Source organism: Benincasa hispida, chromosome 6 (genome assembly GCF_009727055.1).
Source record: "Benincasa hispida cultivar B227 chromosome 6, ASM972705v1, whole genome shotgun sequence".
NCBI lineage: Eukaryota > Viridiplantae > Streptophyta > Magnoliopsida > Cucurbitales > Cucurbitaceae > Benincasa > Benincasa hispida.
The window spans coordinates 47,221,058-47,365,236 of NC_052354.1; the positions used below are offsets into that span (position 1 = coordinate 47,221,058).

The following is a 144,179-nucleotide window of genomic DNA, read 5'->3' on the forward strand; positions in this document are numbered from 1 at the left end:
ACATTATGCATAGTCACAAACTTACAGCATGCAATTATAAATGGAAAAGAGAAAATTAAGGTGAGAAAATACTTACCCTTGAACTTTTCTTCTCGAAAACCAATTCTCTTCTCAAGTTTTGTCACAAACAATCATTAACGAAAAAGTGATCCAAATGAATACCACCACAATAAGGATCTCCTGTATTCTCTTTTGGGATGAAAATCACTAAGAAGTTGTGAGCTTTTAGATTTTTGGAAGAGAGGAAGAGATTGAAAGGAAAATTGTTTTTTTTTTTTTTTTTTTTCAGAAAAACTTTTGTCTTTTTGGAATTGGAAGAGCATACCTTCCACACCACCACACACACGCATTAATAGAGAGAAATAGGGGGAAGGAGTTACAACTCCCTCCCAAAAACATTTTCAAAACAAGTTAAAAATTATTTCAAAAACCATTTCATATATATTTACATGATAACTACCTTATCATATAATATATATTAAACTATATGTTTTATCTAATATAGCACATAACCTATAGTTTAATATTGTATCAAATACATTATAACCTATAGTTTTCATTCTCTCAACAATGCATGATATCTAATATAAATCCTATTTATACTATACTTAATTATATGAATCCAATTCACATAATTAATATTTGAGTCAAATTCAAATATTTATTTCTTCTCAAATAATGTATCATTACATTATAGTAATTATATCATATATAATTAAGTAAAAAATTAATTATACCACATATAATTAATTCTCTCAATTAATTTTAACAATTCAAATTAATCCAAAATTGATTCTCATTAAATCCTTGTTGAGCTACAGAGGGAACCTCATGAACCTATAGATTGAAGCTTCAATGGTACTTGAATAATTAATTAAAGTCCTGTAATTAAATTACTCAACATCCATTAACTGTCGGGCACTCCACTAAATACCGACAGATGCACTCTTCACACTATAGATATATTTCTATGTCCATTGGATATAACCAGTCAAGAGCACGATGACCCTTCACAAATTGCTTGTACGTACAGTTGGGCCAAAATTATCGGTTTCCCCTGTAGTTACATCTAACTCTTTAAGTACCACCGATTCCTCTAATGAATAATAAGTCATAGTCCAACTATGACCAAACCCTTCTCGAGCCAAGAGAGGGTGTGGTATCACATTGTTCAAGTTCTGGAATCAACCCATAAATGAGCAATTTATCTACTTTCCCCTGCATTGGGGAATGAGTGAATTCCGTCTTGTGTAGTTGTGTTCCCAGCTCCCCAAACAGACGAATCCCCAAAATGGTAGGCTTATTAAGTCGACGATGTGGCCACTCTCATCCATACAAATCAAAGGACTACCTTCATAGGCAGGAGTTCACAACTCACTCAGGATTAAGTCATGTCACTTATGGTCATCCTTTTGAAATGTAAGTCTCTATCGTGAATGATGTTATATAATGAGACTAGTCATTTCGTGGTTCGGTCTTATACAAACTCTTTTGTATAGAAAACCCCTACTCATATGTCTCCACGTGAATGATCAAGATCAAATCATTTGTGGCACATTACAACAATTGTAACATCTACAAAGCGGGTCGTATTTATAGTGTCACAAGGATAAGATATCCAACCTTATCCATCTACTACGTACCATTTAGGTTATCACTTAAACATGATCTACCTGTATGTCTCTACATACATGTTTAAGCTATAGATGATAACCTTGGATGTTTGTTTATTGGTTTGTGGGTCTAATGCTACTATATATCAAATAAAACATCCCATATCTTATTAAATAACGAAATCGTATGTACAATACAATTATAAACTACAAGACCCTATAAGATTTAAGGCATCAACCCCAAAAATCTCCCACTTTTCCTAAAGTTAGTAGGGTGTACGGTATATACAAGTACACAAAGAAATAAGCTAGGGCATAACACGTGCCCAGTACAAAATCTCCCACTTGTCCTAGACTAGATATGGCTTGTCCCGTAGACCCATACTTTGCAAGTAACTCTCAAACATCTTAGACGTAAGGGCCTTTGTAAATGGATCAGCAACGTTGTGCTCCAAAGCTATCTGTGTGATGTTCACGTCCTCTCGATGCACAATCTCTCGAATGAGATGATATTTTTTCTTTATGTGTTGTCTCTTATACACATCTAGATGTGTATAAGAGACAGACTATTATCACAGGGTGACAGGCTTTGACATGTCTGGAACCACTTTCAGATCAGTCGGGAATTTCCTAAGTCACACAGCTTCCTTAGCAGCTTCACAAGCCACTACGTAATCAGCTTCCATAGTGGAGCCAACAACGCACCCCTACTTAGTGCTCCTCCAGACTACTACTCCTCCATCAAGAGTGAACACTGATCCTAATGTGGATTTCCTAGAATCCTTATCAGTTTGGAAATCATAGTCCATATATCTTGTAAGGATCAAATCCTTAGAACCATACACAAGCATCTAGTCCCTCGTTCTTCGTAGATACTTGAGGATATTCTTAACAGTGATCTAGTGACCAAATGTTGGATTAGACTCATATCTACTGACTATCCCCACTGCATAGCAGATGTCAGGTCTAATACATAACGTTGCATACATCAAGCTACCAACAGTCGGTGCATAAGGGATCCATCTCATTTCTTCAACTTCTTGAGGTGTCTTAGGAATTGTTCCTTAGACAATATAACTCCATGTCTAAAAGGTAGTAAACCTCTCTTGGAGTTCTGCATCGAAAATTTGACAAGCATGTTGTCAACGATGCCTGAGACAAGGCTAGCATTTTGTTCTATCAATCTCTAAAAATCAGAATTCCCAGAACAAACTACATCTTTCCCAAATCTTTCATTTGGAATTGGGTCGCTAACCAATTCTTAATTTCAGTCAATAGACCTACATCATTCTCAATGGGTAGGATATCATCTATATACAACACTAAAAAAGCTACTGAACTGTTGATGATTCTCTTGTAAACATAAAGCTCGTCAACATTTTGATCAAAGTCATAAGATATGATCGTAGTATCAAATCTTATATTCCAAGATTGAGAAGCTTGCTTCAATCCATAGTTGGACAGATTAAGCTTGCAAACCTTTTGCTCTTGACCTTGGGTTATGAATCCCTCAGGCTACTTCATATAAATGGTCTTCTCAAGATTGTCATTTAAAAAGCAGCTTTGAAGTCCATTTTCCAGATCTATAATATGATGCAATAGACAGGAGGATTCAGATAGACTTTAACATAGGCAACAAGTGAGAAAGTCTCTCCATAGTCGACTCCCTCAACTTGGGTATAACTCTTTGCCACAAATCTAACCTTGAAGGTTTGCACCTTCCCATCGGTACCCCGTTTCCTCTTGTAGATCCATTTTTAATCTATAGGTTTTACCCCATCAGATGGATCTACAAGATCCCAAACAAAATTGAAGAACATAGACTCCATTTCGAGATCCATAGCTTTGATCCACTCATCTTTGTCAACACCCTTCATTGCCTTCTTGTAAGATAATGGATCCTCAACATCTCCGTCAACTACCATAGTTAGGATTTCTGTTAAACCCATATAATAGACAGGTGGGTTCACACCCTTCCCACTACATTAAGGTTCCCTCAACACATGAGGTGGATGTGATCTACTGAATGAAACAACTTCAACAACTCTTGTTGACGTGTTGGGTTCTTCAACAACACTTGTTGAAGGTTCAGTAGTTTCCTTGGAAAGTTCATTCAACACAATCTTACTATGTGGCTTATGCTCCCTTATGTGGTCCTCTTCTAAAAATGTAGCATTTATCAACACAAACACTTTATTTTCTTTAGGATTATAGAAGTAACCACCTCTCGTTCCTTTTGAAGGAACTCTTATTCAAGAGTACCTACGAGCGGAAGCGGATCTTTCCAATTCATTGTGATAGAATTACCACATATACATTCAAAACATACTAATATGCATTCATAATACTAAAGAGATCAAGAGATCATACCAGATGAAAATTTCTTCTTCACGACGAGTCTAAAACCCAACTGTCTACCTCGAACAATCACCACTCGGACAGAAGGAAACAGAGAAGACACCACCACTCAGAGCCCTCAGTATTCTTGAAGTGAGAATCCAAAGTGTGGACTTTGTTCGGATTTGGTAGAGAGAAAGAGGAAGAGAGACCGTACACAACGAACAAGTAAGTGGGAGATGAGGTCGTCTATCACATAGACAGATGCTTGATTGTTTAGGTTAAGTATACGATCATGTAGGAAAAAGTAAGTGATCGTCTAAATGATCATGTAGGAAAAGGTAAGTGATCGTATAAACAATTGTGTAGGAAAAGGGTGAGTGATCGTCCAAACGATCTCGTAGGAAAAACTAAGCGATCGTCTATACGATCATTTAGTAAATATCAAGAGCTAAACAATCGTTTAGTTAATAGCACTCAAAGGTGTAATCGGTAAGCGATTGCTTAGCAATATCGTATATGTAAGCGATCATGCAGGCACTATCGTATAGGCACTGATTTTCTAAACGATGACACTCTCTTTAACACATTGTCCGCGCCTCCATGCTCAACACACCGTCAGCTATTTATAATGCACCACTCATCCGTTATTTAGAACAGAAGAGACGCTATCCCATTTCCTTTATAACCGTTCAATGAATGTGATTTTATCATATATTAATTATAATATTTTCCTCTACTAGATATAAATCATATTTATATCCAATTTCTTCCAAATTAATGTATTTTATACATAAAGTTAATTATATTATATTTAATTAACCCGTTCAATTATATCATATATAATTGAACTCCCTCTTATCAATTTGAACATTTCAAACTGACCCAAAAATTGATTTTCAACTTGTATCCAAGTTATCAAGGGGACCTTATGGACCTATAGCTCGAAGCTCCAACAGTGTGTGAATAGCTGACTAAACTCTTTAGTCACGATATCCACCATCTGTTAACTGTCAGGCATTCCACTAAAGACCGACAGTTGATCTTCTTGCCATAGATATATTTCTATGTCCATTGAATATAACCCATCATCAGTATGATGACTCTTCACAGATGCTCGTAATTATAGCAGGCCAATTTACCCTTTTTCCCCTGTAATTACATCTTCCTCCTTAAGTACCACTGATTCCTCTAATGAATAATACAACATAGTCCTACTATGTGTGAACACCTTTCGGGCCATGAGAAGATACGTGGCACCACATCTTTCAAGTCCCGGGATCAGCCCTTAAGAGAGAAATCTATCTACTTACCCCTAATTTGGGGAAAGAGTGAACTTCATCTTGTGAAGCAGAGTTCCCAACTCCCAAATCAGACAAATTCCCAAAATGGTAGGTTTGAGTCGGTGCTCTGGCCACTCGCACCCATTCAAATCAAAGAACCACCCTCAATGGCAAGAGTTCCCAACTCACTCAGGATTGAAGTCATGTGGTGGTCATCCTAGTGAAATGAAGTCGCAGTCATGGAGTTATATGACAAGATATTAACACTTCGAGGTTAAGTCTTATACAAACTTTTTGTATAGGACGCCCCTACTCGCATGTCCACTACACGAATGATCAGGATCAGACCATCTGTGACAAGTCACAACATTTGTAACAATTCTACTAAGCGAGTCGCGTCCGTAGTGTTACGAGGATAAGGTTTCCCTCCTATATCCATATACTATCGAATATTTTTTGTTGTCACTTAAGACATGATCCACTTGTATGTCACTACATACATGCTTAAGTTATATAAAGACAACAAGGGATATTAAGTTTATTGGTTTGTGGTAAAATAAAAAACATCTAAATGTACAAAGTCAAGTAGTAAAGTCAATATCATTTATATTATACATCACAAGTGTTCGTACAAAGTTGTTTGCAAACTACTGGACACGAGACTTTAGGGCATAAACCCCAACACCTTTAGAATATCTTACAAATAGACACAATTTTGAATGAGGTTCCAGTTTCTTAGGATTTGCCTCAAGCACATGTGTTGGGCAACCCAGATCCTAAAATGACGTAAACTACCTTTACAATCATTCCGTAATTCCAAAGGTGTTCTCGTAACACTCTTGGATGGAACACAGTTCAAATATAAATTATAGTCTGTACTGCATAACTCCAAAACGAGTCAGTTAAGGAAGCATAACTCATCATACACTGAACCATGTCCAATAGGGTTCGATTTCTCTTTTCTGATACATCATCCTGTTGAGGTGTACCAAGAGCTAAGAGTTGGGATAGTGTTCCATGTTCTATCAAATAGTTCTAGAATGTAAAATCCAAAAACTCTCCACCTCGATCAGATCCAAATGTTTTAATTGTTTTATTTTATGCATTTTCAACTTCAGCCTTAAACTCTTTGAACTTTTCAAAAGCTTCAGACTTTTGTTGCATTAAATAAACACACTCATATCTAGAATAATCATCGGTAAAAATGATGAAATATTCAAACCCTCTTCTTGCCTTAACATCCATCAAACCACATACGTCTGAATGTACAAGTTTCAAGGATTCTTTGGCCCTTTGACCTTTCCAGTAAAAGATATTTTAGTCATTTTGCCTTCAAGGCATGACTCATATACTGGTAAAGAATTTTCTTCTAACTCACTTAGAAGTCCATTTTTAACGAATCTCTCAATCTTATTGAGATTGATGTGTCCTAATTTTAGGTGCCAAAGTTGGAAATTTTCTTTAGGAAAAATTTTAAGTCTCTTATTATGAGTTATCGCAGATTTAAACATTTCAATATTTAGAAGGGCTTTAGTTGCTAACGGTCTTAGCACATATAAACTATTTTTCAGCTGAGTAGAACAAAGATCTACATCATTCTTGGAAATAATGCTTTATTTACAAAGAAATTAACAGTATAGTTTTATTCAATCAAACACTTTACAAAAATTAAGTTCCTTTTTAAATCAGGAACAACAAATACATCTTCAAATAAAATATGTTTATTCTGTAAAGTAAGCTGGAGTCCTCCCACTACCACAGCTGAGATGACGTGTCCAGTTCTAACACGCATCGGCATCTCCCTAGCTACCAGTTGCCTCTAGGAACTAATTCCCTAAAATGAAGAACAAACATAGTTAGTGGCATCTGAATCAATTATCCATGCAAAATCATTATTATCCACTAAACAAGTCTCCAATTCAAGTAAATCATATTTACCTTACTTGGCCTTTTTCTTTTCTACCAAGTATTTGAGACAGTTTCTCTTCCAATGTCCCTGTTGGTTGCAATAGAAACATATTCCCTTTGCAACCTTGGCCCTATTGCCTCTCTAGGCAACAACTAGTGGGTTAACTTTCCCCTTTCCACCTTTCTTCTTCTTCCACTTTTTGGTGTTGGAAGAAGAAGGCACGACTTAGTTCCAAAGGTCAAACCTCTGTAGAACTTCTTGGAGGATGAATCATTATTTGCTTCACCCTTTTGTCCATGTTTTTCATCAAGGATTGGAATGTCTGTAGCTCATTGAGCAAGGTGGTCAGGTTGTCGTCAATCATGTTCATAACAACATTCTATAGGACTGTAGGAAACTTTCAGGTAAAGTTTCCAAGATGAAGCTAACTTGACTGACCTCATTAATGACAGACTTATTCATCTCCACCACGTTAAAATGGACCATCATGTTAAGAACATGTTCTCTAACAGATGTCCCTTCTTGCATACGAGCATTGAAGATCAATTTGAGATAATCATGCCTGAATTATGCGGACAGTTGTCTGAACATTCCCCTCAGGGACTCCATGATCTGACGAACAGCGAGCATGGGCTCATGTTTCTTGGCCAGGACTTTTGAAAGGCTAGCCAAGATATACGCTCGGGCCTTTTCATTTACTCGTGTCCAATGCACGTATGCCTCCCAAACATTTCAAGTAGCATTTTGAGCAGGAATAGAAGAACAATCCTCCATAAGGAAAAAACGAAGGTCATCAATGATTAGTATTGTGTTGATTGTGTTTTTCCATGTTGTATAGTTTTCTTCGGTGAGTTTTTTTTGCAGCGAGTAAATTCAATGTAGGGGAAGTCATAATAAAATTTGCTGAAACCATACAATTTATTTATATTAGTACTCTATGCACTACCCCATTTGCAAAAACCAATCAAATTTACCAAAATAATCTAATGCACCCTGAGTAACATCTATTTTGCAATGATGTTTCAGTGAGACAGGACAAAAGCCACTGTAGGGTGATCAGGTGCCCCTTCACTAAAATGAGACTATCTCAACCAATAGACAGAAAAACTCCTTGTTACTATATTTATCACTCACCATTGTTTGGTCCATAAATTGTTAAACTCGCTTAACATTTTCTTGTAAGTGTAACCCCATCATTTTAGATTCTAGAGTTCCGCCCCAATGGCCAACCATAGGGAAAAATAAATTGGGACAAAAAACTAAAGCAACCATATCCATTTTTGAAGTTTAAGTAAAGAGTCATGTAAATGTCATCCATAGGGGGACACAAGCCAAGGTGCCTCGAGGTCGTGCATGAAACTTTACTACAAACTAATGAGAGAGACCGTGGGATGTGTTGACACACATCTCACTCCCACTTACTAAAAACACTCTCTTCATTCACCTTGATATTGACCTATACAAGCACCCTCCTTAGGGGGACACAAGCAAAGATGCCTCAAGGTCGAGTATAGATCTCACAGTGTGAACTTTTAGGGAGAAATGTGAAAAGGTCAAATGAAGTATCATATACTTCATTTTCCTTCCACTGGGTGTTTTACCTAGGGTTATTTAACTTAGGAAAATCCAGCTATTGATTTTATCCAAGTGATTGCTTAAATTTTCCCAAAAGTAATGCTTACTTTGGATAGTTAAACAACTTTGATTAAAGTTTATTAAAGTGATTAATGTTATTAAACACTTTAATAAACTTTAATCAACTATTGCATGCTTGTATCAAATCTATCTAATTCACCTTTCCAGGTAAGTTTCTAAGTAGGGGTGTTACGTTTCCGTCAACTTAAATACCCCAACCTAGACAGAACCAGCCTTAGAAAAAAGGTCCCTTATAGATCTATTTGCTACAAATTTAATCTTTTAGTTAAGACCAATTTAATCCTATTAAGTGGATTAAAAGATTAAACTTAATGTCTAATCTGATTAGAAATGTGATCTTAGGTCTATATGAATCATATTTTGAAACTATTTTAAAAAATGATTTTAACCTAAGGTTTGCATGCAATTCTGAATTATTGATTTTAATTTATAATTTCATTTAATTATAACTTCTATAAAATAAATTAAAACCATTCAATTGCATTCACTGACACACTTACTAAAAAATAACATTTATAAAACTACCTAAAGTAGTGTCATATCATGCAATTCCATTTCATTATATAACACTTATATAATAAAGCAATGAAATAATAGTAACATACAACTATCCATACATATATACTATATATCATAACTTTTATAATACAATTGATGCATGAATATGTTATTAATGCATGCATGCATATATTATAATATTTATATTATATGATGCATAAGCATGCTATAAATCTAAAATCATGCAACTATATATTATAACATTTATAATATAAACGATACATGAAATATGCATAACCTATGGTAGGATTATTCTATATGGTATACATTATGACATATAAATACATAGAATTAAACCATACATCAAATGCACAATTTAAAACAATTATTGGACCGAGATTGGACACCTAAACAATTAATCAACTTAATATAACACTTATATTAATTTAATTAATAAAAGGAACTAACTATTACAAATAAATAGTCAATTGGTTCAAAACAAGTGAACCAGGCCTTGAACCACTCGAACCAAACTAAACTGCAAGCGAGCCATTTGACCAAGGATCCGTTCTTTCGTCTTACCCAGCAATCGCATAGTAAACGCTGAGCAATTGCCCGATAATCGCCCAGCGATCGCCCAACACGCTTAGTGATCGTCTAAATACTATACAGCCACAAAAACTTTTGTTTTTCCTCCAATTTGGACTTCGTTTTCTCCAGAAACTCACCAGGAACAACACGAGCAACTAAAAAATAAGGATTTACAGACTCTATCATAAAATTTATGCCTAAAATACGGGCCCTTACAAACCAATTTTGTAAAGGAAAGCGATAAAACTAAATGGCCAATCCCGGAAACATCCATAATTGTAAACTAGAAAACACATTCCATACGGTTTCATCATATGAACATAGAAAGAAAAACCCATCAATATTGTAAAATTGATTTCTGAAACAACAAAAATTAGGGATCAAAACCTGATTCTAATACCAATTAAAGGATCCTGTGGACGTCCTTGAGCGGAAGCGTGGAGAAGAGTCCAAGTTTTATTTTCACATAATCAAAATTACAGAATACAAACATTATGCATAGTCACAAATTTACAGCATGTAATCATAAATGGAAAAGAAAGAATTAGGGTGAGAAAAAAGTCACCCTTGAAGAACATTTCTTCTCGAAAACCAATTCCCTTCTCCGGTTGAGTCACGAATAATCACGAACAGAAAAGTGATCCAAATGAACACCACCACAATAAGAACCTCTTGTATTCTCTTTTGGGATGAGAATCACTAAGGAGTTTTGGGCTCTCAAATTTTTGGAAGAGAGGAAGAGATTGAGATGAAAATTTATTTTTTTTTTTTTTCAAAAAAAACTTTTGCCTTTGGGGAATTGGAAGAGTACACTTATGGAACAAACATATGCGCAGCGAAATAAAAATGGATCTAAAGTACTCTAATTAGGTTAATTACAAAGATAAGCATGCAATAGAAACAAATAAAAGGGAAAAAGAATACAACCTTTGTAGACTTTGAATCTTCTCCAAATTAGCTTCAATCTCTTCACGATCGGTTCGTAAACCATCACGAGAGTCTTCTCAACTATTCTCCAGCCTTAGAACGGGATGATGGGAACCGGTGAGTGACTAATTTGGAGAGGAAAAAACTAAAACTTTGAGAGAAAAAAGGGATGAGATTATCACATAATCTCATCAATTTCCACTAAGGCCAAAAGTTTTAAAAATTATTAAACACACCCTTTTAAAGACCATTACATGAAAAACATGCAACTTTGAGTTTGACGAGAATTTGACACTAAAAAATTAACTCAAAGTGGGATTTAGTGGGACATGTGTCTTTAAATGAAGACAACACTTAGCCATGTAAGAGTTGGCATTTCCCACTCACAAATGTTGGATCTTTCCACTAACTTGGTCAAAGTTTGACTCTCAAAGTCTAAAGTCAACAATTTTGACTTTTTGACTTTCAAAAATAAAAAGTCAACAATTTGACTTCCACTGCACGTCTAACCTAGTCAACAATTTGACTTTTAATGCAATTTTGACCAATTCCATTTAATTTCAAAACTGATTCTAATAATCAATTTTAAAATTAAATTAATATTAATTAATAAATTAAATAATTTAAGTAATTTAATTTAATATTAAATCCAACAGTAATTCCAATTTATATGAATCCCTATTCATAATCTTGATATTTAAATCTTATTTAATATCTCATATTTTCTCTCTCTTTTTGTTCAATTCACAATTAAACATTAGGTTAAATATATCGTATATATTTAATGCTTTGCTCCAAAAACCGAATTTGAACACTTAAAATTCGTTCGTCATACTGTTCTAAGGTTTAGTCTAATATGAGCTAGTAGGGGGACATCATGGACATACAGATCATGGGTTCCAACGATTCGCGATTAATCGGCTAAACTCTTAAACTTAATTAACCACCATTTGTTAACTAATGGGTCACTCCATTAAAGCCCAGTAGTTGCACTCCCCTCACTGTAGATATATTATGTCCACTCAATATAATCATGATTAGTAAGTTAACCCTTCACAAGTTGTTCATAATAACGGTTGGGTCAAAAGTTGTTTTACCCCCCAGTTTACATCTTGCTCCTTAAATCCCACTGATCCTCTAATGAAGAATTTGTTTGTGATCCAATCATTAAACTGGGTCCCTCTCGAGCCAATGAGAAGATGGAGCCCCTTGTTCAAGACCTAGAGTCAGCACTTAAGGAATAATCTCTCTACTATCCCTAAAAGTGGGTAGGAGTAAATTCCGTCTTGCACCCTATGTCCATAGCTATCTACCCGATCTTACCCCTGAAATAGGAGGCTTATTGAGCCGGCACTGTTGAGCCAACCCTCACCCATGCAAATCTAAGGATAATTCTGAATAAACAGGAGTTCATAGTTAGCTCAGGATTAAAGTCAAGTTACCTAGGTCATCGCTTTGAAATAGTCGGTCTTAAACAGTAAACGACGTTATAAAGTAATAGTGACTTAATTCTTGATCCAATCTTATGCAAACTCATTGAATAGGACGCCCCCACTCTGAAGGAACTCGATTTACAAGATCCATGTGCGGAAGTGGATAGTCCAAATCCCATTTTGATTGAAAACAAACGTTTGCAATAAAACATATAGATTATTCATCTTAACTAAAATTACAACATGCTTTTGAACAACAAAAGGGTTCGAGTAATTGTACCTTTTAAGAACAAATCTTCGTGTAAATCCCTCGTACTAATACGAACTCTTCGAACAGTCATGAACTCCTCAAACAACAAGAAAACTCGAACCAAAAGGTGAAGGACACTACCACTTGGTTGAAGGAAATCGATCACGAGGATTTTCATGAGCAACAGAATAGATCATTCCAAATTACAATCATGTATGAACTTAACAAATTACAGTCGAAACACAAACAAATGGTTATGCATTCATTACAGAAATTACAACATGAAAATACAAATGAACAAGGAGAAATCTCTACGCACGTTTGTAGACTCGTCTCCACGCTTCTTGCTCACGAACGCTCGAACACAGTAACCTTGAACGCTTGTCTAACACGACCGCTCCACAACACGAACACCACGCACTCGACCTCAGCGATCGCCTCGATCACAAACTTCCCAATAGCATGAATAGCCTCCACAGAACCTCGATGGTGTCAAGTTGAGTATGACACCACTACGAAGGCTACCTTGGTATTCTTGGTGTGAGAATCTAGAGGGTGAGCTCTGTATGGACTTAGTTTGAGGAAGAAGAAGGAGGAAACAACAATCGTGTGAACGATTGAGCAAGTGGAAGAAGACTGGACCTATCGTATAGGTTGATGCCCAATCATTTAGCAAAAGTTAGACGATCGTCTAGCAAAAGCTAAGCGATCATCTAACAAAAGCTAAGAGATCGTTTAGCTCATCGCTTAGTTCCATGTCTGTCGCTTACAAAACACTACACGATCATCTAGCTCGCTCAAGCTGTCACTTAGTAAATCGTATTTACTTGACAACTTTCTTTCGGTGAGAGTCTGATTGAGAAAATTCTCTAAAACAATTTTTTGACAAAAAACTTACTAAAATTAGGAAAACAATTTTTCGTTTATCTCACGGTTACCATGAACCACCAATAACCTCTCACTCAATTGGTTATTAGAGAAAAAGATTTAATTATCCAATAATTAATATTATTATAAATATAAATGATAACCAACTTATCATACTATATTTATAACCTGTAGTTTTAATATTTCATCTCATAAACATATAAACCATAGTTCTTTTTCTATTCCATGGTACTTAATGTAAATCTCATTTACAATAATCCTCCACTAGATGTATCTCATACACCATACCGATCATATCATATACAATCGAATTACCTCTTGTCAAATTGAACATTTCAAATCAACACCAAGAATTAATCCTCAACTGAATCCATTGAGCTACCAAGGGTACCTTATGGACCTATAGCTCGAAGCTTCAACAGTACATGAAAAGTTGACTAAACTCTCTAATCACGGGATCCACCATCCGTTAACTACCAGGCACTCCAATAAAAATCGACAGTTAAACTCTTCTTACCACAGATATATTATATGTCCATCTTAACCAATCAGAAGTGCGACAACCCTTCACAGATCGCTCGTAAGTACAGCTGAGCCAATAACTGTTATGCTCTTGTAGTTACATCTAACTCCTTAAGTACCATTAACCCCTCTAATGAACATAAGTCATAGTTCTACTATGATTGAGTCCTCTCTTCCAAAGAGATGTTGTGACCATTATGTTCAAGCCCATTAGCCCTTAAGGGAGCAATCTCTCTACTTATCCCTGCTTCGAGAAAGAAGTGAATTCCATCTTGTGGATTGAGTTCCCAACTCCCAGACCAGACAAGTCCCCAAAAAGGTGGGCATATTGAGTTGTTAATCTGGCCACTTTCACCCATACTAATCAAAGGACCACCCTCAAAGGCAGGAGTTCCTAAAACACTCAGGATTGAGGTCGTGTCACCTATGGTCGTTTAGATGAGATGTAAGTCTCTAGTATCAACGGTGTTATATACAAAGTTTAGTCATCTCGTGATCCAGGTCTTATACAAACTCTTTTTATAGGACACCCCCACTCGCACGTCTCTACATTAATGGTTAGAATCTATCATCTGTAGTAGTTTACAATACTTGCAAACCTCTACAAAGCGGGTCGTATCCGTAGTGTCACCAGGATCAGGTATCTCACCTTAATCCTTATACTACATACCTATTTATGTTATCACTTAAGTCGTGATCCACTTGTATATCACATATACATGCTTAAGTTCACATAAGATAACCATAGAGCATTGTTTATTGGATATGAGTAAATGCCAGAATTAAATAACATTTATTTTATTCATCAAACAATCTGTATCTTTACAAAACAATGAGACACCGGGAGAATTAGGATACCAATCCCAACAATCTCCCACTTGTACTAATGACTCGGGAGACTAATGTACAATACAATATAAAATAAACTAGGGCATACCCCAGTATCATCTCCCACTTTCCCTAGACAAGATGTCGCATATCCCACAAACCCAGACTCTCCAGGTGACCCTCGAACACTTTAGCCGTGAGAGCCTTTGTAAAGGGATCAGCAACGTTGTGCTCCGATGCGATCTTCGTGACTATCACATCACCGCGATGCTCAATCTTCCTAATCAGGTGATATTTACATTTGATGTGCTTACCCCGACGATGACTCCGAGGCTCCTTCAAATTTTCCATAGCTTCATTGTCATCACAATAAAGAGTGATAGGCAAATCCATATTTGGAATAACTTCCAAATCTAAAAGGAATTTCCTCAGCCAAACAGTCTCCTTAGCTACTTCACAAGCCACTACGTATTCGGCTTCCATCATGGAGTCTGCGATGCATCCTTCTTGATGCTACGCCAGACTACAGCCCCTCCATTCAGAGTAAACACTGATCCCAATGTCGATTTGTGAGAATCTCGATCGGTCTGAAAGTCAGAGTCCGTGTATCCTATAAGGATCAGATCCTTATCTCCATACACAAGCATGTAGTTCCTCGTTCTCCGAAGATACTTAAGGATCGTCTTGACCGCCGTCTAGTGACCAAATCCTGGATTGGACTAATACCAACTGACAACACCTACTGCATAGAAAATGTCGGGTCTGGTACACAACATTGCATACATCAAGCTTCCTACGGCAGAAGCATAAGGAATCTGTCTCATCTCCTCAACTTCTTGAGGTATCTTAGGACATTGATCCTTAGATAAAACGATTCTGTGCCTGAAGGATAAAAAAACCCTCTTGGAATCCTACATCCTATACCTGATCAATATTTGATCAATGTACGATGCCTGAGATAGGGTTTGTTCTTACGATCCCGAATGATCTGGATCCCTAGAACATACTGTGCCTCAACCAAATCTTTCATTTGAAGTTGGATAGCTAGCAAATTCTTAATATCATTCAGATACCCTACATCATTCCCAATGAGTAGGATATCATCCATATACAGTACCAGGAAAGCTACTGAGTTGTTGATAATTTTCTTGTATAAAAAGGCTTATCAACGTTCTAATCAAATCCAAACGACTTGGCAGTAGTGTCAAATCTGATGTTCCAAGACCTAGATGCTTGTTTCAACCCATAAATGGACCTATTAAGCTTGTAAAGCTTTTGCTCTTGATCCGGAACGATGAACCCCTCTGGTTAAGTCATATAGATGGTCTCCTCAGGATTATCATTAAGAAAGGAAATCTTGACGTCCAATTTCCATATTTCATAATCATAAAATGTGGCTATGGATAGGAGAATCCTGATAGACTTGAGCATGACAACAGGTGAAAAAGTTTCCTCATAGTCAACTCCCTTGACTTGGGTACAACTCTTTGCCACCAGTCTAGCCTTAAAGGTTCGCACATTTCCATCTACACCTTTCTTTCACTTATAGATCCACTTACACCCAATAGGTCTCACCTCATCAGGTGGATCAAAAAGCTTCCAGACGTTATTGAAGTACATAGACTCCATTTCATGGTTCATGGCTTTAACCCATTCATCTTTGTCAACATCCTTCATTGCTTTCTTAAAGGACAACGGAACCTCGACCACATCATTCATAATGACGTTTTGGGCTTCAGTCAAACCCATGTAGCGATCCGATGGGTTCATAACCCTCCCACTACATCGAGGCAGTCTCAACTCTAAAGCTGGTTGACTAGATGTTTCGACCTTAACAACTCTTGTTGATCTGTCGACCTGTTTAACAACTCTTGTTAAACCCTCAGCAGTCTCAGTCTCACTAAAGGTCTCACGCAAATCGAGCTTACTTGATGGCTTATGATCCCTTATATGGTCTTCTTCCAAGAAGATAGCATTTGTAGAAACAAACACTTTGTTCTCAATCGAATCATAGAAGTATCCACCTCTTGTTTCCTTGGGGTAGCCTACAAAGAGGCAAACCTTCGAACGTGGTTCCAACTTCTTTGGGTTAGCTGCTAGCACATGTGCCAGATAACCCCAAATTCTGAAGTGGCGTAAATTACCTTTACGGCCTCTCTACAACTCAAAAGGTGTTTTAGAAACACTTTTCGAGGGAACATTGTTCAAGATATAACATGCAGTCTCCACTGTAAAACCCCAAAACGAATCTAAAAGATGAGTATAACTCATCATAGACCGAACCATGTCCAACAAGGTTCTGTTTCTCCTTTCTGATACACCATTCTACTGAGGTGTACCAGGGCCGAGAGTTAAGATTGAAGAATCTCTTATTGAAGAGTTCCATGAGCGCGTTCGGATTGCTCCAATTTCACAATGACCGAAATACAACAATATACTTTCAAACGTACAGTTATGAAAACTAAAAGTCAATTAAAGGCATGCTTTGAACAAGAAATAAATGAGGGAGAGAGAGTTGCCATAGCAATCGAAGACGTTCTTCAAACTTTGAAACTCAATGCAGCGAAAACCTCCACGCGATCTGCCAACACCCACCAAAAGCGTCGACTGCAGCAGCACGCACAACCGCAAACTCACGAACGCAACGGGGATGACACCACCAGAAAAGAGTCCCAGGTATTCTCGGAGTGAGAACCCAAAGCGTGGTCTTTGGTGAATTTCGTAGAGGAAGAAGGAAGCACGGATCGTGTAGGCGATAAGCAAGTGAGAGGGAAAAAGGCACTATCGCATAGCACGATGCTTATCGTTTAGGAGAAACTACACGATCGTGTAGGTTTTATAGCACGATCGTTTAGGAAATGGTATATGATCGTTTAGCAAACTCGGCACACACTACGATCGTTTAGGGAAGCTATCCGATCGTGTAAGAACTAGTGTACAATCGTTTAGGCATGAAGTGGATGATTGTCTAGGTGCAGAGCGACTATCGTATAGGCTCTCAAAATACTTAAGTGATCGTTTAGGCACGAGGTGGACGATCATCTAGGCGCAGAGCAACTATCGTATAGGCTCTCGAAATACTTAAGCGGTCGTTTATGATTCACCAGTGTGCTTCTCTCTATTTCTTTTAGGACGGGCAATTCAAAATGAAAACCATTTTCATTTTAATTCATCGGTTACAATAACCGACGCTGCCCCACTAACCCACGTCCGAATATGAAATTGTCTTAATTATCATATAATTAACCAATTAATTAATAAATATAATCATATTATATTTTTATCCTATAGTTTGATATCACATATCTAATATAGTATTTTCTCCTCTACTTGATATAAATTATATTTATATTTCCTCCAAAATAATGTATCTCATACATTTAGCCAATTATATCGTATATAATTAACCAGTCCAATTATATCATATATAATCGAACTTCCTCTTGTCAATTTGAACATTTCAAATTAACCCAAACACTAATTCTCGACTTTATCCAAGCTACCCAGGGGACCTAATGAACCTGTGGCTCGAAGCTCTAACGGTTCGTGAATAACTGACTAAACTATTTATTCACAAGATCCACCATCTATTAACTGTCAGGCATTCCATTAAAGACCAACAGCTGAACTCTTCTTACCACGGATATATTTTTGTGTCCATCGGATATAACCAATCATCAATACAATGACCCTTTTCAAATGCTCGTAAGTACAGCTAGGCCAAATTACCGTTTTTCCCCTGTAGTTGCATCTCACTCCTTAAGTAACACGGATTCCTCTAATGAATAATACAACATAGTCCAACTATGTGTGAACACCTCTCAGGCCAAGAGAAGGTGTGTGTTGCCACATTGTTTAAGCCCCAGAATCAGCCCTTAAGGGAGTTATCTATCTACTTACCCCTACCTCGGGGAAGGAGTGAATTCCATCTTGTGTATTTGAATTCCCAGCTCCCAAATCAGACGAATCCCCAAAATGGTAGGTTTGAATCGGCGACCTAGCCACTCGCACCCATACAAATCAAAGGACCACCCTCAATGACAGGAGTTCCCAACTCATTCAGGATTGAGGTCATGTTACCTATAGTCATCCTAGTGAAGTAAAATCTCTGTCATGAATGGTGTTATATAACGAGACGTTAACACTTCGTGGTCAGGTCTTATACAAACTCTTTGTATAGGATGCCCCCACTTGCATGTCTCCAACACGAATGATCAAGATCAGACCATCCGTGATAATTCACAACACTTGTGACCATTCCACAAAGCAGGCTGCATTCGTAGCGTTACCAGGATAAAGTTTCCCTCCTATATGCATATACTATAGATCATTTTGGTTATCACTTAAGACATGATCCACATGTATGTCACCACATATATGCTTAAGTCACATACAGATAACCAGGGATTTTATGTTTATTGGTTTCTGGTAAAGCAAATAAAACAAGCAATTGAGAAAAATACAAGATGTGAAGTAAATATCATATATTATACAACAAGCATTTGTACAAACTGTTTACAAACTACAGGACACGAGACTTTAGGGCATCAACCTCAACAAGAATGCAATTCCATGTTCTATCATATAGTTCTAGAATTGGAGGTCCATATACTCTCCACCACGATCAGATCGTAGTGTTTTTATCTTCTTACCTAACAAGTTTTCAATTTCAGCCTTATACTCCTTGAAGTTGTCAAGGGCTTCAGACTTATGTTGCATTAGGTAGAGATACCCGAACCTTGAATAATCATCTATGAAAAAGATGAAATATTCATACCCACCTCGAGCGCTAACATTCACCAGACCACAGAGGTCTGAATGTACAAGCTCCAAGGCTTCCTTGGCTCTATAACCTTTTCCAGTAAAAGGTCGTTTGGGCATCATGCCTTCGAGTCATGATTCATATACCGGCAAGGAGTTTTATTCTAAACTCTTTAGAAGTCCACTTTTCACCAACTTCTCGTTCCTATTGAGGTTGATGTGACCTAACCTAAGATGCCAAATATAGGCGTTTTCCTTAGGAGAAACCTTTGATCTTTTAGCTGTTGTTGTCGTACTGAACATTTCAATGTTAAACAAGGCTTTTATGACTAACAGCCTTAGTACATATAAGTTATTCTCCATTGAACCATAACCAATCTTTATGTCATTCTTGAAAATAAACACTTTATTCTTAGAAAATGAGACGGTATAGCCTTATTCAATGAGACAAGAAATCGAGATTAAGTTTCTCTTAATATGAGGAACTACAAAAACATTATCCAATAACAGATAACGTTTTTTGTCAACAAATAACTTCAGCCTGCCTACAGAAACAGTTGAAACAACCTTACCAGTGCCGACTCGAAGAGTCATATCTCCTTGTGGCAACGTTTTCCAGGAACTGAATCCTTGATAAGAGGAACTGACATGATTGTAGCACCTGAATCAAAGATCCATGCAGAATCATCATTCTCTACCAAACACGTCTCCAAGACCAATAAATCAGATTTACTGTCTTGTCTCCTCTTTTGGAGAGTAGTGGGATCGAGATCGTTTGCCACGAAATAAGTTTCACATGATTCTTTCCACTGTAAGTAATCGGTCATTTTAAAAGCTCTAAACATAAATACTAACAAGTTACTGAAAAGAAAAACACATTGACCTACATTAGGTTTTAAGCAAATACTCGTTGTAAAACAAAACAACATCCAATAAGGTTTTAGCAAAACTAATATGAACCCCATGTGACATCTAGTTTCACAATGAAACTTCAAAGGTTTAGGACAAAAGCCGCTGAAGGGAGGTCAGTTATCCCTTCTTTGAATTGAGAAATTCTCAACCAGTCACTAATATCATAACAACTCTTGCTTCTATAACGACTAGCCATCATTGATTTGGCCAAGTGATCATTAACTTACTTAACAATATTCCATAAGTGTGACCCGCCATTTTAGGCCCTAGAGGTATGCCCCAAAAAGCCAATCCGAAGGGAAAAAATTCGATTGGGACAAAACCTAAAGCGACCCTATCCATTTCTGGAGTTCATCTTGATCTTGACCAACTACACAAAAACCATTCGAAGGGAGATGTTCCCAGGGCACCACGAGAGAGTACAGAATGATCTCACAGTGTGAACCAATGACAAAGACCATAGGACGTGTTGACACACACACTTCACCCACTTACTATAAACACTCTCTCTGTCCACCTTGATATTGACTCATGCAAACACCATCTGAAGGGGGATGCTCCCAGGGCACCACACGGCCAAGCATGAATCTCACGGTGTGAACATACAGGGAGACACGTGAGTGGAATCATAGACGTATCAGATATATCTCTTCCTCCCACTGAGTATTTTATAACCTAGGGTTTAGTTTACTTAGAAAAAAACACAGCTAATGATTTTAACTAAGTGACTTTTAGGTTTGCCCAAGAGTAACGGTTACCTTGGATAGTTAAAAAACTTTTGATCATCATCTATTAAACTCTTTAACTTAGTCTTTGACCAAATCGTTGCATGCTTGTTGAAAATCTATCTAATTCACCTTTCTAGTAGGTTCCCAGGTAGGGGTGTTACGTTTCCGTCAACTTAAGAACCTCAGCCTAGCCAGGACCCGCCTTAGACAAAAGGTCCTTTATAGATAGATTTAAAACAAATTTAATCTTTTATGCCAACCAATTTAATTCTATTAAACTGATTTTAAAAGATTAATCTAGGTTACTAAACTCTTTAGAACCACTTGAACTTAGGTCTATCTCAATCCAATTTTAAAACCCTTTTAAAAAAAACTTAAGTTCACCCTAAGTCCGCATGCAACTCTGTCTTATTGATTTTATGTCTAATGTCCTTTATAACACTTATAAACGGAAACCAACACTACAATGCTAAGCTAACATATGCAAGGCATTCATAACGATTATAAACAGTCTAAGTGTCATTCTCAATGCATTGTCCATTCATTGCTACTTCTTTTATATAACACTTATACAAAACAGCAATGAAATAAGCAAAACATGCTTCCATTCACCCTTAGACTATAACACTTATAATAAAAGGATGATGCATAATAATGCTCACTGCATGCTAAATATAACTCTTATATTTCATGATGCATGCACATGCTTTCAAGTAATTTCTTCATGCTCGATTATAACATTTACAATACATGATGCATGAATTATTACAAAACCTAAGATGGGTTTTAAACTATATGTCAAACACTTTGGCATATAAGTACCATACATCACATGTATAATAAACCAATGTTGATGAATCAGGTAAAATTGCCTTAAAAACACAAAATAAAAGCAAACTATTACAAAGACAAGGAGTCTCCGGTTCAAACAGACGAACCGGGTCTTAAACCGCTCAGGCAAAGCATCGCATCTCCAACCATCGTATACTAAACTCCCCGCGATCGTCTACATGATAAAACAAACGCTTTGCTCTATCTCTTACCAATGCTCCCAGAGCTAAATGATCGTTTAGCAATTACTACACGATCGTGTACCTTTTACTAAACGATGAAGCCTGAGGTACATGATCGTTTAGCGCACTTCACACAGCGCTCACCTTCTGCGATTGTCTAAACGACTATGATGTCGTGAAGCACCATCGCCTAAGTGATCACTTAGCTAGCGCCTCCATATTGCATACTCGTGATGGTGTAGGTAGCAACTAAGCGATGAGGCTTGCTAACTACACAATCGTCTAGCGTGCGCCTTTTACTACACGATGAGCATCACATGCTCCCACTATGTTCGTCTACCTCCAGCGCCTATGCGATCGGGCAACCAACGCTACACGATAGAGTAAACGATTTAGCCCATCGCTTAGCATTAGCTAAACGATCATTTAGTAAATACTACACGATCGTTAAGAAAAATATAAACGATCGCTTAGTTAAATCCCAATAATCGTTTACCTTAGGCTACACAATACGACCAACGTTTGGTCTTCTTCGTTGAGAACTGCATCCCCAGGCTTCGAAAATTCATCATGAACTACTCGATTAACTCAAACTCTTTGAATTAAAGACTCAATTGCTCGGTTAATTACGCCCAAAAACATAGGGGCCCTTACAAATTAACACTTTGTAATTTAAAGAAAGCTTTAACTAAAGGCAATTACACTCGAAACATTCATCAACTTCATCCACAAATGCACTTAACAATTAAACACAAATGGAGAAACCCACCACGACTATCAAATGAAGTTCACAATAGAGTTGTAATTTGGAATATCAGAACAACCTGGCTCTAATACTAATTAAAGGAAATCGATCACGAGGATTTCCATGAGCAACAGAATAGATCATTCCAAACTACAATCATGTATGAACTTAATAAATTACAGTCGAAACACAAACAAATGGTTATGCATTCATTACAGAAATTACAGCATGAAAATACAAATGAACAAGGAGAAATTAGACTCGTCTCCACGCTTCTTGCTCACGAATGCTCGAACACCGTAACCTCGAACACTCGTCCAATATGACCGCTTCACAGCACGAACACCATTCACTCGACCTCAGCAATCGCCTCGGTCACAACTCCCCAACAGCACGAACAACTTCCATAGAACCTCGATGGTGTCGAGTTGAGTATGACACCACCACGAAAGCCACCTTGGTATTCTCGATGTGAGAATCTAGAGGGTGGGATCTGTATGGACTTGATTTGAGGTAGAAAAAGGAGGAAACAACAATCGTGTAAACAATTAAGCAAGTGGGAGAAGACTGGAACTATCGTATAGGTCGATGCCCAATCGTTTAGCAAAAGCTAAGCATCGTCTAGCAAAAGCTAAGCAATCGTTTAGCTTATCGCTTAGTTCCGTGTCCATCGCTTACAAAACACTACACAATCGTCTAGCTCGCTCAAGCTCTCGCTTAGTAAATTGTATTTACTTGACAACTTCCTTTTGGTGAGATTCCGATTGAGAAGAATCTCCAAAACAATTTTTTGACAAAGAACTTACTAAAATTAGGAAAACAATTTTCCTTTTATCTCACGGTTACCATGAACCACCAATAATTAATATTATTATAAATCTAAATGATAATCAACTTATCATACTATATTTATAACCTATAGTTTTAATATTTCATCTTATGAAACATATAAACCATAGTTCTTTTTCTATTCCATGGTACTTAATGTAAATCTCATTTACATTAATCCTCCACTAGATGTATCTCATACACTATACCGATCATATCAAATATAATCGAATTACCTCTTGTCAATTTGAACATTTCAAATCAACACCAAGAACTAATCCTCAATTGAATCCATTAAGCTACCAAGGGGACCTTATGGACCTATAGCTCGAAGCTCTAACGGTACGTGAACAACTCACTAAACTCTTTAGTCACGGGATCAACCATCTGTTAACTGCCAAGCACTCTACTAAAGACCGATTGCTGAACTCTCCTTACCACAGATATATTATGTGTCCATCTTAAGCAATCAGAAGTGTGACAACCCTTCACAGATCGCTCGTAAGTACAGCTGGGCCAATAACCGTTATGCCCCTATAGTTACATCTAACTCCTTAAGTACCATTGATTCTTCTAATGAACATAAGTCATAATCCTACTATGACTGAGTCATCTCTTCCAAAAAGAAGTTGTGGCCACTATGTTCAAGCCCCAGGATTAGCCCTTAAGGGAGCAATCTCTCTACTTATCCCTTCTTCGGGAAAGAAGTGAATTCCATCTTGTGGATTGAGTTCCCAACTCNCCCCAGGATTAGCCCTTAAGGGAGCAATCTCTCTACTTATCCCTTCTTCGGGAAAGAAGTGAATTCCATCTTGTGGATTGAGTTCCCAACTCCCAGACCAGACAAGTCCCCAAAAAGGTGGGCATGTTGAGTTGGCAATCTGGCCACTTTCACCCATACTAATCAAAGGACTGACCTCAAAGGCAGGGGTTCCCAAAACACTCAAAATTGAGGTCGTGTCGTTTAGATGAGATGTAAGTCTCTAGTATCAACGGTGTTATAAACAGAGTCTAGTCATCTCGTGGTCCAGGTCTTATACAAACTCTTTGTATAGGACACTGATGTGTTGTAAATGTGATGCAATTATGATGTGAAGTTACGGTGATGTGTTATGTGTTGCACATGCAAGTTTTCCTAATAAGACCCAAGTATAAATCTCACTAGGTTTTCTAGTAAGTCCAGGGTTGAACACAAGGGCTACTAAGTAAATAGGCGACAATAAATTTGATTCCTTTGCGATGGCAAAAACAAATAAGTTGGATGGTGTTTTGATAAAGAATATTTCCCATGCAACGGATTTGAATAAAGAGTTGATGAAATCGAGAATCAATGAGTATGCGATGAACGAGCTGAGAAGGGGTTTAGCTAACACTTCCTAAGATTGCGTTCAAGTTATACGATCATGCTACACACAAACAACAGTATGTCATCTCTCAATGCAAATGCCATAATTCCTATTTTTAGGACGCATGCGATGTATATGAAAATGTCGATAGGACTTATGTCTAAGCCTCTATTCTTATCTATACGATGATGAATGATGCACACATACACAAGGTGACCGCATACTACCATATCCCATTTCTAGGGTGCATGCAATGCGCAATAGCAAATAGAACTTATGTCTAAGTTTCTATCTCTTGCTTATGCAGTTCTAATCTGACTCTCTCAAGCCTAGATTCTAATCTGACTCTCTTAAGTCTAGATTCTTTCTTTAGACTACTCTCTCAAGTATCTCTAAAGGGTGACTGACGCATACATAAGACAAGATGATCGCATAAAGTGCAAATCTTAGGTCATGCTAGCTAAGTACTTCTCAACCCATTCGAAAATTTAGCTACTCATGCGAAGTATGGAGAGATTGAACATAAGTTGAAATGAGATTTCCATTGTCTATGGATTAAGTGCAGAATACAGAATAGCAATAGAATATAGAGATAAAAAGCCCAGTAGCAATGTCTTACTTCCCGTGGCCTTTTACACTATCGTTCACTCCAACTCTGTCTAGATGAATGTCCTTGCTTTCGCAAGGGTTAGCCTCTCTCCCCTTTTGCAGCACTTCCCGATAGTCTTTCGAGCAGTCCGAGAATGATCTCTCGGCATCTTCTTCTGTTGGCTCGTTTCCATCTTCTAAGTATAAGAATGACTACGAATAGGCTAACGGCTAACTATCTTGTATATGATTTAACTTTTTTAACCTTTTTATACTCATGTCCTCCGGTATTTATAGAGCTCAAGGTGAAGAAGCTTTTCATTCTAATGATTGCAATGATGGGCGGTCATTAAATCTTCTGCTCTGATGCGCTGATTAATGGTCACCAAAAGTTGAGTGTACTTGCTACAGTGTGGCGTTAATGGATTGTCAACTGAATTCGGATTCGACCGTCATCATATTTTCGTCCCATCATGATTTATTATGTTGTCACCTTGATGCACTGTCTTTATGCGGCCACCTTTTTTAGCAAATTTTTGCGAACGCATACGATCGCATGACTTTGTGATCGCAATCTTTCAATGCGCGCAGACACCCAATTCCTTGGATCGCAATTTTACTTGCGCCAACGCATTTTTCCTGCACAAAGTAAGTAAGTTAGCTGCTTTTATGCGATGGGCACATACGATCGCAATATTCTCAGTTTAACGCCTTTAGACATGATTTTGTATATTTCTACCGTTGCATTCCCTCATTGTTTTACTTATTTGCATTGTAATAACGTGCATTTCTACCCGTTATCAGACACCCCCGCTCGCACGTCTCCACATGAATGGTCAGGATCTACCATCTGTAGTAGTTTACAACACTTGCAAACCTCTACAAAGCGGGTCGTATCCGTAGTGTCACCAGGATCAGATATCCCACCTTAATCCTTATACGACAGACCTATTTAGGTTATCACTTAAGGCACGATCCAATTGTATATCACATATACATGCTTAAGTTCACATAAGATTACCAAGGGGCTTTGTTTATTAGATATGAGTAAATGCCAGAATTAAATAACAATTATTTTATTCATCAAACAATGTGGATCTTTACAAAACAACGAAACTCTGGGAGAATTAGAACACCAATCCCAACATTGGTATCCTTGGTATTCTCAGGATGAGAATGGGCTCTGACTATTTTAGTTAGGAGGGAGTTTGTGAGTTTAGAGGAGAAAGACGATTGAAGGAAGAACACACTATCGTATAGTAAGAACACTCAATCATGTAGATCTTAATGTCTATCGCATAGGCTTTCAATCTATCGTATAGATTCTCCACAATTCATGTAGCTTAGATATGGAATAATAAAATCATATTTTATTTATTTCATTTTACCAAAAAAACCAACTAACCTGCAAGAACTCCGAATCATTCTCTTGAAGCTCATGTTAGGCTCTTTAACCATTTCCCACTAAGGTGGTTAGAGAGAAAAAAGGATTAATTATCCAAATAATTAATAATATAAATAAATATGATAACCAACTTATCATATTATATTTATAACCTATAGTTTTTTTCTCTATTTTGTGAAATTTAGTATAAATCATATTTATATTAAATTTAACAACTATGAATCACATTCATAGATAATATATTTGAATCACATGCAAATATTTTTTCCTCCAAATAAGCGATGATGTATCAAATACATTATGTCAATTATATCATATATAATTGAACCAATATATATCATTAAATTCCCTCTTATTAATTTGAACAATTCAAATTAACCCAAAAATTAATTCTCAACTAAATCCTTTTGAGCTACCAATGGGACTTTATGGACCTATAGCTTGAAGCTCTAATGATACGTGAATAATTAATTAAACTCTTAGTTACATTATCCACCATCCGTTAATTGTCAGGCACTTCACTAAAGATCGATAGTTGTACTCTTCGCACTACATGTATATTTCTGTGTTCATTGGATATAACAAGTCAACAGTACGATGACCCTTCACAAATAGCTCATAAGTACAGTTGAACCAAATTACCATTTTGCCCCTGTAGTTACCTCTAACTTCTTAAGTACCACTAATCCCTCTAAAGAACAATAGATCATCATCCCACTATGACTAAACCCCTCTCGGGCCAAGAGAGGATGTGGCGCCACCTTGTTCAAGACCTATAATCAGCTCTTAAGGGAGTAATTTATCTACTTACCCCTGCTTTGAGAATGAGTGAATTTCATCTTATGTAGCTGAGTTCCTAGCTCCTCAATCAGACGAATCCCCAAAATGGTAGGCTTGTTGAGTCGGCGATCTGGCCACTCTCTCCCATACAAATCAAAGAACCGCCCTCATAGGTAGAAGTTCACAACTCACTCATTAAGTTCATGTTACCTATGGTCATCCTAGTGAAATGAAAGTCTCTATTATGAACGACGTTATATAATGAGACTAAGCATTTCGTGGTCTGGTCTTATACAAACTCCTTTGTATAGAATATCCTCGCTCACATATCTAATACATGAATGATCAGGATCAAATCATTTATAGCACTTTACAATATTTGTAACACCTATAAAGCGGGTCATACTCGTAGTATCACAAGGATAAGGTACCCAACTTTATCCATATACTGCAGACCATTTAGGTTATCACTTAAACACGATCCACATGTATGTATCCACATACATGTTTAAGTTACAACGATAACCTTGGATATTAGTTTATTGGTTTGTAGTTAATGCAACTAAAATAGCACATATTTCATAGACAAAGTGAATAAAATATCAAATATTAGTAATCACATATGTAACGACCCGACCCCCTAGGACTTAAGCTAGGTCGTTACTAAATATATGCATGCATGGAACTCAAAACGACACTCGGTTATGGCGAAATAAATGCTAATTAAAAAAAGGTAAGTTCAAAAGACTTTCATTAAATTCAAATACTAAATCAATAGTAGGGTACCCATAAATCATAAAGGATAATAAATAAATCTGAAAAACGATTCTTAAAAGTAAGTTTTAAACATCAAAACTAAAAGTTAAGAGAAACATGAAAAGAACTTTAAATTTCATGATGCGGAAGCGTAAAAACTAGTCCTAGTGGCTCGATCACGAATTCCACTTGTCCATCGCCAGTGCATCTCTACTCTACTTGAAACAACAACATGAGAAAGAATGAGTATAAAATACTCAGTAAGTAACCCACTACTGGGGTCAGGCTGGGCATCTATGTCCTCTAGATACCTACCTCTAGTAAAACATATAAACTGCTCTAGTCCTCATGGGACACATATGCACATGAAACAAGAAAAAGACTGAGTCTTATTCTACTGTAGTTAAGTATGCCCACTACATCTGGTGAATCCCGAAGGAGACACAAACTGGTAAATCTCGAAGGAGACACAAATTGGTGAATCTCGAAGGAGACACAAACTGGTGAATCCCAAAGGAGACACAAACTTGTGAATCCCGAAGGAAACACAAACTGGTGAATCTCGAAGGAAACACAAACTGGTGAATCCTAAAGGAAACACAAACTGGTGAATCCCAAAGGAGACACAAACGGGTGAATCCCGAAGAAAACACAAAATCTAATGGCATCTAACTAATCAGTAAGGACATTTGCACAGTATCAACATCATAATCATCACTGTACGCATCTATGACATACATATAAACCTTAACATCATGGCTCTACAACATACACATATATCTCAACATCATGGTTCTACAACATACATGTATACCTCAACATCATCAGATCAAATACAACCATGGAAGCACATACCATCTCATACTTGCATTCAAGTGTCTATGTGCATAAATAAATAATTCGGATCTCGTAACATAACATACTTTAATCATGTTATACTATCAATCTTTCATGTTGTCATTCTGTCATAACCTTCATTTAACATGCTAGCATACATCTAATGCATGGCCCATGGGCAGTTCCAATAGTAAGATTACTTACCTTGATATTAGGTCGAACCAAAAAGCAATTGAATCTTTATGAAATTCTTGAATCCTTAATCAAGCCTAAACATAAACCAAGCTTTAAAATTAATAGTTAACGCCAAATTCCAAACACCCAAATATTACAAAATATTTCCAGATAACCTTACCTAAGGTGTGGTCCAATTCGAATTCACCTTCCAAACCTCCAATCTTAAGCCCAAATAATTAGCAAACCAAACTCTTCTACATCTTGAATGAAATTCTTGAATCAACCCCCTAATCATAATTTGAATTTAGGCTTACATGATTAAAGCTTGAATCAAATACATACTTCATTACCAATGTCTCAAATAAATTATCCACATGTAGCTTCGTCAAAAAAATCACTTCCAAATAACTTTCAAAATTTCTCAACAACCAAAATTAATCCACAAGAGGGTAATCAAAGCATAAAACTTACCAAAACTCGCTAAAACAAACTCCAACTTTACTGTACGACACCACAATACCTTCACAAACTTGAATCTAAAGTTGAAACACAATGGGTATCAACCAATTGATGCCAAAAGTAAATGAGTATTCAAGAATCAACCGAAGAAAAACCCAAACAGCAGAAATCTTACTCAAATCGATAGATCCAGTGACGGTAAAAGCGAACGGTGCTTGAGCAGTAGTGGACGGAGGTTATGAAGAGAAACTGATGCGGCGGCTTTGGGCGGCATCGGACGGGCTCACGAACGTGAGGAATAAAAGGGGGATGGGGTTAGACTTTTTTTAATAAAAAAAAAAAAAAAAAAAAACAAAAAAGGAAATAAATATAATTACAATTAATTCCTTTCCGTTTTATACTATTAAATTCCTTTCTGTTTCAAAAGAAAATTAATTTCTGCCATTAATTGTCGATTTGAATTTCAAATTGAATAATTTCACGCCAACAATTAAATTTCCGCACTTATACTTGAAGTCCAAAATTCCAAAAATGCCCTCCAACTAATAACAATTACTGAAATTCCAAATAATAAAGTTACTGAAATTACATTATTACTAAAAAAATTTGCGGGGTGTTACAACATACAAGTTTGTTCATACAAGGTTTATAAACTATAGGACCCTACAAGATTTAGGGCATCAACCATAACAATCTCCCACTCGTCCTAAAGTTAGTGAAGTGTACAAGATAATCAAATTACAAGTACACAAAACTGCAGTCAATTCTAAAATTGGGTCGCTAGTCAGTTCTTAACTATAGTCAGTAAATCTACATCATTCCCAATGAGTATGATATCATCTACATACAACACTAGGAAAACTACTGAACTATTGATGATCTTCTTGTAGATACAAGGTTCGTCAACGTTCTGATCAAAGCCATAAGATTTTATCGCAGTATCAAACCTTATATACCAAGATCGAGATGCCTGTTTCAGTCCATAAATTGACCGATTCAACTTGTAAACCTTTTGCACATGCCCAATACAAGATCTCCCACTTGCCCTAGTCCAGTTGTGGTTTGTCCCATAGACCCATTTTTGGCAGGTGACCCTCAAACACAGTAGCCGTGAAGGCCTTCGTCAGCGGATCAACAGCGTTGTGCTCCGAAGCTATCTTCGTGACAATCACGTCCCCTCGATGCACAATCTCTCGATGAGATGATACTTCCACTCTATGTGCTTGTCGCGCTTATGACTCCTAGGCTCACGGGAATTAGCCACAGCACCACTATTATCATAATAAAGTGTGATGGGCTTTGACATGTTTGGAACAACTTCCAGATCAATCAAGAATTCCCTAAGCCAAAAGGCCTTCTTAGTAGCTTCACAAGCCGCTACATACTCAGCCACCATGATGGAGTCCGCGATGCACCCCTGTTTGCTGCTTCGCTATACTATAGCCCCTTCGTTAAGAGTGAACACTGATCCTGAAGTGGATTTTCGAGAATCCCTATCAGTCTGAAAATCAGAGTTTGTGTATCCTGTAAGGATCAAATCCTTAGAACCATACACAAGCATGTAGTCCTTCGTTTTCCGTAGATACTTGAGGATGTTCTTAACAGATATCCATGTTGGGAATGTCCTAGAACTCGCAGTTCGTGTTAAACATTCTATTTTATCAATAACAATGACTTGTTGATTTTGCATCATATTATGAAAATCCAATAAACGCATCCTTGGCTATAATCTGAATGTTGTAACTTTATGTAGTGACATAAATAGGATCAAGTTGACAGTATATAGCCTAAATGGTCTAATAACTATATGGATGAAATTGGGTATCTCATCCTGGTAACACTATTGGATGTGGCCCACTCTGTAGTTGTTACAAGAAGTTGTAACGTGATACAAACGATGTGATCCACAAATCATTCATGTTGAAACATGAGAGTGGGGGCATCCTACGGAATGAGTTTGCATATAGACTGGACCCCAAAAATAGTCACTTTTCTTTATAACGATCGTTTACTGTTAAAACTGACTATTTCATTATTATATAACCTAGGTTAACTCGATCTTAATCCTAGGCTAGCTATGAACTCCTGTTTGTTTGGGATTATCCTTTGATCTGCAAACGATGTGACTAGTCCAACAGCACTGCTTAATAAGTTTACCATTTTGGGGATAAGACCCGATGAATAGCTGGGGACATAGCCTTGCAAGATGGAATTCACTCATACCCTATTTAAGGTTAGCAGATAGGTTGTTCTCTTAAGTACTAACTCCAGATCTTGAAAAATCGAGGCCCCGCCTTCTCATGACAGAGAAAGGATTTAATTCATAGAGATTATAAATCAGAATTGTTCATTAGAGGATCAGTAGGAACTTAAGGAACAAGATGTAGTCACAGGGGTAAAACGGTATTTTTGACCTAGTTGTGATTACGAACAACCCGTGAAGGATCGACTTACTGATTATGGTTATTAAGTGGACATAATATATCTACAGTGAGGGGAGTTTAACTATGAGCTATAGTGGAGTGTCCCATTAGTTAACGAATGGGGGTTAGATCGAACTAATGAGTTTAGCCGATTAATCTCGAATCATTGGAGCCTATGATCTGTAGGTCCTCGAGGTCCCCTACTAGCTTGTAAATGGATAAGCTTTATGGTAGCTTGAGAAATTAATTTGAAACGGTCAAATTAAACGGAACAAGATAATAAATATTTAAATATGATTTAAATATATAAAGATGATTATTGTGCAAAAATTAATTGAATATTTGATATTAAATTAATTAATTTAAGAAAACAAAATTTTGAATTAAAATGGTTAAAGTCATTTTATATTTTAAAAAGAAAATGGAAATTCGTTTGCATGTTGCACAAAATGGAAAATGGGTTTTCTTCATTACCATCATCTTTATGCTCACACAAAATGCATTATCTTCTCTACTTTGATTCTCCAAGAATGAGCAACAAGCCATGCACTCCATCTCTTTGCATGTTCATATATTATATATAAAGAAGAGTGGAGTTTTTGGAGAAGAAGAGAATACAGAATTTGAGAGAAAATTTTCTGAAGAAGAAGCTATCTTCTTCAGTCGGGCTACTGTGAGTTTTTTCTGGTTTCTTCACATCTTCAAGCTGTTCTTGAGTCCCACAACTCTGCCTAAAGCTCCAAGAGCATATTAGGGAAGGTTTTGAGGTGGTTCATGTTGATATCAAGTGAAGACAGCTGTTGAACAGACGTTTTCTTGGAGAGTTCATCAAAGGTATGTTCTGAAAACCCACTTTTTAAGAAGAGCATGCTTTAGTTTTTGCCAAAATTAGTGAATTATAATGCTTATAGATCTTTCATACTTTCGCTACATGTTGTTTAACTCTTTCAATTGGTATCAAAGCATATTTTAAGCTTTCAATTCGGTCTAATTTTGGCAAGGTGGGTGTTTTTTCGTGAGATATATGAAACTGATGCACTGCTATGGTTTTCTCTGTTTTGGCATTTTAATTCTCTTTAATTTCTCAATTAAATTTGTAATTGGCTCTTGTTTGATGAGCACTTATGTGTTAACAAGAGTCCGTAATTTATTTGGAGTCATTAGAGTTGAAATTAAGATGTAATTGAAGAAACAAGCGAATGAGGTCGAGCTGTTGTTCGAGATTTTTCAGCTTCTCCTTAAATTTGTTGCTGAGATCCAGTTACTAAACGATCGTTTAGCTCCAGACGCTACACGATGAGAAGAAAAGCTAGGCAATCATTTAGTAATATACGTTGGTCGTTGTAATGTTAAACACTAAACAATCGTGTACCTGCGGGAGCTAAGCGATGCGTTCATTTGCTATATGATAGCATTACGCGATTGTTTTATTTTTGTCGTGGGAACTAGATGATATGTTGATTTTTCTAAACGATGGAGCTATACAATCGTTCAGCAACGATGCACGCTAAACGATGGGATGAAGTGCTACACGATAGCACTAAGCATTCGTTTGGTCGCAGAGCTAAGCGATTGTGTAGATAAATGTTATGCGGCACGATGATGTTCTATACAATGGAGCTATGCAATTGCTGTCTCTTATACACATCTAGATGTGTATAAGAGACAGCGATACAGCTAAGCATTCGTTTGGTCGCAGAGCTAAGCGATTGTGTAGATAAATGTTATGCGGCACGATGATGTTCTATACAATGGAGCTATGCAATCGTTTTAGCTGCAGCGGATACTAAACGATGACTTGAATGTGCTGGGCAATGGTGTTATGCGATCGCTATGTGATGGAGCTAAGCAATTGCACTGCGATAGAACTAAATGATCGTCTAGTCATATACGATAGAGCTAAACGATCGTATAGGTTTCAAGAAACACTATGCTCGTGTACTTCCTCTCCCAGACAATGACACTAGACGATTACATCCAGGCGTTACATGATCGGTCTTAGCAGCATATTGAGGTTAGACCGAGAGCAACCGGTTCGACCGGTTTACTCAAGGTTCAATCTAATTCAGCCTCAAATGGTTATAGTTGGTCTGGTTCAAGCTTTGTTGGTCTGGTTCAGACTCGTCCAGCCAGGTTCAAGTTGTTTTAGGTTTGGTTTGGAGCGGTTCGAATGGTTCAAAGATGGTTATGAAGTTGTTTGTAATAGTTAGCTATTTGTTTGCTTGTTTATGCCAAAACGAAAACCATAATAGTTAGTATTTAATTGTTTATGTACGAGATGTATGTGATAATTAAATAAATTCATGTTTGTGCATACAGTATGCCATATAGGTTTAAAACTCCACCGTAGGAAACATGTTACATGCATTGCCAGTATGTTATAATTGTTATAATATATAGTATGCATGTTAGAGTTATGTTTAATATAATAGTTATATTAGATACCGTTGTTGAATGTTGTGGATGTTAAGCATGTCTAAATTTTATAAGTTGTTATAAAATTGGTTAGATGTTTAAAATCCATAAACAAAGTACATTTGCATGCTCACTTAGGTTAACAACTAATTTTAATCGTTAAAATAGATTGTTGCCTTATAAAATATGGTTACAAACTCATATCAGTTAATAAACCTGTCTAAGGCTGGGGGTACTTAAGTTGACGGTTTACGGAACACCTCCTACCTGGGGATTATGACCGAACAATTGAGAGTTTAGCTAATTTTATGAGCTTGCGTGAGCGATGTGAGGTAATAAAATGGTTTATCACCTAGACATTGTAGGTTAAATCTAATTATAAGAGTTATATTTGGATAAACCACTTAGACTTAGGTTATATGAAATTAGCCGTCATGCCTAAGTAAATTACCCAAACATTTAGAACACTTAATTTAGAACTCTTGTGGTGGTGTTCTTGTTCCGTTCGATGATCGAGGATTCTTCAGTTCGTGCACTTGGTTATTCTGATCGTTGAGTTCGAGTTCGTTCTGTTGAACGAGTTGCTGAACGATCAAGGGATACTTGAAAAAAGAGTTCTTCAAAGGTTTGAATACTCTATCTCTTGTTTATTTAAAGAAGCATGTTGTAATTTACTTATTTATGCATAATCTCTTTCATTATACTGTAATTGTTTGTGTTCTTTCTCAATGAAATTTGGAATGATTCGCTTTCGCTTACTGGATCTCTGTTTAGAGTTCCTTCAGCTACTTCAACGATTCTCAAGATAATAAAGTATTTTTGTCAACAAACGCTACTTTTTTAGAAGAGGACTATATTGTTAGGATTAGTGTCCTAAATCTTTCTTGTATTCTCGTAGTTTGTAAACTTTGTATAAACAAATTGGTATTAGTAAACGTAATTGTTATTTTATGAGCATATACTCAATCCAATAAACAAAGATCCTAGGTTATTTTATGTAATTTAAACACGTATGTAGAGACATACGGGTGGATCATGTTTAAATGATAACCTAAACAGTCTATAGTAGATGGATAAGATGGGTACCTTATCTTGGTGACGCTACGGATACGACTCACTTTTTAGATGTTACAAATGTTGCAAAGTGCTACAAATGATCTGATCCTGATCATTCATGTGGAGACATATGAATGGGGTATCCCATATAAGGAGTTTGTATAATACCGGACAACGAAATGATTAGTCTCATTATATGATGCCTTTAACAATAGAGATTTACATTTCATCAGGATGACTATAGGTAACATAGCCTAAATCCTGAGTGATTTGTGAACTCATGAGAGTGGCCAGATCGTCGACTTAATATGCCTACCATTTTGAGGATTCGACTGATTGGGGAGTTGGAAACACAGCTACACAAGATAGAATTCACTCCTTCTCTGATGTCGGGATAAGTAGATAAATTATTCCTTTAAGGGCTGATTTCAAGGCTTGAACAATATGGCCACACCCTCTCTTAGCCCGAGAGGGATTTGGTCATAGTTGGACTATGACTTATTGTTCATTAGAGGGATCAGTGGTACTTAAGAAGTTAGATGTAACTGCAGGGACAAAATGGTAATTTTGGTTCAACTGTACTTACGAGCAATTTGTGAAAGGTCATCTATTGACTGGTTATACCCAATGGACACATAAATATATCTGTAGTGTGAAGAGTACAGTTGTCGATCTTTAATGGAGTGATCGGCAATTAATAGATATTGGGTAATTTAATCAAATAGTTTAATTAATTATCCAAGTACCATTGAAGCTTCAATCTATAGGTCCATAAGGTCTTCTCTATAGCTCAACAGGGATTATTGAGAATTAATTTTGAATTAATTTGAATTGTTCAAATTAATTGAGGGAATTAATTATATGTGATATAATTAATTAAATTTATATGTGGTATAATTAATATAAAGTATTCGATACATTATAACATAAAGTTAGGAATTAAATATTTGAATATGATTCAAATACTAATTATATGGATAAGATTTATATAACTGAATATAGTATAAATGTGATTTATATTAAATACTATGCATTGTTGAGAGTGGTTATATTATATTTGATACAATATAAAAATTATAAGTTATGTGTTATATTTGATATAACATATAATAAGTTAGTTATTATATATATAAAAATTATTAATTTAATTTAATTAAAATGATGGAGTTATAACTCACTCCCCTTAATTTTCTCTCCAATCAATTGTGTATGGTGAAAAGGGGTTATTCTGTTTTCTACGATTCATCTTCTTTCCTTAATCTCTGAGTGTCAAGAGTGAGACCTCTCTGGGTTTTTTGAAAAAAAGAGAGAGAGAGAGAGAAAACACAGAAGAAAAAAGTTTTCTTTTCCACCTCTCAAAATCTTTTCCCTCTTCCCAAAATTCAGAGCCCACAACTCCTGAATTTTCAATTCTTAAGGAGAATACAAGAGGTTCATTTGTGGTGGTGGCCACTTGGGATTTCATTTTTGGAGATCATTTTTCCAGATAGAGATTTCGTGATCGGAGAAGGAATTACGTGAAGACCTTTTGGTTTCAAGGGTGAGTAATTTTCTTTTCCCTAATTCCTTCCTTCAAAGTAGGTTGTGATCTCTTGTTTAAATGCATAATTTTGTTCTATAAATTTGTGATTCTGTACAAATAAAATTGGGACGATCCCCTTTCGCTGTGGAACTTTACCGTTCCTTCACACATCAAGGAGCATAAACCGTGCAGTAAGATAGTGTTAAACGAGCTTTCCAACGAAACTACTAAACCTTCAACAAGAGTTACTGAAGAACCTAGTACATCGACAAGAGTTGTTGATGTCGGTTCATTTAGTCTACCTCGATCGTTGAGGAAACCTCGACGTAATGGGAGGATTACGAACCCAACTATTCATTATATGGGTTTAACAAAAACCTTGATCGTCATATTAGATGGCAACATGAGGACCCATTGTCCAATAAACAGGCAATGGAGTATGTGGACAAAGATGAATGGGTCAAAGCCATGGATCTCGAAATAGAGTTTATGTACTTCAATTCAGTCCAGGATCTTGTAGATCAATCTGATAGGGTTAAACCTAGGTTGCAAGTGGATCTACAAGAGGAAAAGAGGTGCAAGGCTAGACTAGTGGCAAAGGGTTATACCCAGGTTGAGGGAGTTGACTATGATAAAACTTTCTTAATTGTTGTCAGGTTAAAGTCTATCTAGATACTCCTATCCTTTGCTGCATGGACTATGAGATTTGGCAAATGGACGTCAAGATTACCTTTCTGAATGGTAATCTTGAGGAGACCATTCATATGCAACAACCAGAGGGATTCATTTCCCAAGGTTAAGAGTAAAAGGTTTGCAAGCTTAATTGGTCCATTTATAGACTGAAATGGACATCTCGATCTTAGAATATAAGATTTGATACTGCAATCAAATCACATGGTTTTGATCAAAATGTTGATGAGTCTTATTTTTACAATAAAAACATCAACAGTTCGGTAGTTTTTCTAGTATTGTACGTAGACGATATCCTACTTATTGGGAATGATGTAGGTCTGTTGACTCATGTAAAGCAGTAGTTAGTGGCCCGATTCCAAATGAAGGATTTGGAGAGGCGCAGTTTGTTCAAGGGATCTAAATCTTTAAAGATCGTAAGAATAAAACACTAGCCTTGTTCTAGGTATCATATATCGACAAGATGCTTATCAAATATTTGATGTAGAATTCCAGGAGAGTTTTATTACCTTTTAGGCATGGAATTATCTTGTCTAAGGAACAGTGTCCTAAGACACCTCAAGAAATTAAAGAGATGAGACAGATCCCCTATGCATCGACTGTTGGCAACCTGATGTATGCAATGTTATGTACTAGACCTGACATTTGCTATGCAATAGAGATAGTAAGTAGATATCAGTCCAATTCAGGATTAGATTACTGGATAGCAGTTAAAACCATCCTCAAGTATTTTCAGAGAACAAGATACCACATGCTTGTGTATGGGTCTAAGGATTTGATCCTTACAGGATACATTGACTCTGATTTTCAGACTAATAGGGATTCTAGGAAATCCATTTCGGGACAAGTATTCACTCTTAACAGAGGAGTTGTAGTTTAGAGGAGCACAAAGCAAGGTTACATAGCTGACTCTACCATAGATGTCGAGTATGTAGCAACTTGTGAAGCTGTCAAGGAGGCTGTATGGCTTAGAAATTTTTTGTTTGATATGTAAGTTGTTTCAGACATATCAAAGCTCATCACCCTTTATTGTGATAATAGTGGTGTTGTGGCAAATTCTAGGGAGTCTAAACACAAGCATCTAAAGCACAAATATCGTCTCATCTGGAAATTGTGCGTTGAAAGGATGTGACCATCACGAAGACCACTTCAGAGCACAATGTTGCTGAACCATTTACAAAGGCTCTTACGGCTAAAGTGTTCAAGGGTCACTTAGAAATTCTGGGTCTATGAGACAGGTCTCATCTAGTCTGGGCAAGTGGGAGATTTTTACTGGGTACATATTGTATGCCCTAGTTTCTTGTTTTTGTGTATCACACTTTGTAATTTTACTTTGTATTTGTACATCTCACTAGCTTTAGGATAAGTGAAAGATTGTTCGGGTTGATGCCTTAAATCTCATGGTCTTGTAGTTTATGGACTGTATCTGTACAGACATATTATTTATCTAATAAAATATGTTGTATCTTATTTGACAATTAGTTGCATTGACCAAAAACTAATAAACTAAGATATAACTTAAATATGTATGTGAAGATATATAGGTAGATCATGTTTAAGTGATAGCCTGAACGATCTATAGTAGATGGATAGAGCTAGGTACCTTATCTTAGTGAATATATATCAAGTTAGTTATTTTATATATGTTATTAAAAATACAAAAATTTAAAATTGGAATTTATTTTAAATTTAAAAAATGGTGGCGAGTTTTTTTTTTAATAATAACTCCCTCAATCCCTCTTTAATCTCTTAGACGTGAGAACATAGAGAGAATATAAATGTCTGCCATCTTCTTCATCTTTAGGCTCTCCCAATTTTGTGTGAAAAAAAAAACTGTAAAAAATCTTTCAGACTAATCTCCTATGATGACCATAGTCTGGGAACCATTGATTCCGGATTTAGTAGGCAAAGAGGAACCGGTAATAATAATGCAGAAACGCATTGATAATGAAAACGAAAGTCAAGATCAGTAGAAGCCCACATCTCTCTATTGATTCTCATTCTAGAGAATAAATCGGACTTCTTGTGGTGGTGTCTCCTTGCTGCTGTGTTTGAGGTGTTGGTGTCGAGTTCCCGAGATTGAGAAGGTTGAGTTCGTGTTGTGAACGAGAGGATACGCGAAGATATGGTTCTTCAAATGTATGTTATAACTCTCCCTATTTCCTCTATGAAATTCACAGTATAAAGCACGCATTATCATGTTTCCATTACCTTGTAATTTCTATGTTCTATAAAACCAAACTGGAGACACAATGGCATTCTATTGCTTCCGTTTCGGGTATTCCAAACCCTTCAAATTGAAGTTTTCATTCTTCATAGAGAAAATGATGGATCATGGCAAAATGAAATCTTGATAATTCATAAACTTATTTTCTCGAACTAAAAGGCATGATTGTTATCTTCATATTTAAACTTTCATTTATTATTGTTCATTAACAAATATATTTGAGAAATCATATAATCATAGTATCTTGAAGTTTACATTTTAAAACAATATTGATTAGTAGATTTGTTTCCAACATAACAAATATCTGGGTTATTCTCAAATTTAAATTATGGTTAAATAAGAATTGAGTTGGTATATTAAAAATGTAAGTGGGTTTGAATGGGGAATATGGAAGAAGAACATATGTGAAAGAAATGATAGGGTTAAGGAGGGAGTGTTAGCAATGACGATTATTTTAGATTTAGAAAAGTAGTAGTGGGGAATTGACTTCAAACTTCAAAGAGCGTTAACACTATGGAAGACTTGGAACACCATTCATTATCGTATGTTTCAAATCAATGCTTCCATTTCATGATTCTCTATAGGAAATTATAAGAAGCTTTTTAATTTTCAAATTGTCAAATAGAACTTCTCTCAATTGATAAATTATTTAGTATATTTAAAATTTTGCTCATTTTGGTAGCAACACAACTATTTAGAGTGTATTCATTTTCAATCATAACAAAGATTTATACATTTGTGTTATTTTAAATTTAAATGTTGAGCATGTAGTTTTTGTTAGTTCGTGAAATTTTATATTATTATTATTTTATTATTTTCAATTAGATCTTTATTAGATTTTTATAGTTTCAATTTTATCAAAATCTTAGATTTCTTATTTACTTGTTTGAACAAAAAAAAATTATCTATTTTCCATGTGCTTAAATTATTTTTTATTCATCGTGTTAGGAGAACTATCCAGGACAAGTACAACAATGAACAACAAAATCAATTTTGATAGATTCAAAATAGATCTAAAACAAAGGTATTAGTACATATGCATCTTTAACTTTTTATTTGGACATAAATCTTTTTTGGATTACACAAGCATGCTAGCAAAACCAATATTCATCAAAGATACATTATTCATTAGTTAGGAAATGACTTGTATTGTTATTTCATCACTTAATAATTTCATGTAAAAAAATTTACAATTTATACTCCCATGAGAAGTATGTTACCACCAAAAGTTGTGTTCAAAATATCCCAAAGATTTCTCAAATTAGGGATATTCATGGGTTGGGTTGGGTTAAAAGACTTTTTAGACCCAACTCAATTGTTCAGATTGTAAATTTTTTCAACTATTTGGGTTGGGTTGGGTTAATTTGATCATTTATTTAAAATTTTATTATAAAAAAGAAGTAAAATGTAAATATGTAAAAATCTAATTTAATTATTTTCATATATTAAATTAAGATTAACGACTCAATTTCAATTTATATAATGAAAATTGTTTCTAAAGTGCAAAAAAAAACTACTTTTAAGAGTTGTTGAAGAACAAATTATTCAAAAATATTGAAATTAAATAAAATTAAAATCAATATATGTATAAATAATTGTGTAATAAGTAATAAAAAATTATATTTTAAAGCTAATAATAAATTCGGGTTGGTTTGGGTTATATTAGGTGAACTCATGAACTAACCAAACCCATAAAATTTTCATTTATTTGAACTCAACCCAACCCAAATGAGTTGATCGGTTTTTTCGGATCATCGAATTTTTTGAACACTCCTACCTCAAATACATACAACTCATTTTATATTTGGTGTGAATTAACATAAGATACATATAGTTTGACTATTAACTATTTTATTAGGTTTAATTCTTATGTCAGATACTTATCGTTTAAACCTAATAAAATTTATATTAATCTATTATCGAAATTTCACACCAACCGCACGTGTTTTATAGCTGGTTTACAAAACTAGTCGTTGTTGTTTTCAAAAAGGAGAAATTTTGTTTGGGCCGAGGTCAAAACAGCCAAGCCCAGGCTTCGGTTTGCGGAATTGGGCTTGCTTTAGCAAAAAAAAAAAAAAAAAGAAAAGAAAAAGAAAGAAAAAGCCCACAAACAGTGGAAGAAGTCTTCGCTTCCTCACTCGCTGTCCATTGAAATTCTCAAAATCCCAAAGCGTTTCTTCTCTCTCTTCTGCACAGTTTCGGAGCTCGACTTTCTTCCTCCAACCAGCGGCCAGAGAAAAGCAGCCATTTCTGTCACATTATCAATCTCCTCCGTCACCGTTTCTTTCTCTATTTCTCAAAGGTGGACGCCTTTCACATTCTCTTCTCTCTTCTTTTGATTTGCAAGTTTTCGTCCTCCTCCGTTACATCTGCGTCTGATTTGATCCCTGTTTCTTGCCTTTTCATGTATTGTGTGTTGTTCTATGGTATCTCGATCGTCTATTTATCTACTCTATGGTATAGATATTTCTTTTATTTGTATAATAGTGGAATTCTTGTCTTGTCTTAATGTTTGGATTGTTGTTTCGAGTATCGGATGCTGGAAATCGATTAGGGTTTTAGTTGTTTATTAGAGGGGAAATGTTCGTGATTTGGGGAGCTATTGAAGCCTGAAGGCTGAATGGTTTCTCCGGATCTTCCTTGCCGACAGTGCGTATCGGTAGCAAAATTCTGATTCCCCCGTTTTGCTGTTCTTTAGCAGCTAGACGTTGATTTGTGTTCGATGAAGAAAATTATTTTCACACGCGGCAGTGGGTTTTCCAGATCTCTTATTACCTCCGGTTTTGACTGAGAAATTACTTTAGAAATGTTATGAAAATTGAAAGTGTTATTGAATCCGTGTTTACTAGGCTTATCCTAGTCTCGATGTTCCTTGGATATTTTGTAGAGGTTGATAAAGAAGTTCTTGTTTCCCGCATTGGTTGAGACGTATTTGTTTTCTTAAAGTTTTTTTGTGTTATGGCTGCAGTTTTTTTAGCTGTATCTTGAATTGATGGCGTCCAAGTTGCATCAGTTGCAATCCAAGGCCTGTCAAGCTTCCCAATTTGCTTTCAAACACGGGTCTTCCTATTACAAGCAGTTAGTGGAGCAGAACAAGCAGTACATCCAAGAACCAGCTACTGTGGAAAAATGCAGCTTGCTTTCAAAGCAATTGTTTTATACTCGGCTTGCGAGGTTATTACCTTCATATTCTTATTATCTTTGCATTTTTCTAATGTGGTTCTGGAAGGATTTCTACTGTTATTATTTTCATGTTTTCATATCACGATTCATCATGATTTTAGGATTTTTTCTATTAGCTCAGTTTGAGTATTTTTGGTGACATCCAACTGCTGTGATTGCGTGGTCCGTGTTTCCATTTGCTTGTTCACTTGTTTCTAGTTTCTTTCAGCACCTTCTTCTAATCAAACCACTTTTTGAACATGCGCAATCACTCATGAGAATCCAAGTTCATTCATTTATTTCAATTCATGGAATATACTTATTTGATCGATGTGAAAACGAGTCCCCTATTAAGGGTGCGTTTTGGAATATATTTTCAAGTTTTTAATTTAAAAGATAAGTCATTTTTGGAAGAAATTGGTGTGTTTGATAACAACTCAAAATAGTTTTTCAAGTGTATTATAATTAGTTTTTATCAGAAGTGTTTAAATAAAAATGTTTTTTTTTAAAGAACACTTTTTTTTCAAGTCAATCCAAACGGTCCTAACTGAAGCACGTTTTTTTTGTCGGTTTTGAAAATGGAAGCTTAAATGTTACTATTATCCCCATGAAATTCTATAGTATTCTCTGTAATCTTTTGAGCTTTGTGCCATAATATCTTTGTTTTCCTTTTAGCCTTTTAATACAAACAAATTTAATGGCAGAACTCTTACATCTGTATTGCCACACTGGTTTCTCTTTAATCTGAAGGTAGTTAAATTTCAGCTGTATTTATCACTATCTGCCCTTGCCATCAGACCATTTATACAAACCTAAGATTCTAAAACCATCATGGGTTGGTTTTTACTGGTCAATGAGGGCCGTGGTTGTCCCGGGAGATTGGTTGAGGCATATGTAAACGGGCTTGGACACCATGGAAAGAAAAGAAAAAACCTAAAATCCTAGGCTTGGTATTTCCTAGCAATCAGGTGTGCCGATGTACTCCTTTATATGGGGTGCGTTGCATATGACATAATACTTCTCCCAGGATGAGCTTCATTTCTTTAATTTGTGAATTCTGACCTTTTTGCATTTCATTGATTATGCAGCATCCCAGGTCGTTACGAATCATTCTGGAAAGAACTTGATTGTGTGAAAAACTTGTGGAAGAACAGACAGGAGCTGAAAGTTGAAGATGCCGGCATTGCTGCCTTGTTCGGGCTGGAGTGCTTTGCATGGTTTTGTGCCGGTGAGATCGTAGGAAGGGGCTTTACATTCACAGGTTATTATGTCTGAGATCGTCCCGAGTAATTTGTGGAAGGGATATTAACAATGACGAATTCCCTTTTCTTTTTCCGCGGGTACTCCGCATACAATTTTTTTCCTATTAATTGAGGATTCTGTGAGCAACCCTAATAGATTAATAATAGTCCATGAATTTCGAGGACCATGGTGGATCCTAGACTTGTTTTCATTGATGCATATTCTTGGTAATCCAGTTTTTAATTCTGAACTGGAAATCTAATTTGGTGAATCCTCCATACTAGATATGGATTTTTCTGCAAATTCTCAGCAATTTATGTGGAACTTTTGACCAGATGATCTGCAGGTGTGGTTGTAGGCTGAACAAGAGGTCTAGTTGTAGGTATGTTTTAATCTAATACGTGATACCAAACTTTTTTTCTTCGCTTATATTTTGGTTGGTTAATTTTTTTGGTCATCAATATTTTAAACATTTTATTACCATTAACTTTTTGAAATTTATTTCACACAAATATTTTAGTCTTTACCATTAACTAAACATACTTTTTGAAAATTCTTTCTTAGAAAATTTTATGCCTCATTTAGTAACCCTCTGATTTTTTGTTTTTATTTTTTAAAATTAAGTCTATTTAATCTACATCTCTTACATGATTTACATCTTTTATATATACAATGGTTGATTTCTTGGTCAAATTCTAAAACAAAAACAACATTTTGAAAGTTATTTTATTTTTCAAAATTTGGTGAAAAGTAGATAACAAATGAAGAAATTTGTTAATGGAAATAGTGTTAATAAACTTAATTTTTAAAAATAAAATAGTTACCAATTGGGGTCTTATTATTTACCACATTTTCTTTGTTCGGTTTGCATTTTTTTAATTCTATTAATATGGGTTTTTTATTTTAAGTCATGTTTAGATTTTGGAATCAAAATTGTTCAAATCGTAATAGTTAGGAACATATTTAAATGAGTCTCACTTTTCATGTTAAATTTTGAGGCCATTTTTCTTTTTGTTGGGTTTTTGTCGTCAGTGTTTTCTGTTGAAACAGAACAACGGCTCGAAGCACATTGCCAATTGACACACATGGATCAGATATAGAGCCTTTGGGTAGCCACCAATGAAATAGCCAGCCGAATGAGAGAGACAAAACCTTTTCATTTCAAATATAATGTAGATATGATTTAATTTTTTTATTATACAAATAATAAGATGGTGGGAGGAGTCTTGTTATCTGTGAGCGATGATGAAAAGGAAGCACAAATGAGGGGGAAATTAAAATATAAAAATATTGTACTTTTGAAACCATTTAGAAAAATATTGTTGTTGCTTTTTTTAAAAAAAAAAAAATAGGTTGAGTGTTGAGGGTTGAAAATTATAGGATTTGTTCTATAATTTTCCAACCCTCGACCTCTTTCAATTTTTCTCCTCTTCTATCTTCTTTAGTTTTCGATAGATCGACCCTCAGACAACATATTTTAAACAAAATCCCCGCCTCGAAAACTCCAAAATAACCATAAATTTCTAAATAGTTTCAAAACCACTATATTTTCCTAAATTGTTTTCCTAATCACAATATTAAAAAGAAAAAAGAAACTCCCACAAATGAGAGTCCAACAATAGGGAAAATGAAACTTTGTAGTATATTCTTTAGAAATATAAATTTACCCTTCGGTTTAAGGTTTTATAGATACCTAGAAAAGATGTTTGTAAATAAGATACCTAGAGGTAAGATATTTGTGAATCAAAAATAAAATGCTATCCAAATTTTATGAACAAAAGTTATGTTTGTATTTGATTTAAAAGTAAGATGTCCGTGAATCAAAAATAAAATGCTATCAAAGTTTTATGAACAAAAGTTATGTTTGTATTTGATTTAAAAGTAAGATGTCCGGGAATCAAAAATAAAATGTTATTAAAGTTTTATGAACAAAAGTTATGTTTGTATTTGATTTAGAAATTAAGCATGAAAATATTTTATAATTATAATAGATTAATATATTAACCAATAAACAATATTCAATATATCGATAAAAAATTAATTAATTACGAATCGTCATAATAATTTTAATTATGAATATTTTAAAATTGAGTAATTTATAGTTAAAATTAACCGATTAATATATTTAATGATCGTCATACTAATTATAATCTAATACTTAAATAATATAAGAAAATATATTTTAATAAATAATATATTATATAAAAAACGATATTCTTAAAAAAAAAAGATAAAAATGTGATATATTAAAGATTAATCATAATAAATAATTAGCTGATCAATAATGATTACATTTTCACAATTAATGATTAAATTAAAATTAATCTCAATAAATAATTACTTGATTATTAAAAAACAATAAAGTAATAAATTATTATTATTGAGATATGAATTTTTTTACTAATTAAAGTTAACTAATCCTGGTTTACTAATTAAATATATTTAAGATATTGTTGGCTAATAAATTATTAACTTATATTAAAAATTAATTGCATTAATTTAATAAATTTCTATTGTAAAAATAAGTTAAGTAAATATTTTAATAGATTATCATATCTTGTTAAAATAAATATTGATATTATCTTTATTAAATTGATATTAATAACTTGATAAATTAACTATATTTTAAAGTAAAATTATATATAAAATAAAAAACAGATGAAGAGAGGAAAAGAGAAAGTTTTATAAGGGAATAGAAAACTTTTATCCGAGAATAGCTTATTCCCAACAAATGGTTGAAAACTGTGAAACAAACATTAAATTTTTCTAAATTCTCATGTAAAATCCTTACAACCAAACGACCCTATGTTTTAATATATATTGAAAGTAGGTTTAAATACTATTTTGGTCCCTATACTTATTTATTTATTTTGGTCTCTATACTTTTAAAAGGTTCATTTTAGTTCTCATACTTTATAACTTTGGTTCATTTTGATTCTTATACTTTCAAAATATTTGTTTTGGTCCTTGTTCTTTCAAGAGGTGGCCATTTTGGTCCCTTCGTTTCCATTTTTATTTTATTTTTAAATGATCAAAACTGTTATTTTTTTAAAGTTCAATGATCAAAATGAACAAAAGTTTAACGGACGAGGATGAAATTGAATATTTTGAAGGTATAGGGATCAAAATGAATCAAAAGTAAAAATATAGGAACTAAAATGAATCTTTTAAAAGTATAAGGACAAATATATATATATATATATAAAAGAATAAAGTGGTATTCAAACCTTACAAGTACATATACTAAATTTTAAAATTTGGAAGAATGTATGACGTGGACTTACATGGACACTAAGCATGAATTACTATCAGACACATGGATAACATGAATGGTGACACATGACATCTGAGACACTAAGCAATTGACATCTATTTTTTATTATAATATTATAAAATATGTCTCGTTAAAACCTTGATAGAAAAAACCCAATGGGAAAAAAACCCTAGTGAAGAAAAAAAGTATATATTTCATATAATACATACTGCTAAAAGAATATAATACATTTACTCCCCTTATGAAAGCATCATTTAAGATCTCCGGGTCGCCGCATTCCAATATTATGCACCAATTTTTTAAAAGTTGCGGTTGATATTGCCTTTGTAAAGAAGTCTGCCAGGGTATCCTTCGAACATGAGTGTAAAAAAGTTTCGGTGAAATATGTTTTGTTTTATCTCCTTTAATATATCCTCCTTTGATTTGGGCTATGCAAGTTGTGTTGTCTTCGTATAATATTGTTGGAATATTTTTATTGGAAGACAAGTCATACATTTCACGAATGTGTTGAGTCATTGGCCTTAGCCATATACATTATCGGCTAGTCTCGTGAATTGCAAGAATTTCAGCATGATTTGAGGAAATGACCGTTATAGTCTGTTTCACCAATTGCCATGATATAACAGTTCCTTCACATGTGAACGGATAACCTATTTGAGATTTAGTTTTGTGTGGATCAGATAAATATCCATAATCTACACAACTAACTAGATCAAAATTTGATTTATTTGAATAAAACAAACTCATATCGATTATTCCTCGGAGATAACGGAGTATATGCTTAATTTTATTCCAATGTCTTTTCTAAGGGGAAGAACTATATCTAGCTAATAAGTTTATTGAAATATTTGGTCTTGTATTATTAGTAAAATACATAAATACACCAATTGCACTAAGATATGATACTTCAGGACCAAAAAGTTTTTCATTATCCTCTCGAGGTTGAAATATATCCTTTTTTATATCCAATGAACAGACTTCCATTGGAATATTTAATGAATGTGCTTTGTCCATGTAAAATATTTGTTAAAATTTTCCTGTATAAGTTGACTGATGAATAAATATTTCATCTACTAAATGTTCAATTTGTAAACTAAGACAAAATTTTGTTTTTCCGAGATCTTCCATCTCAATTTTTTTTTAAGATATTCTATTGCCTTTGAAAGCTCTTCAGGAGTTTTAATTATATTCAAGTCATCAACATATACAGTTACAATAGAAAACACACAGACATATTGAATTATTTTGATATCTTTTTTCAATAAATATCTACTTAGGAAATTGTACCAAATCCGTCCTGATTGTTTCAATCCATATAGTCTCTGTAACTTTATTGAATACCATTCCTGGGAATTTGACGTATATGTTTTAAGTACCTTACATCATTTTGGGGTTCTCATATAAATATCATTATTAAGAGATTCATATAAATATGTCGTGACTACATCCATATGATGCATATTCATAATTTTATACACAGTCAAGCCAATTAAATATCTTAATGTAATTGCATCCACCACCGGAGAATATGTCTCCTCAAAATCAATATCCGGTCTTTGTGAAAAAATCTTGTGCAACTAGTATTGCTTTATATTTTGTGACTTCACTGTTTTCATTTCTTTTCCTCACAAATACCCATGTGTATCCCACAGGTTTAACACCTTCTGGTGTTCAGACTACTAGTAAAAAAATCCAACATTTTAAAAGTGAGTTTAATTATGCCTCGATTGCTTTTTTCCACTAAAGCCAATCATTTCTATGTCGACATTCTTTAATCGATTTTGGTTCATAATCCTCATTTTCAGATATAATATCAGAAGCAACATTATATGGAAAAATATCGTCAATAATTACATTAGTTTGATTTCATCTTTTTCCTGTTATGACATAGTTTATTGATATCTCGTTATTATCTTTAGGTATTTCACCTTTCTCACTAGTCACGTCAATGATTTCTTTATGGGCAAGTTTTTTTCACTGTTAATTATTTTTTGTTTTCGATGATTTTTATCTTTGGAACTCACTTGTCTACCGCGCTTATGACGTGTTCCATACTCATTAGTCACAACTTGTTGTGTTGGGATATCAAGGTTTTATGGGATATTTGTAGCTGGTATATGTGACTTAGTTACTTTATTTGCATCTATAAATTCATATAGTAATTTATTTGCTATATTTTGCAAATGAATTATTTTATGAACTTCAAATTCACATTGATCGAGATCTAAATGAGATAACAACAATGCATTCCATATAATTTCTTTTTCCAACTTCTTAATTCCTCCCGCTAATGTTGGAAGATTTGTCTCATTAAAATGACAACCAGCAAATCGTTCAGTAAATACATCACTCGTCAGGGGCTTAAGATATTTAATAATCGATGGGAAATCATATCCAACATATATTCTTAACCTCATTTGAGAACCCATCTTCGTGCATTGTGGTTAAGCAATTGAAACATATACTGCACATCCAAAAATTCTCATATGGGAAATATTTGGCTCATGACCATGAGCTAATTGTAATGGCGAGTACTTATAATAAACTATTGGCCTAATGTGTACAAGTGACGCTAAGTGCAAAATAGCATGTCCTCATACAGATGAAGGCTCTCATAAGTAATGGTCTTGCAATTAATTGAAAACATTTTATAAGTGATTATGCTAAACCATCTTGTGCATTAACATGAGCTACAAGATGTTCAACACTTATCCCAATTGACATACAATAATTATCAAAAGCTTGAGATGTAAATTCACCAGCATTATCAAGACAAATGGTCTTAATTGTATAATCAAGAAATTGTGCTCTAAACTTGATTATTTGAGCAAGTAATCTAGCAAATGCAAGATTTCAATTTGATAATAAACACACATGTGACCATCTGCTGGATGCATCTATTAACACCATAAATATCTAAATGGTCCACTTGGTGGGTTAATGGGTCCACATATATCACCATGAATTCGTTCTAAAAATGCAGGTGATTTAGTCCTTGCTTTAACTGGTGATGGTCTAATTTTCATTTTTCTTTGGGAGCAAGCATCACATGGTAATTAATTAAATCGATGATTTTTATGGTTCTTCAATGAGTATCCATGAATTCTCAATAATTCTCCTCATCATTTTAGATCCTGGATGACTCAATCAGTCATGCCAAATTGTAAATATGTCTGGATTCATAAACTTCAGGTTCATTGTTGCATATGTTTCAATTACTCGTATATGAGTATAATACAATCCAGAAGATAAAGCATGCAACTCTTCCAATATACGTTTTTCATTTGAGCAAGTGGATATGATATATAGATATCTCACATTATTCTTACTATCAGTCTCAATATGATAACCTTTGACCGAGAACAATGCATTGTGAATTGTAAATTTTGTTATTCTAGGCAAAATAATATTTGCTTTACCAAAACCTTCGATCAATTTTGCAAAACCTGATATTGTATTTCAGCACTGTCGATTTGGAACCAGACATAGATATTCTTTGCTCATTTGTTAAACACCCAACGTATGAAAATGATCAATGTTTTTTTAGGACCTACCTTTAGCGGAGAAAACAACAGGAGCTCATACTGATAACGTGTTATAAAATTGAGGAGCACAATAGGAATACGAATATGGAAAATTATAATATAATAATATTTTTATAAAATAATAAATAAATAAAATTATAAAATTGGACAATGGAAAATTTTAGTAAAATTTGATGTAGATTTATCACCAATGTGTATATCATTTTAAGATCCAACAAAGGCCATTGTTGGCAAAGTGGCAAGTAAAATGTGGACTTACATGGACATCAATCATGAATTATTACATAAACAACGTGAATGGTGACACATGGACACTAAGCAATGGACATCTATTTTTTTATTATAATATTCATAATAAAAACTATTTTGAAATTTTTTAAAGTTAAGTAGTTGATATATTTAAATTTAAAAGTCAAGTATCTATTTGACATTTTTAAAGTCAAAATGAACGTAGTTCGATCGACATAGTGATCATATCTGAAGGAACTCTTATTCAAGAGAACCCATGAGCGGAAGCAAGATCTTTCCAAGCCCATTGTGACAAAATTAAAGGCATTCACAAACATACAGAACAATTATGCATCTTATAACAAATTATAACATGCTTTCATAATTAAATACAAAAGGAGTGAGAGACTTACATTTGAAGAATATTTCTTATGAAGATCTCTCGCTCTCGTGAAAGACTGGAACAACAACCTCTCGTCGTCGATACCATCGTCTATCCAACCTCTCGTTGTCGCTTAGATCACAAACACTCTTCTCCACGAACAAGCAACCTTAGACACAACCACTTGACGACATTGGTATTCTCGGAGTGGGAATCCATGAGGCGTGGGCTCTATTGGATTTGGTAAAGGGATGGAGGAAACAACGATCGAACTATACGACCAAGCAAGTGGGAGAATGAACTGTATATCTTATAGACTGTGTATGCTTGATTGTTTAGTAAATCTCGCTAGGTACACGATCATTTAGAAAAATATCGTTTACATGATCGTTTAGGCTCCCGCTTATAAGGCTATCGTGTAGTCTCTAGTAAACTAAACGATTAGTAAAAGCACTTAATGAAGCGATCTCTTTCAAAATGAAAACATTTTTCATTTTATCCTTCAGTTATGAAAACTGAATATAACCTCCCACTTTCACGCACGGTTAAAGATAAACCACCAAAAATTATCATATAATTATTTTAATTATAAATAAATATAATAACTAACTTATCATATTATATTCATATTCTATAGTTTTAATATCACGTCGTATGTAACATTTAAACTATAGTCCTTTTCTCTTTTACTTAATATAAGTCATATTCATATCAAATTCCTCCAATTAATGTATCTCATACATCATATTAATTATATATAAATGAGTCAGTTTAATTATATCATATATAATCAAACTCCCTCTTGTCAATTTGAACACTTCAAATTGACCCAAAAACTGATTCTCAACTTGAATCCATTAAGCTACCAATGAGACCTTATGGATATGTAGCTTGAAGCTCCAACAGTAGTGCTAAAGACTGATAACTGCACTATTCTCATTACAGATATATTTCTGTATCCATCAAATATAACTAGTTAACAGTATGATGACCCTTCACAGATTGCTCATAAATATAGTTGGATGAATTTAACGTTTTGTCTCTGTAGTTACATCTAACTCCTTAAGTACCACTGATTCCTCTAATGAATAATACATCATAGTCTTACTATGGGTGGACACCTTTCGGGCCATGAGAAGATGTGTGGCACCACATCGTTCAAGCCCCGAAATCGGCTTTAAGGTAATAATCTATCTACTTACTCCTACTTCGGGGAAGGAGTGAATTCCATGTTGTGTAACTGAGTTCCTAGCTCCCCAATCAAACGAATCCCCAAAGTGGTAGGTTTAAGTCGGCAATCTGACCACTCGCACCCGTGCAAATCAAATGACCGCCTTCATAGGCATAAGTTCTCAACTTACTCAAGATTGAGATCATGTTACCTATGGTCACTATAGTGAAATGAAAGTCTCTGACATGAATGACGTTCTATAACGAGATTAAATACTTCGTGGTTTGGTCCTATACAAACTCCTTTGTATATGACACCTTGCTCGCATGTCTCCACACGAATGATCGGGATCAGACCATCTATAGCACTTTATAACATTTGTAATATCTACAAAGCGAACTGTATCCGTAGTGTCACAAGGATAAAGTTTCCTTCCTTTATCCATATACTACAGACCATTTAGGTTATCACTTGAAGGCATGATCCACTTGTATGTCTCCACATACATGCTTGAGTTACAACGACAACCAAAGATCTTAGTTTATTAGTTTGTGGTAAATGAAAATAAAATATCTCATATTTCATAGACTACAATGAAGAAAACATATCATATTATTACATCACAAGTGTTTGTTCATATATGTATTTACAAACTACAGGACTCTACGAGATTTAGGGCATCAACCTCAATAGTATCATCATCATGATGTTTTCATACGATTCTCTCACCATATATTGTAAAAAAAAAACATGAAATATAATATTGATATTAAAAAAAGAGAGAATATAAAAAATAATTAGCTAATAAGATCTAACTAATTGTTTTTTGTTTTTAAAATGTAAGCCAATTTCATCCACATTTGTTACTATAGTTTGTTCAATTGTTGAATTCTTAGTCAAATTCTAAAAACAAAAATATTTTTGCTTTTTTAATTTTCAAAATTTGGCTTGATTTTTTAAACCACAAATAAAAAGCAAATAACAAAAAAATAAAATAGAAATAGAAATAGAAGTAATAGTCATGTGTTAACAATAAAAATAAAAAAATAAAAGGATTATAAACATGCCTAAATGTAAGGGTGTTCATGGGTTGAATTCGGTTGGATTGAAAGACTTTTAGACCTAACCCAATTGTTCGGGTTATAAATTTTTTAAATCCAAATAACTCTTATTAAAAAATGAACCAAACCTAATCAAACCATAAAATATTTGGATTGGGTTGGTTCAGGTAAATCGGGTCATTTATTTAAAATTTTGTTTTAAAAAGAAGCAAAACATAACTATGTAAAAATCTAATTTAATTAATTTTATATATTGAATTAAGATTAACAATTCAATTCAATTTATATAATGAAAATTTTCTTTTTAAAGTGCAAAGAAACTAAGAGTGGTTGAAGAATAAATTATTAAAAAATATTAAAATAAAATAAAATTAAAATCAATATATGTATAAATAATTGTGTTATAAGTAATAAAAAATATATTTTAAAGTTAATAATAAATTCAGATTGATTTTATATTAGATGAACCCATAAACCAACTCAAACTCGAGTTGGATTGATTGGTTTTTTCAGGTTTTTTTGGACACCCCTACCTAAAGGATCAAAATTACATTAAAAAGGAACAGCTTCCCTATTAAGCATTGAAATTGTTACTATATAGGAGGAGGAGGATTTATATATGTAGACCAATCAAGATAAACCGTTGGTAACAAGTAACATTTCAGAGTCAAGCGAACGGGAGAGACGGAACAGAAGGAACTTCGTTGAAGGAATCTCTGGTGGCCTGAAGATGGCCGGCAACACCAGCATTTCCATTCTCAAACATCTCTCATCCGCCATTCTCCTTCTCATCCTTCTTCTCACCGTCGTCTCCGACTGCTCCAACAACGAATCTCGAGTAACGATCTGAACCCTTCATGATTTGAAGTACCAAATGCTAGATTCATACATTTGGATCTTCAGTTTCCTTCGATTCAGTTTGTTTGGCTTTCGTTCAACGATTTCGATGTTAACGTTAATTTTTCGTTGGATGATAGGTTGAATGCAGCAGAACTTGTGTTGCAATTAACTGCAATAGTGAGTATATTCTGTAATTGATGTGAAATTCGTCTTCTGGTATTACTGTTTTTTTCTTTTTAATTCCAGTTTCTTCCTTGCATATTTTTATTTTGTTCGTTTATCTGAAATTTAGCTGTTGGGATTCGGTACGGAAAGTTCTGCGGAGTAGGATGGACGGGTTGTGCTGGTGAAAAGCCTTGCGATGATCTTGATGCCTGTTGCAAAGTTCATGACGAATGTGTTGAAAGAAAAGGTTATTGTCAATCTATAACTACTACATTACCTTATTAATGTGTCCTTTGTTTCCTTCGCATTGTTTGCCATTCCTCGTCATTATACTTGCATATAAAATTCGCCCATCGATCTATAAACCTGTCTTCTTCTTCTTCTTCGTCTTTTAAACATTATTGGTATATTCTCTACTGCATACTTTGCAAAAGATGCGTCTGCTATTCAAATATTCAACTACAGTTTCTATCCCTTGAGGATGAGGGGAGCAGCAACTAGTTATCAACAAACCAAAAAATTAGGTGTTAGTATCTAACAGGCATTGAAGGTAGAATAGAAGAAGCGAAGATTACTTTCTCAACGAGATCTTTATGGATTGAAGTGTCAACAGCGATTGGCGGGTGGGCACAGATGGCTTACCCCTCGTTTTCGTCCCTCTGAGATCATCTCCGATCTCAAATAAAATTCCCGTTGAATACTTCATCCTTGGGACCCATTAATTGCAAAATTCTAGAATTTAGGTGCGTATATCACTTGTTAGCATAACATATGATTTGGGATGATATTGCCCACTTTGGACATAAGTTCAATTGTCTAAGTGATTTTATTTATTTATGTATTTTTATTTCATCCAAAATACCTTATACCATTAGAGATGGTTTTCTTCATTCCCAATTACCAACGTGGGACTTTAGTCGCATCCCCCAACTATACTCTACTCAAACAAAGTACCATGGAGCCTCTCCGTTCTATAGTTCACCACTTCTTTGTTTGGCACCTCAACATTCTACCAATATGGCTAAGTCAAAGGCATGTCTCTAGTACTACCACAAGAATTAGAAAGAGAGAGAAGAGTGAATAACAGTAACCATAGAAGTACTATGTTATTCAATGGATAGTGATCAAAGCAGTCATCCTAGTCATAGGATACTGAAAACAATATTAACTTACAATACAGCTGAATACTACAGCAATATAAACAAATATACAGTTGTAACAAGCTCTTAACAATCAATGAGCTCTCTTAAGTCTCAACTCCTTTGGCTTCTAAATTCTGCCTCCGTAGTTGAGCAAGAAATTGCTAAATGTCATGAAACTCCAAGCCACCGGCCCACCAGTTTCTCCGTACCAACATACATCAATGCATCTTATAGAAGCCTAACCACAGAGAATAGCTACTTCTGCACGAGGAAACTGTTGTCATATAGTTTAGTCCCTACTAGTTAGTTACTGGGTTGGCCACACTAATAATGGTAGATAGGGTAATCAGTTGGTCTGCCATATGTAATGACCAGCGATGCTTTGGATACCATTCTGCTAAAATCACTGAAGGGGAAAACAAAATCGAATTCACACTAAATTTTATGTGCGCTCACTTATTTTCACTCACATATTATTTATGTTTACTATACTGAGCTAGCGAGACCAATTGTGAACACTTGTCCTTGTGAAAGTAGACTTGTAAAGCTAAAATAAAATTAGTTGTTACGTATACTTAGCAGCAAGATATTCTTTGGAGTTCCCAAAGCTCTACTGTTATAAATGCCAGATTCTTGATACCTCAAGGTTAATGTACTTCCTGGCATGTAGAGGCTGATTTTGATGTGAAAATTGCACTGTTGACCCAATTTCAAGGCCCAAATTGACATATGCCCCACTTTTTAAAAACCATTGATAATTGACCTTTTGCCGACGTCATGCAGAGTCCCAATTACATGCGCTACTCATCTTGCTCTCGCTCTTGGCTCTTGGCTGTGCTCTTGGTTCTTGTCTCTCACTCACTTTGTTCTTGTGTGATGATTGCATGTCAGTATACGTATAACCAATTTGACAAGTTCATGTAATCACATGCCTCAACCCTCAACTCAACACTACTTTTGCCCAATATATTTAAGCAAATCCCGTGTTTAAACCCTAAAAACCAAAATTTTTCATTCAAGGGCGTTTCTTTTGTCGACGGTGTTCTCTCCAACGGTGTTTTAGGGTTTCAAACAGTGTTTTTTCGAACAAGTACGTAGAGAACATTATTTACAGGTGTTTGAACGGAACATGATTCTTGGACGTTTTGTCTCTTAGCGGTTTAATTTACTTGCAATAACTTGATACCAACGTTGCTGGTAGTTTATTTGATTGGAAACAAAGAGAGAGATAGAAAGGGCGAGAGGGCGAGAGACACAAAGAGTGACAGACACTAAGGTAGCATCGAGTGGAAAAGAGAGTGACAAGGTGAAAGGGAAAGATAGCGAGTGAGCGAGAGAGAGAGATGTGAGCAAGAGAGAGAGATAGCGAGGGAGTGAGACAACAAGATCTAGAGAGAGAGAGCGAGATAGAGATACGGTAGGCTTATTTTGTTTTTTGCAACTTATTGACACGTATTCTCTTATTTGTAGGATGTGAGAGAAATGTATACTCATACGATAGGATGAGAAACAAAGTTCTTATGTTGGAGGTGATTTGATAGGAATTATTGTGTCCACTACGTTGAAGTATGAAGAACTTAAAGTTTACATATATAGGATTACAAATGTCAATTCTTCAGAGTTTGACATCATAATGAGGGTTAAATATGAGTTGGACTATGAAGCCCCTCCACAGTATGTAAGGAACGATGGAGATGTTCGTTTCCTCCTTTTTCAGGAAACGATGGAGATCTTTGTAAAGTTTAACTATTTGTAACGCTAGAATTGAAGCATGTAGTTCATGAGAATATGGTGTTCAATAGTGTGAGGTATAATGATACACATGCGGAGAACCAACAGAGTGAACCATTTGTGATGGGTCGACAAGAAGATGAGATTCCAGAGTATTTCAGAGTTGTCTCTAGACAACAACAACATCTACTCATGGGAATCTTATGTTAGTGATACAGTTCAAACTCCAAATGAAACGGAGTGTGGTCACTCTTAAGTTCCTTTGATTTGAAATGGTTCATTGGATTCACAAAGGGAAACCCATTGTAACATAAATATATATATGTAAACCAAACAATGGTTAATGATGAGATAGTTCAAACTACAAATGCAATGGATTGTGGTCTTTCAAAGGTTCCACCGTCGGTGCATGCTGATCGCAGGCGTGACTTGGTTTTGCACAGTAATTCTTCATTTGGTGCTGATGTTGAAGTAGGTCAACTATTTTTTTGTAAAAAAGGATTTGAAAATGAGATTGGCTATTCTGTCCATCCAAAAAAATTTGAATTTAAGGTTAAAAAATCACGCAAATCTTTGAAGTAGATGGATATAGAAACCGGATCAACATACGGCAAAGAATAGTTGAAATAGTCTATTAGGTTCTTCACAGCTTTGAATAGTTGAAATAGTCTATTAGGTTCTTCACAGCTTTGAAGTAGAATCCTTCCTGACATTAACTTCGGGCTAGGATGAGATAGATAGGAGGCATGACTTTGATAAAGGGCAAAAAGGCATGGATTCAATTCATGGTGGCCACTTACCTAGGATTTAATATCCTACAAGTTTCTTTGACACTAAAAAATGTTGTAGGCTAAGCGGAGTTAGGATGACTAACTGTCCCTTTTCAAATGCATGTTGCAGTAAGGACGTTGAACACTCATGCCTCCGTTGTTGTGATCATTGAGTGGATTACATCAGTAAATGCCTATGAATAAGTCAGTTCTTTATATTATGCACATAGTAGACTTCTGTTTATTACGGATCAGTGAAGTTATTGGGCTTCTGGCCATTGAAAAACAAAACTAGATACAAAATTGGAGGATATTGAGGAATTGGCCAATTGGCATGTTAAACACAGAGGAGATACTAGACCAATGTCTGGTGTTGGTAAATTCTAGATCTTAGTTCTTAGATGCTTGTGATTTTTCTGTGATACTACATATTTGAAACTTGTAGCATTATATTAGAGAAGGAGACCAAGCAATCTACTGGTCTATCCTGTTTTGTTTTGTTTCATTATGATTTGGGTGGAATTGTAACAGTTGGAACTTGGGAATCACTCTGTTTAATATGTTTCAAGACCAATAACCTCTATCACATCACATGGGTTTTTCAGGTTTAACTAATATAAAATGTCACGAGAAGTTCAAGAGTTGTATTAAGAGAGTGCGGAAATCTGGGAAAGTTGGTTTCTCACAGGAGTGCCCTTATTCCACAGCTGTTCCTACAATGGTGCAGGGCATGGATTTGGCCATCATGTTCAGCCAATTTGGTAACTCAAAGCTTGAGCTCTGATAGCCGCGTCGGTTGGTAACTCAATCCTTCATCCCCAACCACAGTTCATTCCATCGATTACTGCACATATTCTCCAAAACAAGATGAAAAATTTCACACGACTGATTCATTAGTTGAAATATTATTCAATAGAGTTAAGAAATCTCAAACAGAATATTTATCCTCATTTTTGTCCTCTTTAGCTGTAATTTGGAACATCTGGATTTTAAGGATGATGTTTTTAGCATAGTGAAGCAAAATACCAATATACTTCATTGTTTCATGTTTTAGGCTTCTTCAGTAGCTGTTAGATTTTCGTTTCCTCCTTTCATTTTGTTTGTCAAACAGTTCATTTTTAAGGACCCAACCATTGTGGGCAGTGCTTGTTAGACTTTTGCAGATTGTCTTTTGATGTGTTTTTGTCATTTTAATGCTACTTTTGTTGCTGCTCTTATTTCAATGGGGGCATATAATATAACATGATACATGGCTCAATAACATGTAGTATGTATTTACGACTAAGAGGCATGTGGTTCGAATCCTCCACCATATTAATTATTATAAAAAAATTAATAAAACCTAATCGCGGAGTGGAGATCAAATGTATTATTTTTATAGTGGTTCCATGTAATTTTAATTGCGACTTATATGATCGAAGATAAGTGATAGTCGTATCATGGTAGTTTTAAACATATATGAAGTGTATTATGTTAATATCATATTTGATCTATATGACTCATGCTTATAACATGTTTTTATTCACATGAAGAAAAAAAACGGTTGCCAGTACATCGATATCTTCTCTAGCCGTGGATGTTAAATTAATTGTATGTTTGGAATATATTTTTAAGCATTTAATTTAAAAAACAAGTTATTTTGAAAGAAATTAAAGTATTTGACAACCAGTTAAAATAACTTTTCAAGTATATTTTAATCACTTTTTATTAAAATAAAAATTAAATAAAAATAAGTTTTTTTAAATATTTTTTTCTGAAGTCAATCCAAATATGCCCGAAATGAAAGGAAAAACATAAAGTTTATAGTTTGTTATTTATATAATAGCTTGTATCATTGATTGTTTTTATTCTTTTCAGTTTATATTTTCTTGAATTGTGCCGTTGTTGCATGTCTATAGTATTACGATTTTATTTATAAGACATGATTGTATGAAAGAAAATGTTAATAATCTAATCGCATTTTTAAAGACGATAACTAACCATTTTTTTTAGACAAACCAAAACAAATGGTCAACAACTCCCATACACCCACCAACTCATCCCGAAAGAGAGTGGAGAGATAAGTTAGAAAGATATCTTTCCAGATTAAATAGCAACTTTGAGAGGATGCCAAAGTTGCAAGGGCATGAGCAACTTTGTTCTCCTTTCGAAGAATGTGACAAAAGCGCACAATATTAACACGGTCTTTTAGATACAAAAATTTCTTCAATGAAAATACCAATCTCAGGATAAGAGAGCTCCTCTTTCATAAGAAGCCTAATGACCTTCGGCGCATAAGAATCAATACCAATAATGGGATTGCCACCAACCCGTTCCAAATCTTAGGCTTTGACACCTTCAAATACAACCTCGACTTCAAGTATACTCACGTTTCCACCATGAGCTTTAAATTTATAACCACCCATGATATCACGACCAGTGTGATCCGGAATAATCCATCCAAACCCTCCTCTACATTTAGCTTCCAATAATTAGCATTCAAAACATAATTGATTATAGGTACATTGTTTAATTCAATACATGAGATGTGAAATTCAAACCTTTGACTTATTAATCATACTTAACTTTGTATTAATTTGTATGACTCACACTTAATGTATAAAAGCAAAGTAATATTAATCATTGAATATCAATTCATAATAAAAATTTAGAAGATTAATAAAAAAGCATGCACGTGACTAGTGTTGAGAGATCATTGAACATTTTTTTCAACTATGAAATTATTTTAAATTGTAATTGAACAAAATGATTGTGATTGAATTTAAAACTAAAATACTCACATACTATTCTAGGTCACTATCATACCTATTTCAAGTTTCAATTTTCTACATATAAGCAACGTTACATTTTGTAATTTAACCCAAACCAAAAACCAAAATCGTTATTCGAGTCCAATAGAACAATTGAAACTACAAATGAAACAATTTAAAAACAACAGCAGCAACTTTTAAATTGAGCATAATGAAAGTAAAAAGAATAGGGGCGTTCCGAGAATCGAACTCGGGACCTCTCGCACCCAAAGCGAGAATCATACCACTAGACCAAACGCCCTTGGTTGATGGAAAGTTACTCCAAATATAATTTGTCTTAAGTTTAACGATTTAGGGTTTTTTTTTCCCAGTTAAGCTTTCACTGAATTACTATATATACGTTCAGTTAGGGCTGAAGAAATCGGCAGACGGAACCGGCTGACTCTTCTGTTTCTGCATCTCACTTCGACTTCTTGCAGCGCAGGTCCGTTCGTTCTTGGCCTTTCAAATCTTATTTTCTCTTTCATTTTCATCCTGTTCAATCAGATTTCGACCCATTTTTCGGATTTCCATTGTGTATATCTCATATCAATTTGCATCCTTACTTTTGTTGCTGATCGCCGTCAGCATTCTTCGAAATAGATTTGTTTCTTATCGTATCAGTTGTTTTTGTAGTTATTTTTTTTAAAAAAAAAATTATTTTGTAGATGGCGAACGTTCCGGGGCAGTTGGTCTGGGAAATCGTTAAGAAGAACAGCTCTTTCCTCTTTAAAGAGTTTGGCAGAGGCAATGCTAGTATTCAATTCAGCAAAGAGCCTAACAACCTCTACAATCTCAACTCCTACAAGCATTCCGGTAAGATTCAAATCAGTAAGCTTTGTTCTTTTTTTCCCGTCTTTTTCTTGCTTAGTACAATCGTTTTATCTTGACCAAAATATGAGGAAGTTATTTCTTTTAATGTGTTTGGTTTCTTGTTAGTTCGGTCATGGAATTTTCTCTGGGTGCCTTTTCAGGGCTGGCAAACCAAAAGACAGTGACCATTCAGCCAGGAGGCAAGGATTTGTCAGTATTGCTCGCGACAACAAAGACGAAGAAGCAGAACAAACCCGCAAGTTTGCTCCACAAATCCATCATGAGGAAGGAATTTCCTCGTATGGCCAAGGCTGTGACTAATCAGGTAACTAGCCTCTCCAGATATTGTCAATGATGCCCATTGACATGAAATTCGTGTTACCCAAGTCCGATTATATCATCCTTTTGCTAGTTATGCATGTAGTTACTAGTTGCCATTGGTCGTGCATAGTTTGAGTCATCAGGGAATTATTCTGTTGTATATTCTGCATTGTTTTCCCGTTGAATCTTTTGGTACAAGATCTTAGTTTTTTTTCTCATCAACATCATCATGTTCGATGCCATGTTTTTCTATTTCCTAGTGTGTTTAAGAAGTAGCCGATAGATTTATTCTGTTTTATAGCTTTCCTAGATATTGGGATTGATCCGAATATGCTACTGAATTGTGCATTGTTGCAGTGACGAGAAGCTAACATGTAAGAAGGGCTGCTTTTGTAGCGGCATCTTCTATGAAATATATTTGTTACGCTTGGCTTCTGAGCAACATTTTCCATTTAACTGTTGAATATAATGTTGCTTGAGATCCTAAGTAATGGGGTGTTAGCTGTCTTTTTCATAACTTTCATGGAAAAACTAGACGATCCATAGTTCTATGAGGTAGTAATTGTGGGCAAGCTTAAGACTGTTAAATGTGATGTTGGCCTCTTATCTTGTACGGAGGTCACTTGTATAGTGGGTATCTGATGAAATCTTTTTGTTACGGTTGGCTTCATGTAATTTCCCCAAACTTCCATATGTAGCATAATATTTAACGTCTGTTAATAATATAATATTACAGCAGGAATTTAATGGAACAACTTTGGGTGGGCAAACTTTTTAACTGAACCTTTTGTTGCGATGATGAGCTGCTAACATGTAAGAAGGGGTCACTTTTGTAGTGATGTCTTCAATGAAATCTTTTTGTTACGCTTGGCTTCTGAGCATCAATTCTCCTCTTGGCTACAAACTACTTCAATCTTTAATTGCTTTTCTTGATGGATCTCTGATTACATTCCTTAACACTTTTAGTCATGTAATATCCCTTAACTTCCTCTTGTAGCATAATTTCAAACTTCTGTTAATATTATACTACACCAGAAAGTTAATGGAACAACTAGAGAGGAGGTCCAACTTTAACTGTTACTCTTACTGCGATGATGAGCTGCTAACATGTAAGAAGATGTCACTTTTGTAGTGGCATCTTCAATGAAATCTTTTTGTTACGCTTGGCTTCTGAGCATTAATTCTCCTTTTGGCTGAAAACATCTTTGATCTTTAGTTTGCTTTGCTGGATTGGATCTCTGATTATATTCCGAAACAGTTCCCTGCATGTAATTTCCCACAACTTCCTCGTGTAGCATAATATCAAACATAAATTGTTACTGCGATGATGAGCTGCTAACATGTAAGGAGGTGTTGCTTTTGTAGTGGCATCTTCAGTGAAATCTTCTTGCTACGCTTGGCTTCTGAGCATTAATTTATTAAACTAATATTCTTGGGAAGAGTCGTTATTCTATTGTACTTGTGAGATCTGTATATTATTATCTTCTGATTGCAACTTATTATATGTTGCTAAATTTGGGGTTCACTTGTTTGATTTTGCAGGTGGCGGACAATTACTACCGCCCGGACTTGAAGAATGCCGCTCTTGCTAAGCTGAGTGCAGTTCACAGGAGCCTCAAGGTTGCAAAGTCAGGTGTCAAGAAGAGGAACAGGCAGGCTGTTAGGACCCGCGGTAGGAAGTGAAAACAATGGTTCATAATGACATGTTCTATTTGAGTTTTTTTTTTTTTTTTTTTTTTTTAACCCTGTTTCCCAATTTCTAAAGAGATGCTTCTATAGGGCTTTTCTTTAATTTCAAACTTTTATGTACCCTACTTGAAAATTAAGATTTTTGGCGATTTTGGTTTATATTTGAGCACCTGCCCCTTTGGATTTTTGTTCATTTCATGTAGTTTTAAAAGGATTATTTATGAAATATTGATACGAAGATGCTCTCTTTGGTGATCTCAAGAGATTATTTGCTCAGCATTTATCTTAATTTTTGAAACTTGCTTTTTTGCTCTAAAATTAGCTTCCGAAACGTTTCTCTATTTGTTTCAAGACACATAGTATTGTCCATCCTTAGTTGAAATTAAAAATTGCACAGAAATACTTGTTATAGAATTCTCTAATCCCATTACGTCATATGGTAGTCAATATCTCTAAATTAGTGTCATTTCTTTTTAATGGAGTAACTTCATTTAAGAAATAGGCAATGCTCGTGAGTTACAATTCAATTGAGCAAACCACATACTTTTATTAGCATCCTTTACTTTCCTTATAGTGTAGTTATTATATTTTCACTTTTATTTTTTACTCTTAAAATAAAACAAAAGAATATTTTAAACCTCGGATTCTAACATTTCAATTATATCTAATGACTTTCCTTATAGTGTAGTTATTATGTTGTAAGTTGCATAAGAATTATATTAAAAAATAAATGATTATCAAACAAATATAGATTTTTAAATTAATTTTTTAAATTTACCGATTTATTAGGTATAAATTTAAAAATTTATAATTTTTAGTCACAAAATCTAAATTATATCTAATGACTGAATTGATTTAGTAAATTTTGAATTTATTATGAACTCAATAGACAAAAAAGTAGTAGTGGAAGATTTGTTAGATATTTTTTAAAATTAAGATATCAAATAGACACAAAATTTTTAAAATTTAAACATTATACTTGTATCAATATAGGATCATGTAAGTGGGTCCAGACACTTGTATATATAAAAAAAATAATATCCCACATAAATATGGCTCAAATACCATAAAATTAATATTATGGGTCTCAATGTATTCGATTCTTCCGCTTCATATGTTGATAAGAAAAAAAAACTGAACTTAAAATTTAAAGTAGCAATAAGACTATGGGCACTACAAAAAAATATAATATATATAATATTGGGAAAAACCGCATGTCCAATTGACCAGTATGAGATCCGTAAACCCGATGGGCCGGCCCAAACGATGAACCGGTTTTTGACAGCAACGTGAAACGCACGCTACAAAGACACAGGAATTCCTACTAATACTAGAGCTCACTCCGTTCAGTTTGTTCGGACGAATTTCCCGCGCCTCGTCTTCACTTTTCCCGCTCAGTAAACCCTAATCCAAGATGGGTCAGAAGCAGCAACTCTCCGGTGACCCACGCCCCGACACTAAGAAAAAGCGTCGTGTCGCCTTCTCCAACATCGGTGACCTCTCATCTCATCCTTTATTTTTCTCCATTTCTCTCAATTTCCCTTCTTCATTTCGTTAATTTACAGCTTCTCCCCTCCCTTGGTAGCTCACCGGAACTTGTTCCCTTTTCTCTTTCTATCTATGGGTGTTGCGCAGATACTGGTATTCCAGCCAAAGACTGTATCAAAATCTATCTAGGTATGGCCATTTTGCTTTCCCCGCACTTCGATTTGAAAACAATTTTGTTCGAATTTGTCTTTTCTTCGTCTGTTTCGTGGACACTTTTAAACTCCGTGTATCTATGGAATCCACATGTGAACTGAGTTTTTAGAGACGTGTACAGGGTTTGGTGTGCGTGTTTTCCTTGCTGGAACTTGTTTTGGGTTGGGTTCTACTTCACTTTTTTCGTTATTGTGTGCACTTCCGTAGTTCCAGGCCCTTCACCCGATAAATTAGTGCCCGGATGAAGTTTTCGTGTTGCTAAGTCTTTGTTGTGTTGTGGGTTGGCTTGGTTTAACTTGAAATCCGGTGCTTAGGTTTTCTAGAAAACGATCATTTCAAGTAACTAGTTTGGGTAGTTTATCATTTATTTCTACGTTTATGCGTTGTTGCAGTTTGTACGAAAGAGGAAGTGGGAAGTACAGACAGTCTCTGTATTGACCCAGTTGACTTGAACAGCTTCTTTGACGACGAGGACGGAAAAATATATGGTTTCCAAGGTTTGAAGGTACATGCTTGGATCTGTAGTTTAGAATACATCTTTTAGCTCGTAGTGTATGTGGAATGTGTAAGTTGGCGCTGGCTGTATAATTAAGTTCTATGTTTACTGCAGATAACTGTATGGTTCAGCATTGTCTCATTTCATGCCTACGCGGATATTGTTTTCGATAGTACATCTGATGTAAGTGCTAAAAATGTTTGCATGACTCTTTTTGTTAACCTGATTTGGTAAGGTTGACTTCTCTCTCTTACACAATTTTTGTTGTTGTTGTTTTTTTTTCCCTTTTCCCCTTTGAATGCTATAGTTTTTCCTGTTCTGTTTTTGGACGTTCGGGAATAATTTTTTCTTGTTGCTTGTTATAGGGCGGTAAGGGTATTACAGATCTGAAGTCTGCACTTCAGGTGAACATTTTGAAGTACAGGACTCACAACCAAGTTATTTATTGTTTCTTGAGGATTATTCTAATAATTATACTTGCTTTTTTAACAGAATATATTTGCTGAGACTCTCGTGGACAATAAAGATGACTTCCTTCAAACTTTTTCAAGAGATGTCAATTTTATTGGGTAATTATCAATCTTTGTTACATCTTTTCTTTTTTGGAAATTCTTTCAAAAACCTTAACTATGTACCCTGCTATCCTCTTCTTGTCCTTGGTTCATATTTTAACAGATGATGTATTGTTCCCATTTGTAAATTATATTGCAGATCCCTTGTCGCAGAGGGAAAAGTATTGCATCCTAAAGCTTCCTCCAACGGGATATCAAATGATTCTAATTTTCATTTACAAGCAGCTAATTATGATTTGGAGGTGATTTCCTTGTTTGAGTTGCTCTATTATAGTGAAAATTTGTTTATGGAAGGTGTGCTGGATATTTTGCTGCTTCAAGTCGTTTTATGCCTTTTTTATTCTCATATTCTTATTTTTCTCTGTAATTTTACAAGCATTTTTCTGCCGAGCTTTTCAGCAGTATGTCAATCCTGATCTGTTTTCAAGATAAATAAAAAAAAACTTTCAACGTTCACGTGCATTTGTTTCATATCCTATATGGTTGTACTTATTCAGCCAGTGACCTATCCCGTGCATCCTTTCGCTGGTCTGATATTACTTCAAAGTTCAGTATCATTTTGTGTCCAGATGAATGACAAATTTCTTGTTTCTTTCTTTTTTCCCGATCCCTTCATAATGCTGCTAGTGCCATTCTTCTTTCCCCCAAATTCCATGCATGTGTTTCTTTTTTGGGAAGGAAATGTCAAAACCATTTTAGAATTTTGCAAATTTACTGTTTTTTCTCCCCTTTTCCATGCTACTTTGTGGTTTTTATCCTTCCTGGCTATGGAACACGGTTCTTAAGAGCAATTTATAGTATCTCTCTTCCTTGCTTCCCTCACTTGTAGCTAATTCATTGATCGAAAGGATCACTGATATGAGGAAAAAAAAAAACATCTGCTGTTTTGTGAGGTAATATAATTTTAATTTTATTGACATGGTTTGCGTTATTGCCTTCTGATCCAGGTAACTCGATTTCCCATGGACAATATGGCTGGAAGAAACCTCTATAGTCGCTTGGTACCTCTTGCTCTTCTTCTTATTGATGGTATTTCTTATCTTGTTTGATGTCTCATTTAATTTTGTCATTGGATATTTATTTCTTTGTTACAGAGACTGATTAAGTATAGGGCCTAAAATGTCCTTTTTTTTGTATGATTTATTTAGGCAGCAGCCCTATTGATGTTACTGATCCAAGATGGGAGTTGTATGTCCTTACTCAGAAGAACAATGGTCAACTGGAGCAAACTCATCCTACATTGCTTGGATTTACTGCCCTTTATCGTTTCTACCACTATCCTGATAGTTCTCGCTTGCGTCTGAGTCAGGTTTAGTATTTTTATTATAATTTCATCTGTTACTTCCTGGAGTTGAGTCTAGCGAAGGACTTTTGGTGTTTATGCCTCTTTATTCATTTTTTTTTGTCCTCGCATAACTATCTACCGATGCCTGGCATTTGTTCAGATACTTGTTCTCCCTCCTTACCAGCGTAAGGGTTTTGGGCGTTTCCTTTTAGAGGTGCTGAATAATGTTGCAATATTGGAAAATGTTCACGACTTTACCATTGAAGAGCCATTAAGTCAGCTACTGCAGTTGCGAACTTGCATCGACATTAAACGTCTGCGGGGATTTAGCCCCATCCAAGAAGCTGTAAGTTCTGCCGTATCACAATTTAAACTAGGAAGGCTATCAAAGAAGGTTTCCTTCCCTCCGCTCTTACCTCCATCTGAGGCTATCGAAACTGTTAGGAAAAGTTTGAAAATTACAAAGGAACAGTTCTTACACTGTTGGGAGATACTAGTCTTTTTAGGTCTTGAACCTGACAAGCACATGGAGGATTTTATCCTTGTAGTTTCAAGTAGAATGCGGGATGATCTGATAGGCGAAAGCTCAGATGCCGAAGGGAAGCAAGTGGTTGATGTTCCTACCGATTATGATCAAGAGATGTCGTTCGTTATGTTCAGGTCAACGACTAATGCGAGTACTGGGGTTGAGACTGATGAGTCCCGGGCTAATCAAGAAGAACAGCTCAAGAAGTTAGTAGATGATAGAGTGAACGAAATCAAGTTGATTGCACAGAAGGTATCTGCATGTTAAATCCCAAGCGATCAGGCCTTATTCGAGCTCATTTTTCACGAAAATCTGTTCTTAATTTAAGCAATGGCTGGCTTATTTATTACTTGTCCCTGGAAATGGGCAGATTACCATGATTTTTCCAGAATCTAGGGAAGTTTGCTATAACTGTCTTGAGTTCTATCCTGTTGACTAAAGAATCACATTTCCTTGTACCATATAAATGAGTGTATTCGTCCAGGCCAGAGAAAAGTAGTCTGTATTAGGACATATGGTTTTCTTTTTGTTGGGTATTTTCTTTAACTGGATTCCAAATGGACACCCCCATTTTGCCCCAATACTATTTTTCAAAGAACTTTTTTAATGTTCTAAAAAAATGTTTTTATTCGCGTAAAAAGTTATTTAAAACTGGTTTTTTTAGAATATTTGGGATGTTGAGTTGGTTATTATAGGGTGTGAGTTATAATAGATGGTGTTTAGAGTGTATATTATTTTAGTTTGGATAAGAAATATCAAATATTGTAACAAAGAGGAAAATTGAGGATAAGTGGAGAATGGTAAATATAGTAGCAAAAAGGGTTTTGAAATAGTAATTTAGTTGCACAATATAAATAGTAATTCACCAACTTTTAAATGTGTGGGTGTGAGTTTTTTTTCTAATATCAATGTAAGTAATGAGTGTTTTTTTTTTTTTTTTGATAACATTTCATTTGCAAACACCTTCTATGCAATCAGCTTCAATTCAAATTTTTGATTTACTGGTCGAATCAAAGATCATAGTTTTAGTGTCTTGAGCAAGGGTGATGGTTTTAACTATTGTTGTGACACAAGTTTATAGTTGCGAAGTTTATATTATAGATAATCATTGGTACCAGGGTAAGAATAATTGGCTAAACAAAACAAAAAGACAAAAAAAAAAAAAACGTTAAACTTTTCTCTTTATTAAATTATCCATATTCTTTTTCAAAAATTATAATATTATCATTACTTTTCATAAATATTTTAATAGGAATCTTTCACATATAAAAAAAGTGTCAAACAAAAAATAATGATAGATATGATAGATTTCTATAAACATCAATCAAGGAATATTAATTTTTTTTATTATGTGTAAATAGTTTACTTTATTTTTCTATTTTTTAAAATCCTTCTAATTTAAAATTACTAATGGAGTATGAATCGTAGAATGTCCTACAAAAATTGAGAATTAGGACTTGAAACATCTAGGTAAATTATTATAAATAGCACCCTCAACTTGCCATCTTTCAAAACGAGCACGTTCTTATGAAAAGTTGTTAAATAGTTTTTCACCGTGGATCTCGGGCGAGATCGACCACCGAGATTTGGTTAAAAAAATTCATTTTTTTTCTAACTTATCGATTGTTTTAGCCTTTTGGCCTTTCTCGATACATCTCTAAGGGATTAGACGTCAAAATTTTAGTAATTTTTCCATAGATAATCTATTCAAATCTTATATATTTTAAATTTTCTCTTAATTTAGTTATATTTGCCGAATATTATATTCAATTTTTATCAATTATATCTTTCAGATGGATGATTGCATTTTGATTTCCAGATGAATTTATCAATTAGTATTTTATGGATGATTGCATTTTGATTTTTAAATGTTGGAAAAAAAATAAATTTTGCAAAAAAAAAAAGTAAGATGAAAAATATATAAAATCTCAGTATTAATCTATCCGAGAATTCACCAATCTCAGTGTTAATCTGCCCGATATTCATACCGAGATTTTATATATTTTCCATATTTTACTCTTTTTTTATTTTAATCTTTCCAAAAATTTTAAAATAAAAATCAATCACATAAGATCCATCTAAAAAAATATTTTGATAATTAGTAAATTCATTTGGAAATTATAAATTTATTTAAAGATTTACAAAATTATATAAGACTTTGACATAATACTTGGTAAATATAGTCAAATTTGGAGAAAATTTGAAAATATATAAGATGTAGGAAAATCACATAATATTTTATAAAAATAACTTGGTGTAATCTATCCGAGATGTATCGAGAAAGGCGTCCAAACAATCGATAAGAGCTATTTGAACGAGTTTTTAAAAAATGTACTATTTCTAATCTTCTTTTTTTTTTCCCTCATAAAAGTGTCTCAATTTAATCGAGACTCAAATAATGTGGTTTCAAGTCTTAAGAGTCATATTAGTTACGAGTCTCAATTTTCATATACACATTTAATCTATTTACAAGAGGGCAAGTAATAATGGAATACTTTTCATTTTAATTTATTTATTTGTATTTTTAAGATTATATACAAGAAAAGGGAGAAAACTAAGAAGCACGATAGTCAACTACTAATAAATAATTCATCCATGAGAGATTGTCTTCAAGCCAAATCAACGATAAAACGATATTTTCAAACATGACAAGCAAGGCCGTAAATCACAACGTTATCCACATTGTAGATCAAGTTGAGAATCTACGAAGATCGCCCATTTAACTCATGCTATAGTGGTGGTTTTTGAAATGGAAGGTAGAGATGTTCAAATAACCCGACAAACCGAACACCCCAGATTACTCAACCTAAAATGTAAGGATTGGGTTGGGTTAATTTTGTTTTTGAGTTGGTTGGGTTAAATATTTTCTATTTTTGTTGGATTGGGTTGGGATCGTGGCTAAAAAAAATTTGGGTTCCTGTTTATTTTGACTTCTCTTTGTTTATTGTTTGATTATTTTGTATTGATTAATTTGTAAATTTTTTATCTCTTTCTTCAAAGAAATTGTTATGATATTCGTCATTGTTTAAAGTTTACAATAAATATCACATATATATAATATTTAACATTTGAATTTGATGAGATTTTAGTTATTAGTCATATGTGTTGTATATAAATTTATATATTTTTAATTTTTTTAAAACATGTTATAACCCGACAACCCAATCAATCTGAATTTTTAGGGTTGGTTGGAGATTTTATTTGGGTCGTGGATTGTCAATCCAACCAACCCGAATCTTCAAATTGATCTTAAAAACATCTCCAATCCAATCCAAGCTAAGGTAGAGTTCAAGCGTGTGTGTTATTTTTCAATAAAATTTAATCCTAATAATTATATACCTTGCTTGGTCAGATTTATAATAAAAGAGGAATATTTATTTTCCCACTCCATTCATCTCCCAAATGGTGGATATATTATTTTCCCAAAATAAATAAATAGAAGTGGTGGGTAAATTGTGGATCATTATTCAACAACCAACAACAGCGCAAATGAAATCATATTGAACAATCAAGAAACTCGGCATAGCCATTTCTGGGCATTGCCATGGCGGTTTTGCTGATGTGAGAGTTCTTCATTGACTTTGACCCCTTTTCTCTCCAAAATCAGTAATCTAATCTATCATTATTCAATTCAATTGGGCCCTCCAAGACCCCATCCCGCAGTTTCATCATCATCTTCTTCTTCTTCTTCTGCTCTTCCCGGAATTTGGGACTCACATGGATTTGCTTCCCGCCGAGACTTCACAAATACCGCAGAAGCATCGATTTAGGTCGCTCAAATTGGTGAGCATCGATTTGAACGCCACCCTGTCCGAGCAGCCCTACGGTGTTCACTATGGCCAGCTCGATAATGGCTTGTCTTATTATGTCCGATGCAATTCCAAGCCCAGAATGAGAGCGGCTCTTGCGCTTGCTGTCAAGGCCGGGTAATTGCTCATTGGATCCTCCCTAAGTTATTTGGCTATTTGAATTTCATCTAGGGATTACGGAATTTGAGCCACTACTATTGAAGTAAGAAATGAAATGTTGATCTATTTATGAGAACGAAACCTTGCGTGTGATCCCTCCCTTGCCGAGTTTCTTTTCTTGAGAAATGAACATACATGTAGGCAATATGGTTTGCATTTAGTAGTTTTGATCGAACTATTTGTTCTAAGCCATTTCAAGCGATTAATCAATAATCCAAAGTGTTTTTCTTGCGAATTCTGGACAAAACCATCCACATATATGTGAAAGATTAATAGTTTCTTCACTTAATCGATGCTTTCTAGTCAACTTAATGCATAGTTTGCTATTTATTTATTTATTTATTTTGAGAAAATTTCGTTGATAATTATATGTTCGAATGGCCCATGCCACCAAAAATCTTAGGTATAGCAATTGGCTATAATCTTCGCGGAACTTAAATAATTACTACGATGTTAGAGTAAGAATTAGGCGGAGCCGAAAAAAAAGGCCGTCCCAGTTACCTTAAGAGAGTGTAAAGTTTTGCGGATCCCTTTCAAGAAAGGCGTAGATGCTGCAGTCTCTGGTCACACAGAAGCTGGAAGGATGGAGCTCTTTAAACTATTAGGCCAAATGAAACTATAGGTGAACACGTCTAAAAGTGCCTGCCAAAGCCATTTATTATACTGGCGCTCAAGGTATATGTGCCAAACCGATTTCTTACTTCTTCAAAGGACAAAGTGATAATTGTTTACTCTGCAATGACCAAAAAGTGGGACATAATGGAAGCTTGATTACTGGCTAAGAACCCAGATGAATAACAGACTTAAAGGTCTAAATTTTTAACTAGAAATGTATTAATGACATAAAATTATACTCCTATGTTTCAAATACTAAACACAATGATCTTTGTTCGGTTAAGTTTGAACACTACTTTGTTCTCATATCCTTACAATCTCTTAAAACTTCTTTATTTAGATTTTAACTATTCCCTTATCATTTATCATCTCACTTTCTTATAGGATTATTCTTCTTCTCATTTAAACTAAAATATATAAATTAGTCAAGACATACTAGTGAAACAAGCTGAATTATCAGGCTTCTGACAGATCAGTTCTGGAAGAGGAGGATGAGCGTGGAGTTGCTCATATAGTTGAGCACCTTGCTTTCAGTGCCACAAAGAAATATACAAATCATGATATTGTCAAGTTTCTTGAAAGTATAGGAGCGGAATTTGGAGCTTGTCAAAATGCCGCCACATCTGCTGATGACACAGTATATGAGTTATTTGTACCAGTTGATAAGCCAGGACTATTATCTCAAGCCATATCAATACTTGCTGAATTTAGTTCTGAGGTACCTTGATTGATTATCCTCTTCACATTTTTTTTTTTTCTCTCCTTTTGAAATTTCTCTTCGCTGACTACCACCTTTCTATAAAGATTCGAGTTTCTCAAGAGGATTTGGAAAAAGAAAGAGGGGCTGTTATGGAAGAATACAGAGGGACCCGCAATGCTACAGGAAGGATGCAGGATGCACATTGGGCTCTGATGATGGAAGGTTCGAAGGTAGTGTCTTTCCTTTCTTCTTCTTCTTCTTCTTCTTCTTCTTCTTTCTTCTTCTTTTTGTTCAGGACTAATTATCTAAGTAATAGTATTTTCATCTTTTACTGGTCTTTGATGTTATGTGTTTTATGTTGTCTCTAATGGAGTACATGCGTGATGGCAGTATGCTGAGCGCTTACCAATTGGCTTGGAAAAGGTAATTAAAACTGTGTCTGCCGAGACCGTGAAGAAATTTTACAGGAAGTGGTATGATCTGCATAATATGGCAGTGATCGCAATTGGGGACTTTTCTGATACTCAGGTGTGTTTTATCAGTGTATAAGTTTCACTATCAAGATCACTAGAGAATGTTTCCATTTGAAAATATCTAATGGTGACCCGACATCTTTAGAGCGTCGTCGAGCTGATAAAAGATCATTTTGGGCATATACAATCTGCATGTGAACCTCCCCATGTACCAACATTTCCTATTCCATCACGTGATGAGCCATGCTTTTCCTGTTTTGTTGAATCTGAAGCAGCTGGGGTTAGTTCACCGTTAAACCATGATTTTATTTATGCAGAACATTATTGCAGAGTTTGAGCTAAAAAATTTGTCATGTGAAATGATCTATTAATTTTTTTTTTCTTGGGCATTTCATAGTCAGCTGTCATGATTAGCTACAAAATGCCAGCAGACGAGCTGAAGACAGTGAGAGACTACAGAAATTTGCTTGTAGAATCCATGTTCCTTCAGGCACTAAATCAAAGATTTTTCAAAATATCTCGTGGCAAGGATCCTCCATTTTTTTCATGCTCAGCTGCAGCAGATCCTGTTGTTCTCCCACTGAAAGCTTTTATAATGAGCTCATCCTGTAAGGAAAAAGGAACTGTAAAGGCACTGGACTCTATGCTGACTGAGGTGTGCCTATGTGCTCTGACTTAAACTTCAACATCTCTCTTTTATTGTTATATTTTTCCATACAATAATATATACTTTCAATGACCCATGTCCCATTATGCTTCAGGTTGCAAGAGTACGGCTTCATGGTTTTTCAGAACGTGAAATATCTATAGTTCGAGCTCTACTGATGTCAGAGATTGAATCTGCCTATTTGGAGCGCGATCAGATGCAATCAACAAATTTGCGAGATGAATATTTGCAGGTGTCTTAATGATGAGATTTGGTGTATGTTAATATATATCATTGCTCCTTTTGATGTAACTATCTTGTTTCTTTGAGCAGCATTTTCTACGAAACGAACCTGTAGTTGGGATTGAGTATGAGGCCCAGCTTCAAAAAACTCTTCTACCTCGTTAGTGTTCTTTTCTCCTTTGTATAATTTAATGATGTTTAGTTCCCTGTGATGTATTATATACTACGAACTTCAATTTTCTCTGGCATATTACTTTTGCTCACAGATATATCAGCATCAGAATTATCTAAGTATTCAGCGAAGTTAACATCATTGTGCAGCTGTGTCATCAAGATAATAGAGCCTCGTGCTTCTGCAACCATTGATGATTTAAAAAATGTTGTCATGAATATCAGTTGTCTTGAGAAAGAGAGAAGCATTCCTCCTTGGGATGAAGAACACATCCCTGAGGAAATTGTCAGTACCATGCCAAATCCAGGGTAATCTATAATTTTTATAACTCCCCTGCGTTGTGTAGGTTGAAAGACTAAAATCTGAAGACCCTTGGTTCTCACGTCCTTACTGTTCTGTCATCTGATATGGAACTTGTTTGAGAACTATTTTCGTGTGTATATCCATATGTTTTATGAAACTCAATAGAACTATGTTTGAATAACGATTGTTTAAAGTTTCCTTTTTTTCCATGACAGCTAATATAATGGCTAATCTTTCAGAGTCCATTAATTGTGATTTCAACCTATTCAATAACATCAGATTTGTTTGTTATCCAATAGTAGTTATAAAATTGTTTTTAGGCAGAAACCGCTGCAAATTGAGTGAAATGAAAAGAACACATGAGGTGTATCACACTCAATTCAAAAACATATAAAGAGTATTGCATTTCTTGGTTTTGTTTAACTTCTTATGCCAAACTCCTCACTTTGAGAAGTTTTGAATTCAGATGTTCTAGGAGACATTATTTTTATAATGGTGTAGTAACTACTCTGTTGTAATATTGTTTCAGGAATATTTTGCAGCAGCAAGAATATCCAAATATCGGAGCTACTGAAATATTTCTATCAAATGGCATGCGAGTGTGCTACAAGTGTACAGACTTTCTTGATGATCAGGTGCCTTGTCTATCTGATATTTTAATTTCTGCTGCTAGTTGTATTAGCTGTCAACCAATCAATCTTAATTTAATATTTGCTGATGACATTACATCCAACTCTGACATGATGAATTTTCTTCCTAACACCTGAGGGGTAAAAAAATAAGGAGTTATTTGCTTGCCCTATTTATTCCATAACATATATCATCTTAGAAGGTCATATCATACTTGAAGAGATTGTGAAGCCCGAAAAGCAGGTGTCTGTTTTTACTTTAATTTTTTCATAAATCTGTTAAAATTACGTCTCATATGTAATGGTCCATTAAATCTGAATAGATCTTCTTCTATTGCTCCTCCTCAGTCTAAGTTTCTCCTATACGTCTATAACATACAATTTTATCTTAACAGGTAGTATTTACAGGGTTCTCTTATGGGGCCTTATCTGAACTCCCAGAGAGAGAGTATAGTTCTTGCTCAATGGGTTCAACCATTGCGGGAGAAATTGGAGTGTTTGGTTATCGACCTTCTGTATTAATGGATATACTGGCTGGTAAGAGAGCTGAAGTTGGTACAAAGCTTGGAGCGTACATGAGAACCTTTTCTGGTGATTGTTCACCGTCAGATCTGGAAACTGCCCTGCAGGTTTGTCTCCTGTTTGCATCAAATTAAGTAACCCCAGTTTTTCAAACTCCATGACTTATTATATAGCCTTCGAACGAAAGAACACAATTAAAAGTTTTATTCCATAGCGACATGATATGATTACGCATTATCCCCATGGATCTCCTCTATTAATGAGTTGATGGCCTATACAACTTACTATGCTTTCTTTTAAACTGACTTTCCAAGAAAAGCATTTCTGAGGCTATTCTGTTTTTACTTAATCATTAGGTTTTGCAGTAATTGGCCTAAGCTAATGTTGTTCCTCCTGCTTGTGCATGGACATGTCTCCAAGTCTTTTTCTTGATTCCAATTCGGAGTCAACTATTTCTTAATTCCATCCATTATATATAATATATATTTTTTATAATTTATAAATGTTTATTGTTTGTCATGCATTTGGCCTTACAGCTAATTGCAGTTTATGAGGTAGTCTCATTACCAATACCCTATATTAGTGTCTAGTGATTGTGATATAAATAAATAAAAAGTAAGACTGCCTTAACGTAAACAAATAATTTTTTATGAAGGATTCAGTCAATTTTCAAGCAGCATATTGCATGGTTCTAATTTAATATTGTTTCTAAAAATTTTTCCCATTAGACCATTTCTTTACATTTTGTTTTACATGTATTGACCACATTCTGTTTCTCTGCAGCTTGTTTATCAATTATTCACAACAAATGTGACACCAGGAGAGGAGGATGTCAAAATTGTAATGCAAATGGCGGAAGAAGCTGTTCGTGCTCAGGAGAGGGATCCTTATACTGCATTTGTGAACCGTGTGAAGGAGCTTAATTATGGAAACTCCTACTTTTTTAGAGTATGCTCGTTATCATGCTTGTAAAATTTTATTATTATTACTATTCTATGGTATTATGTCTTTTAAAACTTTTTATTTCTTATTCTCCAGCCAATTAGGTTAAGTGACCTTCGAAAGGTTGATCCACAAAGGGCCTGTGAATATTTCAACAACTGTTTCAGAGATCCTTCCAATTTTACTGTTGTCATTGTTGGGAATATCAATCCTTCAATAGCACTTCCTTTGATACAGCAGTATTTGGTACGTGTAGCTTTATATTCTGTCTGCTTATGCACTAACAACCTTTGTCGTCAGTGATAAGTAAGATTTTGATTTCCTTGAGCAGGGTGGAATACCAAAACCTCCTGAACCTATTATGAAATTTAATCGCGATGACCTGAAAGGATTGCCATTCACGTTTCCTACAAGCATAGTTCGGTATAGTGCACTAGACCTTGCATTCAACTCAATGATTATAGAAAAAAAACTTGTTTACCAAATGTGTGCTATAATTAATCAAGGGAGGGAGCACAGTGAAAGAAAAACTAAAAGAATAATGTCTCTCTTTGTTTTTCATCCAGTGGTGTTCTTTCTTTCTTTCTTTCTTTCTTTCATTCTCTGTTTTCCCCCCCTTATGTTGTTGGGTAAGGTGTTACATAGATGTGGTCGAATTTGCATAATTTTTTCTGGTTCATACATTTATTACATTCGTTTGGGATTTCCCTTTCTTTAAGCACGTTTAGTGTTCATGCATTGTAGAGAAGTGGTATATAGCCCGATGGTTGAAGCCCAATGTTCAGTTCAGCTATGCTTTCCCGTGGAGCTCACAAATGGAACCATGGTATTTCTCTCTTTAATTGTCATTTGGAAGGGTAGACTGTAAATTAAGTGCCCTGTTTATTACTTTTTTTTTCTCATGATTCAGAATGTGTTTTATTAAAAAAAAAATGCAGGTTGAGGAAATTCATTACGTAGGGTTTTTGAGCAAATTGCTTGAGACTAGAATGATGCAAGTTCTGCGTTTCAAGCATGGGCAGGTGTGTTTATTTTGTAGGTTTTCTGAGTATTTGTTCTTTTATTCGTTTGCTTAATTCTCTAGTTACTTTTCTGTTCCAGATCTATTCTGCTGGGGTTTCAGTATTTCTTGGAGGTAACAAACCTTCAAGAATTGGTCCTGTTCGTGGTGATATTAGCATAAACTTTTCTTGTGATCCAGAAATCTCATCGAAGCTGGTATATACATTATCACAATCAACCTTCTTTTACTTTATTTCCATTAGAAAATTTAGCTGACACATTTTTTGTGATCCTGAAATTTTTCAAAGGTTGATCTTGCGTTGAATGAAATATTACGTCTTCAAGAAGAAGGGCCTACAGATCAAGATGTTTCATCTATCCTAGAGATTGAGCAAAGGGCTCATGAAAATGGACTGCAGGTTATCGTTAATGAGAACTTATTTTTATTACATGAAGAGTATCCTGCAAATAGCTTCACTTTAAGATATGTTTAACAAAGTCTCCCAAACACTTGATTTCCACACACACACGAAGTTCCACCATCACATCTTTAGTAACTTCTCTTTCAGTCTTTTTAGTCCCTTTTTTTTGTTAATGATTTATGGAGAGGGAAACATGGGTGGCTGCACACGTGGCATTTATGTCCAGCCACTTACACAATATGAGACGTTACCACATAACTTCTCTCGATGATAGATTCCCAAATCTGAATAGTATAGGTAATCGTGGATGATCGCTTGGCTCAACTTATTCAATGAATTGCAATCTCTAAATCCCTCCCTCTTTCCCCATTTCTTTATTTCTCCTCCTTCCACTCTCCTGTATTTGATATGGATAAGGGGAAAGAAATCCTCAGGTTGGAAGAGAATTTCGTCTTCAAATGAAAAGAGTTCTACTTGCTCGTGCTTCAAGGTGTTGTTTATATTTACCCTTACTTTGCACGTCTGTAGTTAGAAGGTTTGTGATCCATCATGATGTCGACTTCCATAAAGAAAATAAGCTGGTTTTCAGTTGTTCCTAGTGTATATTTTGGCAGTATGCTTAGCGGGGAGGAATTTTATCGTTCCTGTACAACCAGTTTACTGATTTTGGTTTTCATTTCCAGGAGAATTATTACTGGCTGGACAGGATTTTACGCAGCTACCAGTCGAGGATATACTCTGGTGATGTAGGATCTTCTTTTGAGGTTAGTGTCATTTAATTAGTTTTTCTCTGCACCTTTTTGTTTTTTGGGTCAAAACATCAAGTTGTTTAAAATATTTATAAAATGTGGTCATCAAATGTAAATATTTTCATCTACCTTAAGAATTAAGATAACTTGTTTAGTTTCACTTTCACTGGCAATGCTTTGGAGTGTTAACTCTATAGGTAATCTTGACCTTCGACTTTCTCCAAAGAGAGATAAATTGGTATACCTTTTCTCATAAATTTTTGTAAATTGTTCTCATTTTGGAGCAGATCCAGGATGAGGGACGTTTGAATGTCAGGAATTCCTTGACACCATTGACAGCGCAGTTGGCACTACAAAGGATACTTCCATTTCCTTGCACAAAACAGTACACTGCAGTAATTCTATTACCAAGATCATATCGGTTCAGGAAACTGAAATCATTCTTCCGACTTGGTCTATCAAGTTCTGGCAGAGACGCAAAGGTTAGTTTCAATTCAGTGCTTGTCACTCGCTGTAGTCCATATGTCATAGTGGCATACAATTCTTATTGCCCCCGACAACGCAGTTTTGGAAAGTTTAGGCTTTGTAACCATTTTGTTTTTAGATTTTGATTTTTGAAAAAATGTGCTGTTTTCTCACCATTCCTTTACAATAGTTTTCATTTTTCCTAAGAAAGCACTTGAATTCATAGCATAACCAAATTCCAAAAATGAAAACTAGTTTTCTTGGCCTACTTATGATAACATGCCTAAAAGGTAGATAACCAAACAAAGAAACTTATTGGTGGAAATAGTATTTATAAGTTTCATCTTCAAAAACCAAAAATATAAAATCAATTAGTTATCAAGTAGAACATTGAACTTTTTGATTTCTTGATTTGATACCTATACAACGGTATGGCCCTTGTATATCCTTTCATATATCTCAATAAAAGTTTGGTTTCTAAATAACTTTATGATTTGTTGATCTTTTAGGCAACTATTAAAGCTTTCTGTCCTTCCTTCCAAGGACTATTTTTTTTCTTCTAAATATTTGTGAAATTCCAACCCTAGCAGATACCTTTCACAAATTTTATTCTATTACTTCCAAAGGATCACATATGCACGCTCTTTTCTTTGGCTGAGCAGATTTTAGTCGGCCTTGCCAGTGTAGCAATTTTGACGTTTAGCTTGTGGAGATATTGGAGAAGTAACTGAAAACCCTAGGTCGATTCTATGCGCTTCGGGTTGTATCAAGTTGAATTCTTCCGTACATATTATGATGACTTGTTGAGAATGAGGGCATTAACGGAGCTAGAAGTGTACAAATGGAGGTTCCAGATTTCCTTTTTATTTGGAGACTATCTCCGGCTAGAAATGTAATTTATGGCATCACCACTGACTTAGAAGATAAAGAGCTGATATATCCAATATCTCTGTGGAAGAAATTATCGCAGATAGAGAAGCAATGGTCAGGCTCATAATTACCTGCAAGATTTGGCCATTCTTTCAAGTGAGGTCTTCATTTGCTTCCTGTTTAACCCATTCATTTCTGCAAGTGGAGGTTCTGTTCTGTCTTTAATTTGTTTTATAGATTTGGACATAATTTATTTTCTTGCTCTTCATGGTATTATCTGTTGGGCCCTCCTAATTGTAGCTTGATGTATTGAACCTGAACAGGGGCTTTGAAAGTTCTCTCATCTCTGTATTTCTACTTTACCTCTTGATCTGAGACAAGCAAAGGCGGTTTAAGAGTAGGTTTTACCGAGATTGGAACTTTTGATCAAGAATATATATCTTAACTATGTTTAGATTGACAATAATTTATTTGTCTCATTGTGGATTTTGCTTTATTTTTCTTTTCTTTTTCTTTTTCCTTGATAAATGAAAACAAAAGTTGAAATGGGTATTTTTATTTTTAAAAATGGAGTTGATTCGTGGCAAGTTTAACTAAACATTTAGTAGGTGCTCTTGCTCTATGTATCTTTGTTTTTGATCCACGTAGATGGTGTACTTGTGGGTTAATTGTTAAATACTAACAAATAGCTGATTGGACTTCTTAATTGTTTGCTTTTTTTTTTTAATTAATTAATTAAAATGAAAGTTGAAGCAATCACTTTAGCATAATCATCAGGCTACGTATGTAATTAAAATATCATTCTTATCAATGATATGATCTATCACTATAGACTTCTAATAGTATTATAGTGTATCTTTGATAGACTATCTAAAGTTTGTTATATCTGTATTTTTCTTTGCATTGTATTATATCTGCTAATATGTTGGGCTTGATTGTTATATTTGCAATTGACCCTATTTTTTTTTTTTTGTTTAAGACCTTAAACTATGGCAATTTAGTTGGTGAGATATCTCTCAATTCATTTTTTTTCAAAAAAAAAAAAAAAAAAAAAATTGAAACCGTTTTAATTTAGTAAATTAAAAAAATACTTGATTTATTTTATTATTTTGTAACCAAAATTATTTAGCTGGAGGTAGACCCTTAAGTCTCATACGCACACACAACACTAAAGGTCAGTTTACACGGAGAATGAAAAATTATGTAATTTTGGTTGATTCTAATTAGACTATCTGTAAACCCCTAAACTTATTTTATTAGCTAGTTGCACTTAAGTCTTCTTAATTATGTGTTAATTATCTTAATTATAGGTATAAGTTCTTGTAAGTATGTGCTTGTAATGTTTGTAGTAGTTGAAAATTATGGAAGTTATAATGGGTATGCATATGAGGTGGAGTTGAGGAAAAATTTCTAAGTCTTGAAATAGGATGCTCTCGGGTAGCAAAGAGTAGCCAACACTTAGACAAATTTTGGAAAAGCTAAGATAAGTGGGGAATGCATGGGCGTTTGTGGACCTAAATACCTAAAGGTGAAAATTTGACTAAGCGTAATTGAAGGTGCACATGCATCAAGGGTCTTTAGAGGTTAGTGAAGACCTTAGGATGGATATATGCGAGCACTTGGGTTTGCCTAAGTGAATGCACAGTAGACGAGCAATGTTGAGGCGTGTTAGAGGTAAGGGACGCGTCTATGAGCAGTAGGCCTAAGCACGAGTGTCTAAGGGTAAAAACCTACATATGTGTTAAACAGTAATGCGTGAGCAAATGAAGATCCAGCGTTAGCCATGAAATGTGTTGGCCGAGGCAGAAGGCTAGCAGGAATCTAAGCTTAGACGTTGGTAAGAGGCTTAAGCCTTCAGCTTAAACACTTAATTAGTGAGCTATGTGGCATGCTTAGAGGCCTTAAAAATGCGTTAAGTATGCCAGCTGCCAATTTAAGGAACTCTATGAGCATGCAGCCTTAGTATAAAAGGGAATTTGAAGTTGAAGAGCTCGGTTTGGGCATTTTGAGCGTGCTAAGTAGGGTTGGCAATGAGGCCGAGCCGGGGGAGGGGGGAGGACTCCCCATCCTCGTCCTCGCGGGGGGTATTTCCCCCCATCCCCGCCCCCGTCCCTACCAATTGAAGGCGGGGACGAGGATGGGGATTCCTCATCGGGGACGGGGTGGGGATACCCTCCTTGTCCCCGACCGGGGACCTGGTTAGGATCCTCAGTTTGATCACCATCTTCCGGTAAAATCGAGGATTCCCCACCCCGATCCCGCGGGGATTTTTGCTGACCCTAGTGCTAAGGGAGGAGAGTTGTCATTGATTTGAAGCTTGAGCTGTGAGGAAGCTAATTCAAGGCTGCTAGAAGAAGATTTCCATAGAATTGAGATGAAGGTTGAAGAATTTCTTCAAGTCTTTGAGAATCTAAGACCACGTGGATGAGTTGTAAGAATTGGTGAATTCCAAGCTTAGCAGAAAAGAATCAGAAGCTATAATTCTAAGGTAAGGTAGTTGAGATGTTTAGAAATAAGTTCTTAGTAGGAAGTTTCATGAGATTGTACATGGAATTTAAGTTATTCAAGTTGAAAGTCAAAATCTAAAATTTTGATTGAATGAACAAGCAAGCAGCTACAATCAACGCATAAACAAGCAGCTGACTAACAAATGTTAAATGTGGACAAGCCATTGTCACATAGACAAAGCCAACAAATTTTAACGCATAGGGGTATCTTGTGTGAGCTGCCACACACATTAGTTGGTCGCAAGGTAAAAATTTGGTTAAGTGTGGTTATGCGTTAAATACAATATACTAAGGATACATCACATGGTAAAGGAAGGGAACGATGCATCGAACTAGGTTTGAAGCTCAACATGCATTATTTGAATAATAAGATAAGCTTGAGAGGAAGTTAAGGCGTTAACCAAAGACTCTTATTATTCTCATAGGGCATATGCATATAGGGAGACCTACAATCCTTTAAGGAAGTAACCCAAAGACTGCAAGTGACTAGTTTCCAAAATATTTGCTAAGTATTTTACTGATGACTTTCCAACGTATGGGTAGAATTATTTTGATATTTCCAACGCATAGTTGTTTTACTCTAAATATTTTAACGCATGCTTTAGGTAAAGGGAGTCAAGCATGAACGCATGTTAATGTTTTAAAGAATGTTTTACATGTAACTTCTATGTGTTCCACTTGAGTTTGACACCATGACTTAGTATTTAAATGAGTTATTTACTGAATCCCTTAAGCATGATGATGAGTATGATGTTTTATGATGTTAACATGTATATTTGCTATGTAAATTTTACTCTTAAGCATATGGTATCGAAGGTATGGTAAGATACCCAGTTATATGCGACCCTAGCTATCGAAGGTATGGTAAGGTAAGCGGGATCCTATTCAGTTCTACATGCACGTAAGATCTATGTTATTGACGTTAATGAGATCGAGTAAAAGGGCTTTCTCTCAACTAAGGTTGCTATAGATCGAGCAAAAGGGCTCTCCCGCATGCTCAAACAAGGGAGTAGAGGAATTTTACAAGGAATATTAATGAGTTCAGTCTAGGGTTTTTCATGCTATGATTATCATTTCAAATTTTCATTTATGAACCCTGAATGTGAATGTAAATGTTTTATTATAAACTTATTTACATCAAGAGTTAATGAATGTATGTTCTTTTAAAAAATGTCACTCACTAGGCATTTTAAGCTCACTCTTTTTAATGTTTTCTTCCCCAGTTTGCGGTCAACGTTCCACAACCTAGCAATTTTGCCAGTCAGTCACTACTCAAGATATTACCGAGAGTTGAATTTAGGTGGTCCACTAAGTCCTGTTTAAACATTAGTTTGTGTGTACCTGACAGGTTAAACTTGTGTCGATTTGTTGTTGTAAATAGGTTTGGTTTTCTGAAACTGTTTTGTGTGTTAGAGTTGATATTGAACTGTTGCTAAGGTTATATGTGTTGGGATTGGTGTCCTAATTCTCTCGGAGTCTCGTTATTTTGTAAAGATACACATTGTTTGATGAATAAAATAATTGTTATTTAATTCTGGCATTTACTCATATCCAATAAATAAAGCTCCTTTTGTAAAGATACACATTGTTTGATGAATAAAATAATTGTTATTTAATTCTGGCATTTACTCATATCCAATAAATAAAGCTCCTTAGTCATCTTATGTGAACTTAAGCATGTATATGTGATATACAAGTGGATCATGTCTTATGTGATAACCTAAATAGGTCTGTAATATAAGGATTAAGGTGGGATATCTGATCCTGGTGATACTATGAACACGGCCCGCTTTGTAGAGGTTTGCAAGTGTTGTAAACTACTACAGATGGTAGATCCTAACCATTAACATGGAGACGTGCGAGCGGGGGTGTCCTATACAAAGAGTTTGTATAATACCTGGACCACGAGATGACTAGACTCTGTATATAACGCTGTTGATACTAGAGACTTACATCTCACCTAAACGACTATAGGTGATACGACCTCAATCCTGAGTGTTTTGAAAACTCCTGCCTTTGAGGGTGGTCATTTTATTAGTATGGATGAGAGTGGCCATATTGCCAACTCAACATGCCTACCTTTTTGGGGACTTGTCTGATCTGGGAGTTGGGAACTCAATCCACAAGATGGAATTCATTCATTTCCCGAAGCAGGGATAAGTAAAGAGATTGCTCCCTTAAGGGCTGATTCCGAGACTTGAACATAGTGACCACAACTTCTATTTGGAAAAGAAGACTCAGTCATAGTAGGACTATGACTTATGTTCATTAAGGGATTAGTGGTACTTAAGAAGTTAGATGTAACTACAGGGGCATAACGGCTATTGGCCCAACTATACTTATGAGCGATCTGTGAAGGGTTGTCACACTGTTGATTGGTTAAGATGGACACATAATATATCTGTGGTAAGGAGAGTTCAGTTGTCGGTCTTTGGTGAAGTGTCTGACAGTTAATGGATGGTGGATCCCATGACTGTAGAATTTAGTCAGTTATTCATGTACCGTTGGAGTTTTGAGCTACAAGTCCATAAGGTCCCCTTGGTAGCTCAATGGATTTAGTTGATGATCAGTTCTTGGTGTTGATTTGAAATGTTCAAATTGACAAGAGGTATTTTGATTATATATGATATAATCAGTATGATGTATGAGATACATCTAGTGGAGGGTTGATGTAAATTAGATTTATATTAAGTACCATGAAATAGAAAAAGAACTATGGTTTATATATTTCATGAGATGAAATATTAAAACTATAGGTTATAAATATAGTATGATAAGTTGGTTATCAATTATATTTATAACAATATTAATTATTGGATAATTAAATCTTTTTCTTTAATAACCAATTAAGTGGGAAGTTATTGGTGGTTCATGGTAACCGTGAGATAAAAGGAAAATTGTTTTCCTATTTTTAGTAATGTTGAAGTTTGAGATTTGATGAATTCTCTCTCGGAAAAACATCTCACGGAAGCTTGTCAAGTAAATACAGACTTAGTAAGCGACAACTTGAGCGAAGTAAACGATCGTGTAGTATTTCGTAGGCGACAGGCAACTGAGCTAAACGATGAGCTAAACAATCGCTTAGCTTTTTCTAGACAATCACTTAGCTTTAGCTAAATGATTGGGCATTGACCTATGCGATAGGTTTCAGCCATCTCCCACTTGCCCAATCGTGTACACGATTGTTCATTCCTCATTCATCTTTCTCATACCAAGTCCAAACAGAGCCCACCCTCTGGATTCTCACACCAAGAATACCAAGGTAGCCTTCTTAGTGATGTCATACTCAACTTGATGTCGTCGAGGTTCTGTGGAGGTTGTTCGTGTTGCGTGGGAGTTCGTACCAAGGAGATCGCTGAGGACGAGCGTGAAATGTTCATGCAGTGCTGCGGTTTTGTTGTTCGAGCGTTCGAGGTTTGTGAGCAAGGAGCGTGGAGACGAGTCGACAAACGTTCGTAGTGTTTATCCTTATTCATTTGATTGTTCATGCTGTAATTTCAGAATTGATTGCATAACTATATGTTTTGTGTACGACTGTAATTGTAATGTTCATTCATGATTGTAATTTGGAATGATCTATTTTCCGCTGCTCATGGAAATCTCGAGTTCGGTTTCCTTCAATATGTTAAGTCATAAATTGCTAATCAGGTTTAACAGGTACTATGGACACAGGTTCACAGGAGTATGTTGGGCAATAGTTGTTATAAGAGGGTTGGCAAGAGGGTAATCTTGGGATAGGTGTGACAAATTGGTATCAGAGCAAAATATTTTGGAAAAGACAGTCATACATTAGACTGGGAACATGTGAATGATGTTATGAACATAATAATGTATATGTTACAGGAACCAAGCCTCGAGAAGGTGTCAGACTGACTTAGTAGATGGCTGAAGGGGATTATGACCCTGCCATAGATCCCGTAACTCAAAAGGATCCAGATATGATCAGAGAACCAGTAGTACAGGAAGCCACATTTGAGTCTAGTAACCCTCAGGTGAGAGCAAATCCTCAGATGGAGGATAGAGTCTTCGATAGGATTGCTCAGAGACTGACAGCTAGCGTAGGATATGTACAGACAGATCCCAAGAAGAAGTATGGCATTGAGAGGATGAAGGCATTAGGCGTTATTGCATTTAAGGGTACTACTGACCCTGCAGATGCTGAGGCATGGTTGATTCAGATAAAGAAATGTTTCCAATTAACAGGATGTTCTAAGAACCAAAAGGTCAAGTTAGCGGTGTTTCTGATATAAAAAAGGGCAGAGCAGTGGTGGAGAGTGATAGACTCCATAAGAAAATAGATCAAAGGAGATGACATAGGATGAGTTCAAGAGGATTTTTTAAGATAAATATTATCCTATTTCTTATCGTGAGGCGAAAAGGAACGAATTCTTGAAGCTCGTTCAAGGTAATATGACAGTTGTTGAATATTAGTAGCAATATATAGAGTTATCCAGGTATACTTCTATGATTATAGTTGAAGAAAAAGACAGATGTAGATGTTTTGAGAGTGAGCTGAGAAGAGAGATACGAACTGTTACTACTATAGCTGATTGGACGAATTTCTCTCAATTAGTAGAAACTGCGATACGAGTAGAGGAGAGCCTGACGGGGGACGGGCAAGACAGAGAAGCCTTTAAAGGAGAAAAGAGAAAGTTTACTTTAGGGGAATCTGGCAGGAGAGACTTTAAGCCCTGTTTCAGTGGGTCAACGACCTCTCAGGGTAGTACAACAGATAGTCAACAGAGAAGAGGTAGGCGGAGATCCAGCCAGACAGCTGAGGAATATAAATTCGGATGTATGGAAGAATCAATGGTCAGTAAAGGTAGGAAGTCCTAGTGTAGAAGATCTAACAAATTTCATTTAGGATAGTGCTATGAAGGGCAGAATGTCTGCTATCAGTGTGGACAACCTGGACATTATAAGAGGGAATGTCCCCAGTTAGTTCCAGGGATGCAGATTGAGCAGAAAGTAGCATCACAGACAATGATGCAACCTAAGGTAGACATAGCAGGTGATGAAGGCACCAGTAGTGCTAAGTAGAAGGGTGTAACGGTGGACGACCATGTCAGCAGGGCAAAGTTTATGCCATGACCCAACAGAAGGTTGGTGATGCCTTAGATGTTGTTACTAGTATGGTTTTCATTCATGATAGACCTGTTCATGTATTATTTGATCTAAGGGTGACTCATTCATTTATTTCTAGGATGTTTGCATTGAGTACTGATAGAGTGCTAGAAATTATGGCCGATGAGTTAGTTATCTCTACCCCTGTTGGTGATGTGCCGATTGTTAATAACTATTATAGGAACTGTGTAATTGAAATAGAGGGACAAAACATGATGATTGATTTGATTCCTTTAGAACTGCTAGAGAGTTTGATGTTATTTTGGGGATGGATTTATTATTTAAATACCATGCAACCATTGACTGTTATAAGAAGGAAGTGATATTTAGATTACCAGGTCAAGTAGAGATAGTGTTTGTAGGAGAAAGGAAGGTGTTCCTTACATGTTTGATTTCAATAGTTAAGGCCAGGAAGCTAATGAGTAAGGGTTGTGCAGTGTACTTTGCCTATGTAACAGTTTCACCACCGAAGAAATTAGGGCCAGAAGATGTTCCTATGGTGCGTTCATTGACGTATTCCTTGAGGAGTTACCAGGATTACCACTAGATAGAGAGGTGAAGTTTACTATAGATTTGATTCTAGGGACAACACCCATTTCTCAAGCACCTTATAGGATGGCACCAGCTGAGCTGGAAGAATTGAAAACTTAATTACTGGAATTGGTAGATAGGGGCTACATCAAGCCCACTATGTCGTCCTGAGGCCAATTCTATTTGTGAAGAAGAAAGACAGCACACTCAGGCTATGTATTGGATACGGGCAGTTGAACAAGGTAACTATACAAAATAAGTATTTGTTACCTCGTATTCACAACCTGTTTGACCAGTTAAAGGGAGCATCGATATTTTCTAAACTCGATATGAGATTAAGTTACCACTAGTTAGAGGTTAGAGAATCAGATATCACTAAGACAACCTTTCGGACTAGATATGGGCATTATGAGTTTCTGGTTATGCCATTTGACTCCCACTCTTCCGATGTAAACATGGCCTAAAATTTTAAAGTAAATCTGACATAAAGAAAAGGTGATTCATTGAAAAAACAAAAAAAGAAGTGTAAGGAAGAAAGGAAAAATTGTAGATGGTTAGTGTTGTGAATGAAATTTTTTTATTAAAAAAGAAAGAGGAGATGCCTTGAAAATTGAACTAGGAAGCAAAGTACACAGACGTGTGATATTAACAAAATTTTAAAAATTGAATATATGCATGAAAAGAAAAAAAAATCATTGGCTTTAAGCCACTTTTAGATTATATATAAATTTAGATTTTTTTACCTCCAAAATTATTTTGTTATTTGAATCTTCGTTTTAACATTTTCACACAGTAGACCAAACCTGGTTCATTGTCAGAATGCATACATTTTCTATTTGAGTTCAACATGTGCTGTGGAAAAATTCCAACATTTCTCGACTATAAAAATTGAAAATTAAGGGGCAAGATACAAATATAATAATTAGGTCTAAAGTATTAATAAGTATAACATAGTGAAAAAGATTTTGAAAACATAGTAAAACTTAGATCGAGCTTGAAATTTATTAATGAAAAATCATTTGTAAGAGTCTATCAACAATAGACCATGTCATTGTTAGGAGTCTATCATCAACAAAGTATATCACTAACAAATTTTTCTTTATGTACAATACTTTAAAAATGTTGTTATACACTTAGGTTACGTTTGCTCCAGGTGAAAGATAATCCATTGCTGATAATGTAAAATGTAGGTCCCAATTGATTACTTTTGTTTTTGTTTATATGCATTCTATAATTGTAATGAGTTGTGGGGTCCACCTTAAAATCTGTAATTAAATCATGCAATTTAATTTACGAATGGAAGAGTATTCAATATGATTGTGGTTGAAAATTACGTGGGACCTACTATCTTCTCCATTATCGCTATCGTTACTATTATAAATATTGTTCCTGTAATAATATGAAAATTATGCATCTGCCACACTTGTTGTTATCTTTACATTTACTGTTACCGTTAGAGTCAAGCAGTAATGGTAACAATAAAATGTGAAAAATTCATAATTCTAGATAAATGCAATAAAAAACAATCAAATTATGTTTGCAATTCAGGCCTATTACGATTCATCCACCAATGACGTCTCATTCAAATTACACCAATTTTTATTACGGATTGGTAAATGTGACCTTAATTATTATCCCTAAAAGTACTACTCATTCCGATTAGGGATTATTAATGATTCAATCCCCTTTCCAAAACTTATTTTCATAAATGTCAAATTTTTTAAATATTTTAAATATTTTATATATAAGATTTAATGAAATTTTTAGACAAAAAATACCCCTTTGTGGTGGACGACCAGAGAGAAAATTTGTATTGGAAAAATCTTTCCATATTTACGAAGCACCTTTAATATCGGAGAGAGAGTATATATTCCATTTTCAATTGGAGAGAGAAAATTTATTTAATATGATTTTTTTTATTTAACGCATTTCCCGTATCAAACAATTGGTTTTACTTGTAGATTCATGTCATTTAGAATATACTTTTGAACATTGTATTAGAATTTTGCAAATGTTTTAACCCTTATATGAAATATACTGGTAAATACATTTGATATGTACTCAAACACAACTATTTTCATGCAACTTCTTGATTTTTTTCGGCGTAATCATGATTATTTTTAAATATACCTTAAAATATTATATTAGATGTCTGTAAATGTTTCGACTAATTTATAAAACATAAATGTACTCAAATATTGTTTATTTACTACCAATTATTTTCTATTTGAGTACATTTATGTTTTATATTGGTCAGAATATTTGCAAACTCTAATACAGTGTTTTAAGGTATAATTAAACATTTACAAACCTCTAATACAATGTTTTAATGTATATTTCAATGTATTTATCAGTTCTATTAGAATATTTGCCCATTTACTGTTGTTCGATCATACTTTGCATGTCCACCGCCATCCAAGTCGCACTGCCTATTTACAAACATCTAATACAATGTTTTAAGATATATTTCAATGTATTTACCAGTTCTGTTAGAATATTTGCCCATCTACTGTCATTTGATCATATTTTGCATGTCCACTGTCGTTAAGCAGAGCCACTCATCGTTTGCTGTCCAGCCGAGTCGCACACTGTCTGTATAAGTTATATAAGTTATACCCCAAAACATAAACAATAATTGACAATTTTCGCATAAAAATTGAACATAAATATTAGTCATACAGAAATGTATAACTAAATCAACCAAGGTATATCATATAAACACCTCTTATATTATATAAACTATTGATTAAGTCATGGATACTTAAGTTTTCAACTATTTAAATCGAAAAAAAAACTCAGAAAATCAAATAATACGTTAGAAAACCTCTAAAAACCGTGGTATCGAGAACACCGATTTGGAAAAGAGGAAATAGAAAAAATGCAAAATATTTTGGGGGTGAAGAAGAGATCGCAAATACCATGGGTTGAAGAAAGAATCGCAAACACTTATTAGAGAAGAAGAAATAAAAAAACGTTGGATCCCTTCAATCCGAAATTGGTGGAATCGAATGGTGAAATCAAAATCGAATGCCCGAATCGTCAGGATCTTTTTTTACACCATGAGATATGGTCGGAATATTCTTTTATACCGTGAAATAGGTTCATGCATGGTAGGAATGGAACTAGGGTTGGCAACGAGGCAGGACGGGGGACTCCCAATCCCCGTCCCCACCCCGCCCCTGCCAATTGAAGGTAGGGACGGGGACAGGGATTCCCCGCTGGGGAAACGAGTCCCCACCGGGACCCATCCCCGTTTTATATATATACGATTTTTAGAGGTTTTCCAAACCGATGTTCTCGATACCACGGTTTTTAGAGGTTTTCTAACGTATTATTTGATTTTCTGGGGTTTTTTTTTTCCGATTTAAATAGTTGAAGACTTAAGTCTCCATGACTTAATCAATAGTTTATATAACATAAGAGGCATTTATATGATATACCTTGGTTGTAGTTAATAAATAAAATATTGGTTGGTTATATATTCTTTTTATATCTTATATATATATATATATATATATATATATATATTATATATAAAAAAATTAATCGGGGATACCCTCCCTGTCCCTGTCTCGTCCTTGATCAGAGACCTAGTTAGGATCCCTAATTTTACTCCCATCCCTGGTCAAACCGGGGGTTTCCCGTGCTGATCCCCGCCCTGTCCTCGACTGGGGACCCGGTTAGGATTCTCGTGACCCTTATCCCCAGTCAAACTGGGGATTCCTCATGCCAATTGGGGCAGGGACTCGTGGGGATACGAACCCGCAAAGATTTTTGCCAACCCTAAATGTCAAGGGTGAGCATGTTAGACTGAAAAGCCAACACGACCGACCCAAACCGATCAGGTCGATTTTTGGTTTTTTTAACCAAATGTATCTGCGGTCGGTGTGTGTAATGGGTCAGGTCTCGACCCGACCCGACCGATTTATTATTTAAAAAAATATATATTAGATTTTACTTTTAGGGTTTAGTTTTACTTTAATCTTCTTCTTTCTTCCACAGCAGTAGCCCCAGCCCGCACGCAGACGCACAATTCGCTCTGCACGCCAGTCTTCATTGGTTGTCCCCGATCTTCTTTTCTTCATTCTAGCCGTAAGTTTCATTCCAGTCACCAGCACTCTAGTTAGTCATAGCCGGTAGACTTCGTTCCAGCCGCTGGCACTTCTGATGACAGGCAGAAATGCATGTTGTCTTAGGCCTTTTACTTAGAATTATGAGGACTGTTAAGAAGAATATGCGGCAATTATGCTAGGAATTCATGAGAAAATGAGCTTGCATCGTTCAACATGATGAATCTTGGCTAACCCATTATTATGCGATATTATACGTTCAATGTTCTATTTTTGTAGCTAACGCAGGAAGTGGACGCAAACGCGGAAATCGGACCACCGCATAGACAACCACATGCAAAGAAACTCTCCATCGCAAAGGCGAATGCGTTCGATCAACGTATGGATGTTGCGGTAATCAGTCGCATGCGTCCATCGCATGGGAGTTACGCTCGTCAAGCGATTGAGGTCATCGTGTAGAGTTGAGTTATTAAGCGAATGCGGTTACTGAATGATTGCAGCTACGCGATAATGTATACTAATGGGATCAACGCAATGTTGGTGGAATGAACGCATCAACACATCTACCTCGAGAAAAATTAAAGATGATGTGGATATTTTACCTACCACACCGTTAGCAACAGAGGTTCAGAAAGGACTAAACGCACAAAATGTCAGAATCAGAGCAGTCCATTAATGCTGTCGGCAATTCAGACTCTATATAAAGAAGCCGATGAGCAGAAATTCAAGTTATCCAAGGTTTTCGCCTGAGGTTCGCCTAGGGCGGATCCTTGTGATCCAGACAAAATGCGTGAGAAGACACTTGAGAGTTCTTCACCTCCTTCATCCATTCCGAGTGACGACTAGAGCCTTCGACCGGAGCTAGATCTCGAGAGAGTCAACTCTACTGCCCATCCATGGCACCACCGGCAGCCTTGATGCTTATCTCTAGAAGCAAGTCCTTGCTTCTAGCAGGTCATTTCATTTTCTTTTCTTTTCTTATATTGTATTGTATGACATTTTGTGATTAAAGAATTAATACAATTTATTTTCAATATATTTTTGTGTTCCTTTGACTCCATCTCCATCATCTTCACCTAGCTTCCTTACTTTCATTGCATCACTTAGTGAGATTGCTTGAGTATCGCATACTTAGTCATGTGGATTAAGGATATGAAGCATGTAGCAAACCACCGAGAGGTGTGTGTTGTGCGAGTATGTGAGAAAACCTTATTTTTTTAGTGTAAAGTTACGGCAACGCCTGTCTATAGGCTAACGCATTACTTGTCTATGAGTAAAGTCAGCAACAACCAATTGCCCGAAAGGGTATGTGGTTGGTCGCATTAAGCAATGTAAGTCATTGTTCATTAGGGATAGGAATAATCTTAGGTCAGCAAAGTTCATGCGGCTACCTTGTCCTATGAGTGCTTCATTCATCATTTAGGTATACTTGGGAGAGTAGTCTAAAACCCAAATCTAAGACTCGAGAGAGTAGATTGGAACGCATAGGCAAGAATGGGGATCTTAGAGATAAGCTTCGTTTGCTTCCACACAGCGTATGTACCCTACGGATAAGATATTGCATGCGTCCAGGAAGTAGGATAAGATGTGATATGCGGCCATCACGTTTATGTGGCGAGAGCTCATGAGCGGGTTATAGGGGTTTAGGCAGGCATAGGCTTCTCGGCAATATCGCATATGCACCGCATATGTCCTAGATTTAGGCTTTGGTGTGTGTAGCATAACAACATGGCTTGTGTTGACTAAGGTTGCCCTTGCGGTCACTCTTAAGGGTTGCAATGAAATCATCTCCGCATTTATCTATTTTCCCATTCATTTGTTTCATGTCAAGGGTTTTCGTGTATCTATCTCTCTTTCATATTCTCACTACATTGTCCGTTAGCTAGGAGTAGGAGAAGTGTTAACTTAGAAACTTTCCCATCCATTCTTTTATTCAAACTGCCGCATGCACATTATCGCATTCATTTTGCTACAAGTCCCTGAGTTCAACCTCGGATCACCCGAGAAACTTGCGTTCTTATTATACTTGGCGTAAGCGCAAGAAAACTTGTGATAGAACGCATGGTCATCGTATACATTCGTTAACGCATTGTCATTCCAACGCATGACCATCGACGCATGACTATCAACGCATACCTTAAGAACATGCATCGCATATCGCGACCAAGGGATTTTAGTTGTCGAGTATTTGACGTCTAATTTCCCATCACCAACTTCCAACCCAACTTTCTTCTTTCTTTCGCAGGTTCGTATCTTCATCTTGATATCTTCCATTCCAACTGTTTCAATGTATTGTGGATTGTAGATTCTAGCCATTTCAATAGAAATTAGTTTGATTTATGGATGTGTGGATAGTGATTGACTGATTGTAATGTATTCATTGTATTGTAGATTCAATATTCTACACACTACAGAGTGGCCAAAAAAATAGAAATTAGTTTTGTAGAGTTTATGTAAAGTTGAAAAACTTTTAGTTTTTGTGAATTGTGTGATACTGGCGTCTGATATATTGTGGTTCAGCTACATGGATTCAACGGATATGGAGTTTGATAGAACTGCAACTGATGCTTCAAAAAATGAACGAGATGCAGAAGAAACGGATGTCGATACGAATATCGTTGATGTTGATTCAACAAATGAGACATCATATGTTCCAAATCCACCAAAAAGAATGAAGGCAATGAAAAAATCCATGGTTTGGGATCATTTTGAGAGGCTAAAAGGTGATCCTAAAGACTTTCATGCTTAATGTAAGTACTGTGGAGTTGTCTATGCATGTCATTCCAAACGTAATAGTACTAGGACTATGAAAAATCATTTGAAAAATTGTAAAAAATACCCTTACCAGAAAAAGAGAGATCCAACACAAATGACATTAGCTTTCAAAACTAAAGCCAAAGACAATGTTAGGGATAATACGTCACAACTTGTATGTGGGTCATATAGTTTAGAGAGTGGTCGGGAAGCATTGTGGTTGAAATGGTAATTGTTGACGAATTACCATTCAAGTTTGTGGAAGGTAAAGGATTTAAGAAATCTGTCGATAGATTAACATGTGCAAGTCAACCTAGATTTGTTGTTCCGTCTTGGTTTACTGTGGCTAGAGATGTGCTTAAGTTGTATGTTAATGAGAAAAAACATTTGAAAGACATGTTTGTGAACAATAAGTATAGAGTTTCTCTCACTACGGATTGTTGGACATCGGGACAAAATATAAATTACATGGTACTAACTGCCCATTTCATAAATTCTGAGTGGAGATTACTTAAAAGGATACTTAGTTTTTGTCCAATTGAGAATCATAAAGGTTTTACCCATTGAAAAGAATTTGAAGGATTGGGGCATTGAAAGGGTATTGACTTTGACTGTTGATAATAAAAGTTCGAATGACACTGTCATTGCTTATCTTCTGAAAAGATTCAATAAGGGATTATTGCTTGGTGGAGAATTTCTGCATGTTCATTGTTGTGCTCGTATATTAAATCTCATAGTATGTAATGCTTTTAAGGAACATAATGATTGCATTGAAAGGATTCGATATGCTGTACGGTTTATAAGATATTCTCCTGCACGTTTTTTGAAATTTAAAAAGTGCATTGAAATTGAAAAAATTTCTTGTAAGAGTTATATGTGTCTTGATGTTCCCACTAGATGGAACTCTACATATTTGATGCTTGAGGCAGCTGTGAAGTTTGAAAAGGCTTTTGATAGATTAGAAGATGAAGATTTTTATAATATATACGATTTGTCACCAAATACGGAAGATTGGACAAATGCTAAGATGTTGATTAGGTTTTTAAAGGTATTTTATGATGTGACATTGAAAATTTCAGGGTCTTTGTACACCACTTCGAATATGGTTTTTCATCAAATTACAGTAGTTCAGAATTGTATACATTTGAATGTTGGTAATGCAAATGAAATTCTAGTTGGAATGGCCAATAGCATGAAGGCCAAATTTGAGAAGTATTGGGGAACAATGAAAAAAGTAATCTATTGTTGTATGTTGCTATTGTGCTAGATCCTCGAAAAAAAGCTAAGGTTTGTATCTTTTTGCCTTAAAAAATTTTTTGGGCCAGAGGTTGTCAAATCTATAGGAAATGTAGTAGAACAATGTTGTAGACGTCTCTTTCATGAGTACAGTATTACTCATACTCAGAGTGGGAATGGGAGAGGAAGTAAGAGTACTTGTACTACTACTAATACACCAATTATCTCAGCCTCAAAGACCATGATTGATTGTGATCCAACTGAAAAAGTGAGTGAAGACTTTGTCTATGATATAATTGATCTTGATTTTGAAGGCTATAAGACTACACCTTTCGAACAGGGATCAGAGATTGATATTTATTTTTGGAAGCGAATGTTAAGAATGAAGGTGATTTTGACATACTTCAATGGTGGAAGAGGAGCAGTCATCGGTTTGAGGTTCTTAGTCGTATGGCTAGAGATATTTTGGCAATTACAGTATCTACTGTAGCGTCTGAGTCGGCTTTTAGTATAGAAGGACGTGTTGTTGATTCATCACGTTGTTCATTGGCTCCAAAAACAGTGGAGGCTTTCATTTGTACTCAAAATTGGCTAAATTCTGGTCCAATAGATCTTGAAGTCTATTATGACATGGAAGAAGCTTCATTATTTAAAGAAGGTATTTATTCATCATTTGTATTTTGTAGTTGTAACTTGTTAGATTAAAATCTTAATGAGGTTGTCTTTCTTTTCTTAATCTTAATTATATAGGATTCAGAGCGATTATGGACAACGAAAAAGACATTCAAGACCTTCCAGATGTTGCAAAGTTGTCAGTTATCGATTAAGAATTTATCATTTGATTTTATTGTAATTTGGTTGTATTTGACAATTGACTTTGTGTTTTATTATAATTTGGTTGTATTTGACAATTGACTTTATGTTTTATTGTAATTGGGTTGTAGTTGACAATTGATTTTATGTTTCTATTTGTGACATACATTCTCGACTCTCATATTAGTTTTGTTTTCAAATATATTTGTAATATGTATTAGAGGTTCTTTAAACAATTAAGCGAAGCGAACAGTAATACAATCCCAAACAATGGTATCTTGAATTCTGAATCACAATCACAAATTAAGAGAGAAAACTAAACATGAATGATAAGGAAGTTAATAAATAGTTGATTTTTTATTTGTATTAAAAAATTGCTATTTAAAACGATAATGGTTTATAACTAAATATAACTTCTACCTAATAGAAATTTTTCTTAGAATTTTAATAAATAAATATAATTTCCTTTAAAGGAAGAAATAGGGAAAAATAAAACCGACCAAAACAAACCGATCGGCCGACCGGTCGTGTTTCTATTCAGTCGATGGCCGTGATCGGTTTGGACATATTCCAAACCGATTCTGGTCAGTTCGGGGTCGGTCTGATCGTAAAGCCGACTTCGACCGGCCGATGATCACTCCTACTAAATGGAATGCTGAAGGAAGGGGAGAAAATGGCGTGAGATATGACGTGTTTGAGAAGGAAGGGGAGAATATAGAAGGTGAAAGGATTTTGAATATCCCGAAGCGGAAGTAATTGATGTCGTTGTGTCCTAATTTCGTTTTACAGAACACCATTCATGCAGAATGATGGAAACATGTGATAAATATAATAACTAAGCATACTTCTCTACATAAAATTAATATAGAAGAGAATGGATCAAGAGAAACTTACCTTTGAAGAACATCGTCTTCTCACTTCCTACCACACGAATATGTACATTGCTTCTCTTGATCTCCCGAACTTGGCACAGACATAGCAGTAATGAAGAGGACACCACCACAACGTCTTCCTTATTATTCTCAAGGTGAGAATCAAGGTGGAGTTTCATGGGCTCGCTTGGATTAGTTTTGGTGAAAAGGGAGAGAAGTTTTCTTTGATAACTCATTAAGAGAAAAAAATCATAACACAGAGAGAGGGAGAAGGATGAAGAAAATGAATCTCACTTATGAATCTGTTTCATGTTCTAATCTCACCCAAAATTAACTCCCTATTATTTTAAATAAATTGAGAGAAGTTAAATAATTCCCAAGTGAGATATTAATTTAAATTCAACATTTGAATTTAATTAATACATATTAACTATTTTAATACATATACATATTAAACCATAGGTTATATCATCTATAATCTATAGTTTATATTTTATCATATATAATATAACCTATAATGTATTATTCTTTCATAAAATCTATAGTATTAATATGAATCATATTCATATTATTTTTAACCTACAGTTTTATATGAATCGAATTAATATTTGAATCATATACAAATATTTGTTTCTCTCATATAACTCAATAGATTTAATATGAATCATATTCACATTAATTTTAACATATAGTTTTTATATGAATCATATTCAAATAATTAATATTTGAATCATATTCAAATATTTATTTCTCTCATAATACTATAAAGATTTAATATGAATCATATTTACGTTAATTTTAACATATAGTTTTTATATAAATCTCATTCATAGAGTAAATATTTAAATCATATTCAAATATTTATATCTCTCATTAAACTATATAATGTATCAACATATATTATATTGATTGTATCTCATACAATTAATTTCTTTTAATTAATTTGAACAATTCAAATTAAACCAAAATTAATTTGATTCTTATTACTCCTTATTGAGCTAACAAAGGGACCTTATGGACCTATAGATTGAAGCTCCAATGATATTTGATCAATTAATTAAACTATTTAATTAAATTAATCAACATTTATTAACTGACAGCCACTACATTAAAGATTGACAGTTGCATTATTCGCATTATAGATATATTTTTGTGTTCTTTGGTTATAACCAGTCAACAATATGTTGACTTTTCATATATTGCTCGTAAGTACAGCTGGGTCAAAATTATTGTTTTACCCCTATAGTTATATCTAACTTCTCAAGTACCACTGATCCCTCTAAGGAACAATTTAGTCATAGTCCAACTACAACCGAACCCCTCTCAGGTTAGGAGAGGGCGAGGTGCCCCATTGTTCAAGCCTCAAAATCAGCCCTTAAGGGAACAATTTATCTACTTACCCTAATAGTCGGGAAAGAGTGACTTTCTTCTTGCGTAACTATGTTCCTAGCTCCTCAATCAGACGAATCCTCAAAATGATAGGCATATTGAGTTAGCGAATTTGGTCATTCTCACCCATGCAGATCAAATGATTGCCCTTATAGGCATGAGTTCATAACTCACTCAAAATTAAGGTCAAGTCACATATGGTCATCATGGTGAAATATATGTATCTTCTAGCAACAACATTATGAAGGGAGACTTAACATTTCGTGGTCCGGTCTTATACAATCTCTTTATATAGGATACTCCACTCAAATGTCTCCATATGAATGATTGGGATAAAATCATTTGTAACACTTTACAACAGTTATAACAATTACAAAACGGGTCATATCAGTAGTGTTACTAGGATAAGACACCTAACCTTATCTATATACTATAAACCTTTTAGGTTATTATTTAAACATGATCCATCTGTATATCAACCACATATATGTTAAGGTACATAAAATAACCCTGGATCTCTCTTTAATGGAATATTAAATATAAAACTAACCAACTATCGATTCAAATAATATATAACTATGAGACTTTAGGGTATACATCCCAATAGAAGTTTCTTGGGAAATACTGGTTTTATTTGGAAATTTTGAAATAAGATATTTTACTAAATATTCGTGCACTTTGATGATTCAAAACCTTTTAGTTTCCTATCTTTAAAAAATGTAATTAATTGTAGGTTGGGGATTAAAAGGTAATTAGAACCTAATTTTTATGTAATTAAGAAGCCATTTGGACATTTTTAAAAATAATAGAAAAATTGGATAAAAGTGAAATATAGGGTCTTATCTGTTGTTACCTCTTCCAATTACCCTAAAACTGAATAGAGATTTTTACATAAAAAACCATATTTGGCCATATATTTTAAAAAAATGTCTTTAGTTTTGAAAATTTTCAATAAAGGCTTTCAGTGTAATTATGCCTTTTCATTAATTAGTCACCTCTAGAGAAAAGCATTATTTTATTTTTCATTTCACGATTTTCCACATCTCTTCATTTTTTTTGCAAATCCAAAAATTTTGTTAACAGGGGGCTTTATATAATTCAGTAAGAAAAAACGTAGTGAGTAGGGCTTGAATCTAGGTCTAAAGAGGGCTAAAAGGAAAAGTTACCATTTGGCTAGCTAGTGGTTTAGGAACTATACCAATTTTTTGTACACGTATTATATAAAAAGCACCCATGGAGATATACCATTGTTTGTTTTGAGTATTATTTGTTTTAATATAATATATTTCATTGTTTATTTGGTTCATATAGCAGGTATTTATGTATATACTTAGGTATCACTTAAGACAACAATATATTCCCTCGATGTTCTAATATGTATGTCAATATACCTTGAAACATATACAAAATTAAGAGTAATATCATATAAAAAAATAAGAGTATATATTGCAATATACAAAATTAAGAGTATATATTGTTTAATCAAATTTTTTTATCAGTTATCCCACAATATATTAATCACATATTGACTTAATGTTCAACATAAATCATAGTATATATCAAATAAGCAAAGGTATATAGCACAATATATAATTCACATATATCAAATAAAGGAATGCATATTGACTTGGGGGTTTATAACATATACAATTAGGGTTTAAAAAAAAAAGAGAAGAAAAGTTATCCTCTATCTTGGTACGACGGATCTGTATAGGAGGCACGAACAAAGTCCATCTTTATGTGAGAGTTTATAACACATAACCCCCCATCTTCATCTCTTTTTCTTCTTCAGCCATGGTCACCATGGATCTGTACAAGCGGCACGAATGGAGGGAGCAAACCGTGAATGGAAGATAGAATCAAAGACGACTAGTGGTTTACCTCCGCGACCAGCGGTCAGTGGCATGCGAAAGTCGACGATGATGGAAAACGGTTGATGAACAAGGACGAATGACGACGACATAGGGTGTGAAATCGCCGGAAGGAGAAAAGAGAAAGATGAGGAACAAAGGGGAAGTGGAGGAGTATAACAATTTTTCTCTTATAAAAAGGAACATTAATGGGCGTGAAACCTTAAACCTGTGCATAGGGGAAAGAGAATCACAATTTTTTTTATATATATATATATATATATTTGTGTATAGAGCCAAGGCCTAAATTATAAATAACCACTGGCATTACTGGAAAAACAAAATTCTATAGGTCTTTTTTAAAAAAATGAAATATTCAAGACATCAATGTAATATAACCCTTATTTTAAGGCCTTTTATGTCAGAATATGGTCAAATGGGTCTATTTTGATTCATTCCCCTTACCCCTAGAGATGTCCGATCTCCGTGAGCTAAACGGAGATGGGGACAAGGAATGCAATTTCCGTCCCGTCCCTGCCCTCGCTCTCGCCCTCGCCCCTATCCCGTTCCCCGTTCTCACCCTAATTAGTCTCATTTTATTTATTTAATATAATTATTTATTGTTGTTGATGTCATCGTCGTTGTTATTATTATCATCCTTAATATTATTACTACTACAATATTTAAATTTCAAGTTTGATTGTTTATTGGTCAAGATAATGAATATGTTTAAATTGATTATTTACATTTAGATTATATTTGTGAATAATTTTATTTATATTTATTTATTTATACTCACAAATTTGATCAATCTTTTAAGCTAAATTTTGAGTAATTTATTTTTAAATTCAAATTATTATGTAAAACTAACTATAATAAACAATTTAGTGATAAAGTTAATTATTTAATTAAAAATTGATCACATTAGTGATTTAAATTAACTGATTATTTTATAAAAAAAACCAACGAAAAAAAAATTTATTATGAAGAATCCGATCCCCGTAAAAAATTTTACAAGTATGGAGAATGAAAATGGGGAGTGAACATTCATGGTCCCGGCCCATGGACATCTCTACTTACCCCATTCATATTCATTGATCCATCTTTAGGCCCAAACTTAGATAAAATTTAATATGGGCTTTTCTCACGAAGTCCCTGTCACAGTAAGCCCGCGATAATTTTATACCCATATATATAAATTCAGTGTTAGGGTTTTTTTTTGTGCCCCTGAAGATCATTTCTTTCGTTGGAGGCCACTCTTCCCGTCGCTCAACGCCAGGTCTCTACTCTTCAACTCTCAACATCCAATATCTTCTCAATTATTAGTTTCATACTTTTTTTTCATTTTGAAACTTTGGAAATTGGAGAGTCATTAACATTTTTTTGTTCTGATAACCTTTTTGTATTTGCTGCGATCGTCTTACTCACTTCCCCACCTTTCTAATCCGCGTTGCTCATGAATCCTGTTATTAGATAGTGCATTCAGCTTTTCTGCCTCGTTGAATTTTGGATAGTTGAATTGTTTCTGCTTATGGTTGAGTTATATTGATTGGCTTGCTGGGTACAGGTGTTTCTGAAGAGATTTAAAAATGGTGGAGAAGACCAAAGGGAGAAAGGAGGAGGTAGTTTCCAGAGAGTATACTATTAACCTTCACAAACGCCTTCATGGCTGGTACGTTCATTTTATCTGCCTCTCATATGTGTTTTTCCTTTTTAATCTTCGGTCTGTATATTCCAGCTAATTTCTCAGAATGTACTTTTTGTGGGAGGAGTAACCTCGATTTAGTATCGATTATTTGATATGACTTCAGGAGATTTTTGTTCTTTATTCGGAAGTACGTGCCATTAATTCAATGTTTCTTCCTTTGTCCCAGAACTATGTAGATTCTATTAGATTGGAATCACTTCAGTTTAGTTCTTACCGTCTGTGGTACTGACTGGAAAATACAACCCCAGGCACTTTGGAGTTTGATATTTCGGATTTGTTGTTAATTGAAGTTACAGTTTAGTATTTTGGGGTTTAGGGACTTTGGCCAAGGAAAAACTAGAACTTACTTTTGTGTACAAATGGCCAGAATAACCATATTTTCCCACTACACAAACATGTTTTGTTGTTTTGTTGTTTTGTTGTATCGTCCGCATATGAGATAGATTTGAGCCTTTGGAAGGAACCAACCAAGATTGTTAATCCTCTTGTTTTTGAAAAGTTAGAAGCTTCAACTGGTATAAAACATGCTGTGTGTTAGTGGTTTCACCTGCTGCCTGTGATGTGCAATTCTTTTGACTGTTTTAGTTTATCGCCATATATGGGCACTGATACCAGATAGAGTGCAGAGTTCTTGTCGATTTATCTGTGTCATAGACTATGATTGATAGTGTATTCTCATAATCTCATTTAATTTTAATGTCCATCTCTGTTTTCATGATTGTATTATTTCTGAAATTAATGTGTAACCACAAGATAGTTTTATTTATGACTCATTAGCCTTTACCCTTTTTGAATGAACAGCACCTTCAAGAAGAAGGCTCCCAAGGCCATCAAGGAGATCAGGAAGTTTGCTGAGAAGGCTATGGGCACAAAGGATGTGAGAGTGGATGTGAAGCTTAACAAGCATATCTGGAGCAGGGGAATCAGGAGTGTGCCCAGAAGAATCAGAGTTCGCATTGCTCGCAAGAGGAATGATGATGAAGATGCCAAGGAAGAGTTGTACTCCCTCGTAACAGTTGCAGAAATCCCAGCAGAAGGACTGAAGGGACTCGGGACAAAAGTTATTGAGGAAGACGATTGATTTGTCATCTGTTTTCGAGAAGAGGTGGTAAGATGAGGTTAGGTTGTAGTTTTGATTTGTTGAATGAAAGAAGACTGTCATATTTTATCGTTGTGTTTGGATATTTTTTTTGGGTTAAAGTAACTTATAGTTCCTGGACTTATATATTATTAAGTTCACATGTTTTTGGGTTACATTAACCGAGCTGGTTAGCTCTTGAGAAAATCGCGTCCATGTTATATAATTCAATCTGAAATCCGGTTTCATGTTTGTTTGGTAGTTATTCTTTTATTTAAACTAACGTCTTTTCTACCCATGAACACTTTTGGGGTGTTCGGGGCAAAGAGACTATAATAATCACCTCTTGTTACAAGAAATACCATTTCAAAACCAAAACCTTCAATTAGTTACTGGAAATACTATTTCAAAATCTTCATTTGTTATCGTATTTATTATTTGCTACAATTTTTACCAATTCTTTTTTAAACTAAAATGGTTTACATCTCAAATACATATCATTATAATACAAACTATAATAATTTAATTATAATAATTTAGGAGTATAATAATCAATTCTTTTTCTCAAATATCTCCTTTGTGTCTATCGGCCACATTACGATAGGGATTGTTTTTGGCATAGAATGAACAAAGCCTCCACAAAATGTTAGTGTAATCATAGGGGTATAAATTGGTATAAGTTGACTTATCCCGCTTCTCAAAAATTAAAACAACAATTCTTTTTAGTACAAGTGGATAAGGTGGGTAAGGAGTGAAGAGTATATTATTAACTTCTTAAGATTTAATATTCTACGAGTTTATAATATAATTGTGTTGGGTCAGGATTAGGCCAATCACATAGCAGAGGTGTTTGTGGATTGGATATTTTAGGTTCAACCCTATGCTTTAACTTGTGTATTTTTCTAACCCAAACTAACACTTGTTCAATTATGAACCCGAACCAAACCAATCCAAAAAAATGGGTCGGGTTGGGTCCATTGGTCCCCTTAAAAAAAACTTGGAATCACAAAAGAAAAACCACTACTACAAAATTTACATTACTTGACACTTGTATTGTAGTTTTTAATTACTTGACGTTTATGTGGAAAAAATGTCAAGTAATATGATTTTGGACCAAAAAAACGTCAAGTAAAAGGGTTAAAAAAGTGGAGATTGACGGAATATTTTGGATATTTGATAGGGGCCTCCAATTTAGTAGGCGAATCATGTAGCATTTGGTAGTTCCGCGATCGCGAGGTCTTCATGGGCGATCGTATAACATTTAGTAGGCGATTGTTACTCAGCGATCGTGTAACATTTGGTAAGCGATCGTATAGCATTTTGTTACTCAATGATCGTGTAGATAATTTAAGCGATCGTATAGTATTTTGTAAACGATCGTTTGGACTTGTTAAGCGATCGTTTAGTCTTTGGGTCGGGTCGGTTCGAATCGAGTGGTTTTCTATGAACCCGAGAACCGAACCGACCTATTCGGGTTCATTAAAAAAGAAGAAAAACCCAAACCAAACCATTTTTTTTTTAACCAACCCAAACCAGTTGGGTTAGATTGCTCGGTTTTTTCGAGTCTTCAATTTTTTTGAATACCCCTATCACATAGTAGAAGATATCTAATTTTATTTGAGGTTTTGATTACTCGGAAAGGAGCCTGACCTCACTTTGGCTTTTATTTATGATGATGTTCTGTTGGAAAAAGATCACTCGTAATGGATGTATTCATTCAACCCCTGGTTTTTACTTTCCTCTGAGCTTTGCCCTCATAACTTTTACTTCCCACTTTCTTCTTTCTCATGTTATAAGGATAATAAATGAATAGAAGATTTTTAAGTTAATATAAATAGATAAAACAAATTGGTTTAATGATTTATTTTGTTCATAGATTTGGTAATTATTTGATATTTTTATTTTAAAACTAAAAATAAATTGTAATTCACTTGTAATATCTACATTCAGTGATGTTCATGCTAAAGGTTACAGGTAATTTAGAGGGAAAAAAAATGAATCTCTTGTATCGTAATTATTTGGTTTTTGGTTTTTGAAAATTAATCTTATTTCCTCTTAATTTATTACCATGATTTGCATAGCCTATTTCCTCATAATTTCTTACCATAATTTACATATTTATTACAATGGTGAATTCCAAATTTCAAAAACAAAAACAAGTTATTCAAAACTATTTTTTTAGTTTTCAAATTTTGATTTGGTTTTTTAATCCATTGGTTAAAAACAGAGAACTAAGGAAGAAATTTGGAAGTATAATGCCTATATACTTAATTAAAAAAAAAACAAAAAATTAAATAGTTATCAAACGAAATCAAGGGAATTGAAAATTTATTAAAACGAATATAGCACATCTGAATGATTAAGAGGGTCATAGATCGAATTCCCAACTATGTTGTACTAAAAAACACAATAGTTTTTAATTGGGTTAAAATATTTTGGGCCAACCTCATATTGGGCCGACTATAGAAGTGAAATTAAATATGGAATGGGCGAGCTGGATCAAATTTTCCCGCGTCAAATAACCCACTGCTATATATTTGTCGGTCCAAAACCCTAACCCTAATCTTTGCCTCTTGTGTTCTTAGTTTCTAGCGGACGGAGCGAACAAGCCAGTCGCCGAACATCCAGAGAAGGAGAAGTCGCTTATCAGATTCGTCATGGGTGAGTATCGAACTCTCTCTCTTCCTTTCAGATTTCATTTTCCTGAAATCTGTTTCTTCATCTCTGTAATCGACATTCAGGAAAGGTTCATGGTTCTTTGGCTCGTGCCGGTAAGGTGAGAGGCCAAACACCAAAGGTTGCTAAACAAGACAAGAAGAAGAAGCCACGAGGACGTGCACACAAACGTATGCAATACAACCGCAGATTCGTCACTGCCGGTACGTGTTTTTTTTTTTTTTTTCCGCTCTCTTCTTTTCTCTGATACTGTAATTATGTTCGAACGTTAAATCCTTTTCTAGTTTTTTATGAATGTTAATGTCCTTTTGTAGTTGTTGGCTTCGGCAAGAAGAGAGGACCAAACTCGTCCGAGAAGTAAGAGGCTCGAGAATTCGGCATAACTGCCATTTTTTAATGTTATCTGGAGATATTTTATACTTCCGCTAGTTATTTCTTGATGTTTTTAACTGACATTTGTCTGGACGATGATAGTATGATTTCTTTTAGAAGTTTTCTGTTTCGTCACTTGATGCTTTGCTTATGTTTTAGTTTTGTTGTTTCATAATGAGATGAGTTTATCATTTTATTTTTCACTAGACATTGTTAATGGGATAATACTATTGGAGTCGCTCGTTTGAAAGTGGTTATTGGATCAATTAGAATTGATCTATATCTCGTAATTAGGAGGTGGATTGGAAATTCTGTATAATTTAGATTTTACAATTTTTGTTGTTGTTGCAATTCCAACTACTCCTTGGCAGGATATATGAGAACTGACGTATCAAATGATGACGGTCTGGTTTATTCCTTCTAGGCATGTTTTAACTAGTTAGTTACCCCGAGCATTTTCTAGTTGTAGTCGAAGAGACGTTATGTGCGAAATGTTCCTTTTTAGGAGCCAGGGTACTGCTATCATCATAGCCTTTGTTTGGTGATTTGTTCAATTAAGTAGGGAGCGATTCATCATATTATTAGGATTTTTGTCTCCCTCAAATCTGCCAGAACCATTTAGTCGTTGGATACTGAAGAAAGTGTTTCGAACACTCCTAACTACAATCCCCTTTGATATGTTATGAAAAATAATTTCCGGGTTCAGTGGGTAAGACTCTTCATATTTTTTACTTTAATATTTTCCCGTGATTGGGTATGATATTTTCGAGATTTCATTAGTATTAATGCCCTTAAAATATGATATCTACCTTGTGCTTTTTACTTTGGGCATTTTGACTACTATAGTTGGAACCCAATGGGTTTGTATAAATTGAAGCATCGTACGTGCAATTATTCGGCAACGACGTTAGACTTTTACTTTTATTCATGGGTGTTTCTTATTGTTTATTGAAGCGATTGGCACAAATGCAAATGCAAATACAAATGGAGTGCATTGTTGTAATGATTGTTAAACATTTTCAAATGTTTACAGCTCATTCATTCGTAAATAAGTGGCGATTTATGTTCTGGAAGAAAGATCTCATCTTTTGTAGAAAGAGTAGTTTGTTAATATTGTAACGTCTTTTTCCTTAAATTTATCCCTCTTATCAAGTTACAATTGTTTTTTCTTGACTTCCCGTTTTCTATAGTTATGGTCTTAAATTTGATAACCATGTCTTTTATGTATATATTTTTTGTTTTTGAAATTTAAAAAGTTCATTTTACAACTTTAACCCATAAATTCTTATGTTATCGACTTTCTATTTATGTATTTAAAGCTTTTAACTATAAGTTGAAAAATGGAAAAAAAAAAACAAGCCAACATTTCAAAAGTGAAATATCAAGAACATACTTATCAAACAATTACATCTTTTTTTTCTTTTTTTGAGAATCAGATTTCCTTCTCAGTACTTTTAATCTTATCACTTTTTTACTGTAATCATTTGTATTTTTAAAAATAATATAATATACACGTACATATATACATATCGATGGAAAGTTATTTCTTGTTCTCGAGGGAATGGAACACGAAAACATGACAAGTAAATTAGGAGATAGATTGCAGGATATTGACTGCTTAACAAGTACATTTGAATCAGAATAATATAATATACACGTACCTCGATTAATCTCATGTGACAATCATTTTACCTTATAACATTTGGATATAAAAAAAAACATGACATTTGGGTATAAAAAAAACTCATGAGTTATCTTAATTCTATCTAAACAAATATGGCATTCTTATATTACTTAACTACTATGAATCAAGAAGAGATGATTACCAAACTCAAATAATACCCCCATCTACACTTCCCGAGGAGCATGACAGTTAAAAGAATGACAATGTTGTTCGCGGACTCGGCCAAATACAGAATAAATAAATAGAAGATTTAAATGACGATCCCAGTAATTTTGCCAACTTTATATACAGTCTCGTTTCGCGGCAAGAATAATAATTCGTATAAAATTTTTAAACACTCAGAAGATTTTTCTTGGATGATGCACAATCAGCCAGGAGATGAATAACACTTTGCATGATGCATTACCTGCAATGTCCAAATGAAAATTCGGTTACAACAAGACAGTGCATATACTCCCTTTAACATCTTTCTTATCCTCATCATCATATTATTTTTATGTGAACTAAACCTGGTTAGAGAGCCATCTCAGCTTGCAGAGCTGCAAGTTCGTCTTCTTCAGCGGTTCTCTTTTGAGGAGCAGGGCGTGCAGGAACTCGGCCTGCTGGGACTGAAACAGGCGCAGCAGGAGCCGTTGATGCTGGTTGGAGAAGTTGCTCTTCCAACTCCGCACTTTCCAGATCTTCAAGTTCTGCCTCCAACTCATCCTAAATAGCAAATACCACCGTTGTTAATAGATGACATGTGAGATATAAGCTATAATGAGAAAGGTCAAGATACAGAACCTCATCGAAATCAGCTGCAGCACCAATCGGAGCTGATAGCGCTTCCTGTATCTGTTTCATATTCTCAGTCTGCTCATTGATCTCATCCATCGTCTTGTCCACATCATCAATATTTCTGAACAAGAAAGTTCCAAATAATCAGGCTAGTTTCTACATAATAACTACAGTTCTAACTTCACGATAAAACATGAAACAAAATCTCACAGATCATTTCATTTTTCAAAATCTGCTGGCATTCGGTAGCCATTTTCTCCAGATTGTTAGCTTAATTTAATATCAACAACGAGATGAATAAAGTTGCTAAATAAGTTCAGATATATTGTACAGTTCTTTTATATTCCGGCAAAGTAAAAAAATAAGGAATATTCAATGACCAAAATTATAAAGGCAAATAAAGCAGGCATACGTTGCTTTCTGCATTGCCTTCATGGCAGATGCTCCTGTTCTCAAAGCATCTACAGTCTCCGTTGTAGCTTTTGCCCCTTCTAACATAATCATCTGCAAGAGTACGAAGGGAAATAAAGTAAACGCCTCCATTCATTGCAGTTAACGAAAGTAAAAGAAAGAAATAGATTCTCATCAATCAGTAAATAACAACAACTCACCTGATCGTGGATGCGCAATTGGAAATTTCCAAGCTGCTCTATTTGCTGTTCATAAAGTCTCTTTCTCTTCAAACATTGTATGGCCGCTGGAAACAAATTATAATGACTATGAATGAATTCTTAATAATAGAAGGAAGCCAAAGAAAAATATATTGAATTACATTAGGTTTAATTTATGATTCATAATTTAGTATCACCAATTTATTCCTATCAATCTAATTAATTGTTTTAACTAAATTTAATTCACAAATTCAACCTGTAAGATAAAAATAGTTATTTGATCCCCAAACGTTAATTCTTGAATAGGTACAAATTTTTAAATCCTAAACAACATTATTCAATATCCAAGGCCTTTAAGATACGGACAGAAGGTAAAATAGGGAGTTGATGATAGGAACAACTAGGTAACAATGATTTTGATAACAATAAATATAAAAGAAGAATGAAAAGGAACAATTTGTAGATCCAAAAAAGGCAAACAGAACAAACTCCAAAACTACAGCTCCACAAAAAAAGACAAAGAACTACAAAATTAAACTCCTATCTGAAAGCGATTACCCAAAGCTACTAATAATGATAAGAACAAGGAAAATCACAAAAATCTAAAAAAAACGGAAAGGCCAAACGAGGCTTTGAAGTAAACAAGGCTACAAAATTTCGCCATCCATAAACCCACTATAAAAAAATAGAAGGTAACATTTCAACTATGAGTCAAAAAGACGGGCAGCAAGAGCTAGAGGAGCACATGGCAGAACGACCAACCATGCAAGCCCGTCTAGCAAGTTTACTAATATAAAAGTAAAACCTTGACTCTCTATAACTCAAGGATTCTCCTAATAATAAAAAAATAGCAAAAATGGATAAAAAGTGCATGAAAGACGGCATTAAAAAGTTCTGCAGAGTATCACACAGCAGAGAACTGATCTACATAAGCATAAATTGCAGTTCCAAAGTGTATTAAGCATTCAAATTTTTTAAAGCATGAGAAAACAGGTATGGTGTTACCATCAAATTTCAACAACATGGGTATTTATTAAATCTTATTCAGACGTCATACATGTAAAAAAATGCTTATAAAGGAAATAAATGTTCATACTGTACGCACAATTTCAGACCATACCTCGTTTATTCTTCACTCTCGTGAATTCTTTAGCTCTTTCAACCTCTGCAGCTGCCTTCTTAACAAGAACGTTCTCTTTCTTCTCCAGCATTTCAAGTGTCTAAACAGAGAATTACAGGCAAAGAAAAAGAGTGCCCAGAAACATTGTTATCAATTACGAAAGGCTTTGCAAAACTACAAAAGTCTATGCAATCAGAATTACCATCGCTTCGGACATGATTACAATTATCTACTTTTTCAATATAGTCGCATAGAAGAATAACATAGCAAGGTGGTACATTGTTTTCCTTTGTTACATATATGAAATTTCTCTTAAAGCACAGTGATTACCGGTCGCAGAACAAATGTAAAATTACCAGTAAACCTAATTCAAATAAGACGAAAATTTCAACCGGGAACCACCTCTTGACCATGTAAAAAGGAGAAACAAATAAACACTAATATTCGGTCAAGAAAAAGTAAGAAACAATTATCGCGACGTCGTAAACACTAATATTTGGAAGAGGTGAATGATCGAGAAGTCAAGCATCCATCAAGATCGATGAAATAGAGCTAAGGTTCAGAACAGGCCACAAAAAGAAAATACCCTATCCGTAAAAAGAATACATATAAAAAAGAATAAAATCACAAAATGGACATACCTCGCTTAACTTCTCTAACGTAGCCAAAGCATTAGCTTCTTGTTTAGGTTTACCAAACAGCCTGTTAAACATTGTTGAAGCTAAGCAACAAGAATCCTCTCTCGATCTTCTGCAACAACGAAAAAAATCAGATTCAAACGCTTAGTTTCAACCCGCCGATCAACATAGATGAAAAGGACAAGGAAAAAGCAATCGATGTCCCTACCAAAAGTGGAGAAACCAGAGATATTGAAACAGAAAGATGAGAATCAGAAACGAATTCACGAAACGGAGAATGAATCGAAAGAATCTATGAAGAAATTTGAAGTAGAAAGGGTTTCTCAGACGCTCCAGAAAACGGAGGACGAAGATTTGGAGTTCCCCTTCTCTTCAAGTTGCTGTTTCGTCTCCACGCGGCAATGTACTTATTGGTTTCTGTAGAACAAATCAAAACTCCCAATTTTCACTCCGCCAATTCTATTTAAATGGGGATATGGGCCGGGCCCGATGGATACTCCAATATGGGCTGATTATCTTATCTATGAATCGACCCAAAATCTCACTTGGGCTGCTGGACATGTATATGGGCCGAAATAGATAACGTACCCGCAAGCCCATTATGCACAATTTGTCAAATATGTTCCTAGCAAATGCAAACAATAACCAATTCAATTAAAAACAGATGAGTCAACTTGGTCTTCAAATCTATTCTAACTATCCATAAATTTCAACTGTTTTAGGCGGAATAGACATTATAATTCTTTCTACTTCTTGGGGTATAATAACAGATCGAGAAGCTTGACTACATGAAATAGGTGGAAAAATATATTAATCTAAAATAATAATTAATTTATTATTTTTTTATGGGTATATTTGAATGATTTCAAATAGTTCAACTTCTAGTCATTTTCGCCGTGTTCAAAATTATGCAAAAATGTGTCTTTAGTAGTTACAAATCATTTTTCTTTTACACTCATAAGCACGATTTATACTATCAAACTTAATTTTGAATTATTAATAGTGGAAACGAGTATGTTTTAGGGTTATTTTTAAGTAAAGGAAAATGAGCCCACTTATTTACAAATATAAAAAAAATGTCAGTTGTCTATCAGTGATAGACCGCGTCGCAATTTATCACTGATAGACGAGGATATAAATATTTATCACTAATAGACGAGGATATTGTTATAATTAAAAATATTTTCTAACAATTTTATCATTTAAAAAAATTACCTTACATTTTATTGAGTATATATTGAACGGTTTACCATGAAGATGTATAGGATATAAATATACAAACAAAGAATCAAGTAAGGAAACAACTAAATTAATTTAAGATGTTGTTAATTTGCAATCCACATAATAGATAGTACATACACGGTAACAAAAAGCATGTTTCAAGATGATGATCAACATGACCAAAGTGATTTTGTAACTATAGTTGATTAATGGCAAAGATGAAAATATGCGTCAATATACCGATACATCTGTAAATCGAAGAATTCGATATCAATATTAAATATTCATAGATATCTTTGATATCTTTTATGCATGCTCGTAAAATATAAAAAATGACATCTATTTAATCTAGGTGTGTTAATAGGTTGGGTTGGGTTGAATTGAAAGACTTTTTAACTCCAATCCAATTGTTCGGATTGTAAATTTCTTCAACCCAAATAACTCTTATTAAAAAAATGAACCCAATCAAACCCAAGTTGAAATATTTGGGTTTGGTTGATTCCGGTCAATCTGGTGATTTATTTTAAAAATAAACAAAACGTAAATATGTAAAAATCTAATTTAATTATTGTCATATATTGAATTAAAATTAACAACTTAATTTCAATTTGTATAGTGAAAATTTTCTTTCTAAGGTGCAAATAAACTACCTTTTAAGAGTTGTTGAAGAATAAATTATTCAAAACATATTGGAATTAAATAAAATTAAAATCAATATATGTATAAATAATTGTGTTATAAGTAATAAAGAAAATATATTTTAAGTTAATAATAAATTCGGGTTGGTTCGAGTTAATTTGAGTTATATTAGGTGATCTTATGAATCAACCCAACCCATAAAATTTTCATTTTGAACCTAATCCAATCCAAATGAGTTGATAACCCAACAGATTGAGTTGGATTGATTTGAACACCCCAAATTTAATCCAATATGAATAGAAATGTTAATAACAATATCTGTGACTTAGCGTATGAGTAAAAATAACTTAATTATTAATTTAAATAAAATTTCTAAAATTTTTGACTTATAGAAATATGTATCAATATCAATATTTCATCGATATATCTATGAAAATGAAATCTTGATATAGATATCAACATCATTATTTGAACGACCGATTAAAGGTATAAAACGAAAAAAGAGTTTAATAGAGGTGTGAATGAAAATGATGTTTATGATTTGCGAAAACAAATTGCATGTAAAATAAAAATAAAGGGAAAAAAGAAGGAGGAGTAGAAATATTATAAGAATGTAGAAGATAAAAGGTGATGATGAAAGTAGAGAATTGAAAAAATGATGATAAAAGTTGGAAAAAAATAGGGGAAAAAGTAAGAAAAGGAAGCTGATTTAGGAAAAAGAGAGCATCAACTTTGCCAAAAGGGAGAAAAGAATGGCATGACAACGACGAGAAGAAAATAGTGAGAGTTTTTTTTTCTTTCTTTCTTTTAGAGTATAATATTATAAACGTAGAGGTAGAGGTGACATTTTGAAATTTCCAACTTAAAATAAAAATTACAAATGTATATCAACCGTGGTGTTGAAGCTATGTGTAAATTGTGGAATTGAATATGCTTTGTAAAGTTATCTTATAAATTTAAGTTAGATATAGAGATTTTGTGAGTGTTTCTTGTGTTTCCCCCATTAGGTTTGCTCGGTTGTGTTTGAGAAAAATTGTGAAATCAGCATTATCTCAACTATGTTAAGCTGACATATAAATATACAAATATATATATATGTGTCTCACATTCATATATACATACGAAAAATGTGGGGTATAAATATTTGAATTTACAATTAATGTTTAACTTATAATTTTATTTTCATATTTTTTTTAATTAATAAATTTATCTTTTTATTAAATAGGATGAAAAAACTTTCACTCTTTTAACTAAATGTGAGAGTAAGTGCTCACACGAGATTTCGATAAGGAAATTTAGTTCGTGGAAATGAACTTGGTTGTATTGATTTGCAGTATAGGTGTTACCGTCTTTAATTTGTACCCTCTTATTCTTTCCCTCGAATGAATAAACTTTAAGTCTTAGGCTTGTTACTTTTTTTTTTTGGATGATTTAGTCTATAGATTTGTTGGTCTTCTTAGAGGACAAGTCTTTGGGTTTGATGATCTTATTGAATGACCGACTTTTAGACTTGTTGATTAATTTGGACGGTGTAAATCTTGTTGATCGAGTTGGATCGACTTTTGGTTTGTTGATCGATTTGGATCGGGCTTTGATTTGTTGGTTGGTTTGGGTAGACCTCTAGCTTGTTGATTGACTTGTGAGCTTTTCCTTAATCTTCAACTTGTTGATTGTGAAATGCCAATCAGTTGAACTTTTTCGGTATTTGAATAATCTAAATCTTGAATTATCAAAATTGTGAATCATGGAGTTTTAACTCTCTATACTGATTCCCTGACTGAATGTTCTGACTCATGATTCCTCTAAATGAATGACTATGACTCAATGGAACTATGAATTATGAAAGTCTCAAATAATGGGTGATTTTTCCTATTTATAGAGTTTTGGGAGATTTTATATGGGCTTGGACTTTGTTGACATTGAGCCTAACTTTTGGGCTTAGACTTAATTTAATCTTTTCTAATAGACTTTTATTTAAGTTTGATCCAATCTATTTTAATAAACTCAGGTAACCTAATTTTGGGCCCAATCACCATGTGGTATAGTTTGATTGGACAAGCTGACATTGCCCCATGAATCAATACTTGGACACCTATTAATAATAATTCATTGACTATAATAACCAAAGCAATAGAATCTTTGTTACTATGTTCAATGGCGAACTACTACTAATAATTTACTGACTAGTAATAACTAATTGAACGTTTGTTTTAAGTGTTTTGGTGTATGTGTTTCATTTTATTATTATTAATAGTAGTATTATTATATTCAACCTAAATTATTTGAATATATTTAGTGGCAGGTAGGAAATCCCGGAAATAATGGACGAAAATTGACAAGCATTAGAGTTACCTGGGGTGACCGTAACTTCACAACGGTCGGCAATTTCCACAACACAATCTCACCTGTTCTTTTCGTTTCTTTTTATTTTTTTCTTTTTTCTTTGACTGTGAAATTAACCAATTTTTTTCTTACAACTTTGCGCATCTTTTTCGTCTCTTTGGTAAAAACACAATTTTCTCTCCACATATTTCCACATTAAACCCCAAGTCACTTAAAGATTTTAATTTGTATTTTATTACTCAAACTAAGCTTTTAAGTATATGATAATTGATATGTGCTCTTTTCTTAAATTGATAGTTCAATCTCAATCTCCACCGTTACTATATTGAAAAAAGAATTATATTACGTTAATTAACTTGACATAAGATGGATCATTTATTCCATTTGAATTGATTTTTAACTGAGTCTAGAACATCAATTAAAACTTCAATTCTCAAAATATAATGGCTGAAATATTGTTACAAATACATACATAGTCTATTGCATTGCTTATAAGAGGAGAAGAGACTTTTTTGTGTTGAATATTAAAGTGGATAGTTTCGTACACTGAACACTATAATAATGTGTTTGAAATTTATTTTCAAATGTTTAATTAATAAGCCATTTTAGAAAAAAAATGGAGTGTTTAGGAACCACCCAAAATAGTTTTTAAGAGTATTTTCAATAATTTTTGTAAAAAATGTTTAGATAGAAATGAATTTTTTGAAAAATACCCTTTTCTCAAGCCAATCAAAACAAGCCCTAAATATATAGAGATTCAAGTTGTGTTCTAACAAATAAATTATTTTTTAGTAACAAAATATTGAATAATAAATACAATAATTTACAAGTAAAACTCTAAAACTAGAGAAAAACCACAACACAACCTCATTAGAAACAAACTCTCTATGTCAAAATTATTACAATAACAAATAATTCAACTCTCTACCTCAATTTTACAAAAACACTCTTTTGAAACTTTATACTATTCACAATACAGTTAGTATATCATGCTTCATGTGTTTCTAATTGAGATAAACATAAACAAAAATCATAGACTCATATTATGTTAAATAGTCGAAACTCATCACTTTCTTGAACCCTACAAAAAAAAGTGTTATTTTTCATTAGTTAATATCAATTTCAATAATTTCGGTTGGCTTGTCTATTATTGCTCTCTTTAATATTGAAAAATTGGGGTTTTGAAACTTTGACTACTTAGGAAAGAATATAAATTTTTCATAACAATCGAGCAATACTCATACTAACATCTATACTTGAACAATCATTTAAATTGTAATAGTCTCTCATTTTTGGATTGGAGTGTGATTTATTCCAACATTATTGAGCCTAAATTCCATCAACATCCATGAAGAAAAATAATAAAAATGAAAAGAGGGGCGGCTAAAATTTTTTCTCAATTATAATCATTATTAGCTTTTGTTTGGGCATGGCTTTTGAACCATAATTTGGCCTTGTTTGGCTTTATTGTCTTTTGAAAGGCTTTTTATCCCAAAATCAAATTAGTATTTTTAATTTGGTCTTATTTATTTGACACGTTTTGACTTAAATATTAAGTGATGGCTTTTTAAAAGTTGGTCTTTTTATGGTAATTTTGATCAAAAGTCAAATCAATCAATCAACCATTCACTACTTATCTCTATAATAATCGCTAACTTGTGAATAATGTGATAAAAGATAAGTAGAATCGTCTGTCCACAATTTATAAATAAAGAAAATCCACATAACAAATATACATATTATACCATGAATCACAAAGTTTATTTTTCTAATGCTTTTAAGAATAATTTTTCAAATTCATTTGTGACATTCAAAATTTTTGTTGTTTTAGTACCTATACGCACCCACTATGATAAATCTATTTTCAATATTTGTTTATTCTATTTTTTTTGGTTTGTTAGTAATGTTTATTCTATATTTTCGAGAGGCCTATTTCAATCTTTGTTTGCAATATTAGTACTCAACTTTTCTGTGTAAAAAAAAAACTCTTTGAAAAAATATCAATATATACATCTAAACATTAGGGTATTGTTTCAATTAAAACTCTAATAATTGTATCAATTTATATCCTCTAGTACAATTTCTATGAAGCTTATTTTATCTATTAAGCTACCTAAACATTCATAAATGAATCAATTTGGACTTTAAGTTTAATTTACATTTGAAAATTATCTATGCATCAATTATTGTTAGTTTGACATTTAAAGAAGTATATACACACGTATAAAAATTGATACATTGCTGATTTTAGAATGTAATTTTAATAAAAACTGAATCACTTATGATAATTAAGAGTTTAACTGGAACAATTATTAAGTCCTTCATGATATTTTTTACACAAAATCTGAAGGAGAGAGTAAGTTGACTCACTTAAAAAACTTTCGATCTAAATTACTATAATTATTAGCACATAGTTTTAATTAGTCATGTATTATCGAAATTTAGGGATATATATTGATATTTTCTCAAACTTTATTTATACAAAGTTATGGCTACATTCCATATTTATCAAGTGTAGTGTTGTCTAAAGTTATATAAATGGAAATGGAAGCTTCCAAATGACCATTACTAAGTCCTGAAAGTACTATACATGGAAATAGTACTTAGGGTAATCATATTGGATAGCATTTTTAGAATTAATAATTAAGTGTATAATAATATTTTAAAAGAATTTTAATACAACAAAATTTATTAATGATAGACTTTGTTAATCAACGATGAATCTATCACTGATGGAATCTATTAATCATTGATAAACTCTATCACTGATAAAAGTCTATCAGCGTTAGAGTCTATCGTTGATAAACTCCTATTAGTAATATGGTTTATCATTGATAAACTCTAATTGCTGGATCTAAATTTTGCTATATATGCAAATTCTTTTGTATTGTGTGTTATATCTGCTAAGACTTTAAATGTTATTGCTATATTTGCAATTGTTCCAAGTACTTATAAACTAAACTTGTAATACCAATCAACAACTGAAGGAGCGTTTGAGGCAAAAAATTGGTTATTATAGTCTTTGGTTATTATATTTATAGTTGGGTTATAATAGTTTATGTTAGTTTGGATTATAATAGTATGTATTTGAGGTATAAACTATTTTAGTTTGAGAAGAAAATAAACAACACATTAGCAAGAAAAAATGATGAATGTAACATAGTAAAAGTGTAGCAAATAGTAAATATGATAACAAATAAGAGTTTTGAAATAGTGTTAACTGTAGCTAATTGTGTTTTCGAAACAATATTTACTGTAGCAAGATGTGGTTATAATCTTGTTATTGAATGATAACAAATACTGTAGCAATATTTGCTGTATGATAACAAATACTGTAGCAATATTTATAGTCTTAGGATAATCTTTACCACAAACGTCTCGGAAGTGATTATAATCTTGTTATTGAATTTTTGTTAGATACTATTTGGCTACTAGCTAAACGTGAGTGAGAAACCATTTTCTTGTTATGTAACATCAAATGAGTTATAAAAAAACATAGTTGCAGTCAAACTAACAGTCAAACTAAGTGTTGCTTTTTTTCCCTCACTTTTTTGAAAGTAACAACAAACAATGGGAACCATTTGATTCTAATCTTCATATCATGATAATTCCCCGTCTTTGTCAGAAACATTTTGGCAATTTTCAACCACACAAATTTCAGTCGTCCTATGGCCAATTCTTTTTCAAGCTATAAATTTCTAGATGATTTAGGGTCACAATTATAAAACTTCAAATCATATTCTAGCATGTGTATTTGAATTGTACCAAAGGATATGCTATTAGGAAATTTTAGACCATATTTGGTTCGTAATTTAAACCAACTTACATTTAAGTTTGAAAAGTTTGACTATTTGGACTCATGTAATCTATGTTGAAGTATAGGTAGGGGTGATTTTGGACCAAAAATATAAACAACTTTTAGCAAAGTTCAAAAGCAATCATATTAGAAAAAAAAAAGGGTGAGATTTGAGTAGGAATTTCTACGTTTGTATATAAATATTAATTGTTAAGTTTATTTTTTCATATTTGTAAGAGGTTTTTCTCTTATATAAGAAAACCTAAATTACACATAATCTATAAGAAAAAATAGAATAATAATTTTATTCCTTCGATTTCTAGATGTATCAGAACCTATAAAACCCAAATGTTGTTCAGTTCAATAATAAAAAAAAAGAGATCCGATCAAGAATGATGAATTCAAAAGAGACATCATCTTGTGGGAGGCATGTGTTAGAAAAACCAAAGACCTCGCACTTCTTATAAAATAGATGGGTTACTCCTTTAATTGTTAATTGGTTTGACAATGAACCCCAAACTGTCAAATAACCACACTTTGACATCAAAATGGGTTGGGGAGAGGCCCAAATTCTCGACAAGTTTTATTTTTTTTAGGCTATGTTCTTAAATTAACTATTGTTGTCAAGTAAAGGTCAAACTATTTTCTGTATCTAGATCTTTGCATCAAGGTAACTTAAATTTCATATTGTGATATAAATGCAGGTTTTATAAATCTAAATTCTTGTAATCTGGCTGTATAAACAGATGAGACTGACAAACTTAATAATGGTTTTTAAATTATGAATCTAAGAATTAGGAGTGTTTACACTTAAAAGTGACCTACATGAATGCAAAATAGTGCAATTAGATTTAGAAAAAAGAAAAGACTTCAAACATGGTATAAGAAAAATTGATGACTTAGAAAGTGGTGGTCTTGCTATCAAAAATTTAGTTGAATTATTTTCCATAATGGGAATTGAGCCCACCAAGAAAATGGGACTACAAGATATGAGTTAAGATTTTGTAATCAACAACCATTCCCCACATCAATAAAGAAAACAAAAGACTTTCTCTAAAAATTAGGAAAATAATTTATTAAAAAATATAATAATAAATGAAAGTGATTTTAATGCAACTGTCCCATAATTAGCCTAACTCCAGCTCCCCCTTGCCACCCCATTATTTACTTTTTGTCAGTTGAAATCAAGACAATCCTAATTGGTATTTGACTACTCATCTCATCCCTTCAAACTTTATCTTCAATAGTTTTTTTGGTCAAAATTTTCAATATTACAATAATATTTTAAAAAGGAAAAGAAATCATATTGTTGTTAGTTATATTCAACTATAATTTTTTTTTAGATTTCGTCCACGTCACCCATCTCTCGACGGAGCTCTTTTAGTTCAAGAAATTTGTTCGAACTGACTTGTAAGAAAACTCACACCATCGTGGTGTTGAATTCGGTACAAGTTGATGCTTAAATTAGTATACGAAGTGTTTAATTTGGTGAAACACACAATATATTACTTATCTCTTAAGGTGTGGTAGAATGAGACTATTTATGAAGATTGTCATCTAAATTCCACTTGGATATGTGAAATATCAATACAGTTAGCGAAGGTGTAACCCTTGAGGTTACAGGGTTTTGACCAATGAACTTGACTCGATTATTGCCCCTTTAATGAAATGGAATGAGCTCGATAGATTGACCCAAGACTCGAGGTCTTGACTTCCTCTTCTGGGATGGCCAGGCTTCTAAAGTGTCTTTGACCTTGCGTCCGCTCAAGATTTGGATCTTGCCTTAAACTACCCTCAACATCTATTAAGAAAAACATTAGAAACACACTAAAAATGTGCATTATTTTTACTTAATAAGTAATTTTTAAATAAAAATAAAAGTTATTTCTTAAGAATCTCTAGTGATGGAGAATTTCTGCCAATTACAAATTGACAAGTTATTAATTTAAATTAATGATTGATAAATTTGAGACCAATTACAAAATTACATTTGTCCTCAGATTAAATTAAAAGACACGAAAGCTAGCTAATCAAATAACATCACTTGTCCATCAACAATGTTAGCTAGTCCAGTCAAATTATGTCACATGGCGACTGAGCCCAAAACTAAAGCTCGTACATGTTAAAATAGGTTGAATCAAATTTAAATAAAAATCCTATGAAAAGATATTAGATTAAGTCCAAGTACAAAAGTTAGGTCCAAAGTCAACTAAGTCTGAACGCTTATAGAGGAGACCACCATTCATTTGAAACATTCCTTCAGAGCTTGAGGATTCAACATTCAAGCATCTATTAAGTCATTGACATTCACCCAGAGGAACAAAACTTAAATCTTTCTGTCAGAGTCTACGAAGCTCAAAAGCTATAGAATCCAAAGAACTCCCAAATTCAGAATTTCAGATAATTCAAGACTTAGAAGATTCAAAGACTAATTGAATTCAACAAGCCAGATGCCAATCTAAGTCGATCAACATGCCAGAGGCCAATCTAAATAGATCAACAAGTTAGAGGCTAGGTCAATCAACAAGCCATAGGCTGATCCAAGTTGATCAACAAGCCAGTGACTGATCTAAACTAATGAACAAGATCAACAAGTCCAAATGTTGGTTCTCCAAGAAGATCTCAAACTCAAAGACCGATTATCCAAGAACATCAATAAGCATAAAGATTAAAATTTATATATTTGAGGAAAAGAATCAGACAACATCTATACTAAAAATCAACAAAATCAAGTTTATTTCCACAAAATAAATTTTTCTTATCAAAATCTCGTTTAAACGATCTAATTAGTTACATCTCTTTTATTTTGACCATATCCTTCACAAGAATGGTCAAAAGTATATTAATTACTAAACATTTATCAACAAAAACTGACAAAACTTACTTAAAAAATTTAACCAAAGTCAAACAATTTTAGATTAAATAAGTAAATGTTCAAATATTTTGTTATGCTTATGGATAAGTTTGAATAGATAAGGCAAGTAAGTCAACACTAATATTTATATTCCCACTAAAAAAGATTTTCGTTTCTTGATTGAGGCATAATTAGTGAAGTTAAGTATTAATTAAAATACATTTTGTACCACATTAATTATTCTTTTAGCATATATAAGGAAAGTATTTGAGTATCATATTAGTCTTTTTTTTTTTTCCCAATATCTTTTAACTTTGATGAATTGAATATGATTTTTTTTCCTCTTAACCTTGGGATTAGAGGATTCAAACCATAGATCTTTTAACTATCAACATATTTGTATTTCAGTTGAGTTATGCTTATTTTGACAGAATTAGAGTATCCACAGGACGGGACAGGACAAACTTTTCCACCCCTTATTTTAATTCCCATCTCCACGAAATTTCCCGTGAGGAATGAGTGGGGATCGGATTCTCTACAAGGATAAATTCTCTGTTTGCTTTTTGTTTTAATTTTTTTTTAACCATTTGTCTTAATTTATTCTCAACCAAATAAAAGTTTCAAATTTTTCTATATTAAATGGGTCATTTCGTCATGAAACCACCTGATAAAAATAATAAATTTTAATATTCAAAGGTTAAAAAATATAATTAAACCGTCTAGTTTCCATACATTTTCAAAGTAAAAAAAAGTAAATATTACAACAACATATTCAAGCATCAACTTAAAGAGTATATATATTGAGTTTTGGGGGAGGGGGACTCAAAATCTAATTTTTCTTAACAATATATAGAACAAAAGAATTGAACCTCTTCTCGAAAACAAAAGTTTTGTGTCTATCTTATTTTTGGTATCATTGAATTTGGTTCCCTATATAAAATTTTTTTTTGTCCCTAAATATACTACCAAACAAAAATTATCCAACAACTAATTATATTTATTCGCGAACATAAACATAAAACTATAGAACTGTTTAGTTTTGAAAAGAAAAAAAGAAGTCATTTTTGTTGTGGGTATCCATTCCACTTGTTGCACAAGTATTTTAAACTTGTGTTTTGTGAGTCAAATTGGGGCTAATTTTTAGATTGACCTATCTTGTAAGCCCTAGATTTTCTTTCATGTGATATGAGGATGACCTAAGAAAAAAGAGAGTGGAAAAGAAGTAGAAAATCAGAGAGAAAAACAATAGTTTGGGTTTTCAACGATAGCTTCTACAAAGTTATCGATTGCTGGAGTTTGAACCGTTGGATCATGCTGAAATTTGGTTAGCCTATACGGGATACTTAAGGTCTCGTTTTGAACGGTTGGTTCATTGTTTGGAGCTCTAATTTGTCCGAAATTGTTGTCGAACAGAATCTGAAAAACTGGGTGATTTTCATTTTTTTTTAATCTCTAAGTGTTCATTTTTTATGTAAGAAAGTATTGGTGGGTAGTGAACCTTTGTATGCCTGATTTGAGTTCAGGAAATATAATCCTCATCCCCGTTTAGTCATAATAGAGAAAAGTCTCCCCGCTCCCTTTTTCATTCCTCTCTAATCAATGACTTAAAATCTAATTTTTCTTAACAATATGTAGAACAAAAAAATTGAACCTCTTCTCGAAAATAAAAGTTTTGTGTCTATCTTATTTTTGGCATCATTGAATTTGGTTCCCTATATAAATTATTTTTTTGTCACTAAATATACTACTAAACAAAAAATATCCAACAACCAATTATATTTACTCTCGAACATAAACATAAAACTATAAAACTGTTTAGTTTTGAAAAGAAAAAAAGAAGTCATTTTTGTTGTGGGTATCCATCCCACTTGTTGCACAAGCAAGACTTTATTTTAAACTTGTGTTTTGTGAGCCAAATTGGGGCTAATTTTTAGATTGGCCTATCTTATAAGCCCTAGATTTTCTTTCATGTGATATGAGGATGACCTAAGAAAAAAGAGAGTGGAAAAGAAGTAGAAAATCAGAGAGAAAAACAACAGTTTGGGTTTTCAATGACAGCTTCTACAAAGTTGTCGATTGTTGGAGTTTGAACCGTTGGATCATGCTGAAATTTGATCAGCCTATACGGGATAATAAGGTCTCGTTTTAAACGGTTGGTTCGTTGTTTGGAGCTCTGATTTGTCCGTAATTGTTGTCGAACAGAATCTGAAAAACTGGGTGATTTTCAATTTTTTTTTTTATCTCTCAAGTGTTCATTTTTTATGTAAGAAAGTATTGGTGGGTATTGAACCTTTGTATGCCTGATTTGAGTTCTTTTTCCTTTAATTTATCATAATAAGAGAAATTGACAAGGGTGACTCCTCAAAAGTCCCGTAGTTTTTACTGTTCACATCGAAGGGGTTTTTCACGTATAATTTGTGTGTGCTCTTTGCTTTTAGTGTTCCAGAATTTTGTGATTTATTGTTGTCCATTGTTGGTTGATTGCTTGGTGATTATTTGGTGATTTATTTGTGATGATTTAGAGAACAATTATTTGGTTGATTGTTTTGGAAGAGATCTTAGTGGGTTGTTATTATATTATTTGGGTTCTATCAGTTTATATCAGAGCGAGTTTTAACTTAATCGTTGTTATGAATTCTACTAGTAATGGTGGAGGTAGTTCAATGATAAAATTAACATCAACCAATTATTCCATCTAGAGATCGATGATGGAGGATTTATTGATGGAACATAGAGAATGATGTACAGCGGAAGCAACGAAATCGACAACGTTCTAATTGCAATAAAAACAAGAATAAACATGTAAAAGGGATAGAAAATACAACATTTGAACACTCCACCACAAACTTCCTCTCCCATGCATGAACGACACACCAACGGTAAATTTCCGCTATTCTCCAGTTGAAGAACACGGTTGTGGGACCGTTTTGTTAGTGAAAATAAGGGAATTTCACTATAGAAAAAAGGAGAGTAAAGGAGAGTTGAGGTGGAAGAGTTTAGGTTAAAAGTTGTGGAAGCATTAGTCTTGAAAATTTAAAAAACAAAGTCATTTATAGAGAAAACACATGCAAAATATGTCTTCCACCTCAAACTTCACTAGCATGTAATCTTTAGGTATCAAGCTTCGGAAGTGCCACTTCAAAGTCCACTTAGTTAGTGGAAAAATCCAACAATTGGATTTTTTCACTAACTAATTTTTATTAAAAAAATGAAATACAAATTTAAAAATTTAAAAATTATTTAATTAAATCAATTTCAATTAAATAAATAAACAAATTTAATATCATATATTAAATTGTTTATGACACCTAGCTTTGATTGATCACATTAATCAAGTTTAAAAATCCCTTTCATGCTAATGATCAAGTATACTCTAAAAAATAAATAAGTATTTATTTGATTATTTAATTGTAAATTATATCTCATATAAAATACAAATTTCCCTAAAACCCGAATTTGAACATTTCAAATTCTTATTTCACCTTGTTCTTATTGAGCTAGCAAAGAGATTCGATGGACCTACAAATCATGGGCTCCAATAATCCGAGACTAACCAATCAAACTCTTTAACCTAGTTAATCAGCATTCGTTAGCTAACAAGACTGTCTACTATAGCCTGTAGTTGCACTCCCTTCACCGTATGTCCAATTGATATAACAGTCATAAATAAATTAATCCTTCATAGGTTGTTCATAACCTCATCTAGGTCAAATACTGAAATACCCCTGAGTTACATCTTTTCTCCTTAAGTACCACTGTCCCTCTAATGAACAGTTGATTTAGGATCATAATACTAAATCCATTCCTTCTCAGGCCAACGAGAGGATGAGGTCCCTTGTTTAAGATCTGGGATCAACCCTTAAGGAAACGACCTTTCTACTATCCCTAAAATGGTTAGGAGTGAATTCCATCTTGCAAATTCTATGTCCCCAACCATCTACCCAGTCTTATCCTTGAAATGAAAGGCATATTGAGTAGCGATGTTGAGCTTACCCTTACCCATGTAGATCAAGGGACAATCGCAAATAAATAGGAGTTCATAGACAACTCAGGATTTAGATCAAGTTATCTAGGTCATCAAGAAGTGAAATTAATTAGTGTTAATAGTAAACGGTGTTAATACGTAACAATCATTATTTCGTGGTCTGTCTTACACAATCTCATCGTGTAGAACACCCCCGCTCATATGTCTTATTCATAAAGCGGGTTGTATTCAATAGTATCTCTAGAAATAGGTACCAAACCTAATCCAAGTACTATATGTTGGGGTTGATGCCCTAAATCTCGTAAGGTTCTGTAGTTTGTAAACACCTGCATAAACAAACAGTTTTGTGATATATAATATGCGATATTTTATTCACTTCAGTCTATAAAATATGAGATATTTTAGTTGCATTAACCACAAACCAATAAACTAAGATCCCTGGTTAACGTTGTAACTTAAGCATGTATGTAGAGACATACAAATGGATCGTGCTTTAAGTGTCAACCTAAATGGTCTGTAGTATATGGATAAATGAGGGAAACCTTATTCTGGTGACACTACAAGTGTGACACGCTTTGTAGGTGTCACAAATTTTGTAAAGTGCTACAAATGGTCAGATCCTGATCATTTGTGTATTAGACATGCGAGCGGGGATGCTTTATACAAAGGAGTTTATATAAGACTGGACCACGAAATGTTTAGTCTCATTATATAACTCCGTTCATGACAGAGATTTTCATTTCACTAGGATGATCATAGGTAACATGATCTTAATCCTGAGTGAGTTGTGAACTCTTGCCTTTGAGGGCAATCCTTTGATTTGCATGGGTGCGAGTGGCCAAATCGCCAATTCAAACCAACCGCTTTGGAGATTCATCTGATTGGGGAGTTGGAAACTCAGCTACACAAGAGGAAATTCACTCATTCCCCAAAGCAGGGGTAAGTAGATAAATTGCTCCCTTAAGGGATGATTCCGAGGCTTGAGCTGTTGGAATTGGTGTCCTAATTCTCCTAGAGTCTTGTAGTTTGTAAACAGTTTGTAGACATTGTTATTAATAAAATAAGTGTTATTTTATTTACATTTACTCATATCCAATAAACTAAGATCCGTGGTTATTTCATTTAACTTATGTTGGGATTGGTGTCCTAATTCTCCCGTAGTCTCATAGTTTGTAAACATTCTATAAATAAATTGTTATTAATAAAATAAGTGTTATTTTATTTTCATTTACTCATATCCAATAAACTAAGATCTGTGGTTATTTCATGTAAACTTAAGCATGTATGTGAGACATACAAGTAGATCATGCCTTAAGTAATAACCTAAAATGTATGTAGTATAAGGATAAATGAGAGATACCTTATCCTTGTGACACTACGGATACAACCCGCTTTGTAGATAGTTACAAGTGTTGTAATGTGCTACAAATGGTCTGATCTTGACCATTCATGTGGAGACATGCGAGCGGGGGTGTCCTATACAAAGAGTTTGTTTAAGACCCGACCACGAGATGATTAGTCTTTTTATATAAAGCCGTTGATAACTGAGACTTACATTTCACTATAATGACCATAGGTGACATGATCTTAATCCTGAGTATTTTGATAACTTCTACCTATGAGGGCGGTCCTTTGATTAGTATGGGTGAGAGTGACCAAATTGCCAACTTAACAAGCCTACCTTTATGGGGATTCGTTTGATTGGGGAGCTGAACTCAGTTACACAAAATGGAATTTACTCATTCCCCGAAGCAGAAGTAAGTAGATAAATTGCTCCCTTATGGACTGATTTTGGGTCTTGAACATAGTAGCCACAACTTCTCTTTGGAAGAGAGAACTCAGTTATAGTAAGACTATGACTTATTGTTCATTAAAGGAATCAGTTGTACTTAAGGAGTTAGATGTAACTACAGAGGCAAAACGGTAAATTGACCCAACTATACTTAAGAGTGATTTGTGATGGGTTATCGCACTATTGATTGGTTAAGTGGACACAGAAATATATCTGTAGTGAGAAGAGTGCAGCTGTCAGTCTTCAGTGAAGTGCCTGGTAGTAAACGGATGGTGGATCTCATGACTAAAGAGTTTAGTCAGTCATTCACGTACCGTTGGAACTCCAAGCTACAGGTCCATAAGGTCCCCTTGATAGCTCAAACAGTTCAAGTTGAGAATTAGATTTTGGGGTTGATTTGAAGTGTTCAAATTAACAAAAGGAAATTCAATTAAATGTGATATAATTGGAGTGACGTATGATATACATTTTTGGAGGAATTAATGTAAATATGATTTATATTAAGTACCATAAAATAGAAAAAGAACTATGATTTATATGTTTCATATGATGAAATATTAAAACTATAGATTATAAATATAATATGATAAGTTGGTTATCATATATTAATTATATGATAGTTAATTCTTTTTCTCTAATAACCAATTGAGTGGGAGGTCACTGGAATTTTTATGTAACCATGAGATAAAAGGAAATTTGTTTTCCTAATTTTAGAAGTTGCTTCATTCGAGAAGGACTAACGAAAAATGGCTATCAAGTAAAATTGTTTTACTAAGCGATAGCTGTTGAGAGACTAAATGATTGTTGAGAGTTGACTATACGATAGTTATTTACCTGATCATTGTTACACGATCGAGTAGCAAAGTCTATGGGATAGGCTGCCATTTATTAAATGATTGAGTACATCGTCTATGCAATAGACAATGTTTCACCTCCCACTTACTCGATCGCATACCTCTTATCTTTCTCAAGCCAAGATCATACAGAGCCCACAACTCCTAGATTCTCACACCGAGAATACCAAGGTAACACTTGTGGTAGTGTCTTCACTCAATTGGTGAACCGAGTTGGATTCGATTGAATTTGAGGAGCATTCAGACGATCATTGTGTTTGTGTACGTGTTGTGTGCCATGTGCTGTTCATTGCATTCGAGTGTTGCTGTGAACACATTGGAGACTGATCGAGGGATTTTTGAAGAATGGTTCTTCAAAGGTACGCATACTCTATCCCTTGATTCTCTTATAGCATGCTGTAATTTTTGTATATGTATGGCCTATTAGTTTTCGTTTTAGACTGTAATTGTTTGTCTTTAATCTACATGAAATTTGGAACGATCCACTTCTACTGCTCATGGAAATCCCATGGTTTGATTTCCTTCATTGGGTATCAGAGCCAGGTTGTTTTGATATTCTAAATACCATTTCTGTATCGAACTTCTTTTACAGTCATGGTGGGTTTTAAGTTTTTTGCATTGCGTTTAAAAGTTAAATACGTTTGTGTATGTGTTGATGGAAGTTTACGGGATGGTTGCCTCTGTTTAAAGCTTTCTTTAAGTTTACAAAGTGTTAATTTTTAAAGGCCCTTGCATTTTTGGGCTAATTAACAAGCAATCGAGTCTGTATTCAAAGTGTTTGAAGTTGTTTGAGTCGTTCGTGATGAACTTTCGAAGCATGGAGATGAAATTCTCATCGAGGAAGAAGACCAAAGGTTGGTCACATTGTGTAGCCCAAGCTAAACGATCATATAGAAAAGTTCTGCCCGATTGTGTAGTATTTACTAAACGATTGTTTAGCTATGCTAAATGATCAGGTAAAGAGTTTACTTTATCGCGTAGCGTTGGTTGCTCGATCACGTGGACGCTTGAGGTAAACGATCGCGTAGAGTATTTCATGCTCATCATTTAATAAAAGGCGTGCATAATAAACAATCGTGTAGCTCAGCATGCTTCATCTCATAGTCACTGACTACACGATCACCTGGTATACGATACCTTGCCGCTTGCTCAGTGATTGTTCAGATGATTATGCTTCAATGCATCATTGTTGTTTACTTGGTCGTTTAAGGCTTGGGTTGTACGATGTGCGCTGCACGATCGCATGCCTTCATGCTTTATTGCATAGTCAAAGGTACACGATCGTTGCTAAACGATCATTTATGCTCATACAACATTGCTAAACATTTGAGTAGAGAGTTTACTCTAAGTGTAGGCGATCACAAGGATTTGGTACATGATCAAGGAGACGCGTTCTTTGCCCGGACGGTTCAAGACCCGGTTCGCTTGTTTGAACTGGAGACTCATTGTTCTTTGTAATAGTTACCTTTGTTTTTTAAGGATTTGAGGCTAATTATCCCAGTTCATCAAATTTTATTTAATGTACATGAGATGTATGTTTGTTTATATGCCATAGTATATGACATATAGATTTAAAACCCATCTTAGGTTATGCATTTTATTCATGCATCATATATTATAAGTGTTGTATTATAGTTATTGACATGATGAAATTACAAGAAAGCATGCTCATGCATCATCTTTATATTATAAGTGCTATAGTATAAGGGTGCATGGAAGCATGTATGCTTGGTTCATTGCTTTGTTATATAAACGTTGTATAAAAGTAGCAATGAATGAACAATGCATGGAACATGACACTTAGGCTTATTTATAAGGGTTATGGATGCCTTATATGTGTTGCTTTGCATTGTGGTTGGTTTTAGTTGTTTCCTGTTATAAGCATTATAATGGAAATTAGAACTATAATTTAATATGAAAGAGTTGCATGCGAACTTAGGTGAACTCATGTTTTAAAAGGGTTTTAAAATTGGATTGAGATAGACCTAAGTTTAAGGTTCTAATGAGATTAGATACCTAAGTTTAATCTTTTAAATTGGTTTAATAGGATTAAATTGGTTTATATAAAAGATGACAGAAATGGAACATCCCTACCTGAGAACCTACCTGAAAAGGTGAATTAGATAGATTTGCTACAAGTATGCAACAGTTGTTAAAAGACTTCGTTAAAGAGTTAATGAATGATGATAAAAAATTGTTCAATTTTCCAAAGTAAGAGTTACTTTTGGGAAAACCTAAAAAGTCACTTAGTTAAAATCGTTACTTGTGTTTTTTCTAAGTAAACTAAACCCTAGGTTATAAAATACTCAGTAGGAGGAAAACATATATATGATATGTCAATTCCACTCACATATATATGATATGTCAATTCCACTCCGTGAGATTCATGCTTGGCCTCGTGGTGACTTGGGAGCATCCTCCTTCGGATGGTGTTTGTATGAGTCAATATCAAGGTGGATGGAGAGAGTGTTTATAGTAAGTGGGTGAAAGATGTGTGTCAACATGTCCTGCCGTCTCCTTCATTGGTTTGCACTGTGAGATCTTCTTGCACGGCCTCGTGGTGCCCTAGGAGCATCCCCCTTCGGATGGTTTTTGTTCGGTTGGTCAATATCAAGGCGAACTCCAAAATGGATAGAACCACTTTAGTTTTTGCCCCAATCGAATTTTTTCCCTTTGGATTGGCTGCTTGGGGCAAAACTCTAAGATCTAAAATGAAGGGTCACACTTACGGGAAATTGTTAAGCAAGTTAATGATTTCTTGACCAAATCAATGATGTCTAGTCATTATAAGAGCAAGAGTTATTCTGATATTAATGACTGGTTGAGAGTGTCTCAATTCAGAGGAGGGATAAATTGACTACCCTTCGTTGGATTTTTTCCTAAACCATTGAAGCGTTATTGCAAAACTAGATGTCACACAAGATTCATTTAAGTTTTGCTAAACCAATTTGGATGTTGTTTTTAAAGAGTATTTGCTTTCTAATGTAGATCAATGTGTTTGTTTTTTCAGCAACTTGAATGATTTTTCGTTAGTTGCCTCTTTTAATTGACTGATTACATACATTGGAAAGAGTCACTTAAAACATATTTTTTGGTAAACGACCTCGAGTTTGTCATGGTCGAGGAGTGTCTTAAGGTCCTGACCCTTGATGCACCACGAAATGTTCGTAATGCATATGAGGTGTGGATGAACGCTAACTCGTTGGCCCGACTTCACATTTTGACTAGCTACCTGATGCATTGACCAAAATGGTTGAGAACATGGTCATTGCACGTAAGATCATGAACTCGTTGCAAGAATTGTTTGAATGTTAGTTCTCACTTTTTAAGCATAAAAGGATGGATGACAATTAAACCAGTAGTCTCAGTTCCAAAGATAATCTCTGGTCTTTCTTGAATGTCGAGGGGCTAAAAGGGAAAGTAATTGTTGTTGACTCTGGTGAAATTCATCGACGAGAATTTTTCTCTAAAATGGAACTTGGAGTTTATTTAGGTTATGATACTGATCCCACTACTCTTCAGAAGAGGAAGAAATCTAAAGACAGTAAATATGATTTATTTGTCTTGGAGACGTGTTTGGTAGAGAATGATGATTCTATTGGGATTGGTGTCCTAATTCTCCTAGAGTCTTTTAGTTTGTAATATATACACATTGTTATGAATAAAATAAGAGTTATTTTATTCTGGCATTTTCTCTTATCTAATAAACAAAGCTCCATGATTATTGTTTGTAAACTTAAGCATGTATATGAGATAAGTGGATCATGCCTTAAGTGATAACCTAAATAGGTCTGTAGTATATGGATTAAGGAAGGATTCCTGATCCTAATGACACTACGGATATGACCCGCTTTGTCGAGGTTTGCAAGTGTTGTAAACTACTACAGATGGTAGATCTTAACCATTCATGTGGAGAAATTTGAGCGGAGGTGTCCTATACAAAGAGTTTGTATAAGACCGGACCAATAAATGATTCGTCTCTGTATATAACGCCGTTGATATTGGAGACTTACATCTCACCAAAACGACCATAGGTGACATGACCTCAATCTTGAGTGTTTTGGAAACTCTTGCCTTTGAGGGCGGTCCTTTGATTAGTATGGGTGAGAGTGACCAGATCGCCAACTCAACAAGCCTACCTTTTTGGGGACTTGTCTGATTTGGGAGCTAGGAACTTAGTTACACAAGATGGAATTCACTCCTTCCCCGAAGCAGGGGTAAGTAGATAGATTACTCTCTTAAGGGCTGATTCCGAGGTTTGAACATAGTGACCACAACTTCTCTTTTGAAGAGAGGACTCGATCATAGTAGGACTATGACTTATGTTCATTAGAGGGATCAGTAGTACTTAAGGAGTTAGATGTAACTACAGGGGCATAATGGTTATTGGCCCAGCTGCACTAACGAGCGATCTGTGAAGGGTTATCACATTGTTTATTGGTTAAGATGGACACATAATATATCTGTTGTAAGGAGAGTTCAACTGTCGGTCTTTAGTGAAGTGTCTGGCAGTTAATGGATGGTGGATCCGGTAACTAAAGAGTTTAGTTAGTTATTCAAGTACGGTTGGAGCTTCGAGTTACAAGTCCATAAGGTCCCCTTGGTATCTCAATGGATTCAAGTTGAGGATCAGTTCTTGATGTTGATTTGAAATGTTCAAATTGACAAGAGGTAATTCGATTATATATGATATGATCGATGTGGTGTATGAGATATATCAAGTGGAGGGTTAATGTAAATGAGATTTACGTTAAGCACCATGGAATAGAAAAAGAGCTATGGTTTATGTGTTTCATGTAATGAAATATTAAAACTATAGGTTATAAATATAGTATGGTAAGTTGGTTATCATGTATATTTATAATAATATTAATTATTGGATAACTATCTCTTTTTCTCTAATAACCAATTGAGTGAGATGTTATTGGTAGTTTCATGGTAACGGTGAGATAAAAGGAAAACTATTTTCCTAAATTTAGAAGTTGTTGATTTGAGATTTTCATTCTCAGAAATTACTCACGGAAAGGTTGTCAAGTAAATTAGATTTACTAAACGACAGCTGAAGAGAGACTAGATGATTGTGGAGTGTTTCTATACGATAGATCACTCAACTGGCCGATTAGCTAAACGATCGTGCTGTTTCTGCAAAACAATCGTGCAGCTTCTACTAAACGATCATATAGCTTTTGTTAAACGATTGGGCATCGTTTATATGATAGACACTGTGATCTCCCACTTGCTCAATCGTTTACACGATTGTCTTCCTCCGGTCTCGTCCTCTAACCAAGACCACACAGAGTCCACACTTCTAAATTCTCACACCGAGAACACCATGGTAGCCATTGTGGTGTGTCATACTCAGCTCGACACTGTCGAGGTTATTTGTGAAGGAAATCGGTATGATGATTTCCGTGAGCAGCAGAAGCAAGACTATTCCAAATTATAATTATGAATCAACAATACATTTACAGTTGACTTCAATACAAGTGGTTATGCAAATATACAGAGAAATTACAACATGAAACAACATAAAGAACAGAGAGAAAACTGAACGCACATAAGAGGACGCGTCTCCACACTCCGATGCGCGACTCTGATTGAACAACTGTAATCATGAGCTCTCGATCTACATGATCGCAACACCACACGAACACAACACGAGCTTTTCACGCTCGTCCTTAACAAACTCCTCAGTCATGAACTCCTCCGCAATAGTGAACAACCTCCACAACACCACGAACAATCTCCGGAACACCTCAACAGTATCGAGTTGAGTCTGACACCACCAACAAGGCGACCTTGGTATTCTCAGTGTGAGAATCCAGAGGGTGGGCTCTGTTCAAAATTGGGGTGAGGCAGACGAATGGAGGAAAGACAGATCATGTACACGACTGGGCAAATGGAAGAAGTCGGAGACCTATCGTATAGGTCGATGCCCAATCGTTTAGATAAAGCTATGCGATCGTTTAGCTCTATCGTTTAGCTTGGTCGATTCAACACGATCGTTTACCTTGGGCCAACAATCATCTAGCAAAGTCATGATCGACACAATCTGTATTTACTTGACGACTTCCATGAGTTTCTTTTCACCGGAGAGAACTCAAAACTTTTCAAACTTTGCAAAAACCTCTCTTTCAAAATAGGAAACTGATTTCCTTTTAAAGCCTCACGGTTACCATGATCAATAACCCACTACATTTGGTTGTTTAAAAGAAAAAGTATTAATTATCTAATAATCAATATTATTATAAATATAAATGATAACCAACTTATCATACTATATTTATAACCTATAGTTTTAATATTTCATCTCATGAAACATATAAACCATAGTTCTTTTTCTAATTCCATGGTCTTAATGTAAATCTCATTTACAATAATCCTCCATTAGATGTATCTCATACATCATACCGATTATATCACATATAATCAAAACACCTCTTGTGAATTTGAAATTTCACATCAACACCAAGAACTAATCATTCGATATGAATCCAAGCTATCAGAGGGACCTCATGGACTTGTAGATCTGAAGCTCCAAAGGTACGTGAATAACTGACTAAACTCTTTAGTCACGGGATCCACCATCCGTTAACTGCCAGGCACTCCACTAAAAGACGGCAGTTTGAACTCTTCTCACTATAGATATATTATGTGTCCAATCTTAACCAATGAGTAGTGCGACAACCCTTCACAGATTGCTCGTAGTACAGCTAGGTCAATAACCGTTATGCCCCTGTAGTTACATCTGTCTCCTTAAGTACCACAAATCCCTCTAATGAACAAAATCATAGTCCTACTATGACTGAGTCTTCTCTTCCAAAGAGAAGCTGTGGCCACTATGTTCAAGTCTCGGAATCAGCCCTTAAGGGAGCAATCTCTCTACTTTTACCTACTTCGAGAAAGGAGTGAATTCCATATTGTGATTGAGCTCCCAGCTCCCAGATCAGATAAGTCCCCAAAAAGGTAGACATGTTGAGTTGGCAATCTGGCCCACTACTCACCCATACTAATGAAAGGAACGCCTCAAGGCAGGAGTTCTCAAAAACACTCAGGATTGAGGTCGTGTTACCTATGGTCATTTAGGTGAGATGCAAGTTCTCTAGTATCAATGGCGTTATATACAGAGTCTAGTCTCATCGTGGTTCAGGTCTTATACAAACTCTTTGTATAGGACACCTCCGTTCCACGTCTCCACATGAATGGTCCAGGATCAACCATCTGTAGTAGTTTACAACACTTTGCAAACCTCTACAAAGCAGGCCGTATCGTAGTGTCACCAAGATCAGGTATCCCACCTTAATATCCTTATATTTACAGATCGATTTTAGGTTATCAATTAAGGCATGATCCACTTGTATATCACATATACATGCTTAAGTTCACATAAGATACCAAGGAGTTTTGTTTATTGGATATGAGTAAATGTCATAATTAAATAACACTTATTTTATTCATTTAAACGATGTGCATCTTTACAAAACAACGAGACTCCGAGAGAATTTAAGGAATACCAATCCCAACAATTTGGAAGCCTTTTTGTGGTGTTCGTGTGGAGTCCACTGTGTTTGTGTCTGCTTGGAGATCGGGGTTGTTCAAGTTCTTTGTTGATCATGTTGTGTTGCGGTTGTGGTGGACAAGTGTGCGTGTGTTGCAGTATTGCTGTGAACAAGCATTCGTGATCAAGGGTCTTGATCTGTAGAAAAGCATGCTGTAATTTCACTTTATGCTACCGGTATGTTTCGTTTCTTTATTGAATTGTTAATGTTCAAATACGATTGAATTTGGAATGACCCTTCCGCTACTCATGGAAATTCCTCAGTCTGATTTCCTTCAGATTCTTCCTGGATACTTTGATTTAGCTGCTACTGATCACGGTTAGTTTTTCCTACCAGGATTTAGTTCCTAGAAAACATTGGAAGATGGAGAGTTGACTCTTTGAGTCGGTATTGGTGAGGGTTGTTTTAGCTGTTCTGTAGGCAGGCTGAAGTTATTTTTGGCAAAAACCGTTATCTATTACTGGATAATGTTTTTGTAGTTCCTTATATTAAGAGGAACTTAATCTCGTTTGTTGTCTAATTGAACAAGGTTATACCGTCTCCTTTTCCTGAGAGTAAAGTATTTGTTTTCAAGAATAGTATGGAGATTGGTTTTGTTTAATGGAAAATATCTTATATGTACTAAGGCCATTAGTCATAAAAAACTTGCTTATAACTGAAATGTTCAGTACGGCGACAACTGCAAATATACCAATGGTTCTCCTAAGAAAAACGCCTATCTTTGGCATCTAAGGTTAGGTCACATCAACCTCATAGGATGAGAAATTTGTGAAATGTGGACTTCTAAAGAGTTTAGAAGAAAACTCCTTGTTGGTAATGTGAAATTATGCCTTGAAGGCAAGATGACCAAATGACGTTTTACTGAAATAAGGTTATCAAGCCGAGGAAACCTTGGAGCTTATACATTCAGACTCTGTGGTCTGAAGAGTGTTAGGACTCGAGGTGGGTATGAATATTTCATCTCTTTGATAGATGAATTATTCAAGATATGAGTATCTATATATGCAACATAAGTCTAACGTCCTGACAAGTCCAAGGAGTAATAAGGCTTAAGTTGAAAACTTGTTAGGCAAAAAAGATAAAAAACACTCGATTTGATCGTGTGGAGAATATATGGACCTCGAATTCCATAAACTATATGATAGAATATGGAATCACGTTCGCAACTCTCGTCTTGTACACCTCAGTCAGAATGGTGTATCAGAAAGGAGAAAATAGAGCCTTGTTGAACATGGTTTGATCTATGATGAGTTATGCTCATTTCCAGACTCGTTTTAGGGATCTGCAGTGGAGACTACATGTTTACATTTTGAACACGTTCCCTAGAAAAGTGTTTCTCTGAAAACACCTTTTGAGCTGTGGAAAGGTCGTAAAGGTAGTTATGCCACTTTAAGGATTTCGGGATGTTTTTGGCACATGTGCTTATGGCTAACCCTAAGAAGTTGAACCTTGTTCGAAAGTTTTGCCCTCTTTGTAGGCTATCCGCAGGAAACGAGGGGTGGATACTTCTATGATCCGAGTGAGAACAAAATGTTTGTGTTGACAAATGTTATCTTCTTGAAGGACCACATCTGGGATCAAAACCACGAGTTCAAACAAGAGTTTGTTGAATAGACTGATAGATCAATAAAGAGTTGTTGATGTCGATTCATCTAGTCAACCATTTTAAGAGTTGAGATTACCTCGACTAGTGGAGGGGTTGTAAACCTAACCAGGAATGCTACATGGTTTGAATTGAAGCCCAAAACATCATCTGTGTGATAATGGAGTTGAGGATACATTGTCTTATAAGCAAGTGATGGAGGATGTTGACAAAGATGAGTGGATTAAAGCCAAGAACCAGAAAATAGAGTCTTTGTATTCAATCATGTCTGGAAACTTGTGGATCAGCCTGATGGGGTAAAACCTATAGGGTGTAAGTAGATGTACAAAAGAACGAGGTGTAGATGGAAAGGTGCAGACCTTTAAGGCTAAATTCGGTGGCAAAGGGTTATACCCAGATTAAAGGAGTGGACTATGAGGAAACTTTCCTCAATCTATTGTCATGTTGAAAGTTTATCAAGATTCTCCTTGTCCAAAGCCACATTTTATGATTATGAAGATATGGAAAATGGACGTCAAGACTGCATTTCTGAATGGTAATCTTGAGAAGACCATCTACATGGCTCAACTCGAGGGTTTCATTGTTCCAGATCAAGAGCAAAAGTTTTGCAAGCTTAATAGGTCCATTTATGGGCTGAAACAAACGTCTAGATTATGGATCATTAGATTTGATAGTGCGATCAAAATCGTTTGGCTTTATCAAAATGTTGATGAGCGTTATGTTTTACATAGAAGATCCATCAACAACTCAGTAGCTTTCTGGGTACTGTATGTGGTCATGATATCCTACTTATTAGCATGATGTAGGTTTTTTCTATTGACATTAAGAAGTGGCTTAACGCCAACTCCAAATGAAAGATCATGGGAGAGGCGCAATATGTTCTAGGGATCTAGATCATTCGGGAAATCGTAAGAACAAGAGGTTGGCCCTTATCTCAAGAATCGTAAATGACCAAAATGTTGATCAGGTTCAGGATGCCAGAATTCCAAGAGGGGTTTATTACCCTTCAGGTATGGGAACTATTTTATCTAAGGAACAGTGTCCTAAATACACCTCAAGAGGTTGAAAAAATAAAATGGATTCCCTATGCTTCAGCTGTTGGATAGACCTTATGTATGCAATGTTATGTACTAGACTTAACATTTGCTATACAGTAGGGATTTTCAGTCGATATCAGTCCAATCTAGGATTACCATCACTGAACAACGGTCAAAACGATCCTCATGTATCTCTCGGAGAACGAGAGACTATATGCTCCGTGCATGGAGATAAGGATTTGATCCCTAAAGATACACACTCTGACTTTCAGACTGATAGAATTCTCGAAAATTGACAATTAGGGTCATGTGTTCACTCTGAATGGAGGGGTTATAGTTTGGCGAATGTTTGGTTTTATATCCTAAAACTCTTGGTTTGTAAACAATGGTACTATATTCTGAAAAAATCAATAAGGTGTTATTGAATTGATGTTTTGCTTAATAGAAATCCAATAAACCTGAAAGTCCCTTGACTATTGGATGAGTACTTGAACTTTATGTAGAGACATAAAGGTGGATCAGGTTCGAGTAAATAGTCAAAATGATCTATAGTATACGAATAAGGTTGGGTACTTTATTCTGGTAAACACTATTGGATGCGACCTGCTCTGTAGTTTTTAACGAAGAGTTGTAAAGTGCTACAAACAAAGTGATCTTAATTCGTTCATGTTGAGACATGAGGAGTGGGGGTGTCCTTATGCAAAAGGGTTTGTACAAATAGATCGCAAAATCAGTCACTCTTACTTTATAACGTTGTTTATTGTTTAAGATTGACTATTTCAAAGCGATGACCTAGGTAACTTGACCTTAGTCCTGAGCTAACTATGAACTTCTGTTTATTTGGAATTTATCCTAAGATTTGCATAGGTGAGGGTTTGGTCAACAGCGACGGCTCAATAAAACTCCCATTTCAAGGGGCAAGATCGGATAGATAGCTGGGGATATAAAGTGCAAGATGGAATTCACTCCTACCCACTTTTAAAGATAGAAAGAGGTTGTTCCCTTCCAGTGTTGATTCTGGGTCTGAACAAGGGGCCCTGTCCTCTCACTAGCCGAGAGGGACTCGGTTTTTCTTGATTGAATCACAAAAAAAATTTGTTCATTGGGATCAATGGAGATTTAAGGAAACAGAGGTAATTTCGGGGGTAAAACAGAGATTCGACCCAACCCGTTATTATGAACAACATGTGCCTCTGTGAAAGGTTGACTTACTAATCATGGTTATATCGAGTGGACATAACATATCTATAGTGAGGGAGTTCGACTATGGGCTTTAGTGGAGTGACCCATTAGTTAATGAATGGGGGTTAATTCGGTTTAATGAGTTTAGCTGAATAATCACAGATCGTTGGAAATCATGATATATAGGTCCACGAGGTCCCCCCTACTAGTTCGAAAAATGGTTTAGCTCTAGAGTAGCGTGATAAGTTAATTTAAAATGTTCAAATTAGAATCAAATAGAATGGAGAATATATATTTAAATATGATTTTAAATAATATGAAGATAGATTTGTTTAAATTAATTTAATATTGGAAATTAAATTAATTAAAATTATTTAAATTGTTTAAATTATTTTATTAATTTTATTAAAATTAATTTATGAAATTAATTTGTAAATTAATAAATTTTGATTTTAGAATCAAATAAGATTTTTAAAATAAATTTTTGGATTTTGGAATAGAAAAATACAATAAATGGAAAAATGGTTTTTCCAACTTCATCTTCAACCTAGCTCACAAAGAACCTACCATCTTTAAAGCTTCATTAACTCGAAGTATGAACTGCATCCCCATGCAACAAAAATCTCTTTGCATTATAGTCTGGCAATATATTAAAGAGATTGGAGTGAAGTTGAAGTAATTTCAACCGAATATGAATTTTAGCTGAAAATTTGGATTGAAAAAAGGTGTTCTTTCATTGGGTTCTAGACTGTGAGCATTCTCCCAAGTTCCCTTTGATTCCAGCTTATTTTGAGTCCCACAACTCCAATCTAGAGCACCAAGAGAATAGTAGGGAAGATCTTGTGGTGGTCTGCACAAAAGATTTTAAGGAATTAGCAGCTGGAAATCGAGATTTCAAAGGGTATGTCTTGAAACCCATTAAAGTTCTATTTGAGCATGTTTTTCATTTCTATCAAAATTAATCAATTTAGAGTGCTTATCGATCCTCGTCGCTTCCGCTCGGTGCTAGTACCTTTCGAACAGCGAAGCAAAGCAAGGATGCATCGCGGATTCCACTATGGAAGGTCGAATACGTAACCGCTTGTGAAGCTGCTAAAGAGGCTGTTTGGCTTAAGCAAGTTCCTTACAGATTTGGAAGTTTTCCAAATATGTTTTTTGTTGAAAACAACGAAGCAATCAATTAGAGTGCTTATCGATCACTCTCTATTGTGATAACAGCGAGGCTGTGGTAAATTCTAAGGAACCTCGGAGCCACTGTAGAGGCAAGCATTATTGAACAAAAGTATCATTTGATCAGGGAGATTGTGCATGCGCTGATGATGATAGTCACGAAGATCGCGCTTGGAGCACAATGTTGCCTGATTCGTTTACAAAAGGCTCGTGGTGTAAAGTGTTCGAGGGTCATTTGGAGAGTTTGGGTCTAACGGGACATGCGACATCTTGTCTAGGGCAAGTGGGAGATGATATTGGGGTAT

General features: G+C 34.6%; 9 protein-coding genes and 5 non-coding genes across 19 annotated transcripts; 12 read left to right on the forward strand and 2 right to left on the reverse strand.

Annotated features, from left to right (window-relative positions):
• The first annotated feature begins 42,548 nt into the window (after window positions 1-42,548).
• LOC120079436 lies at window positions 42,549-45,016 on the forward strand. The gene is made up of 3 exons (XM_039033612.1): window positions 42,549-42,705; window positions 43,372-43,577; window positions 44,654-45,016. Exons 2-3 carry the CDS (start codon window positions 43,396-43,398, stop codon window positions 44,838-44,840), a joined length of 369 nt encoding a protein of 122 aa, XP_038889540.1. The 5' UTR covers window positions 42,549-42,705; window positions 43,372-43,395; the 3' UTR covers window positions 44,841-45,016.
• A 10,077-nt stretch (window positions 45,017-55,093) lies between these two features.
• On the forward strand, window positions 55,094-60,357 carry LOC120079481 (probable phospholipase A2 homolog 1). Its single transcript, XM_039033682.1, has 4 exons — window positions 55,094-55,306; window positions 55,446-55,485; window positions 55,601-55,720; window positions 59,722-60,357. The coding sequence occupies exons 1-4, from the start codon at window positions 55,199-55,201 to the stop codon at window positions 59,898-59,900; spliced, it is 447 nt and encodes a 148-aa protein (XP_038889610.1). The 5' UTR covers window positions 55,094-55,198; the 3' UTR covers window positions 59,901-60,357.
• A 1,738-nt stretch (window positions 60,358-62,095) lies between these two features.
• TRNAP-UGG lies at window positions 62,096-62,167 on the reverse strand. Its single transcript has one exon. It is a non-coding gene; the product is annotated as a tRNA-Pro (tRNA).
• A 38-nt stretch (window positions 62,168-62,205) lies between these two features.
• Window positions 62,206-64,966, forward strand: LOC120079356 (60S ribosomal protein L28-1-like). Its single transcript, XM_039033517.1, has 4 exons — window positions 62,206-62,350; window positions 62,574-62,721; window positions 62,880-63,043; window positions 64,582-64,966. The coding sequence occupies exons 2-4, from the start codon at window positions 62,574-62,576 to the stop codon at window positions 64,720-64,722; spliced, it is 453 nt and encodes a 150-aa protein (XP_038889445.1). The 5' UTR covers window positions 62,206-62,350; the 3' UTR covers window positions 64,723-64,966.
• Window positions 63,390-63,482, forward strand: LOC120080628. Its single transcript, XR_005482582.1, has one exon. It is a non-coding gene; the product is annotated as a small nucleolar RNA R24 (small nucleolar RNA).
• Window positions 63,829-63,922, forward strand: LOC120080629. The gene has a single exon (XR_005482583.1). It is a non-coding gene; the product is annotated as a small nucleolar RNA R24 (small nucleolar RNA).
• LOC120080630 lies at window positions 64,125-64,218 on the forward strand. Its single transcript, XR_005482584.1, has one exon. It is a non-coding gene; the product is annotated as a small nucleolar RNA R24 (small nucleolar RNA).
• LOC120080631 lies at window positions 64,358-64,451 on the forward strand. The gene has a single exon (XR_005482585.1). It is a non-coding gene; the product is annotated as a small nucleolar RNA R24 (small nucleolar RNA).
• Window positions 64,967-66,060: 1,094 nt separating the features above from the next.
• On the forward strand, window positions 66,061-69,889 carry LOC120079004 (histone acetyltransferase type B catalytic subunit). The gene is made up of 10 exons (XM_039033163.1): window positions 66,061-66,221; window positions 66,364-66,405; window positions 66,822-66,934; window positions 67,040-67,108; window positions 67,291-67,329; window positions 67,418-67,494; window positions 67,637-67,739; window positions 68,445-68,526; window positions 68,646-68,806; window positions 68,943-69,889. Exons 1-10 carry the CDS (start codon window positions 66,143-66,145, stop codon window positions 69,573-69,575), a joined length of 1,398 nt encoding a protein of 465 aa, XP_038889091.1. The 5' UTR covers window positions 66,061-66,142; the 3' UTR covers window positions 69,576-69,889.
• A 2,866-nt stretch (window positions 69,890-72,755) lies between these two features.
• Window positions 72,756-82,525, forward strand: LOC120079760 (zinc protease PQQL-like). Of its 5 annotated transcripts, XR_005482344.1 has the most exons (22): window positions 73,026-73,234; window positions 74,363-74,609; window positions 74,696-74,821; window positions 74,982-75,119; window positions 75,210-75,344; window positions 75,462-75,719; window positions 75,826-75,963; window positions 76,044-76,113; window positions 76,220-76,433; window positions 76,958-77,063; window positions 77,453-77,686; window positions 78,363-78,527; window positions 78,618-78,767; window positions 78,853-78,944; window positions 79,266-79,347; window positions 79,460-79,543; window positions 79,623-79,739; window positions 79,832-79,942; window positions 80,629-80,709; window positions 80,982-81,176; window positions 81,822-82,236; window positions 82,353-82,525. XR_005482344.1 is itself a non-coding variant. In XM_039034132.1 (21 exons), the coding sequence occupies exons 1-21, from the start codon at window positions 73,026-73,028 to the stop codon at window positions 81,888-81,890; spliced, it is 3,021 nt and encodes a 1,006-aa protein (XP_038890060.1). In that variant the 5' UTR covers window positions 72,757-73,025; the 3' UTR covers window positions 81,891-82,508. The 5 variants fall into 5 exon arrangements, 3 of the variants coding, with proteins under 3 accessions (XP_038890060.1, XP_038890061.1, XP_038890062.1); XM_039034132.1 differs by having other exon boundaries at window positions 72,757-73,234; window positions 81,822-82,508; XM_039034133.1 differs by having other exon boundaries at window positions 73,039-73,234; window positions 74,352-74,609; window positions 81,822-82,508.
• A 14,715-nt stretch (window positions 82,526-97,240) lies between these two features.
• LOC120079272 (zinc finger BED domain-containing protein RICESLEEPER 4-like) lies at window positions 97,241-99,078 on the forward strand. Its single transcript, XM_039033428.1, has 6 exons — window positions 97,241-97,486; window positions 97,569-97,810; window positions 97,913-98,249; window positions 98,343-98,519; window positions 98,633-98,909; window positions 99,002-99,078. The coding sequence occupies exons 1-6, from the start codon at window positions 97,241-97,243 to the stop codon at window positions 99,076-99,078; spliced, it is 1,356 nt and encodes a 451-aa protein (XP_038889356.1).
• A 5,275-nt stretch (window positions 99,079-104,353) lies between these two features.
• On the forward strand, window positions 104,354-106,168 carry LOC120079327 (60S ribosomal protein L31). Its single transcript, XM_039033487.1, has 3 exons — window positions 104,354-104,454; window positions 104,743-104,847; window positions 105,685-106,168. The coding sequence occupies exons 2-3, from the start codon at window positions 104,765-104,767 to the stop codon at window positions 105,962-105,964; spliced, it is 363 nt and encodes a 120-aa protein (XP_038889415.1). The 5' UTR covers window positions 104,354-104,454; window positions 104,743-104,764; the 3' UTR covers window positions 105,965-106,168.
• Window positions 106,169-108,462: 2,294 nt separating this feature from the next.
• Window positions 108,463-109,217, forward strand: LOC120080115 (40S ribosomal protein S30). Its single transcript, XM_039034675.1, has 3 exons — window positions 108,463-108,622; window positions 108,703-108,840; window positions 108,952-109,217. Exons 1-3 carry the CDS (start codon window positions 108,619-108,621, stop codon window positions 108,996-108,998), a joined length of 189 nt encoding a protein of 62 aa, XP_038890603.1. The 5' UTR covers window positions 108,463-108,618; the 3' UTR covers window positions 108,999-109,217.
• Window positions 109,218-110,769: 1,552 nt separating this feature from the next.
• On the reverse strand, window positions 110,770-114,272 carry LOC120079487 (vacuolar protein sorting-associated protein 32 homolog 2-like). 2 transcript variants are annotated; one of them, XM_039033689.1, is made up of 8 exons: window positions 114,048-114,272; window positions 113,843-113,948; window positions 113,202-113,301; window positions 112,082-112,167; window positions 111,883-111,974; window positions 111,477-111,591; window positions 111,203-111,398; window positions 110,770-111,099 (listed from the first exon to the last, which is right to left on the reverse strand). In XM_039033689.1, exons 2-7 carry the CDS (start codon window positions 113,912-113,914, stop codon window positions 111,207-111,209), a joined length of 657 nt encoding a protein of 218 aa, XP_038889617.1. In that variant the 5' UTR covers window positions 113,915-113,948; window positions 114,048-114,272; the 3' UTR covers window positions 110,770-111,099; window positions 111,203-111,206. The 2 variants fall into 2 exon arrangements, with proteins under 2 accessions (XP_038889617.1, XP_038889616.1); XM_039033688.1 differs by having other exon boundaries at window positions 113,843-113,951.
• Between the last annotated feature and the right edge of the window lie 29,907 nt (window positions 114,273-144,179).

Excerpts from the sequence above, each read along its gene's own strand:
- LOC120079436 (XM_039033612.1), top strand. The coding sequence starts at position 43,396 with ATGGCGTCCAAGTTGCATCAGTTGCAATCCAAGGCCTGTCAAGCTTCC. Across the intron at positions 43,578-44,653 it reads TTTTATACTCGGCTTGCGAG|CATCCCAGGTCGTTACGAAT; the intron begins GTTATTACCTTC and ends TTGATTATGCAG.
- LOC120079481 (XM_039033682.1), top strand. The coding sequence starts at position 55,199 with ATGGCCGGCAACACCAGCATTTCCATTCTCAAACATCTCTCATCCGCC. Across the intron at positions 55,486-55,600 it reads TGTTGCAATTAACTGCAATA|CTGTTGGGATTCGGTACGGA; the intron begins GTGAGTATATTC and ends TCTGAAATTTAG. Across the intron at positions 55,721-59,721 it reads CGAATGTGTTGAAAGAAAAG|GTTTAACTAATATAAAATGT; the intron begins GTTATTGTCAAT and ends TGGGTTTTTCAG.
- LOC120079356 (XM_039033517.1), top strand. The coding sequence starts at position 62,574 with ATGGCGAACGTTCCGGGGCAGTTGGTCTGGGAAATCGTTAAGAAGAAC. Across the intron at positions 62,722-62,879 it reads CAACTCCTACAAGCATTCCG|GGCTGGCAAACCAAAAGACA; the intron begins GTAAGATTCAAA and ends GTGCCTTTTCAG. Across the intron at positions 63,044-64,581 it reads CCAAGGCTGTGACTAATCAG|GTGGCGGACAATTACTACCG; the intron begins GTAACTAGCCTC and ends TTGATTTTGCAG.
- LOC120079004 (XM_039033163.1), top strand. The coding sequence starts at position 66,143 with ATGGGTCAGAAGCAGCAACTCTCCGGTGACCCACGCCCCGACACTAAG. Across the intron at positions 66,222-66,363 it reads TGTCGCCTTCTCCAACATCG|ATACTGGTATTCCAGCCAAA; the intron begins GTGACCTCTCAT and ends GGTGTTGCGCAG. Across the intron at positions 66,406-66,821 it reads CTGTATCAAAATCTATCTAG|TTTGTACGAAAGAGGAAGTG; the intron begins GTATGGCCATTT and ends GCGTTGTTGCAG.
- LOC120079760 (XM_039034132.1), top strand. The coding sequence starts at position 73,026 with ATGGATTTGCTTCCCGCCGAGACTTCACAAATACCGCAGAAGCATCGA. Across the intron at positions 74,610-74,695 it reads TTGCTGAATTTAGTTCTGAG|ATTCGAGTTTCTCAAGAGGA; the intron begins GTACCTTGATTG and ends CTTTCTATAAAG. Across the intron at positions 75,720-75,825 it reads TGGACTCTATGCTGACTGAG|GTTGCAAGAGTACGGCTTCA; the intron begins GTGTGCCTATGT and ends ATTATGCTTCAG.
- LOC120079272 (XM_039033428.1), top strand. The coding sequence starts at position 97,241 with ATGGTAATTGTTGACGAATTACCATTCAAGTTTGTGGAAGGTAAAGGA. Across the intron at positions 97,487-97,568 it reads GACAAAATATAAATTACATG|GTTTTACCCATTGAAAAGAA; the intron begins GTACTAACTGCC and ends AGAATCATAAAG. Across the intron at positions 98,520-98,632 it reads ATTGTGATCCAACTGAAAAA|AATGAAGGTGATTTTGACAT; the intron begins GTGAGTGAAGAC and ends GCGAATGTTAAG.
- LOC120079327 (XM_039033487.1), top strand. The coding sequence starts at position 104,765 with ATGGTGGAGAAGACCAAAGGGAGAAAGGAGGAGGTAGTTTCCAGAGAG. Across the intron at positions 104,848-105,684 it reads CACAAACGCCTTCATGGCTG|CACCTTCAAGAAGAAGGCTC; the intron begins GTACGTTCATTT and ends TTGAATGAACAG.
- LOC120080115 (XM_039034675.1), top strand. Across the intron at positions 108,841-108,951 it reads CCGCAGATTCGTCACTGCCG|TTGTTGGCTTCGGCAAGAAG; the intron begins GTACGTGTTTTT and ends GTCCTTTTGTAG.
- LOC120079487 (XM_039033689.1), bottom strand. The coding sequence starts at position 113,914 with ATGTTTAACAGGCTGTTTGGTAAACCTAAACAAGAAGCTAATGCTTTG. Across the intron at positions 111,975-112,081 it reads AATTGCGCATCCACGATCAG|ATGATTATGTTAGAAGGGGC; the intron begins GTGAGTTGTTGT and ends GTACTCTTGCAG. Across the intron at positions 111,399-111,476 it reads CTGCAGCTGATTTCGATGAG|GATGAGTTGGAGGCAGAACT; the intron begins GTTCTGTATCTT and ends TTTGCTATTTAG.